The following is a 144,179-nucleotide window of genomic DNA, read 5'->3' on the forward strand; positions in this document are numbered from 1 at the left end:
AGAAACCACAAATCTAGTGGACGGCACGGTGGTACAGTGGTTAGCACTGCTGCTTCACAGCGCCAGAGACCCGGGTTCAGTTCCCGCCTCAGACTGTGTGGAGTTTGCACGTTCTCCTCGTGTCTGCATGGGTTTCCTCCGGTTTCCTCCCACAGTCCAAAGATGTGCAGGTCAGGTGAATTGGCCATGCTAAATTGCCCATAGTGTTAGGTAAGGGGTAGATGTAGGGGTATGTGTGGGTTGCGCTTCGGCGGGGCGGTGTGGGCTTGTTGGGCCGAAGCGCCTGTTTCCACACTGTAAGTCATCTAATCTGGACTTCTTCCAATGGGAGCGACTTTACGAAGGAGGACATTGGTTAATGTTAGCTCCTGATGCTGCCTGACTGTGTCATCATGTTGATTTTTATCCATGGTTCAATCCTTCTCATTAATTTTTATTATTTTCACTCTACTAAGTCGAAAAAGAGACACATGCAGAACAAAATCCTGAAGACTGATGTGTTTCGCCTAATATCACAATCCTAATTCAACTGGCGGAGTTCATTAAATCATAAACTCACATGTCATGAGTTATTTGTTTCTGCTAAACTGGATACTTGGAAACAGTTTGCTGGCCTTTTCACATTAAGCACAGAACAATACATCTTTATGGGCCTCTAGAAATTGTGTTAACGTCCAGAAGAGGAAACACTTAAACATATAAATAATTCCAAAATAAAGTTTATGTTTATTCAATTTCTTCAGCTATAATATACCAGCGCAATGGGGCAGCTGCATTATTTCTTGACAAGGGATAGCAAGCGAAGAATATAACATATGTGTCCCATTAAAATATGGAAGTCTGACCGTGAAGCTAAATAGACTTCTTTCCAACTTATAATTATGTAGATAATCATGAGATAATGTCAAAATCAAAGTTTCAATTCAATAGTTCATTTCTCTGTCAAATGAAGTGCAGCAGAGTTACATAATTTCAGATTTTAAAGATCTGCGTTAGTTTTTTTTAAAGTATTAAAAGTAACAAAAGACTACTCGCCATGATTAATGTGGAAATAAATTCCATCAACCGTCATATGATAAATTCAATCAATCGCCATATTACAGTGGAGATACAGAAACACCATAGGTTAATAACTTTCCGGAACAGAAATACAGAAACAGAAAAGACTATATGTTCCAGAGCATGAGACAAAGGTTTTGAAGCTAACTATAAAACGGTAATTATTATGGGGCCGTTATTATTGTTTGGATACCGAGGCTTGACACGAGCCAGAGAAGGCTGTTGTGGATGGCAGAATCTGTTCAATTACGTAACTTTTTGTGACAATATTATGTGATGCATTTAGAGTACACTGTACCTGTCAGACATGGCTCTGGATAACAACAAGGTTGTGACAGCTGAATAGGGTTCCCAATAAAAGGACCATCGAAATCATGGGGATAATTTAAACTCATAAGAACATTTTAACATCAAAGCGATGTCAGAAACAATTCAATACACTCAGAATTCATAATTATCAAGACTTAGAGAATGCGAGAGAAATCACTCGTATTTTGAGTACTTTAATCGAGTGGGCGGAACAAACTGTATAGAGATTTAATTGAGTTGAAAGACTGGCTGGAATCCTGTGTTCTTCAGACTACGATTTCAGTCGAAACTCGTCTCAGACTCAGACAGAAATCCCTGTTTGGAAAGACCCGGTGACAGTTGCAGGAAACAGATGGGATATAGAGGCACACACGTTCCCTGGCAGGGATACCAGCAGGCAACTGGCTCTGGAATGTGAAGGATTGCATTCTGCGAATGAAAACCTTAATAATTCAAATCATTGCTAATGCCATTTGGAGGAAGAAAGTTTCCAATATCTACAGTTCATTGTGTCTGGGAAGGTAAAGTGAAGAAACGGAGATGGAAAAAGAGAGACGAAAATAAAGAGAGAGAGGCTTTTTTAGCTGAGCAAAATGATAGAGAATTTGAACGTGAGAAGTTGAGACTTGGTCAGCAAAGTCAAGTTAATAGGATGGCGATTAAGCGAGAAGGTAGTTTAATGAACAACACGAGGTTTATACGCCTGATTATATAAACCAGCAGCACAAAAACAGATTTATCCCGTGCCGCAATCTGTGACAAATGGAAACACTAAGAACTATCCCAATGGTTACGACTTAAAGTTAAAATTAACAACTGAATTTAGTAGTCCAAAAGAGAGTAATTAATTCAAAGCTATTTACAACTCCTTCTTCTGAACTATCTTTTACTTTTCCTTTTACATAGTTGGTTCGATTAAAACCCCAATTAAGTTTTTTCAAAAACAAAATCAAATTTCAAAACCAGCCATTTCGACAGTTCACTTTGTACGTTTATCTGTTTACTTTTCTTCTTAAGGTTTCTGGACAATCGGATGTTGACAGATAAAGGTACCTTTAAGAGAACTGTTTTGCGGGCAGTCTGCATTTGTTTTGACTTTATAGTTCTCCTCCAACAGTTCAATTTGTTTAATATTTATGCTCCAAAGCATCGGGTCGGTTCATTGGTGATAATCTTATCAAAATTCCAAATTCAAACTTGATTGGAGTATGGTATTTTGGGGCATAATGTAAACTAATTGGCCGAACTTGATTTTTAACGAACTCTCTCTCTTTCTCTCGATCCACCACTCGCTCTCTCTTCCATTCCCACTCTCTCTGTCAACTGATCTCGCTGTCTCTCTGTTCTTCCCTCCAACATTGTGTCTCCCGAAACCCCTCCCGCCTTTCTTTTTCCCCAGCTCAGTGTCTATCTCAACCCCGAATCCTGTCCCTCTATTTAGACCCTCCTTCCGTCTGTCTCGCAACACCCTCCCACTCTTGCTCTGTCCCAATAAATTCTCTCTCTAGCCCCTGCCACTGTCTCTCTCCGCTCTCTTTTCCTCTCTTCTCCACTCTCACTCGATTTCTCTATATCCTCCCACACTCCCTAACCTCGTCCCACTCTATCTCTCTACCCCACATCCTCTCACAATCTACGCCCTCCGTCTATCTCTTTATCTCCCCCCCCCCCCCCCACCGCGCACACACATACTCTCTACATCCACTCCATCTCTCTCTCCTTCGTTCTCTTTCTGCCCCCAACTCTGGTCGTCTCTGTTGACTCCCACTGCATCTCTCTCTGACAACATCCCTCTCTCTCTCTTCCGCTCCCACTCTTTCTCTATATATCTCTCTTGCCTCCCACTCTCTTCCTCTCTCACCCCTCTCTCTGTTTCTAAACCCGTCCGACTCTCTCTACCATCTCTAATACTCTATCTCTCAAACCTCTCCCAATCACTTTCTCCACCCCCTCTACTACACTGCCTCTCTCTCTACCCCCATACAGTCTCTACCCCGCCCCTTTCTATCTATCCCACCCCCCTTCTCTACTGCAATTCCACTCTCTAACTCTACCTCTTGCACTCTCTCTGAAACACTTCCTCCCACTCTGTCTCACTCTCTCCCTCCCCTGTCTCTTTCTACCTCTCTCCCACTGTCTCTCTTTATTCCTCTTCCACTCTCTCTACATCCATCCCTCTCTCTATCACCGTTGCTATCTCTCCCTGCCTCCCCCTGTCTCTCATCCCCTTCAATTTCAACGCTATCTATCAACCCCTCCCACTCACTCTCTACACCCACCTCTGCTGCATCTACTCCACTCTCTCTCGCTATCCAACTCCCACTCTCTCTCCCCCCTTCCACTCTCTGACTTCCTCATTCCCTCCTATTTGCCTCTCTCTCTCGAGCCCCGAAATCTATTTCTACATCTCTCTCACACTCTGTCTCTCTGTCAACCAAGCTCGCACCCTCTCTCTCTCACTCCCCTCCAACATCGTGTCTCTCTAACACCCTCCCATTCTCTGTTCCCGTCATCTGTCTCTTTTTTCCGTCACCCTCCCATTCAAACTCTCTGTACCCTATCTCCGTCTCTCTAGCCCTTCCTTATCTCTGTCTCTCGACCCACTCCCACTCTCTCTTTGTCCCACTCCCTCTCCCTCTCAGCCCTCCCACACTCTCTTTCTAATCCTTGATACTCTCTCTCCGCTCCCCATTTCTTTCTTGCCCACTCCCACTCTCTCTTTACCCTCCACTCTCCCTACCCAACTTCCATTCTCTCTCTCCCATCTCCACCTTCTCTCTCTACACTCTCCCACGACCTCTTTCCTGCATTGCTCCTCTTCCCATCATCCCTCTCTCTGCCTCCCCTCTCCCATAATTTGACATTTCCTCTATCTCCAACACAATTTGTCTCGTTTTCCTCCCCTTCGACTATCTATTTCTCTTCCCTAACTGTCTCCCTACCCACTCCAACACTCTCCCTCGTTCTCTCTTCTCCCCTCACTCTGTCTCCAATCTCTCCCTCTCCATCTCACTCTACCCAACGCCAACCCTCTCTCCCCTCCTCCCTCTCTAAACCCTCCCATCATCTCTCTGTCTGCCCCTCCCTCAATCAACCTCCTCCCACTCTCTTTCAATCCCCTCCCCTCTCTCTATCCCCTCGCATAGTCTGTCCCCTGCTCCCTCTGTGTCTACGTCACTCTTGCTCTCTCCCCAATCCCATTCTTTCTCCATATCCTTTCACACTCTCTCTGCCACACTCCCTCCCACACTGTCTCTCACTGGCACAGAACTCTCTCTCTCCTTCGAACTCTCTCCTAGTCTCTCTCCACACCCTTACAAAAATCTCTCTCCACCCCCTTGCATTCTTCTATTTTTCTATGCTCCTCCTATTTTCACTCTCTCTATACGCCATGCACTCTCTCTCACATCCTCCGACTCATTGTCTATAACGTCCAATCTCTACCTACCCCATTCTCTAACTCGACCCACTTCCAATCTCTCCATACCCCTTCCAAATTTTGTCTGCCATACTCCCACTCACTCTGTCTCTACCTATATCTTTCCACCCTTAACTCACTTTACCTCTCTCCAATTCATTCCCTCTACCTCTCCCGCTCTCCCTCTACCCCTCTTCACTGTCTCACCACACACTGTTTCTCTGTCTGCGCCCTCTCACTGAGTCTCTCCCTCTACACCCCTGTCTCTCCCTCTCTCTCTGCTATATCCCACTCTGTCTCTTATCCTCTCACTGTCTCCGACAGACTTGCACTCTCTCAATAACACGCTCCCATTCTCTTTCTACCAACTAACATTATCTCACTCTCTCCACTCCACACCCTCCCTCTCTCTTTCTCTCTTCCACGCCCACTGATTCCCTCTCAACCCAAGCAGTTCCTGGAGCGCACTCCCTGTCTTCACCTCGAACACTTGCTCTTCTCCCTTCCACTCTCTTTCTTACCCCCTCCCTCCCTCTCTGTTCCCCCACAACTCTCTCATTCTACTCCATTCTTACTCTCTCGCTATATCCCCTCCGACTGTTGATCTCCCCCTCCCACTCTCGCTCTCCCCGTCTCACTCCCTGTACCCCTCTCATTCTCTCTCTCTAACTCCCCCACACTTTAACTCTGTACACACCCCACACTCCCTCTCTCTCTATCCCACTCCCACTCTTTCTTCCATTCTCACTAGCTCTATAATCCCAACTCTCTCTACCTGCTCCAAATACCTTTCTTTACCGCATGCTCTCTCTTTAACCCTACACCACTTCATCTCTCTCTCCTTCCCTCTTCCCCACTGCCTCTCTTCCACACATTCTCACTCATTCCATTCCCCCGCTATCTCTCCCTCTATATTACTTCCACTCATTGTCTTCCACTCCCTATCTCCGTCTCTGTCCACCCCGCTTGCACTCTCTCCCTCTTCTCCTCTCCTACACTCTCTCCCTCCTCTCCCACACTTTCGTTACCCCTTCCTCTCTCTCTCCCTCTCCTTCGCTCTTTGTCTCGAATCCCCTCGCATTACCTTTCTCTCTCATCTTTGAAACTCTACTGTACCCCTCTCTCTAGTGCACTCCCTCTCTCTCTTTCTCTCTCTCCCTCTCCCAATTTCCCATCTATCTTTTTCTCTTTTGCCTTCTGTCTTTCTCTCTATTCTCATCCTCTCTCTATCCACCCACTCACTCCCTTTCTCTCTACTCTCCTTTGAGGATGTCTCCCTTTCTATCTCTTCCCGCTCCCCTCTTTACCTCCTTCCCTTTCTCTCACTCTGGGATATGGACAGAAAGGCGGGAGGTAGACAGAGACAACAGGAGAGTGAAAGAGAAAGGAAGGGGGAGAGATAAGACTAGAGGTGGGTGGAGAAACCGTGGGGTGTGTGAAATTAAGGTAAAGGGATCGGTGAAGACACCCAGTGAAAGGGAATGGAGGAAAGAAAGCAAGAGTGGGCGGAGCGAGAGGGAGAGAAATGAGATGAAAATGAAGGGAAAGGAAATGGGAACAGAGTGCCAGAGAGGGGGTGAGCGGTTAGGGGAGCGCACGAAGGATGTAGATAGAGAGACAGATGTGCTTCAGTGGAGATGGGGTAAAAGAGTAGACATGAATTCTGCTGAAAGCAACTTCGGAATGGGCGGCATTCAGTGGTTAAAGCAAGGAAGTGCCAGTAGAAACTAAACCCTGAGCTCAGGCCCCGGTCTCCGCCTAATCCCTGAGGACTGGGATTTGAGGCTGAGTCTGTCTCTCTCCAACTCAGTTTGTTCAACACAAAGACAAACAACAATATCGTTTCCTCTGCTGCTCTGCACTTTTTAATGAACATTTTTCTTGTTTACAAATTGAAGTGGTCGATACAGTCGGTGGGGTGTTGCCGTTTCCCACTGGTTGCTGTGCAGTGAGAAACATTGAATTGGGTCTTTGAACAACCTACACCTACCTCCACAACCGTGAGATAAGGATGGATAAAGCAGTGTTACCGTCAATCTGTTACCACAGGGACAATCGGCTTCATCCCTGAAACATTGAACTGAAATGATAAAATTGAGGACGGATTGATGAATTAATGTATATGATTGATTGACGAATTTGGGTAAAGGGATATTTCATCACATTCTTCAGCTGCTGTCTGAACTTAGTCTGGGTCACGGCATAAATCACGGTGTTTGTGCAGCAGCTGAGGAGCTGCAGCATGAAGCCCAATTCTGGCACAAATAAAGGGAGATACACAGACTTATACCCAATATTATCCATCCGTTTCCATATTGAATACAGCATTATCGTTGACCATAGCAGGATGAAATTAGCCGAGATCACAAACAGTAAAATGATGGACTTTTTCCTGATTCTCATTTCTGCGTCAGACTGAGCGTCCCCATTCGTATGAGCGCGGAGTCTTCTACGGGCCCTGCAGGTCACTAAAATGTGTCTGACCGTGAAAACATTGAACAGAAGAATCAGGGGAAATGGGAGAGCTGGGGTTAGAATGTGATGGAGAAACTCGACTGACGTCCAGACACGGGAGGTTGCAAAACCATCTGCTGCATAACAAAACGACGGGTAGTTCATCTGCCCATACCGAGCTGAGAGCATAAAATACCAGAAAATGTTTTTTAAACAGCTTAACACAGTCACTGTTCCCAGAACCACAGCCGCCGTTTTTTCACTACAATATTCACGTTTTAACTTCTGGCAAGAAATAGCCACAAATCGATCAAAGGTGAAAGTGACGGTGAACCAGACAGAACAGTCAGTGGCTGCGTAAAGCAGAACAGCGTGGATATTACACACAGAGATTTCCCGCAGGAAATAAAACTGTTCCATATAAACAATGGGAATGTGTCGCAATATCACGTCGAAAATAATGACCATTAGATCCGCCGCTGCCATTGCCCCCAGGTACCGTCTGACACAGGGAGTCAATCCACAATCTTTATAAAGCAGGACGTAGATCGTCACTACGTTAACTGTTAGGAAAAAAGATAAACACATTATCCATCAGCCTGGTGGCAAAGTGACCAGTTGAACTGAAGGCTGTGTGTGGTTTTCAAATGTGTCACTGCATTCACAGATTTATAAAAATAATTGGAGCTTAAATAACATATGGAAAATCACAAGAAACCTTCCGTCCCCAAACACACAGGGGCACATGCATAAGAACAGATGGTGTGAAGAACATTCGCACACACACGACCACTCGGGAAAAGATACAGGTAATTTATTTTCAGTTTTTAATACGGAACGTGAAAACATTGCCATCCTGAAGGATTCTCTCTCACTTCTTTGAAAGTAATGTATGTATGAAATTACAGTCTTTTTCTTTAAATTCTGGTCTATCCTCTGTCGTGAAGAAATGTAAACGCAGCGAAAACAGGTTCACTCCTTTAACTTCCTGAGGCGACTATGGAACAATGTCTCCTTCTCCCATTAACGGATCCTTTCCCTCAGGACCTTATCATTTGGTCAATTCAATGACGACCGGCCGTTCACAAATAGTGTCAGGGATAGAATACTGTGGGGAATGTCAGGTATTCTGCTGCAAACCAACGGACTCCCACAGTCTATTTGGACTACACCTCCTCCTATCCTCCCTGTTGAAAAACGCCATCCCTTATTCCCAATTCTTCTGACTCTGCTGCATCTGTTCCCAGAATGATCAATTCCATTTCAGAAAATCCCCGATGGCTTCCTTTTTCAAATACCACACTTTCTACACCGACGTGGTCGACGATGCCCTCCAGCACACCTCCACTTCCCTCCCCTCCGTGCTCAAACCCTCACCCTCACCTATCCCCTCACCTCCATCCAAGGCCCCATAGGATCCTTCCACATCTGACAGAAATGTACTTGTGCTTCCACAAATGTCATGACTGTACCTGTTGCACCCGATGTGGTCTCTTCTCCAGCGGAAAGACAGGCCGCCAACTTGTGGAGCATGACATGGAACATTTCTGGGACTTCGCTCCCAATGAAACGCACCATCCGCTGGCTGAGCACTTCAACTCCACCTCCGATTCTGCCAAAGACAAAGGTCATGGGCCTCCTCCATTGCCAAGCCCAAATCCCCTGCTGCCTGTAGGATGAACACATCATCTTCCACAATGACACCCTGCAACCACAGGGGTTCAAAGTGGATTTTACCGTTTTACTAAGTTACCCTCCTGCACGTTTTGCCGTTCCAAAGCCTCGAACTGAGCACAGCCTTCTTGACCTGTTCATCACCTTTCCCATCTATCCGCTCCACACTCCTCTCGATCCTATCACATCCTCCTCCTTTTTGATCACCCTATTGCATTCTCATATAACTTACCCCCCAGCCCCAAATCCTTCCATTTATCTCTCAGCCAACCCTTGCCCCACAAGACTCATTGTAAATGAAGGCCTTCTGCCGGAATCATTCATTATCTTGCTCATTGGATTCTTTCTGACCTGCTATGCTTTTGCGGCGCTACACTCCCGGTCAGGAAACAGTGTGACACCGTCATATTCACAGAACGAGAACCGATGGGAAATATTTCATGAAAACCCATCACCCGTCCTGGGTATATCCTGTCTCACCAGTGATGGAGAAACCGTGGGATGCGGTCAGGAGAGTAATTACACTCGCAATCCCTCAACATTCATTCCATAACGCGGGAAATTTCATGGTAAAGTTCAACGCTGGTCAAGGAAATCGCCTGATGATGGATGTCTACTGCCATCCACTCCACCCCTCACAGATAACTCAGTTCCCTTCGAATTTGAAAGCAAAGCGAGGAAATACTGTCGGTGATAAGGACGCAGATTGCACTCTGGTTGCATGACTTCAATGACCATCACCAAGACTGTCTCCACAGTTTCAGGAAAGAGTGAGCATGGAGAGGCTTCTAACATACAGCATCTAGACTGTGGGAAAGGATAGAGGAACGCACAAGAGAGAAACAATCTCATCAAAGTTCTTCTCACAGATGGATCTGTCCCTAAACGTATCCGTAGGTGCACCCAGCACACAGTCCTGGCGGAGGAAAAGTCTCAGCCTCATACTGAAGATACTGCCCACTGTATTAAGTGGAATTATCTTCTGCTAAGTAGAACAAACTTCTAAAGGACCGAGCAAATCGAAACTGGGCATCCATGAGGCACTGTGGGCTGTCAGCACAAAGTCAGAAGTGGACTGTTCACTGATGGTTCCAAAATATTCGTCATCATTCCCAATTACATCCACACTATAGCATGCTATTCAGCCCATTCAGAGTTTTAAACAGCAACAGAATTAGGTCATTCAGCCATTCGAGCCTGTTACTCAGCAATTGGATCAGATCGTTTCATCTCTTATATCTGTGACACTGAAACTGGAAGGGCATATTCAGCCTTTCAAATCTGCTACACAGGTATACGTGGAGGATTGTTTACTCAGACTAGAATCCGGATAGGTTAGTGATAAATAAGTCTTTATCAGTTCAACACAAATTAATAACTGCAGTGACACACTGACTAGTGATCGGGACTCAGTTATTTGTAATCAATATATACGTTTTCGAGAAATGGAACAAACTTATTCTGACTAAGATCAGCATCAACTGAAGTTATCAAGCCAGAGTAGTGAATCTTTAATTGAATAAACAATATACAACACTTTGGAGGCTGGAATATAACGTGGGTAACGGTGAATCTGTAACTTTACAGGAAGAATACCAGGATGCATATGACTTAAAAGGAAAAACACAACAGACGTTAGTGACACATGTTTACTGGACGGATCATTCTAACCCGTTGAGACATGGAAAGTATTGCTCCATCTCCCTGATGGTCTGCTCCCTGATATTCCCGGGGGCCCGATTGCGCTCAGTACTGACGAGATATTTTGATGTGGTGGGGTAGCAGTGAGGACTAGTGAGAGGGTAAGTGTTTTTAGCCATTTTGCAGGGGCATGGTCTCTAATTGCCAGACCATCCTTTCCTTCTAGATAGAGACCCGAAGACGATAGGAATGGGCTGACTGCTTCTGAATGAAGAGGCCATGGCTGCTGTCAGGACAGAGGACTTTCATCAACATGATGTACTGTGCATGTTTGTACTGCTCCATCAATGGAGTGAGAGACGGAGGGTCCAATCACAAGAGTAATATCTAAAGGCATTGCCATATCAGCTGAAATGTTTATTTACATCATATTTTGACTCCACCACAGAGATTCATCAACCCAGAAGAAATATCTGTTACACACAGAGCAATATGTAGATCAAACTTTGCTCGGTGCAACCCGGCATTCTGCAGATTCCAAAGAAACCACGCCAGTGCATTGATCTGTAAACTCAGATAAGATAATCTGTTCATCCCTGAGAGCTATGTAGATAACAGAAGTGCAGTGAAGTATAAACTCAGACGAGGTTAGTGTCCAGTACGGAGACCTTTGCAGACCACAGTAATGAATTGATCTACCAAGGCGTGGGCCGGCGTGGGCTGGAGACTGCGACTGTTGCGGTCTGGAAACTGGGCCCAGTGCGGCCTGGAGACGGGTGAAGTGCTTTCTGGAGACTGAGATGAGTTCGACATGAAGAATTGTCCTTTTGTGAAATGGGTCAGTTGCAGTCTGGAGACTGGCAATGGTGTAGTCTGAAGACTGGGTCTGGTGTGGACTGGAGACTGGGCTCGGTGCGGTTCGGAGAACGAAGCCTGGTGCAGCCTGGAGAATGGGTCCATCGTGATTTGGAGACTCGGGCCTGTGCATTCTGGTGACTACGCCCAGTGTGGTCTGGTGACTGGGCGCGGGTGCTGTCTGGAGACACGGTTCTGGTACAGACTGTAGTGTGAGAGACTGCGATTCGAAACTGTTGCTTTGTTCACATTTTTATTCTCCTTCTTGACTTTCATTTTTAGTCTTTCCATTTTGGACAAACTATTTAAGAATTTGTATCCAGATTTCTTGTACCGAAGATGGCGTCATAAGTGAAGACATTAACAACTCTTTACTGCACTCATTAGCGTGCACGTGACAATGAAACCAACTCAAATCATTTCAAATGTGAGAGTCACTGACTTTGATGTACTTCCAAAACAAAGATGCTGCTGTGTCGTGGTGTGGGGCGGCCAGCAGACGGTGGTATTTTGTCATTTAAAACACAAGACCGAGAGCCAAATGGAGTGAGAGAGTGAGGAAGGACATTGTGATTCCCGTTTCAATGGCTTCACTGCCAAATGAACAGAAATGCCAATGCTCAGAAATATAGATGATGAGATGCACAGGCTAATACATTAAAGCACACTCACAATGAGAGACAATGATACACGTATTCGGACACATAAACACACTGATAGATGCAGACGTATGGCTAATCACGCATGCCTTGACATTAAATAAGATCATGGCTGATCTGATCTCGTCCTAAACTTTATTTCCTCTGGAAAATAAAGCAGGGGAATGGACTGAACTGTTAGAGTTGGAGGACTTTGGGACCAACGACCGTAATTCTATTAGTTTGAAAATTGATACGGGAAAGGACAGGACTGGTCCACATGTTAATGTTTTAAATTAGGGAAAGGCCCATTTTAATATTGTTAGGCAGGTACTTTCAAAAGAATATTGGGATGCTGTTCGCAGATAAAGGGTCATCAAACAAGTCGGAATCTTTCAAAAGTGAGATAATGAGAGTTCGTGTAGTGCATGCGCTGGTTCGTGTTCCAGGCCAGCAGAAATAGGGAACAGGATATGACAGGGAATATTGGGGCCCTGGCCAATTAAAAAGGAGGTGTATACCAGGTGTACGCAACTCGGGTCAAGGGAATGCCTTGAACGTATGTGTTGTGGAAGAACACTTACTATAGAAATCAGGAGTGCAAAAAGGGTGCATGAAATATGTTTGACTGATAGGGTTAAGGAGAATGGAAACAGATTATGCTAGTATTTTAAGCGCAAAGGAGAAGCCAGGGAGAGAATAGGGTGCCATCAAAATCACTATGTATGGTTCTCAAGAGATGAATTAGGATGTACACACTGGAAGACAGTGAAAATCTTATAAGTCGCAACATGTGACGCAATCTTCGGCTCAAAGAACACACACCCCACCCTCCCCCAAAGGTACAGAATCTTGGTACAAAGCAGAAGAATAAAGAAGTCAAAGTTAAAATACGAAACATTACAGACCTTCCTGTAAAAGTGAAAGAACACAGAATCACGGTTAACAGTTCAAAAACACAGTCCAAAAGTGTCTGCCCGTGCTGGGTTCACATTCCTCACAAAGACTTGACCTCCAACATTCAGCTGCCTTACAGAATGTTCCTGCTCAATTGGGGAGGTCCTGGAGAAACATATCACGTCAGTAATTACTCTGGAGAAAGACATGAAAGCAAGAGAACTCAGGGAATGTTTTGAAACGAGGCCACATTACACAAGGGGACGTGCTGGACGGATTAAAATATATCCCCGTCGGTAAATACCCAGGATCTGTTCAAGTCCATCCCAGATCATTGCAATAAACTGGCGAAGAAATATCGGGAGACCTTGGTAAAGTATTTGTTTCATTTTCAGAGTTCTGAGGAAGGATCTGTGGATACAAAATTGTTGCATTTGATGTCTCTGCACTTATGCTTCCAGACCTGTTGAGCTTTTCCAGCAAAGTCTGTTTTTGTTGCTGATTTGCAACATCAGTAGTTCTCTCCGAGTATATGTGATGTGATTGTCTGCCACGAGTGAGGTATTGGAGGACTGGAAGACAGTTAATGTTGTAACCTTCTTCCAAAAACAAATGCCTGCAAGGAAAAAAAATAGAGAACTGCAGACTAGTGAGTTTGATGTTATGAATGGGTAAATTTTCGGAGGAGTTTCTGATAGACAGAATTTACATGCATTTGGAAAGGCGTGGACTGATCTTGGGTAACGTGGTTTTGTGAATGGGAATTTCTGTTTCATCAGCTTCGGTGAAATGTTTGAAGAGGTTACCAAGAAGATTGATGAAGGTAAAGCAGCATACGTTATCTACGTGGAACTTACTGACGTACAACATGGTTTCACATGGTAGCCTGGTTCCTAACGTTAGATCACAGGGGATCAGAGAGAGCCTTTGAATTAAACAGAATGTCAGTTTGACATGCTGGGAGACATTTGTTGTGAGCCGCAGTATGCCACAAGGACCAATATTGTGTCCACTTTTGTTTATGACTTTTATAAATGATTTGGACGAGGATATATGGACAGGACGTTTTTCAACGACACCATAAATGCGAGGTGTTGCATTTTGTCACACAAACCAGGGCAGGAGTTACACAGTTAATGGTCGAGCCTCGAGGAGTGTTGTTAAACATAGAGACGCAGGGTAGTTTTACATAGTTCCTTGAAAGTGGAGTCTCAGTTAGAAAGGGTGGTGTGGAAGGCAATAGGCCCACTCAACTTCATCGATCAGAGCAATTGAGTACAGGAGTGGGTCATCATGTGATTGCTGAACAAGAGAATGCGAAGGCAACATTTGGAGAACTGAGTACAATTCTTGTCGCCCTGTTTTAGGAAGGATGTTATAAACTGGAATGGGTACAAAAGTATTTAAAATGGTGTGAATTATACGGAGGTTTTGAGATCAAACGATAGCCTGTATAAACTGCGACTATTTGCCCAATTGCATAGGAGGTTGTGGAAGATCTTATAGAGGTTTATAAAATCACGAGCAGCATGGACAGGGTAAATAGCCAAACACTTTTCCACAGGGAAGAGGTGTGCAAAACCAATGCGCAAAGGCTTAAGGTGGGAGGGGAGAGATTTTAAAGAGATCTAAGGGGTAAATATTTCGCACAGTCTATGCGAACCTATATGCAATGAGCTGTCAGAGAAAACGGTACGGGGGAAGACATTTTCAACATTTTAAAGTCTGTTGGATGGGAACATGAATGGGAAAGGTTTCGAGAGGTTATTTGCCAAACGCAGACAAATAGGAACAGTTCAGTTAAGGAAACCTGGTGAGGATTGACACGTTGGGCCGAAGGGTCTGTTTGCATATTGTATGACTTCTAACGCTACGAGTCTATAACTCTTCTTTCGTAACCAAGTCTTTGTTGCCCTCAAATCATTTTCACTTAAACATTCTCTTTAAAAATCGAGCTCTTCTCTCTTTGAAAGGAGAATACCTAACATTGATGTAGTCCTGCAGACCACAGCAGCAGAAAAAGCAGAGTTGTATTCAAACACAATCTGTCACTTTTTGAAAGGGATAATCCCTGAGTTTTCGATTACCATGAAGCTGATCAATTTTTCAGTGACGAGTGTAGGTGGACATTCCAGAGTCAGAACAATGTGCACCACAACCTTATTATTACCTGTTAAAGCTACCACACTTGATTGATTGCGTTCCAAACAAAACGTCTATCATCAGATTGAGAGGGTAAAATGATTTCAACACCAACAGGTCAGATCGAAGCTCTGCAGTGCTGCCACATCCAGTCAGAAATAGAGATGGGCGAGCAAATAGCTTACTGGAGGACAGGGCTCTCCAAATTTCCCCATCGTAAATAATAGAACAGTTCTATGCATCGCTGTAAGTGACAAGGATGTAGTATCTGCACCGTCGTTAGCCAATGGTGTTGAGTGGATGATTCACCCAGGAATGCTGATGAAGGGCTGCTGCCCGAAACGTCGATATTCCTGTTCCTCGGATGCTGCCTGACTTGCTGTGCTTTTCCTGCACCACTCTAATCTCGACACTGATTTCCAGCATCTGCAGTCCTTGGTTTTACCGAGTTCATTTCAACCATTCTGCGAATCCTCTTGCAAGGATGCCCGCCTTGAAAACGTTTTCCACCTCTCTCTACAAGAATCTCATTGAGTCCCTCTCTTGCACTGCACCCCCCATGTCAGCGTCTTTGCCTTGAAGCTCTTCTACCACGTCCTGAAATAGACTCGCTACCACAGTCACATTTGCTTTCTCAGTGCCTGCCTCCGTAATCAACTCATCCCACACAGACTCCAAACCGCGTTTAAACCAGCAGAGTTCGGAACCGAACAGGTTAAACAGTACAGACTACAGATTCAAAACCAACAGTTCTCCCTCAAGACCTTTTTATCCACACCCGCAGACATGGTCTGGCACCAAACCTCTCTACAGTCAGCCCTGCGTCAGTTGAGGGCCACACTCTCCCAGAACTCCAAAGGATCCCTTCTGTACCATATTGTCAGGAGAGTTCATACTCTCATCAAACAGTATTTCAACAACATCTCAAACGTCAAAAACGGTACGCACAACCAACTTTGATTTATCCAACCCTCTGAGCAGCATCCCTCAACCATTCCAGAAGATTCTCCCGGCCTCTAGAACTGCTCGGATGCCATTAGACATGTGGCTGCTGCAGCGATCATCCCCATGGTGAATGATGACGTCACTTTCGCCCCCATCATGGCCGCTTCCAAACCACTTCCGCCCCTCACAATTTCTCATGCCGTACACGTGACATCAGCTCCGCACCTCACATCATCGCTGATGTCACACGCTCAGTGACTTCCGTCCCCCTCCTACTGCTGTGGTCGCCATGAATTCTACCCCCACCAACGCCACTCATCTGCATTCTGCAGACACGCCGCCAACAGATCACTCTGTCACCATCCCCGCCCCCAGAACCCTGAGGGGAACACCACCCCTAAGCATAACTCCACCCCAATTCCGCCTAACACTACAACCACTCCATTTATTTGCTCCGACCCAACTGCCTGCTCCACACGTACGCCAGTTCTTAGCTCCCAGCCCTGCCGAGTTTTCACCATTCCCCTTGACCTCCCCCTGATTGTGGACGAACGATTCGTCCTTAGCAAAAGCCTTATTTTATGCCCCTGCACCGACACATCAATGAATTTAATACACGCCGTGGCGTTGAACACTTCTTCTGCCACCTCCCCCTCCGAGCTCACTTTTACAATCAGGACTCCCACTCACCTTCTGAGGTCCCATTTGCCCGCCACGAACACACTCCATCCAGCTGGACACCCCGTGCTGGCCTATTACCTGCCCTCTATCTCTTCATTTCCAATTGCTGCTGAGACATTAACTGCCTGAACCTGTCTACCCCCTCCCGACTACAAACAGTCACCCTCACATCGCACAGCCCTCCACTCCCTCTGCTTCAATCCCACCCGCACCATCAAAACCGCAGATAAAGTTGGTGCAGATGTAGTTTGGCGCACTGACCTCTACACCACTGAAGACAGACGCAAACTCGAGGACAACTCTTCCTACCACACCTCGAACATGACCCCACTCCCATCACCAAGCCATCATCTTCCAGACCATAGAGGACCTCTTCACCTCTGGAGATCTCCCATCCACGCCTTTCAACCTCAGAGACCGGGATCACTGCACCGCCCGATTCTACCTCCTTCCCAAGATCCACAAACCTGACCACCCTGGCTAAATAAAAAGTATTCCTGATGATGCGACATTGCCCGAAACATCGATTTTCCTGCTCCTTGGATGCTGCCTGACCTGATGTGCATTTCCAGCACCAATCTAATCTAGACAAATATTTGAGATTTAGTGGGAACAGCTGGGTCATAACGACCGATCCATGTGATATCCCACGATACTTGCACTCCAAAAAAAGGTTTAATCTTTTATACTGTTTCCTGTCAGCTGTCCAATTCAAAAACCATGGTCATGTATTAGCCCCATTCCAACAAAAATTCATTTTGCGCACGAGGATTGGGACTTTATCAAAAATCTTTCTCAAAATTCAAATGCACTGCAGCCATTGCTTCTCTGCAATGTATTGGACAGTCAGTTTCTCAAAGATAATTCACATATCATAAATCTATGTTGACTGTGTCTGAATCCATTACGTACAGTTCCAGCATTTTCTGCCAAGTTGTGTATTTCCAAACTTCATTCTATTTCTTTTTTTCTCTCAAGTCTTGGGCTTCCCAGTATTACTGGGAGGGTTTTTTTTTGGCTTGTTTTCTTCTGTGAAGACAAGAACTGAAGTATTTCTTTCATAGTTCTGCCATTTCCCTCTTCTCCATTTTCCATTTTCTGGTTGCTGACTGAAGAAGCTTCACTTGTTTTCTCTTACCATTTACATCGACATTTCATACCTCTTGTTAGAATACACTTCAGAAACCCATCCATTTCTGTTTCAAGATTCGCAATTGTAAACCTTCCAGAATCATACAGACACAGATACACAGTCTCTGTACCGTCAGAAATACAGCACAATCTACATTAGTCTAACTTTCCTACACAAGACCAGTAGCCGTGAATATTATGACACTTCAAGTGCTCGTCCACGGATTTTGAAATGGTTGTGAGTTTACACATGACAACTCCCCTCTAAGGAAGAACATTCCAGAACCCAAAACCTTCTGTGTTAAAAAAGAAAATTCTTGAATCATCTCTAAACCTCAAACCCTCCAGTTTAAAAGCGAGCTATTCTTGTACTTGGCCCTTTGACTAATAGGAACAGCTCCTGCCAATCCACCATTTACATGTTCCTCGTAATCTTTTCCTTCTGAAATACCTCCCCCTCAACCTTCCCTGCTTCTTCACAAATACCCGAGCTTATCCATCCTCTCTCCATAGCTAATATCCTCCACCCCAGGAAACATACCGGTTAATCTCCTCTGCACCCCGTCCAGTGCAATCACTTCCTTCCTGTCATGTGGCTCCCAAAACTGCACACGGTATTCCATCTTGGCTTAACCAAATTCCTGTATAACTCTCGTAATCAATGTCTCAATGAATAAAGGCTATGCCCATTGTCCATAATGCCTGCATAACGAACACGTTAAACTGTCCAGTCACATTTATTGATGTGTGGAGATGCACCCTCTGAGATTTCTCGTGTGCAGTCATTCATTGGAGGAGCTGGAGAATCGACGTTCCGGGCATAGGCCCATCTTCAGGAATGAGGCTGGTGTGCCAAGTGGGCTGAGATAAAAGGTAGGGGGGAGGGAATTTGGGGGAGGTACGCTGGGAATAGGATAGGTGGAAGGAGGTGAGGGTGACAGGACAGACAGGGGGTGGGGGCCGAGAGGTCGGGAAGAAGATTGCAGTTCAAGAGCACGGTGCTGAATCCGAGGGATGGGACTGAGATAATGTGGGGGAGGGGAAATGAGGAAGCTGGAGAAATCTACATTCATCCCGTGTGGTTGGAGGGTTCCTAGGCGGAAGATGAGGCGCTAATTCTCCAGGTGTCGTGTGGCTAGGGTCTGGCGATGGAGGAGGCCAAGGACTTACATGTCATTGTCGAAGTCGGGGGGGGAGGGAGTTAAAGTGACAGCCATGTGGCAGTTGGGTTGGTTGGTGTGGGCGTCCCAGGGGTGTTCCCTGAAACATTCTGCAAGTAGGCGGCCTGTCTCCCGATGTAGAGTAGATCATATTGGGTGCAGCGAATACAGTAACTGATATGTGTGGAGGTGCAGGTGAATTTGCGACGGATATAGAAGGATCCATTGGGGCCTTGTAGGAGGGGAGGGGGATGTGTGGGCGCAAGTTTTGCACCTCTTGCGGTTGCAGGGGAAGGTGCCGGGAGTGGAGGTTGGGTTGGTGCGGGGTGTGGACCTGACGAGGAAGTCGCGGAGGCAATAGTCTCTCCTGAATAGGGGTGGAGAGTGAAATATATCCCTGGGGCTGGGTCTGTCTGGAGGTGGCGGAAATGACGGAGGAAACCACATCCATGATCCTCTTGCCAAAATGCAATAAAATTCATCTGGGTTGACTTGTCTCAAATAAAACCATGCTGGCTATGCGTGATCAAACATTGCTACTCACAATGGAGATCAACTTTCTCTTTTCCTATTTGCTGCAATAGTTTCCCTAACAATGAGCTAATACGCACAGTTCTATAGTTCCCTAGTATATCTGCACCACCCTTCCCGCGAAGTGGGACCACTTTAGTTCTCTGGCATTTCTTCTATGAACAGATTCTAATTTAAAAATTTGGTCAGGGCCTTTCATCCCTTGTCTCCAACGGCAGCCCAGGAAAAAACTCATCTGGACCATTTGTGGAAATTTATACAAGCGAAAACCATTAATCCGCGCTCCCAGTTTATATCAATCTGCTCAAGAACTTCACAGTCCATCTTCTCGATTTTTGTCCCTGTATCCTCAATCTCTCAAGTAAAGCAAAAGTGAAGCTCTCTTGTAACAATCTATCAATGTTCTCCAGATTCACACACAGATTATCCCCTTGGATTCAAATGGGCTTTAATCATTCCGTTGTAATATTGTTCCCTGATTGATGTCCTTGTGGAAGAGCTTGGGAGATTTCCTAATCTTGCCTGCTCACATTTCTCCATGTACTTCTTTAATTCGGCCACTCCCTGTTTTATTAAAATTACTTCTCGAAGGAACGCAGGGCGAGATCCCTCATCAGATAATCTTGCTCCCTGAGGAATTTATCTGCAGAATGCCCATTCGGTATATGTAATCCATATGTTCTTTCTTTGAACAGGACACCAAAACTGTACACAGTACTCCAGGTAGAGACTCACCAACACCGTGTGTAAGCGATGCAGGACATATTTACGTTTAGTGTGAGTAAATAACTGCAGATTCTGTAATCTGTACTGAACGCAGCAAATGCTGGAGATAACAGCGGGTCAGACAGCATCCATGGAGAGAGAGCACGCGAACTCTCCCAGTGTGGATGACTTTATCATCTACATCTGGTGCCCTTTAAATGAAGATAAACGTAACGTTTACCTTCTTATTCGCACATATTCCTCCCAATACACATTGCTTCAATATTTCTACTGTCTGACTGGGAGAATTCCGCTTCAAATTCTACTGAATATCCAAGCATATCACATCCAATGGGTTTCCATTCTTTATGTCTACAAGAGATACCTTCACACAAAATTATAACATCACTTTCATGAGTACAGAATCATTTTCTCAAATTTTGCTATTACTTTCTAAATTACCAATGTCAAATTCGACATAATACATTACAACACATTCCCTCTTCTGCATGTCAAGTTAACTGGTCTGTTGTTCTCCTCTCTCCCTCTTCTTCAATGTTTGCTTCTCCTTGCTGTTTCTAAACTCCACCTTACTGGATTCAGTGGAATTTGAATGACGTGGGCTCTAGGGAAGAGTAATGGCAAATTCAGGCGATAAGTTTGGCGAGGCAAAACTCTACTTTGATATTATCACGCCACATCTTACCCGTTCTTATCAAGCGTCATTGAAACATTTTCACGAGATCTCTCATTATGCTGGTGGAGTGAAGAAAGACAAAGATCTTTCATCAATGCTGTGCCTTCCGTCAGGTAGCTGTGATTGTTCTAATCTGAGTCGGAGCCTTACAGCAGGCTGGCAAAGTGTTGTTGCTACTGGACAGGATCTAAGTGAGACCACATCAGGGGTAGCGTGTGCAGATTTGATCTCCACACTGAAGATAGGATATTGGAATTAACTCAGAGGCTGTTCCCTCATCTGATTTATGCAACTAAAATGATATTCATAGATGACCTACAGAGTGGAAGTAGGTCATTTGACCCATCGACTCCGAACTGATTCTTCGAAGACCACCCCAACCACACCCCACCGTCTACCCAATCCCTGAAAACCTTCATTTGTCATTTGTTGTGAACAGAGCCTGCCCATCCCCGGTCACTACGGGTAATTTAGCAAGGCTAATCCAAATATCATTCACATTTCGGGACTGTAGGTGGAAACTGGAGTACCTCGCAGAATCCCTTGTAGGCACGGGGAGAATGTGCATACTCCACACAAACAGTGACCTGAGACTGGACTTCAACGCGGGTCTCAGGTGCTACGACGCAGCAGTACTAACCACTGATCTACACAGTGTGGGCAACAGAACTTGCCTGCACAATGAAGTATCAGCATAGCCTTGTTTCTGCCCAAGGACCTTTCTCATGTGAGGTGAATATGATAACCACAACACTATATTGGTTACCCATACAGTGTGGCCACTGGCCCACTGAAGTTTCTGTGCTGTGTTGCATCGGAGATCACTTTAAACTGAACAGATTGCAACCTGATGTGTTCATTTTATGCAGAACCCATTCACAACATGATTCCGGATAACTCGTTATCAGTACAGAGGGCTGCAATGTATTCAAACCCACGTATACTTTCACACTGAAGCATAAATCCTGCACCTTAGCCTATTCTGGCACGCTATCACACTGAACTAAAAGCATGAGCAGTCTTTGAATCTAGTTCTTGAGGACATTGCTACATCTCTGGCTGCACAGAGAAGTGATAATACCTGTGCATCATCACCTCAGCTGTAACATTCTCTTAAGGTCTCAAACCTAGGCAGTGGAGTATTAGCACTGTTTCATGAAAACACATCAATCACCTGCAGCCAATACGTGTCTCCATCCAGAGCATCAGTTTGGATCAACAACTTGGCGGATCAGCAACATGGCATTTGTGAGAAATTTAAAAACGGAATGTTTCATGTGTGGTGCAAGCACTGTTCGGGTTTGAACCCTCGATCTATCATTTTATTAAACAAGCACGTTAACCAACTTAACCACTGCGTCACGATAACTTACGAGGGAGGGATGAGCAGGTTGAACCAATTCCTATCTAAGTTTACAAGAATGACGGGTGATCTTGTTTTGAGATTCAGCAACAGAAGGCTGTTCCACAGCAAACGGAGGATTCAGTTCCACTTCTCGAACCTGGAACACCGGAATTCTTTAATTCTTTAAACTTGTTACAGCAGGTCAGGCAGAGGCTGGTTAATTTCTGGATCCTGACTAGCAGTGTCAGGAAGTGGCCAATTTGACCAAGTAAATATAAGACAGGACCAATAATAAAACACGAGTCAAGAATACAGTGGTGTTGGAAAAGCATAGCAGGTCAGGCAGCATCTGAGGAGCAGGTAAATCGACTTTTGGGCGGAAGCGAACTTTCTGCTCCTCAGATGCTGCCTGCTTTGCAGTGCTTTTCCAGCACCGCTCTATCTTGTCTCATGGTCTGTTTGGATTCTTCCTGACTCAGTATATAAGGTTCCAGAAACTAAACAGCCTCCTCCTAACCTGCTGCAACAAGATCAAAGAATCTTCTTCTCCTGTTGCAGTGTTCTCTGTGCTCCTGCCAAAACGTCCATTTTCCTGCTCCTCGGATGCTGACTGATCTGCTGTGCTTTTCCAACACGACTCTAATTTAATTCTAATCTCCAGCATCTGCAGTCGTCACTTTCGCCACAGCAGACCATGTTGCACCTGTATCCTGTCACACAACAGCAGGATGACACCATTCCGCCTTCGTAATGCACAATGCTTATTTGGAAAAATACAATGAAATGACTGGAAATTGCTACACTAGTTGAGGCCATTCAACCTATTGAGTCTGTTGCACAAGAACTGGGGAAGGAAATTGATCTGTTTGAGATGTTTCTATGTTAAAAGGAGGAGGTAAATCAGCCACGTATTTGTTATATGGGAACAGGAGAATACCAATCACTTCCTCAATCCAATTTCAGGAAATATAAGAGTAGACTGTTTTCTACCTTGAGCTTGTTATGTTAGAATATGAGGAAACACTTCAGACCCTAGAAATTATGCACTGCATCAGGAAGATTCCATAAGTTCCCAAACATCTCATACAGAAGCAACAGAACGAGAGTCAGATATTCAGAGCTGCTCAGTCAGGAACAGATGCAGGACGATTAGCCCACGAGACAATAATCTAGTAACACCAGGAGGACATTACGCCGATGGAGACTATAATATAAGAACACCAGCAGGATATTCAGCCCATCGAAATAACAATGTAGTTGCACCAGGAGAACATACAGCCCATGGAATGTTTAAACCTGGAACAAAAGAAGTGCATTCAGTGACTTTCTTTTTTACAGATCAAGCAGAGCAGCTATTTTACAGTCTTGTGCCTGTTACACAGGAACCCAGGAAAGGAAACGTAGACGTTATAGAAAGGAAAGAAGTTAAAATAACCAATATTTGCTAGGGAAATAAGTGTGACTGGTAAGCTATTGGGATCGAATGCAAACAGTTAGAATCTGTCCGTAAAATATTAATAATGTGAGTTTGTGAAAGTCAAACTGTAATTCATTACAGCCAGCACGGTCTTGTGAAGAATAAAACGTGCATGAATTATTTGCTTGAGATTTTGTTTAATGTGATGAGAAGGTGGACATCGGGGATCCTATAGAAGTAGTATACCTGGATTGCCAGAGGCATTGCATCCGGTACCTCACAATCGTTTAATATGCAACATAAGAACACATGGGGGTTAAGAAAAAAACTGATTCGCTTGGAGAGAGAATGGGCTAACCACAAAGGAAAAACATGATGTGGAGCTGCCGGTGTTGGACTGGTCTGACCATCGTCAAAAATTACACGATTCCATTTTGTACTCCAACAGATTTATTTATGAACAATATATTTCGGAGCAATTTTCCTTCCTTAGGTGTTAGAGAGAGAGGAAGACCTTCAAAACAGAATTTGAAAGGAAAAGATCAAAGCGTAGTACTACTCATGCACATGAATTGAACTCATCGAAGATCGCTCATAAATCTTGAATCAGTTAGACTGGGCTGGCAGGTTTAAATTGATAAATGGGTAAAATCCCAGAATGTCTTTCAAATCACTGTCCGGGGGATTTTTTTATAATGTCTGACAAGCAAGTTCGATAAAGTGGATCCTTTCGATGTACTATGTCTGGACTTCGAAAAGTCATTGCATAACGTGCCTCACTAAAGATTAATATGCAATGTAAGGGCACATGCAGTTAGAAAAATATTATTTGTTTGGAGAAAGGATTGGCTAATCAATCAAAGCCATGACGTGGATTGCTGGTGTTGGACTGGAGTTGACATGGTTAAAAATCACACATAACCAGTTTACAGTGCAACGAGTTGATTTGAAAAACAGGAGATATCCGAGCTCTTTCCCTTCATTGGGTGCAGAGAAAAAGGAAGACGTTAGACACATATCTTATGAAAAAAAGATCAAAGCGTTGTTCAACTCTTGCGCATGAATTGAACACATCTAAGATGGCTCTTAAAATTTAATTAGTTAGAATGGAGCTGCAGGTTCTGAATGCATAATATTCAAATCCCAGGCTTTCTTTCACGTCACTGCCTGGAGATAATTTAAGGTATTATCGATGGAAAGGAGACAAAGCCCTTCGGTCACTCAATGTATTTTATGCCTGAGTTCTTCTCTGTGACGCAACCTGGAGTCATACAGGGTTTATTTCCAAAGTATGACTTGACAAATTCCATATTGACTGTTTACATGCTGTGTGCTTTTTGAACAAAATGTAATGTATCCACAAAAGCAAGTCTGGCAATCCACATTAACTCTGCAGTTTTTATGTGTGACGGTTGGGGGTGGGGGTGGGAAGGGTAGTTTCTGTTGGGGAGGTGAGAGAAAACAGAGAGAGAGAATGATGTGAGTGAGTGTAAGGGGGAGAGTGAGATTGTGTGCGTGTCCAGGTTAAGACTCAGACAGATATGGCAGATTCTATCCCCCCCCCCCCCCCCCCCCCCACACACACACACTCACTCCGTGGTTTCTGAGCTTCCCCTCTCTGCAGCGTCTGCTACATTTTTCTGTTCCTGTTACAGACCCAGATGCTGTTACTGCAGTCCCCATTTTCCATTCAGATTGGATCACCAAATCGCCAGGTCTGCCTGATGGTCTGAGTCAGCTGACAGCACCATATCTCATAAACCATCCCAGCACCTCCACTAAACTTTCAATAACAGGAGTGAGTCAGAAGCCCCTCAACTACAAGTTTGATGCCTGGTCCTTTTTAATAATACTCGAGGGGCTTCCTCATGTCACTGACTGCACGATTAACTGAGAGTGACAAAGACATTCGTTTTCTGGACAGACACGCACTGAGTTTCAAAGACGTGAAACAAAGCTGCAGGAAACACCGTCCAGCATGGAGCTCCACATTAGACACACTCGGAAGTGAACAACACCCCAATAGACAAACTTTTCATTGCTTCTGACCATCACAATGCTAGCACTCGACACACTTCGGAGAGAAAAATCAAGGCCACGGAAAGATACAGAAGGAATTAACATGAAAGATTAAACAGACAAATAATTAACTGAGAATATGATGTGGAATAAAGGGGGAAAAGAGAAGACAGGGGACCGGACTAACTTGAGGAGTTAGACCTTGGTGGGTCAATTCAGAAGAAACAGATTATGAACAAAAATATTGCTCAAAGAGATGAAATGTTTCATTACATCCATTTCTGAATCTCCCCCCACAGAAACTGCCCAGATACTGTAAACGAGGACCGGCAAAATCCCAGCATAGACACCTATGCAGACAATGCTAGCGTATTGCTCGGTAAGCTGAGCTATCTGTCCAGCATGAGGAGGACTGCAACACTTTGTCTGCTATATTACTGCTATACTTGCACTGGATATCTGCCAAACCTTGAAATATTTGCAGCCCAAACTGCAAGTGACTGTACATGGGACTGCCACAAATTTATGTCTCTGACCATCCATGCATCATCTCAAGGCAAGGGGTTTTATGTGTGCTTGTGTGTGTCTGCCTGGAGTCGAGAGAGATATGAAAATCATTGTCTGAGATAGAACTCGCATATGAACAACTGGCACGGGTTTGGACCATGGTAAGAGAGAGACAGAGGATTATTACATGGACAGTTGTTTATTCGTGCTTGAGAATATTAAAGTAAAGGCATTGTCAGACCCAGTAACAATATAGATCAGTGTGCACAGGAATGACGGCTGAATGGGGATTTTGGTGTGAATTAATGTACGAGGCATGGAGTATTGACACAGAATTGCGTCTGCACGTTTGAAGCTGGGACTGTCAGCAGCAGAGTATTGGCTTCATTAAGACTGTACTTCATAGTTCAAGGTTCAAATAGCAAATGGGAAGAGTCAGTGAAGTATATTTTGGATGTATCAGCTGCGGAAATACTCATGGTATGGTGTCAAGAACCAGCTCATGGCCAAAGGATCACTGCATCTGTGATTCATCAGTTGCAGCCTCAGATGTTGGCAAGGAATGGGGTGGAGTTAGAGGCAGGGAATTGAGTTTGCAAACCAGAACTGTAAATGGGTAACCTACATGTGCACAGTTCTTAAATAGGAAGGAGAGTCATGATTCTTTGCTCACAGCTGAAACTGACTAGGTCAACGTTGAGATCCACAAGGGACCCTGTCAGAATAAAAGAGGGGAAAAAGACATACAGCACCAGATTTTCGTCCTGTTCACACTGATCTATATGGTTATTGTGTCTGGCAATGCCTTTACTTTGGGTGATAACCTGGTTTTGATAATTTTTTTTAACTTTGTCCATACCAGTCCAACAGCGGCACCTCAAAGAGGGAAAGAATGAATAAGCGAGTTCCCTGATGCAGTTCGTTGGGAGCTGTGGAATATATGAATTCAAAATCTCAATAGGAACAATTACAGCCACAAGGAGAATAGATTCTACGAAAAGCGTAGTATTACTGTCAAGCATTGATTATAACGTGAAGGACTGAGCAGCGCTACTTGACAGGGACATCAACAATAGCCAGATTGGATAATAAAAATATTGAATATGGAAAAGTGCATATTTGATCCGAGCTGCTACTGACCATCGATCATAATATGGAGCACGGCACCAATCATCACAGTGTAATGACCTGTGCATTCTTGGAATATTCCAATCTAATGTAGTCAGATGTTACTTTCTTGTCACGCTCACTCTTGAGCTGCTGATCCTTCTTAGTGCTCTCTGTGCGGAAACGGAGGATTTGCCTGAGATATTAATTAAATATTTCACATCAGTATTGTCTGTGAACAAGGATATGGAAGGTGCACCTAACCTGCACGTTGGTGGATTGTTGGAGGAAGCCCACAACAGCGCATGGAGAATGTGCAAATCCCACATAGGCAGCCAAAGGTGGAACCGAAACTGGGTCCTTGGAGCTGTGAGGCAGCTGTAAGAACCACTGAGCCACTGAGCAGGCCGGAAATCACTGCATTCTCTCACATTGTCTGGAACCTTCACATCTGTTCAGATGATGTTGAATTCCAGCTGTGTATCTCCAACATGCATACCTTTTCCTTCACCCAAGGATTCACTGTCACCCACCCCTCTCCTCCAACCTCTGATGCTCAGTGCTTTGGGCTCAGTGACGTCACCCGTCATTCTCATACTTTCCAGTAAAACAATATCCCAGCATATCCATCCTCCCCTTATGACTCAATCCACCCATTCCCAGCAACAGGTTAATCTGTTCTGAACCCACTCCAACTTTATCGTATCAAGGTCAATAATATCAAGATGAATAATCAAAGCTTTTTCTTAGCGCAGCAGGTTACAAAACTGGAGGGCGTGGGTATAATGTGAGAGGGGCAAGATTTAAATCAATCGGGTACATGTTCTGCTCAGCAATTTGTTCTGTATATGAGAGTAGCAAAGATGTACTGATATGGAGCAGGGAATGTGATGGAGTAAAAGTTCTGACAATGTTCAAGGAGATCTCTTTTGGTCCATTTCTGTGTAGGATAACATTATGGCGTGTTTTAATAGAGAGGAAGATAATGTAATCTGCTTGCGAAGGGACGGTCCACTGCACTCTCTATCCTTCCTTGTTCCTAATAGCAGCAATGTGGGCGAGCGAAAAACAATGGAATCATCTTTAAGAATCGTGGGGCATTCCTGACCAGAATGCATTGGAATGTCCTCACTGACGAAAGCAGAGGGAATTCATCCAAATTCAACGTTACAGGATAAAATCCCATTGTGAACAGCTTGCATGAGTAGAATATTTCAGAATCAGAATAACATTTTGCACGATCTCTCAATATTTCATTTTGTCATGAGTTACACTAATATTTGTACAAAGATGTGGATGTGAATACAGTGGCTTAGTTAGTAAGTTTGCAGTTGACATTAAAAAGGTGATGTGACGAATTATCTTGGACTTCAACAACTCCACAATTAAATGGACCAATGGGGCAAGGATTGTCGGATGAAGATTCATTTAGATAAGTATGCTGATTTCCATTTTGGGAAGGCAAGTCAGGACATGAAATATTCACTTAATGGTAAGGTTCTGGGGTGTGTTGTAGAAGAACGAGACTTTGGTGACCAACTGCATAACTCCTTGAAAGTCGAGTCGCAGGTTGACAGAGTGGTGCAGAAAAAAATTTGGCACGTTTGCCTAAATCAGTCAGGGCAATCAGCATAAGAGCTGAGGTGATGTGTTGCATCTCAGCAGTATGTTGTTGAGAATACTGTGAACAGTTCGGTTGGCTGCAGAAAAGATTCAAAGCAATGTTCAGACTAGTTGATCTGACGTCAATGGAGAGGCAGGAAAGGTTGAGAGATTTCCCTCGGAGTGTCAGACGCTGAGGGGCGACAGTCCAGATACTTAAAAAATCATCAGGTGCATGCCTTGTCTGATTCGCAACAGAGTGTTTCCCAGGACATGGGAGTCCAAACCAAGAGGGCATATGTTGAAGGCGAGTGGGAATCATTTGTAAGGGACCGTCAGGGCAAAAGTTTCACACAGCGAGTGGTGTGTTTATGGGAAGTGCTGTCAGATGAAGTGGTGAAGGCGGGTACGACAGTACATGTGAAAAAAGTGTCTGAAATAAGACGGATATTGGCCAAATGCTGGAAAATAGGACAAGATCAGATTTGGTTATCTGTTCGGAGTGAACAGATTGAACTACCCTGTATGTTTCCATGCTTTATGACTCTTTAATTCCATAAGAGGGATGCTCAGATATTCTGAAAGAAGCATTTGAGTAGGAATTATGTTCACCCCATTTGTGGGGTCTTCATGTCCACATTGATTTAAAGCTAAGTTAGTTAAACATTTGACAGTGATTTGAGTTATGGATAATGGGGAAAAAATCAGGAATGTTTAACTGAGATCACATCCTGATCAGCCATAATTCTACTGCCGGAAGGAGAAGGCTCAAAGTGTATAAAGACCCACTCCTGCTCCTCAGTCCCATGTTCCTAGGTTCCAATCAGCCCCTTTGACCTGCGACAAGGGACCGTTGGTGGCCATTTTCCCCTGTAACCTGGTTCACAGAAGCAGAGGAGACCATTCAGACCCTAAAGACCCTCAGACACGGCTTGGTGTAGTTTGGAAAATGTAACTGGAAAACCCAGGTTCAGTTTGAATGAGGCCACGTATCTCTCTTCACAGAGCCCCCATTATCTGCAACTTGTGCTTCATTTATTGAATATGTTATAGACCCAGACTCACTGTGAATACAGCCCCAAAAGCTCATCCAGAGAAGGTTCACAAAATCCTCTCCTTGACTGCAACATTCAATAACAGAGCTTCCAGGAAAATAACACCAACTAAATTTCCAATAACACAATGTGAGAACATCAGAAACAGGGGCATCCGTTCACCCAGCAAGCCTGCCTTGCCCTTCACTAAGATTGTCGCAGATCCGCACTCGGTCTCAAATCCTCCTTCATGTCAAATTCTTCTTAGCCCTCAACTATATGACAGATCAGTATCCATCGAACTCTTCTTCAAATACTATCTGTTAACTCGCTCAACTTACACTCTGGAAGAGAATGCCTGACAATCACTAACCTCTGTTTGATTTAAACAATTGCTATTCCGATACCATGTCTGATTGATATTAACAAAAGTGGTGAAAACAGAAGTTGAGTTAATATTGACTGGTCCTGTTATCAAGGCACTAGTTGACTGAGGTTGACATCAACGAGCTGACAAAACTGGAGGTAATGGGAATCAGAGTAAACTCTCCAGTGGCTGGAGTCAATCAAAGCACAAAGGAAGATGGTTATGGTTCGTGAATGTCAATCATCTCACTCCCAGGAGATCTCTGTGGGAGATCCTCAGGTTATTTTCCTCCGCTCAAACATCATCAACTGCCTTATCAACATCCGCTTGTTCCCATTCTCCACCCTCCCCACAATAAGATAGAAATGGGGATTCTCACTGAAAATTCCGAAATGTTCAGAATAATTTGTCCCCCCCCCCCCGCCCCCCCCCTCGCCCGTAAACTAGTCTGTATTCAGGAAAAGCAAGACCCGGAGAGCACTGAGGCTTGTGCTGTTAATGTGTCGGTAGCATTCATGTAACAGTATGGCCTAACACTGCATATTGCCACAATAAACTGAAGGGTTCATTCAGCACCTTGCGCTGGTTTCACAGGACTATGAAGACGTCATTCAGACCATTGACACTGCTGGAGAAGAAAAGGGATTGCCCATTCAGTGCCTCCAACCGATAAGCCAGGAAGAGAAGACGTCTAGTGTTGAGGGCCACAGCAGTACCCGTCGAAATTATTTGAAGGCAGTAGCCTAGACGCTAAAGTTTTCATACTTAATAGGAAATGTAAGGTGTCTGCTCCAGATGTAATGTGACTGTTCTAACTGCTCGATGTTAAGCAAAACACAATTTATTTAAACACTGCAGATAAAAGTAATTTAGAAGAAATGAACTCGATTGGACAACTTAACAGAATAATGTGTGCAGGAACTATTCCTATTTAACTGTTTCAGGATAAGATCATCCCATAAACACACCCCTTAGATTAAAGGAAGATGCAGGCGCAGATTGTCACAAGTAGCTCTCCAATCCACGGACCAAAACACATCATCATGAGTAAAGTAACAGAGAGGAGCAGCCAGAAGACACTCAGTGATTCTTCCAAATCTGTTGAGACCCCAATAGTTTCTAATATTACTGAGAAATCAAAACCCAGAAAAACCAGGGACAAAATAACCTCTTTAAGCGAAAGCATTGTCACACTAGTCAACGCATCGAACTGTTAAACAAGAACCAGGGAAAGCCGATCAGGACACTGGCCCTGTCCAATCTGACGAAAAGGAATCTACTCCTTCCCTTGATTCACTTACAGAGAAAGAGAAAGAGGATATTCAGCCCTCAAATCAATCACACAGGGACAGAATGATACTGAATCCTGAAAAGGGTTATACCGGAAACGTCGATTTCCCTGCTTCTTGGATGCTGCCTGATCTGCTGTCCATTTCCAGAACCACACTCTCTGCTCTGGTCTCCAGCATCTGCAGTCCTCACTTTCTCCTAATTGATGTTCTAACATGGTAAACAAGTGGTGCACAGACAGACTGATCCACATTGTTCCTGGTGGCTTCATTGTTCATAATTCACAAGTGGGACATAAACATGGTTTTCTAGTATTAAGGAGGAAACCAAATGTTTTGTGAGAAGTCTCAAGAAGGCATCTACCATCTCTGAGAAGACAGACTGGTGTTCTCTGTGGAAATCAGACTCTGGTCGGAATGCCTAACTGGAGACTGTGAACAACATGACGTTCAGTACATCGTCACACACCGACTGCACATTACTGTAGGGAATGTTAATTAAGGCATTAAACGTATCAAAAATCGGAATTAGTCTAATGAATGTACTGTCTAAGATCAAATAATGCTGTTCTTGTTCATGTTGATCTTGTGCAGTGCACGTTTACGATGATCTGCCTCTACTGCTCACAAATAGTGTTTTATATTTCCCTGTACTTTGGTACGCAAGACAATAAATCAATTCAATCAATCCTGGTTTAAGTGTTGCATTTCTCATCCTATCAATGTCTCTTTTGGAAAGAAGTGATCGCTGTGGAACCTCAAGTTTCAGCATAACTATCTCTTCTTCTATTGCAGATCTGCAGGAAAAACACACAGTTTCTTCCATCTCTCCTCATGGTATCAACATCTGAGTCTGTGGTCAGGAGCTCATTCCTTACAAAGGAGATCAAATCTACAGAGACTGCCCCAAATACTCTCTCAACAAGGCTGCACAGCTGCAGGAAGATGGTTTTACTCATGTACTTGAATCATTTTTCCACGAAGGACAACATATCACTTACTGCTCTTATTAGTTAAACAGGGTTTGATAAGCAGCAGTCAGCATGGGACAGGGTGGGAAAGCTTTATTCACAAATTTGTTCGAGTTCTTTGATGAAATGACGAGGAGTTTTGTCGAGGGCAGGGCGGTAGATGTAGTCGCTGTAGGTTTCAGTAAGACATTTGATAAGGTTCCACATGGCAGGATGGTCTGGAATTTCATCGCATAGAATTCAAGGGGCGATGGAAAATTGGACAAACAAATTGCTCGATCTTCAGCAGTAGAAGGTAATAGTAGCAGGATGTTTGTCGAATTGGAGGCCTGTGATGAGTAACATGCCTCAGGAGTCGGTGCGGGAACATTGCTGTTTGTTATCTATATCAATGAACTGCTTAAAAATGTACAAGACATGATTAGTAGCTTTGCAGATGACACGACATTAGGAAGTATCGTTGATAGTAAGGAGGATTATCAGAAATTGAAGCAGGACTTTGATCACCTGGGGAAGTGGGCCGAGAAATGGCAAATGGAATTTAATAGCGATAGGTGAGAGGCTTTGAATTTTGGAAAGTTTCATCAAAGTAGGAGTTTCACGATAAATGGTCGGGCCTGAAGCAAAGAAACAGAGAGACCTTGAAGTTCATGTTCACGGTTCTCTGAAAGTGAGTCACAGTTAGGCAGGGCAGGAAAACTGGCACACTGGCCTTCATCAATCAGGGCACTGAGTATAGAAATTAGGAAATTATGTTGCAGTTACACAGGACTTCGGTGATGCCGCACTTGGAGTATTGTGTTCAGTTTTTTTTCAACGTGTTCCAGAAAAGATGTCATTAAACTGCAAAGAGTGCAGAAGAAATTTGCAAAGATATTGCCAGTTCTCAATGGTCTGACTTAAAGGGAGATGTTGAACAATCTCGGAATTTTCTTTACAACAGAGTAGGATGAGGGGGCCCTTATCGTTGTGCATAACATCATGAGGGACACGGAGAGGGTGATTGCTCACAGTATTTTCACAAGGATCGGAGATTCCAGGACAAGAGGGCATCTGTGCAAAGTTAGAGGGGAAATAGTAGAAGGGAACCAGAGGGGCAATTTTTTACACAGAGGCTGTTATTCATAAAGATTGAGCTGCAAGCGGATTTGGTTGAAGTAGGTACATTAACTACAAGTGAAAGACATTTGGACAAATATAGGGTTAGGAACGGACGAAAAGGATATCGACCAACCTGCAAGGAAATGGGCTTAGCGTGGATGGACATTTACGACACAGAGGTCGAACCCCTCTGTCAATTAAATCAAACATCCTCAAAATCGCTTCGTCTCTTAATCTGATGAAACATGAGCGGCAGAGAACTCCTACATTCCAGTATTTCAAGAAAAATAACAATTTCGTTTCTTACCTTTAACAGTGCATATTAAACGACAACTATTCACAAATCCAACCCTCCCTTTTTTAAATTACTTACTGTCTGACTCCAACTCCATAAAATTATGCTGTTCCAATGACCCACATATAAACATTAAAGAAATTTACTCTCAAGACGACGTAGTCTCTGTCTTCTCCACTGTGTTCACTGTTCCAGCTGATGATCTCCCTGAGTCCCTTTCTTTCTTTTTTTAACTACAAGTAGATTTTATATGCAAAGCTTTATTTGGCGAAGATAGTGTTCATTAGCCAGTTCGCTGTCCGGCTCTACAGCAGTTGCTCTGCTGTTCAGTGGCAGTTGCTCAACCTCTACTTGCAAAATACCTGTTTAATGTAATTCTGCACAAATTCTCATAATCTGATTTGGTTCCAGGTGTCAAAACCATAAAATTCAAATTCCATTGTCTTCTGATATCCTTGCCATAATGTAAACCTTTATTCTTATCTACAAATTGTTTTCAAATCACAACCAAACCTCAGGTACCCATTGAACAGCCACTTGTTACATTTGGAACAGTCTATCCTTTAGATTCGATTCCCTACAGTGTGGAAACAGGCTCTTCGACCCAACAAGTCCACGCCACCCTCCGAAGAGTAACCCACCCCAAATAATGCACCTAACACCTACGGAAAATGTAGCATGGTCAATTCACTTAACCTGCACATGTTTGGAATGTGGGAGGAAACCGGAGTACCCGGAGTAAACCCACGCAGATACAGGCAGAATGTGAAAACTCCACACAGACAGTCGCCCAAGACTGGAATTGAAGCTGGGGCCTTGGTGTGGTTAGGCAGCAGTGCTAACCACTGAGCCACCGTGCCACCCGCTGGCAGCTGTACCTGTACTTTTAATTCAGCAATGCAATTTCCATCTTAAAATAACCAGATATTTCTCTGACTTCATAACACCTCACCCCTTAAGAAAAAAATACATCAGAATGAAAAGATGGGTCCATATTTTCCTTTATTTCTTCATTCCATTACTATGAAATACATAGGTCATTCATCAAAGTTATACCTTTCATATGAATTCTGTACACATACACAACATTGGAAGAAGTCAAAATTCATCTACACATTTTCCTTTAAATCCGCAATAACACATTTGCTATCACATATTTACGAGGCACAACATATACTTTTTTGGAATTAAAATTCTGTAACATAGGCCTACAATAAAATAGTTTTACATTTTAGTCTTAAGTTTGTTTGAAAAATTTGCGTGAATTGACGTTATTGAACACAACTGTCTCTGACAATTTGTATGTCACCGACACACAAAAGTGTTGTCAAGCCAGTACAAAACTCAATAATTCTTATTCAATAATGAAGCTTTTTTTCCCAGTGTACAATGAGTTTCGTTTTTGACAACTAACCAATTAGCCATTCAATTCCATCATCATCTCTACAAAAAAATTCTCCAATCCCTGTATTGTCAGCTTCAATCGCGAATTTAAAGGGTTTCCAAAAATTTGGGATAGCTCAAGATGCTGCAGTGGTTCATAGTGCTTCAGATGCCTCCTGGCATTGTTTTGTGCTTCAAAAGTTTGTGTTCTTGTTTAGTGAATCAATCAGTGGTGTCACTGCACTGCTGAATTTGGCAACAAACTGGAGATAGAATCCACTCAGACCCAAAGATTGAAGGACCAGTTTCTTCGTGGAATGTCGTAGAAAATGTTCAATGGCCTTAGTCTTTGTTTTCCGTAGGATCTATCCTTCATGCCCAAATGTAATGTCCCAAGACGTCACCACTGTTTTCGTGAATCCTGTTTTCTTTAGGCTTATTTCCAGTTTTGCTTTTTTTTTAATCGCTCAATGAGCACTGCCATACGTTGCATGTGATCTTGCCAGGACGTTTTTGTTTCATCGAGGTGCCTACCTGTAACCACACAGTAACTCCAACTTCGTGATATATGTGGCTTGTCAAACGTTATGTATGCTGTCCTCCAATCTTGGTATTGGATCCCAGTCCGATTTTGTTACAATGTTGACCTTCTGATAGTCCACACAATATCGTCGAGTCACATGAGGTTTGTCAACGAACACAAAGAGCGAACTCCACTTGCTCTGACTCGGTTCGATGATGCCTTGGCTGAAAGTCACATCCAATTCCTTCTGGACCTTTGTGGCTTTGAGAGGATTCAGCCTGTAGGTATGTTTCTTTTATCGCAACAGCATTCCCTACTACCACTTCATGCACAATAGTGTTAGTCCTCCCATGTTGTTTCTGCATTTGCACTCACACTGCTGCAACAAATAAGCAACTGGGTTATATGATCCTGCAGCAGATAGCTCAATATCCGAATGCCACTCCTCAAAGACTTCGCTGTTATTTCAATATTTTGAGACGCATCAAACTGCAAGACATCTGGATTTGATTCCTCACTCTGAGGGGCGGCAAGTAACACCTGTTTCTCAGTGTACTTGTCTCTGTTTTAGAAAGGTTTCAACATATTCACATGAAATCCCGAATACCGTTGTTTTTAATATTCGGAATTTTTACAAGATATTTACCAAACTCAAGTTTTCTCAGTTTGGAAGATACCACTATACCTGGTTTTGAAGGGATTCACTCCTACTGATAGCAATAATAATCTGTCATCCACACGTGAAAACATCTGAATTTCAGAGTTTTTATTTGTCACCTGTTTCACTCTATGCTGTACCCTCTTCAGGTGCTGTTTAGCTCACTCACCTAGCCTATGTAATCTCTCCCTCACCTCATACACATAACCCAAGTGTGAGAACTTCGATTTCTGTCCTGTCGTTTTTCTCTTTAACTAATTTCAAAAGACCTCTCACTTCATGTCCGAATATTAACTCAAAGAGATTAAACTGCGTCGACTCATTTGGGGCATCTCTAATGGCAAACAACAAAATGGGACACCTTTACCACAATCATTTGGGCAAGCATGACAGTATGTTTTTCACATGGTCTTCACCGTCTGATGCCAAATTTTCAAGAATCCCTGAGATTCAGGATGGTAAACACTTTATTTAACGTGCTGTATGCCGAAGCTATCAATTTCCTTAAACAACTGAGGGATAAAATGAAATTCTTGGTCTGATTCAATATCTCTTGGTAGCCATTACTGAGTAACGAAAGCTACCAAATCCTCCACCACCCTTTCCGCCTTAACACTCCGCAATGGAATGGAGTCTGTAAATCTTGCAGAAACTCCAATATGGTTAGCAAATATTTGTTCGCAGTCTCATTTAAGAAGGGGACCTACACAATTAACCATAACCTGCGTAGAATGTTCTTTAAATGCAGGAGTCGGCAATAAAGTTGTTCGTTTTATTACTGCCTATGGCGTACTGACTATTGGGCATATATGGCATATACAGCAGAAAAAAACATTCCTTATGCATTCTAGGTCAGGAGCTATGGTTTTGTCCCCTATCCTGAGTCTTCCGTGCATCTCAACTGATCTCATACAGGTAGTTTATGTGCTACTCGTCACAGATACTGTCAATGTGCTGCTGGGTCATAATCTGGCGCATTTCCAATTTCCCATCTGCACTAACCTGCCGTGGTCTCTATTTTCATCTCAGGATAATATCTTTAAGTTAATGACGCTCGAAAATATATTTTGATTCCTTTCCTGGACCGTTATATCAAACAGAGTGTCAGCTATATGAACATCAAGTCTTTCGTCTTTTTCTCTAGGTTTTGCTTCTTGCTGTAATATATGAGAGTGGGAGCTTGTTACGACACTGTCTCGAAAAATTCCAGGAGATCTTTCTTTCAACTTCCCTTTTCGATGGTTTTCCTTTGGTTTCTCCACCACAAGTGTTGTCACACACACCTTGGATCGTTTTAAATCGTTCCCAAGAACAAACTGTATTTCTGGAACTGACACTCTTACAGTCTTGATTTGGCTCTCCAACTGGCTTTACACTGTATAATCCTTAATTTCGATACCTTTTTCCATAAATTATCACCCACTTGGGTAACATGTCAGAAATAGTGATAATAGTGATAATAGTGAGAGAAAGTGAGGACTGCAGATTCTGGAGAATACAGTGTGGCACTGGAAAAGCACAGCAGTTCAGACAGCATCCGAGGAGCAGGAGAGTCGACATTTCAGGCAGAAGGGCTTCTTTAAGAAAGCTCAGAAGGCGATCGGTAGATACAGGTGGGGGGGGGGGGGGTGTGGGGGTGGTGATGCTGATAGTTTGGTGGGGAGGATGAAGCCAGTAAGTGGTCGAATATCTTGTACCCTCCAACCACACAGGATTAACATCGATTTCACCAGTTTTCAGATCTCCCCTGCCCCACCATTTGGATACAAAACTGGCTGAAAGGAAGAAGACAGTGGGTGGTGTTGGAGGGTTGTTTTTCACACTGGAGGCCTATGACCAGTGTAGTGCCACAAGCAATGGTGCTGGGCCCACTGCTTTTCAACATTTATATAAATGATTTGGATGTGAGCAAAAGAGGTATCGTTTGTAAGTTTGCTAATGACAATAAAATTGGAGATTTAGTGGACAGCAAAGAAGGTTACCTCAGATTACAACGGGATCTTCATCAGATGGGCCAATGGCTGAGAAGTAGAAGATGGAGCTTAATTTAACAAAATATGGTGTGATGCATTTTGGAAAAGCAGATCTTAGCAGGAATTATACACTTTATCTTAAGGTCCTAGGAAGTGTTGCTGAACAAAGAGACTTTGAAGTGCAGGTTCATAGCTCCTTGAAAGTGGAATCGCAGTTCGATTGGATCGTGAAGATGGTGTTTGGTATGCTTTCCTTTATTGATCACAGTATTTAGCGCAGGAGTTGGGAGGTAGTGTTGTAGCTGGATTGGTTAGACCACTGGATATTGGTTACACCACTGTTGGAATATTGCGTGCAATTGTGGTCTCCTTCCGACTGGAAACATGTTGTGACACCTGAAGGAGCTCAGAAACGATATACAATGATGCGGCCAGGGTTGGAGGATTTGAGCAACGGGGAAAGGTTGAATAGGATCGGGCTATTTTCCCTGGAGTGTCAGAGGCTGTGATGTGACCTTACAGAGGTTGATAAAATCATGAGAGGCATGGATAGGGTAAATAGAAAAATTCTTTTACCTGCCGGTGGGTGAGTTCTGAGCCAGAGGGCATAGGTTTAGGAAGCAACCTTTTCATTCAGAGGATGGTACCTGTATGGAATGACCTACCAGAGGAAGTGGTGGAGGCAAGTACAATTGCAACATTTAAAAGGCATCTGGATACGTGCCAGGTGCTGGGAGGTCGCACTGTATTGAATTGGGATATCTGGTTCGGACGGACGACATGAACCAAAGGATCTGATTCCGTGTTGTACATCTCTGTGACTCTATGGCTCTATGAATGTCACAGAGAGTGACAGATAATCATAGAGAGTCACAGAAAATCAGGGAGTCAGGCAGATTCACGTGCTTCCAGTTCCAATTCTCCAAATTAGCACCGCCCTCTGGATATGTCCGAACTGTCCGTCTTACTTCCCACCATTCCACTCCAGCCTCCCCTCAGACCTATCACTATCACTCCCACTTTCATCTTCGTGTTGCATTCGCAGTGATTTTTGCGCCAGCACAAATTCTTTCCCTTTTATTTATCTTTCCGAAACTTGTCCCCCCAACACATTGCTGATGAAGGGCTTATGCCTGATATGTCGATTGTCCTGCTCTTTGGATTCTGTCTGATGTGTTTTGCTTTTCGAGCGCCACACTTTTCGACTACTCGAGACTGATCAAATCTCATATGTCGCAAAACTATAACTTGTTGACTTTCTCCCTCTCCTCTTTCTGTGTATACTTTGCATAAAAAGGCGAATTCATTCTTGAGATCATGCACGAACGCCATACCCACCCTCTGACAAGGCTGTGCACTCTACTGCAGGTCTTCGACTTTTCTTGTTGTTTTCTTTACTACTTGCCCAAATGCCACTGGCTCAGCCTTCTTTTCCAACAGTGCCTTTCTTCAATCACTTTGTCATAAATTATGGCAGTAAAACCATCTTTTGCCAGTTTTCATCTTAAACACTGACTCTGTAATTTTATGTGCTCAATTCACTTGCAGTGAAAATATCTGCGGGCTTGCACCTCCTTTCAAACCTCTTGGGCTCCATTTTTACTTTTGGTGAAACATTACTAATGTGCTGTACACTTTGTTTTATTGAGTAAGATCCCCAAACTCTCAATTTCTCACAAGAGAAAATCTTGCCAGAAACTTAATTTCACAAATGCATTTTTACCTGCCATCTCTGGAACTCTCCTCAGTTCATGAACTTTCTGTTTATTCACATGAATTCTTATCATATCTAGAAGAGACCTTTTAAACTCTATCAGCAGAATAATCTCTTTTACAGCCTCATACGACTTGTCTTTTTTAAAGGCCCACGACCATCTATCAAACTTAATATGTTTAAGTCCTTGAAAATCAACTTAAGTCTGACCTGGTTCCATCTTTATGTTTCGGAGCCGCTATCTGTATGCTTCTGGTACCAATTCATAAGTACGCAAAATAGTCTGTTCCACATCTGCATAATCTCTTGATCCCTCATCTGACAACACTGCGCATACCTGATGAGCTCTGCCTACAAACTTAGTCTGTACTAACCTTACCCACAAGTAACTGGCAACTCCATCTACCCAGCCAATACTTCAAATGAAATTTTAAAAATCGACATTTTTGTCATCGATATGTGGCAAAGTGTTAACGTATCTGCACATATCACTATTGTCTCCCTTCATCTCTATCCTGTTAACTTGACCTTCCGGAATAATTTGCAACTTCAGAAATTCAAATTCTCTCTTTCTTTTTCCTGTCTCTCTTCCTCTCTCCCTTTCCGTCTCTTTCTTTGAATTCTAACTCCAGTTGTAACATTTGCAAACTTGTCTGATTATCTCATTCACTTCAGTTTTTGAACAACTCCGTCACAATTTCAATTTTCTAGCTGCGGATCTGCCTAGGTTATCTTTTGTTTGCTGCAAGTAAGTTTTTTTTGAAGAAGTATCTTTCATCAGGAGTTTTATTTTTCCCTTTATTTGAGATCAAGAAGTTAGATGACCAGTTTGCGCCCCGAATCTGCAACAGTACCTCGGCTGTTCGATGGCTGATAATCTTACTCTAATTTTCAAAATTACGGGTTTATCTACTTCCATGACACATTTAATTCTGATATCGTGATTGGTTGCATGTGTCAAAACAATAATGTTCAACTGCCAGGGGCTGCTGGTATCCTGTGCAGGATTAAAACGAATTGGTGAAATTCGAATTCTTGACGAGACAACAACCAAAAACTCAGGTATCTGTTTAACAGAACGTTGCTACATTTGGAAGTCTCTGACCATGACCTGGCAGCTGTGGCTGTGCTTTATATTCAGCAAAACATGTTCTGTCTCAAAGTAACCAGATATGCTTTTGGATTCGTAACTGGTCGGCATGGACGACTTGGCGTGCTGTCAGACGCTATGACTCTAAGACTCCTGGATGTATTATTTGGTGACATTGATCAAGGATATGCAGGTCCTTTCGGACTACGACATTTTCCAACCTCGCACAATCTAATCAATGCAAAATGAGATCTATGCTATTAGTTACCTTCATCCAAATCATGTGCTGACCTTGCAAATTGCTGTGATCTATATACTAATCCATGTGATACCCCGTGAGTAACGGCCTTCAGTGCAGAAACGGGCTCTGACCTCTGTATTATCTCCATTAAAGTTGGACTAGATTAATTTGGGATTGTGGTAGTCATGGATTGGTTTCAATGAAGAATCTGTTTCTGTGCTGAACAATTCTATGACTCTTCCTCGAGCTCAATTAGCACCTCCCTGAATACTCTGTGCTGGGGCTGGTCTGATGTAGCGACTTAAGAATCTTCAGTTCACTTAGTTTTTATGGGTAACATCTCGTTATTATTTCTAATCTCCAATAGAAACTCAATTTTAACAGTCGCTCTGACCTGATATATTTCTGGATGATTTTCTGTACGTTTCACTGTGGAGACAGAACTAATGTGTACCCGTCAGTGGGGGCAGAGATGGCCTCCGTCACTAAATAAAAATGTTGGAGCACTGCACTTGGAAGATGATTGACATGAGACTCAATCCTGCTCGGAAATTTCTAAAATCAAAATACTTCATTGAAACTGTGACTTCACGGTCACTGAGAGCACTGTGCTCTCCTTAGTGTTAGGTTACAGGCTGTGCTGAAAGTGATAATATAAAGATGTGGCAACAAAAGGTGAGAATCAAACCGAGTTCACAGTTTGTACCTGGTGTAGGTCCAGGTAGAGACAGGAATCAGTTCTTGATCAAAATATATGTAACTGGAAGACAGGCCAGAAGAGAACTGCAACCAAAAATGTGTCGGTGATGGATTATTCAGAAAATGCACTGAGGCACAAATATTGAGGAGTTGGAAATGGAGAGGTTTGGTGATAGAGGAAATATTGAGATAAAGATCAACTCAGGACAAAATAGGGAAGTCTTGTTTATTAATATTTTGTTCCTCCTCAGATGTTTGTAAGTGAAGAGAACGAAATGCATGAAATGGGAATGGAGTGTAATTAAAAGCTAAAACAATACTTAACATATTTGCTAAATATGCATAACAGAAGTTGCAATGGCGTTCAAAATCATTTACAGAATTAATAAATGAGCTGAGATAGTCTTACCAGGAACACCAATTATAGCGAGAATGGGAAAGTAACCTGCCTGAATAATTTTCAGGACACATCGTATCCGCCATGTTAACCATATCCAATCCAGAGAAAGTAAGAACAGACAACTAGATAAACTCCTGTCCATTTTTGTAATATTCCAGTGCATTGATCTCAGATTCCGATCCAATGCAGAAACATTCCAGTCTAATGTTCTCAGATTCTGATCGATTGTTGGAACCTTACAGTCTGTTTTTCTTAGATTCTGATCCAGGTTGGAACATTCCAGTCTATTGCTTTCAGATTTTGATCTCTCCCACTCTCCGGAGCAGTTAATTCCAATTGCGTTGAGGATGATGCTCTCGCTGATATAATTTAAAAAGTGCCTTACTAGTAGAAGAGGGAAAGCCTCCAGTGACTCAGTTGGATTCCATGGAGACTGATGTCAGTCACAGTCACTGAACAGCATCTCCACTTAACCCCATCACTGCAAAACATTTATTGTAACAACAGTAGCTGGTCTGGGAGGGGTACTGACACCGCCTGCTCTTGGTCTTACCGACTATCTCCGATTATACCAACAATGTCAGATGTAACAGAGAAAGTTGATGCTTTGTCTTCACATGTTTTGTGACACTGCTATAGTATGTAGATACAATGTTTTGCGTAACCACTCTATTAAGAGCAAATCGAGAAGACATTACAAAAATTAAGATTCCTCCACGTCAACAAATATCAGTCTAAAAGCTGTCTCTGGAGATGACTGCCCTAAACATAAGAAATACAGATTTCTTTGGACATTCCTGTCGCTACTCTCATGAAGCAACATTTTATCTTTAACACTATGCACTTCATTAATTCGATTCTAAACATGCAAACATCTTATTGCACAGTATATTCGGCTCTTCTTTCCCAGAGATTTAGCCTTAGCCCGAAAGTAAATGTTATGTTTACAATTGCAGTTTTTGTGGTGGGAGTAAAGGGTCAGAGACAGCATGTCTGTGTCATTGGTTAAGAAACAGAAAGGAATAGGAGACAGTCGGCATGGAAACTGGAAAGGAGTAAAGTGTTAGTCTCCCAGTTACCAATATTTTGTTGACAAATGGAAAAAAATAAAATGCAAAGAAACAAAGAGAATGCATTTAGAAGAAGGAATAGCAAGTGAAAATGAAAACAAAACAGGACAATTTGAAATGGAGGAAGAATGATTTCACATCCACTATTTAATCACTGGACGTGCAGCAAGGTACGATTGTTCAAAATAAACAACTAAGACACGGTTAATGAAATGTGATGTATAGGTTGTATAAAATTTATAAAACAATAAAACAATATTTGATCCTCGTCTGAGGTGTCGTGTTCCCATCCTCTCAACGTTTCTCTCTTTCTGGGATTCCCAGCTCTAGTGTCTCGTTCTTGTCAGGATTTATGTTGTAAATTCGTGCTTCTGGTGTCCCAAATTATTTTAGTTAACTGCCTTTCCACCGGCAAACAAACATATTGTCCTGCTGGGTTCTGTCAACAGAAAGTGTCTTTCATATTATTGGAGTGAAAAATTCTGGCATCAGATGCAGCATTTGAACATATTACTCTGTTGTACCCACACTTCACAAAGACCATAGCAAACAGGAATTGGGAAAACAAATACGGAAGTGCATCTACTTCTGCCATACATCTCCTTTTCACGTTTTTGACATCTCTTCATCTATGTTCTCACGCTTTCTTTGTTTCTGGATAATAAATCCTCCAACCAGTCTCGTGTCCCATTACTCAGTTCTCCTTCTTTCAGTTTATATCCATTGCTCTATTCTTCACATACTCTGATTAGAATTGAGTAATTTGACTACAAATCCTTCTGGGAGGAGCTGGCCAGAGATAATTGGAAGGGGAGGCGAGCAGGGAAGACCATGGAGCAGCAATCGCAGGCGTTTCTGGGGATGATTCAGATGAGCATCAGAAATTCATCCCAAAGAAGAAGAAACTTACTCGGGAGGATGATGCAGCCATGAGTGATTAGGGATGTCAAGGACAGCATAAAATCAAAAGATAAAGCATACAATGTGGGAAAGGTTATTGGGAGTCCATAGGAAAAAGATGACTTTAAATACCAGTGGAGGATTACTAATAAAAGCAATAGGGTAGAGAAGGTAATATACCGCGATAAGTAAGCTTGTTAATAACATTACAGGCGATTGCAAGAGTTTTGTTTAAGATATAAAAGATATATAGAGAGAAGAGGAAACGTCAGACTGCTGGAAAATGAGGCCTGAAGAGTTTTGGGTAACAATGAAATGGCAGTGGCATTGAAAAGCCACTTTGCATCAGTATTCAATGTGGAAGTCATCCGCAGCTTGCCAGAACTTCAAGAGAGTCAGTGGACGGGGGTGCGTTAGTGACCATCACTAAGGGGAAATTGCTGGGGATGTTGAAATTTCTGAATGCGGAAAAATCACGTAACCTGATGGACTGCACCCCATTGGTCTAAGGAGGTAGCTGAGGAGTTTGTGGAGGTGTTGCTGGTGATCATTCTGCAATCGTTCAGGAATCACTGGAGTCAGCTTGGATCCCAGAGGACTAGCAAATAAAACATTCCAGTTGGAGGAGAGAGGGACACAGAATGCAGAAAATCGTCATTGGCTTGGCAAACTGATTTTTATTTTAGTAAGAAAGCGTCGTGAATCCTTGAGTTTCTCAATATGTAAAGAAAGTATAAAAAACAAGGAAGTTATAGAGATCATTGAAGATTGTATGGTTAATCTACCGCATAACAAGAGTTAAACTGACACAAAGCTATTGCAAACAACAGACTTGCAAATATGTGGTTGACTCCAACGAAATCGTTTCAACCTGGACAGAAGCACATGTGACAAACAAATTGTTACCTGAACCCTGTTGTATAGATGTGGGGAAGGTGTGTGACTAAATAGTCTTAACAAAACTGTCAAAAAAGCTTGACTGAAGCTGTTGGAGCGGAGGTCCCAATGTGCAAAAATGTAGTCTATTTCGAAGAAGAAATAACGCCAGGTATTTGAAAAGATCGCTGACTCATTCCCCATTTCATAGCAACCTTCCACATGATGCAGCATTTGACCTGCACCCTTTCAATCCAGTGTCCTGCTGTTGCTCACGATGTAGTCTCCTTGACATTTGTAAGACCAAAAAACACGACTCTGAGGAATATTTCGCTCTGTCTGTAGGAACAACACTGACCTTCTCACTGCTTCCTCTTTCAATAACCTACTTTCCTCCCATGCTAATATTTCGGTCCTGGGCTGCTGCCATGTTCCAGTGAAGCACAATCCAAGCTCGACTAACGCCTCACTTTACAGTTGGTACGTTACAGCCTCTAGGATTTAATATTCATTTCAATCACTTCACAGCCTGATCCCATTATGGCTGACCTCCATTTCTCATGCAATCTCCCTCCTGGGATCCCTATGATCGTGTTTTGTTTACATGCACTCAATGGAGAGAATTAATTGCCCTCGTTCAAACCTCAATTTTTCTATTTTATATCTGTTTCTCGTTCACACACGATTAAAAGCCCGTTTGTATTTTAAATGTACCTCCACACACCCTGTTTCCTGTCACCACTCCTCCACTACTGTGAAGGAATTAATAAACAAATCGTCCAATCCTTTCCAGTTCTGAAGAATAGTCAGGCAGGACTTGAAAGGATAACTCTGTTTTTCTGTCATCGAAGATGAAATCAGTTCTGTTGAGTTTCTCCAGATTGAGCAGGATAAATGTTCAACAAAACCAAGAAGTGTGGACACTTGAATTATGAAACAAAAACAACACCTAGAAGCTTTGAAGAAGAGTTACCGAACCTGAAAGATTAACTGTTCTTTCATTGCGCAGATCGTGCCAGACCTGCTTAATGTCATCAGCACTGGTGTTTTGAACAAGTTTCAAATACGTGTGTCAAAGGTGCTCAAAGTTCGTGTCCAACATGGAGCACCACATACCGGGAAATGAACGATATCACAAAAAGGATAAATTCACTGATTCTTAAACAAAATAAAGCTGGCATCAATGACACTACAGAGTTCGTAATCATCGTCAGAGAGGTAACCACAGGGAAACACATTCAAACCTAGAACAAAAGCATGAACTACCGGAGACGAAAACTGTTGAATTAATATCAGTAAAATGGTTTTGAGGGATGTGTCAGATTTGAGGCGCGACACCAGGGAGATTGAGAATATTCAAATGGAAGTGTTACCATATTCAGAACCCAGAGTAGATCCCCGTGTGCAGGGCTGATGAGCGAGGGGACTTGATGTGATTTGGGAGTGAGACAGCACAATTGCATTGCAGGCATTGCAGCTCGAAACTGCACATTCATGTAGGGCTGTAGACCACAGCAGCGGTACAATCAGAACTGCACTAAACCACAATCTGTAACTCTTTTTTTCCTGGATAATTCCTCAGTCGATAATTACCATTTAGATGATCGACGGTTCAGTGACGAGTGTGGGTAAACATACCAGGTTCAGAACCATGTGAACCTAAACTTGACGACACCCTCTGAAACAACCGCACTTGAAAGAACAGATCAGATCAAAGCCATGCAGTCCAGTCACATCCCGTCCTAAATTGCGACATGCAGTTAAACAAATCACTGGAGGAGAGTGCTCCACAAATAGCCCCATCATGAAGAATGTAACAGCCCTGTATATCAGCGTCAAAGACAAGGATGTATTACTTGCACCATCCTCAACCAGAAGTGTTGAGTAGATGATCTACGTCACTCTCGACATGATGTCCACAGAAGCACAGCTTACAGTCTTCAAAGAAATTCATTTGCTGCTCGTGCCATGAAGAAAATGTTGACACAATAGACACTTCAAAGGAAATGTGCCCTGATCTCATTCTTGCAATAGCACTGAAGACATATGCTGCACAGCAAGCCATGCCTCTGGGAAAGATTTTTCATTTCAGCTCCATCTCTGACAGATACCTGACAATGTGCAAAATTGTTCAACAATGCCCAGTCGCCTAAGAGGAGAATAATTAGAAAGTAAACAATTACCACCACCACCCCCCCACCATCTCATCATAATCGTCCAATTGTTGGATATTATTTTATAACAGTGGTGTCAAACAGCACAGCAATAACCTACTCAGTCTGGTTTCCGTTGTGTATTGATGTGGAGATGGGTGGTGGAAATGTCATTGGATTACCAATCCAGAATATACTAATTCTCTGGCAGCTGGTGGAAGTTGAAAACATGAACAAAATATCACGATCTAAAACTTGGTGTCAGTAACATTGTCCTTGAAGCCAGTGTAGATTGTGAACACCAATTTGTTTCCCCAATGTAATTTCAGAAATCAAATCTCTCGAGTTTTCCTGGTCTGGCGTAAAAGTGACTCCAGACACACGTCATGTGATAAACTCTTTAATGCTCGCTGAACGGCCATGCAAGGCTCTCAATTGTATCACACTGCTCCGCGATCTTAAAGGATAAAACCTAATAGAACAACCAGCCCCTGCCTCGGTATGAGGAAAGGGAATTGGAAGCATAGTCCTGTCAAACCTGCAGAGAACTCCTTCCTGACATTTCCGAGATCGTGACAACATTTACTCAGCTTTCCCACAGAATGCACAGAAACGTTGGGAAAGGAGGTGATCATTCAACACATTGAACCTCTCCCATTTTAATTCATGGCCGAATATCTCGTTAACGCACTTTTCCCACACAGTGTACATCTCCCTTAATCGGATTACAATTAGGAAATATGCATTAATCCTTTCGGTTCTTGGAATTTGTTCATCTATTAACATTCTCCTATAAAACAATAAGTGGTAGGCCTCTTAGAACACATTTGAGGAGAATGTTTTCACCCAGAGAGTGGTGGGTGCATGGAATGCTCTGCCCCAGAAGGCTGTGGAGGCCAAGTCTCTGGATACTTTCAAGAAAGAGTTGGATAGAGCTCCAAGGGATAGTGGAATCAAAGGTTATGGGGATAAGGCAGGTACAGGATACTGATTGAGGATGATCAGCCATGATCATAATGAAATGTGCTGCTGGCTCGAAGGGCAGAATGGCCTACTCCTGCACGTCTTGGCTATTGTCTATAACACGTGTTTATTAAATACAATTTGGCTGTAACTCAGTTAGTGAACCGTGGACCTTATTTATGCAATGCGAGCTCCCGTTCCCTGTTGCACGATGCAATTCCTGGGACCAACTGAACGGCACATCCCAGATTCACTCTCCTGTGAATAAAAAAAAACTAAAATTCAGTCTGTTCAGGTAAAATAGAAATGCAATCAGCTTTGCAAGACTTGAAACTGGGAATTACCGTCTACATATCAAAGGAACTTTATTTGAAACCAGGGGAGAATCTTGTGGAGAACTGGAATTCACGTCATCATCCACGTGGTCATTCAGCTCGTTCACTTTCTGATGAGGAGCTTCGTGAAAGTTAAAGTTCGTGACTGTAATGTTGAATTGTTGCACTTACGGTGCTACTTCATTGAAATATATATATGATTTAAAGATTTATTTCGATTGAACTATCATTTTTTGGTACATTAAATACTGTTTCTATTTCGGTTTTTAGTATATTTTTGGTGGTTTCCCATTTATCATGTCTTTCCCAGAAGCCCCGTGATTAATATTGTCCTATTTTCAGTAACAGTGTTCCACAGGATCAACACCTACTACAATAGTGGATAACTACCTGTCACAAGAGCTCATCCTGGATTGCCACAGCATTCTCCTGCTCTGTCTCCATTACTTTCCTGTCTATAAATCTTTATTTATATTCAATGCCTTGCCCCCTTGCCCCCTGCCCCCCACCCCACCCCGCAGCCTTATGTGAGAGAGAATTCCCCAGGTTCCCTACTCTCTGAGTGCAGTAATTTATTCTCATCTCAATGCATTTTGGTCTGTCTGTACAGAATACAGTGACCCCCTGATTTAGCCCAGTCAAGGGAATTGTCATCTCTACTTCCAGTCTTCCTCGACCTGTCAGATTTTTTTTGAATATTTCATTGAGATCAGCATTCAATTTCCTAAACCGCATGGAATACAGGATCAGTCAACCTAAACTGTGCTCCCACAACAAGTCTGTTATCTCAGACATCAGTCTCGACATCTCTCTGTGTACTCCCTCAACGTCAGTTGTGTTATTTATTTGATACGAACCCATAACTGTATACCATATTGAACAAAGTTTGATGTGAGGTCTCACCAAGACTCTGTAAAGCTGCAGTAAGACACCTTTACTCCTGTACTCAATTCCCCTTGAAACTGAGCTTAACACATTATTTATCTCCCTAACTGCTTTCTGTTCCTGAAATATTACTTTCAGTGACTGCTGTACAAAGAGACCCAGATACTCTTTAATTTTAGAACAACCCATTTGGAGGGACTCTGTACACTGGTCCGCGTGCCAATGCCTTTCCCAGTATTGACTTCTGGCTTCGGAACTCACTGCCATACATGGACCTCAGAGGTCTATGCAGAAGGAAACACACAAAAAAACATAATTCTCTTTATCGTGTAACATTTTCTAACAAATCCCTTTTTAATTGGTAGGCCGTCGTTCTATTATCTCAACCAAACTGCGTAACGTTGCTGTTTATGTATCACGTATTTGCCCATTCATTCCATTGCCTCAATCACCATGGCGCTTTATACATCCTACTCAGCCACTCACAATTTGACGTCATTTGTTCCGTCAGCAGGCTGGGAAATGTTTAATTTTATTTCCTCAAACAAATGTTTGACTTGTACTGGGAATTTCTGTGGCCTAATGCCAGATCTGTGCTATATACTCCAGTCCTTCCACTCAAAAAATATTGTTTTATTCCTACTTACTGTTTCCTGTCAGCTCTGCCATTCGAATACCATGTCCATATATTAGTCCGAGTCGTATAAGATTCGAAATTGCATAAGAGACTTGGGGCTTTATCAATAATCTTTCCAAAAATCCAATCGTATTGCGTTCATTGCTTCTCTACAATTTTACTAAAAGTCATTTTCTCAAATATGATTCCCATTTCATAAATCTCTGTTGCATTTGTCTATGCACGTTAATTTCAGTCCCAATACTTTGTTTAAAACAATTATTCATTCATTCAATGCTCATTGCTTGCTATTCCCTTTTTCATCACCAGACAGCAGTTTCATAGCATTACTGGAACATTTATTTCTTTGTTTACTTTTCTTCTGTGAAGACAGAACTGAAATCTTTGATTCATAGTACTGCTATTTCCTTATTCTCTATTTTCCACTGTCTGGAGTCAAACTGGAAGGGAGCTGCACATTTTCTCTCCGAAATTTTGCCATGGACATACTTTGAGAAGCTGTTACAAGTTCATTCTTATAACACTTGTTATTATATTCTTCAGTAGCACACCAATTCCTGTCTTAAACTGCTCAATCATTTTCCTTCCACACCATCCAATCACAAGAGCATAGTCTCTGTACCGTCCGAGATACAGCACAATCTACGTTAGTCCCAATTTTCAACACAATGCCCACCGTTGGGAATGTTATGACATTTCATGTGCACGACGATATAGTTTTAAATAGTTGTGAGGTTACCCGTGACAACTCCACTATCAGGCAGTGAATTTCCAATCACAACACCCTCTGTGTGAAAAGCAATCCTAAAATCCTCACCAATCCTCAAACCCTCCTTTGTCCCTCTCCCTTTGAATAAAATGAAAAGGTAATGTCTATCCACCCTGTCTATACTCCTAGTAATCTTATCCTTCTGAATCACATCATCGTCAGCCTTCTCTGCTCCAAAGTAAACAAGTCGAGTTTATGCAACCTCTCTCTGCAGCTGATATGCTCCATCCCGGGGAACATCCTGGTGAATCTCCTCTGCACCCATTCCAGTGCAATCACATCCTTCCAGTAATGTGGGTCCCAGAACTGTACATGGCCTTCCATCTTGGCTTAATCGAAGTTCTGCATAGCTCTTCTAACCTATACCTCGATGAATAAAGGCTATAACAACGGTCCTCTTGTACTTTCTCAACTTGTGTATTCATCTGTTTATCGGATTCAGTGATCTGTGGAGAAGCATCACCAGAGCTTCCAAGTGTGCGGACATTCATTGACTACTCCATTGTTTGGTTCCTTCTTCCCAAGTGCATCACCTCTTATTTATCACTGTAAAATTTCATCTGTCATTCATCACCCCATCGGACCTTTTCATCTGTATCTTCCCGGAGAGAAGACCTTCCTCCTCACTGCCAACCACCTATGCAATCTTTGTTACAACCGTAAACTTACTTCTCACACTCTCCCCACCTCCCTCCACCTTCAACTCTATATCATTTGTAAATAAAACACATAACAAGTTTCAAAATCACACAACACCAGGTTACAGTCCAACAGGTTTATTCGGAGTCATAAGCTTTTAAGCGCTGCTGTCTTTATCAGGTGGTAGTGTATTTTGAAACCTCGTGACTCTGAATAAACCTATTGGACGATAACCTGATGTTGACTGATTTTTCACTTTTTCAACTCCAGTGCAACAGTAGCACTTTCAAATCAAAAGTAAACAGGGACGCCAGACTGATCCCGATGTACACCATATGGCCTTCTGTTGCACAAACAGCCTCCTACCAACACCCTCTGTCTCCTACCACTAAGTTGGTTAGGATGACACTTTGCAAGTCACGAATGTGTCCTACCTGTTCCCTTTTAATTATGTTGGCGTGATACACTCTAAGATTAGCTGGGGATTCTCCCTAGTCTTGCCTGACAGAAGGTTTCCATGCCCCTGTGTTAGTCAGTCCAATCTGAGGGAAGAATTCCCTCCTTATTCAGTTTTAAATGAATTTACGCTTATCCTGCCATAATTTGTCTTGAATGTGGATTTGACGGCCAGAGAGACATTCTGCTCATTTCCACCTTAACACGTGCTCTGCGTATTTTCCACGTTTCACTGTGCTCTACCTCCCATTCTTTGAAACTCGAGAGAACACAGTCCGAGTTTCCTCATCAGGTCAGCTCGCCATCTGAAGTACAAATCTGGAGAATGTCTTTGCACATTCTCTGTGGTCAGTATAATCTTTCTCACGAAAACTGTACGCAATACTTCAGGTACAGTCTTACTAACATGCTGTGAAACTGCTTCAAGTTGTCTTTACATCTGTAGTGTGACTCCCTGAATTGAAGGCGAACGTAAATTTAACTTTCCAATTAAATATACTGCTCCAAGTAACCTTCACATTAATTTTATTTACAAACTCATGCGCAAATTCTTATTGAAAGAAAACCTCAGAAAATCTACATTTCCCACTTCCACTTGTTCCTCAATGTTTTTGCTGCAGAAACAACTTCACATAATTCCGAAGTTTATCAAGTATGACTTCTCTATGATAAATGCATATCAGTTTTTTCCAATGTTACTATTAATTTCTAAATATTCAGTCACACATCCTGATATAATAGATTCCAAAAATGTCCTTACAGATGTTAAGTCAATTGGACTGCAGTCCTCCCCACTGTCTCATCTTCTCTTTGTCGATGGTTGGATCCCTTCCACTCATCTTAAATGCTTTGATCACGTTTACAAAGTTTCAGTTATCTGCAGTGGCGTCATGCCTCTGTGGATATACAGTAAAATGAAGCACGTAATTAGTACTTCAATTGCAGACTTATTTCTGACATTGTGATAGATTGTCAGACTTAACAATGCTCAATCCAGCTACATTTTCAAGTATTACATTGTTACTGATACGAAAAGAACTCATGCCTTTCGTTCCACAAGCCCTATATGATCACTTAGTCTTTCTGGGTGTTTTTACTGGATCTTCCTCCATGGAGACCGATGCAAAGTAACTGTTTATTTTCACAGCCACTTCCCTATTCTCCACAATAAATTCTTCTATTCCGATAACGAATTTCCACACTTGACCGTGCTTTTATTTTGATTACTTTGAAATACAGATTGTAAATGTTATGCAGTTTTTCACTTGCTCTTTGATAAAATCATGGAATCGCTACAGTATGACAAGAGGTCTTCGTCCCAACAAGTCCACACGGACCGCCCAAAGTATCCATTACCCGATTACTCCACATTTTTCCCAGTCTAGTGCACTAAACCGACACATACCTTAAAATTGTGTGGCAATTTTGCATGGTCAAATCACCCAATCTTCACATCTTTGGATTATAGGAGGAAACCAGGGCACCCAGAGGAGACCCACGCAGCCACCGGTTAATGTGCAAACTGCACACAGACAGTCGCCTCTGGCTATAATCGAACCCGTTTCCCTGGCACTGTGAGTGAACAGTGCTAAACACTGAAACGTCGTGCAGCCCGGCATATTTCTGTGCATATATGACCCCTTTTTGTTTTACTTATCAGTTTTAAAACACTCATTTTCTGTGTCGAAAACTCCTGAGAGTTCTTATGTTTCCACAATATCTGAAATTCTTCTCAAGTCACTTCTAATGATTAAGTTAATATTTAATTTGTTATGTTAAACATCATTATAACGCTGTCCTTTTCTTGCTTGCACCTGAAAGAAATAGATGCGTTTCTCAGTCTACAGTATTTCTATAAATTTCCTGGTCCTGACCAGATAGCTCCAAGAACACTGCAGAGGACATAGAGAAATTGCGAGGACATTGGCTGGTATTTTTGCAACATCGTTAGCAATGGGTGAGGTTCCCGAAGTGTGGAACGCGGTGACGTTTGGGTGCTTATTCAAGAAAGGCTGCAAAGAAAATCAGACAACTGAAGACCAGCTCGCCAAACATCTGAGGTAGTGACATACGTGAGAAGATTTTGGGAGATAAGACACGCATGCGTTTAGAAAGACAGAGTTTGATGAGGAGCAGGAGTGATCAGGAAGCTTGGTGAGGGCATGGAGATATACGTATTTTCTATAGACATCAGAAAGTCCTTTGGTCAGGGTTTCATGTGATAGGTTGCTCAGAAAGGTTCGATCGTATGGAATCCAGGGGGAGGTAGTAAATTGGACGCACAATTGGCTTCATGGTCGGGAGCAGAGGGTAACATTGAGGAGATGTTTATGCGACTAGAGACCTGTGAATAGTGGAGTGCCTCGGGGGACAGAGCTGGGTTCATTATTGTTCTGTTATCTGCAACACAGATTTTATTTCAAAATGTACAAGGCATGACTTGCAATTTTGCTGATGATGCTAAAATATTTGATATCGTGGAAAATGAGGAACGTTGTCAGAAATTTCACCAGGCCCTTGACCAGCTGGTGAAGAGTGTTGATAAATGGCAAATGGAGTTTAATGCAGATAAGTGTGAGAACTTGAATTTTGTAAAGTCAAATCAAGGTAAAAATCTCAAGGTGAATGGTAGGGCCTGAACAGGTCGAGTGGAACAGAGATACATTGCAGTTCAGGTTAATGATTCACTGAAAGTGGAGTCAAAGGCAGACAGGGCAGTGAAGAAAGCTTTCGGTACACTGGTCTTCATCGTTCAGGGCATTGCATATCAAAGTTGCAGACTTATGTCATAGTTGCAGATGCCATTGCTGAGCCCACACTTGGAGTATTGTTTTCCGCTTTCCTCATTGTGCAGGAGCAGTTAGGGTCGATCAGGGATTGCATAGGGACCTTTTATATGGAGGCTGATCAGAAAGTAAGAACACTGAATGGCTTGTTTCCTTCAGTTTTCACTCAGGAAAGGGAAGTTTCAGTGTATAAGAACTTTGAGGAGTGGGGAAACAGGCTTCAACAGATCGAGATTGAGGAGGTTTATGTGCAGGAAATTTTGGCAAACATTCAAATTGATAAGTCCCCAGATTAATCCAAAGTCGTGTGAGAAGCGGCAAAGGAAGTTGCTGAGCCACGAGCGAATTTCTTTATTTCTTGTCCTTCGGGACTCATACCAGGGGATTGGAGGGAGGTGAATGCAGTTCCTCTTTTCAAGAAGGAGAGTCGTGAAATCCCTAGGCATTAAAGACTTCTCAGCCTTAAGTATGTGGTCAGCAAGGTTTATTGGAATGAATTCTGAGGGAAGGTATTTATGAGTATTTGGAAAGGCATAACGTGATTAAAGGCAGAAAGCATGCCTTTGTGAGGGGCAGGTCTTGCCTCGCAAATATTGCTGAGTTGATTGAGGAGTTGACGAGATAAGGTTTGTGATGGTCGAGCAGCGGATATGCTGTGCATAGATTTCAGCATGGCATTTGATCAGAGTCCTCATGATAGACTTACGAATAATGTCAGTAGGTATAGGATGCAGGGAGATTTTGCTGTTTGGATTCAGAATTCATTGGCTTGCAGAAGGCTGAGAGTGATTAGAAATAGAAAGTATTCAGCCTGGAGGTCAGTGGTGAGTGGCGTTCCGCAGTGCTCTGTTCTTGACCATCTGCTTTCTGTAGTTTTTATAAATTACTGAGATGAGGAGGTTGACAGGTGTGTTTATAAGTATGTGAATGACACAAAGGCAGGAGTTGCCATTCATGGCATTGAGAAATATTGCAGGCTGCAGCGCGACATTGGCAGAATGCAGAGCTGAGCTCGAAATGGTAAATGGAGTTCCACATGAGTAATTGTGAACTGACGTATTTTAAAAATTCGAGCTTGCATGCTGACATATGAATTAAGATAGCATTCTTGGCGGTATGGAGGAATAGCGGGACCTTGGTGTTCAAGTGCATAGATCCCACAAAGTTGCCACACAACTGGATAAGTTTGTTCAGAAAGGGTTTGTTGTTTTGGATTTCATTAATAGACGGGTCGAGATTAAGATCTTCGAGGTTTTGCTGCACCACGACAGCACCCTGGTGAGACTTGGAATACTGTGTCCAGTTTAGGTCCGCCCATTATATGAATGATGTGGAGGCTTTGGAGAGGGTACAAAGAAGCTTTACCAAGGTGCTGCCTGGACAGGAGGGATTGCCTTACGAGGGGAGGTTAACCGATCTTTCTCAGATGGAGTAAGAGAGATGACCAGATCTTGGTGCACAAGTATTGAGAGACATAGATAGAAACGATAGCCAGAAACTGTTCCCCAGGGCAGGATTGACTCCAACGAGGGTCCATAATTTTAAGGTGTGAGGAAGAACGTAATGTGGAGAATTTAGAGGTTGGTTCTTTTTGCAGGAATTGTGAGCACATGGAATGCGTTTCCAGCAGAATTGGTGGAAGAAGATTCACTCCGGAAAATTTTTTTGACAACTGGGCATGCACATGGACAACAGTGAAATGAAGGGACCGCATGTTAGGTTATTTTAATTTAGATTAGGATTAATGGTTGTCACAACATCGTGGGAATCTGCTAATTCCAAAGAAAGTGAGCACCTCTTTCTCCTCGGCTGATCGTGGAAATTTCTCAATTGTCTTCGTTTTTCCATTCCGTGGTGTCGACCTTCCAACACCAATTCTATATCCCAAGATCGTCAACTCTGACTTAGGAAATTAGTTCTGTTAACTTTTATTGACACTTTTGGTTCTCTAATTGATTCAAAGAGCTCTGCCAACTGTATCATGTGATGTATGCATGATTCACGAAAGATCACTGTATCATACAAATTGACTGCACAGTTTCTTTTTTATCCAGCTTCAAGCCGGTTCATGAATCTTTCGAATGTGGCCAGTGCGTTCTTCATTCCAAAAGACATCAATTTGAATTTATATCGCCTGATTGGGGTTTCAAACAGTTAAATGCCTTTCACTTTCGCTTATAAGTACCTGCCAATAATCACGCAGTAACTCCAATTTGGTGATGTACGTGGCATGCCCAACTTTGTCTACACTGTCCTCCTACTTTAAATTGGTTTTGAGTCCGATATTGTTATGACCTAGACCTTCTCAGAGTCCACAAATGTTAACCGAGTCCCATCAGGTTTGTGACGTAACAGAACTGGTGTACAACACTCGCCCTAGCTTGCTTTGATGATAAAGGAGGAAAGTCATGCGCAGAGTCAGAGAAAATGGATGGGATCCTGAGTGAGCGCATTGCATTGGTATTCACCAAGGACAGGGACATTAAGGATGCTGAGTTTTGGGAAAGATGTTTGATTACTCTGGTGAAGCCGGCATGAGGAGGGATAAACTGGAAGCTATTCTAAAAACAATGAAGGTGAACGAGTCCTCACTTGCGGATGGGATGTAACCCAGATTACTGAGGGAAGCGAGAGAGGAAATAGCTATTGATTTATCAGATACCTTTGCAAAATCTTAGAACACTAGTGATATTCCAGAGGACTGATGATTCGTCGTGTTGTTTCTCTTGTTACAGAAAATAGCAGGGTAAATCTGGAGTTGTGGATCACAGACATTGACGTCAATGGAAGGACATCTTCTGGAGAATATGTTCATGGATAGTATCTGTTCCCATTTGGAAGTAAAAGGGTTTAGTGCTGAATAACATGGCATTGCACAGGGACGTTTATCATCTTAATAGAATTATTTGAGGTAGTGAGAAAGTTGATTGATAAGGGAAGGGCTGCACCTGGTCATATACCTGGACTTCAACAAAGCGTTTGATATGGTTCAGCATAGTAGCTGATGGAGAAAGTGATGTCGCATTGGCTCCAGGATGTAATAGCTAAATAGATAGAAAAATTCTTTGACAATGGGAGACAGAGACTAGTAATGGAAGGGAGTTTCTGAAAATGGGGAAGTGTAAGACGTGTTATTACACCATGCTGGAAAAAAATGTTGCTTCTGATGGAGACAACTATTTAACAGGAACGTATGTGTGATCTGATTCGCAAATTTTCAGACGAAATGTCGATTGTTGGAGTAGCAGACAGTGAAAGGTAATGTAAGAGAATGAAACAAATTAGAGATAAAAGGAAAAGCTGGGCGTAGAAATGTCAGATGGAGTGCAATCCGGCAAATGCGAGGTGTTGAATTTTCAAAGATCCAATTCCCGAGTGAAATTTACCGAAAATAGAAATGCCCGATGGAAATTGATGGAAAGAGATACTTGGATGTGCAGATAGACTTATCTTGAACCTGGCAACGTAGGTCGATAAGGTACTGAAGAAGGCAGGTGGCATGCTTTCATTCATCAGTCAGGTGTAGGGTACAACAGTTGGCACGGGTTGATATAGTTATTCCGGCACATGTGGAATAAGGTATATCGTTCCGGTCGCCACATTATCAGATGGATGTGCATAATTTGGGGTGGATATGAGGAGGTTTTCCAGAATGATGCCAGGTATTCATAGTGCTAGCAATAAAGAGAGTTTGAGTAGATTAACATTATTTTCATTGGAATGACTGCTTTTTAGTGCCCACCTGATTAACTTTTACAATCTCATGAGAGATAGTGGCAGGTTGGATAGCAAAATACTTTTTCCCTCGGGGTCACATGTTCAAGGTGAGACGTTTGAGAGAGATCGACAAATACATGAATGGGCAGGGAGCAAAGAGATAAAAATCCCTAGTAAATAGGCGGCAGGTTTCGATGAGACGTTCTGGATCGACACAGGCATGGAGGGCCAATGGGCCTGCTCCTGTCGTGTAAGATCCTTTGTTCTTTGTTCATTGTTATCTCATTGAGCATCGCATCCCGTTCCTTCTGGAACGGTGTAGCTTTGAAAGTATTAATCTTGTAGATGGTTTGTTTTAACAGCACAACATTCCCTCGTTCTTACTCATGCACAATACCACTGGTTCACCGCATCTTAATCCTGCACATGTCCTCATCACCCTGCAACATACATTTCAACTATGGTCTTTGCTCCTGGAACAGGTAATTCACTAACCTATCCCACTCTTCAAGGAAATATTTGTTGTTCAGCGTATTTTGAGGCACATCGAAATCCACAAAGTCTTGGTTTGATTCCTCGCTCTTTGGGACATTACGTGATACATGTTTTCCAGTTCTCTCTCTCTAACTCGACATATGATCGCCGTTTATTGTCTGTCAGTGCAACACATTATTCACTCTCTCTTGAAGGTACAGTACACGCCTACAACATTTGACAACAGGAGACAGAGACGTGAAATGGAAGGGAGTTTCTCAAAATGGAGAAGTGTAAGAAGTGATATTCGACCGGTATCTGTGCTGGGAACAAAGTTGTTTGTGATCGAGATAAATATTTGAGAGGAATAATATTCGAGAGGAACACATCAATATTTCCTCCTTTCACATTTCAAAGTGCGCTGACATTTAACAATATTTAAATATTTGATATCAGACTTTTGGGATAAGATTTAAATGCGAGTCTACACAGCATGAACGTGGTGGTCTTGGATTGCGAATCTTATGAGTATTCCACGAGTCGAGCATTCAGTCACTGTTCATATGATTATATATTGCAGTCAATTCCCACGAATGAGCAATCCACTAAACTTCTGAAATGTTTTACGTTGGTTTCCTTTGCACTGGAGAATAAAACAGCCAATTGCCTCTTTCAAAACCCTTCCGTGACAATCCATGCCCACCATTGAAATACTCTTAATAACATGATAATTGTAAGTGACAGATTGGCTCCCGTCACTTTGCCCCTGTCCTCCCACCTCCTCCAAATTCCCCCCCCCCCCACCCCCACACCCCGACTCCATCACTGATGTGGTGCAGTTGAATTATTTAATATTTACTCATTGAAGAAAGGGGCAACACTGCCTTTAGAGTTTCCATATCGTGGAGTTTGAACTCTCTGTGAACTACAAACCAATCATCAAAAGCGAAGCACCTCGTCCGATAATCCGTTATAAACAAGAGTAAGGAGTGATATAACTGCAGCAACTTCTGCTGTTTAAGTGGCACACATCCCTGACCCTTACTTCAAAGTCGGAAAGTGACAAATTTTTTATATAACTCTGACAATTACAACTTAACTGAATTATTGACAGACCAAACAGTTGTCCTCTAACTACTCAGCTACTGCCGAATAACGCAAAACTCAAATGGTACTCTGTTCCCGTTTATGCAAAATCCAGTAATATATGAAAACAACAGAATGTAGTTTCACTAAACTTCAGCTGTTTTACGTGCAATCTGGAGCTTCCTGTGTCTTTTCACTCACGGTTTTGTCAGGATTGTTTTCCCTGTAGATTCTATTGTCATGGTGGCCTGTTACCATGATAAAACAGTGATGCTTTCTGAATGAACTGTTATCGTTTGCCGTATGCCTTTTCCCTCTCGCTCGATTTTTCAAATATGCTCATCTTTTATAACCTTGATGACCTATGGATAATATCACATTCGGATTTGTCGAAGATTGTCAGTCCATCAGATTTAAATTTAATACTTTTTTATAACATAAGAGCCTGTTTTAAATTTATTGGCTTTTTTTATCAAAAGGAAGCTATTGGTCTTGATAGATGCTGCTGCTTGGATTTTTGATACAGAATATTTCAATTGCATCTCTCTGTGTTCCTGCAAATTTTAAATCAGTATGTAAACGTCCATTTTAACTCTAAGCACTACAACACAAAAACATTATCTTTCAAAGGGATCAAGCATTTCAGCATTTCACAATTTTCCAATTGTACGCACAATAACTTCGCAACACTGATCATGACTCAATCTCAAGAGGTTTAGTTCATGTTCAGACCCGTCTCATCGGTGTTTTGCAAGTGTTACCATAAGTTGAAATTGAACTGGAGGGTTTGCAGAAATGGAGATTATAAAAATGAAGAAACTGTGTTGCTCAGTAGATGCCTACTGTTTCTCTATTGATACTGCCATGACATTCAGAGAATCACAGAAAAGCAAAGATGGGATATGGAAACTTTCAGCTTAGGCTGCGTCTAAAACTAACTGCAGTCGCTGTAATTTGAGCTGTTCTTGTTTATGCACATCCATTTGAGCCCTAACTCACAGCTTTCCAATCGTGAATGAAGCTTTGAACTCCAGTATTCAAAACCTGTGTCATGTTCCGGATTTTAAAGTTGACTTGTATGCATCGTATTCTTACGGTGGTTGGGGGTGAGGCGGGATTTGAGTGGATGTTAATGATCAGAAATGGCAGGAAAACCGTTGCACCTTTCAGCTTCAAATTAGATAGCTTCACAGAATCAGAGTTTCGTGTCAATACTAAATCACATCTCATACGTCTCTGAAGCGTGACCAGAGGAATGATAGATAACATATTCAAACCTAAGTTCACTTAAACCTGGAAGGAGAACTGTGACAGATCAATGGAAACTCTACTTCACCGAAAATTCCGGTCGAAGCGACTCACTCCTGATTTTGAAGTACATTGTTCTTTCCGTCAGAGTCATTCAGTCAAAATCGAATTCCCTCCCTGACGGTTTACTTTGGGTCGGTTTGCAGAAGACGGGCTGCAGCGGTTCAGGAAGGAATTCCCAGCTTCCACCTTCTCAAAGGGGACAATGGGAGATAAATTCCGGACTGGTCATCGCCTCCCATGACCTTTGAATGGACGGATCTAAAAATGTAATGAAGGCAGTAGTTCTGAGGTTTCAGTCTGAACTAATTTGCTGGATGTCCTTCTGCCATATCACACGCTCTGATCCCATTCCGACGTCTTGAAACTTCCACTGTAAAGCATTCCGTCCCTCTTCTCTGGGCCACTCTCGAAAACCAACTGAGCTACTATTCAGTTACTATCATCTTTTGGACACAACTGAGAGTATCAAGGATACTTACAATGGAACAGGACAGAACAATCTGCAAGCTAATGTTAATATGAACCACGTCCGAAGATACCACCAACCAAACAGAACACACTACGTCTCTCTGCAGTTCTCTTCACGTACTATAATGTTCTGTTCCTCTAAGCATTTTTTCATTTTCTCTCGCTCTCTCTCTTGCCCCCTCTCTCTCTCTCTCTCTCCATCTTTATGATCTCTGATAAATGACTGATATCCACATCCCACGGGTGAAATTTTAAAAGCAAGAATTAACAGTTCGGTGATAGGGAAGAGGAGGGTTTTGATCTCTTGGTATAATACAAGATTATTCATTCTTAATCTTGAATTATTCATAGTACCTATAGATTCTTAATTATTCAAAAAAAATAAGCAAAATGTCAGCGACCAGATGGTAGAAATTGAATTAAACTTTTAAAAAAATCTAATATTCAGAATCTGCTGCTTATGAATTCCTGCTTTTATTGTCCTAGCTTTTTTCAATCCGTCCACTGCCGATTAGGGAATAAATACATAGAAATTTCCCTTCTGCGTTCTGTCTATAACTCGCCTCTGAAACATTATTGAACATTGAAGTCTTGATATCTGACCTAGACTCAGAACATGCCACTTGATTGTGGAACAATTCTGCAGAAATAACAAAGCCACACCAGAATTTACGACCGCTTCACAACTGCACCAAGAAAAGTAAAATGAATAATTTCATCCCATTCTTTCCATCATCGACTTTTATCAAGTTTACAAACTACTCAACGATTGATTGGAAATCGACCTGTCCCTCTGAAAGACTGCATAATCGTTCTGAATGGAGTACAACCGTATGCAGTACTGGCCGATCGACGTGAGGAACATGAGAAATTCAGAGTAATTGATGGCAACTGAAAAGCAAACAAAACACAACTCTGGTGCCAGTGCAGGAAATTGGCGAGGCCAGCACTGTATCATTTTAAATTAGTGCCTCTCAGCTGTAATAGTCTCACGAGACCAGACGTCTGCAGTGTCATCCAGCAAATCATAATGCTATTAAGTTCACCTTTATTCCACTCCCAGTCATTCCCGTTCCTTGTTTTATGCGTAGATTCACTTTCTGGTTTTCGAATGAAATTTTACGATATTGAAACATCATGATCTCACGTTCTCAGATAATCAGCATCACTGGCTGTGCTAAGTGCTTCTCCCCATCTTTCCAAATCCAAAATGCGCTTACTTTCACAGTAATGATTTGAAGGTGATTACACTGTTTTACAGATGATATTTGAGACTTCCTGATTCTGGTTGTGTATCTCTCTCGATGTTTGTGGAAGTTTGTACACATTGACTTGAAGTAAGAATGAGCGATCAGTCTTACAGTAAGTGTGTACGCCGTGGTGTGATTTACCTTACCAAACCATGACACCTCGCATGTACCTACTTTCAGATTCATCTGCTCGTCCGCCTCCTCTCGACTCATGTTATAAGGCAGAAAGTGAAGGTATGTCTGCAAAAGATAGATATATAGATAGATTGATAGATAGAGACAGAGAGTGAGAGAGAGAGAGACAAAGAGAGACAACAATCTGTGTGTTTCAAAACATGTCAGATACCTGTCTTTCTGTTTTACTCGTGTATTTCCTGATGAGTCGAGTGCGGTTCTGGACGTGGAGACTGAATAAAGCTTGATAATAAAAGTTAACCCAAAATCGATAATTCTGACGTCAAGGGGCTCAGAAAATGCCGTGTATTGAACAAGGTGAGCTGGAGAATCTTTTTTTTTTGCTGGAGACCTTGGTAAAATTCTCAACATAGACTTATTGAAGATGTTATTCATTTCTTCCATTACTCAGAGTCAGCAATATTGATTCTGTACTTTGCAGTTATAGGGGTGAACAGCATGGAAACCGACTCTTTGACCAACCCATTCACGCCAGGTATATATCCTAAATTAAACCAGTCCCATTTGCAAACATTTTTCCAATTCACTTCAAAACATTTGTATACATACATCTATCTGGATGCCTCTTGAAAGTTATTAATGAAGCAGCCACCATCACCTCCTCTGTCAGCTCATTCCATCGGCACATCAACCTCTGTTGCCCAGAGATCCCTCTAAAAAATCCTTTTAAACCTATGTCTGCTAGTTTTGGACTACCCTGTACAGGCAATTGCCATTCACTCTAACCGCGCCCCTCATAATTTAAAAAACCTGTATAAGATCACCACTCTTCCTCCGACATTACAGGGAAAATTATATCAGCCGATTCATATTCTGCCAAAAGCTCCAATACACCAACGCTGGCAATATCCTTAATATCCTTCTAACCATTTTCTTAATGGACGGCCTTCCCCATCATACAACCGAAATTCTGGAACCACTATGTAGCTGATATCATGGTTGTCATTTTACATACAAATCTGGAAGAAACCTGCCACCACATGAATAACATAAGATCCTGACCAGAACAACGTTCATTAAAGAAGAGGATAACCACAGCAGACTTCCCTTCCTGGATGTAGAAGAGGAATTCACACTTACCCAAGAACTCCAGATCAGTGAGAACAGGCAGAACACTCATACTGTTCAGATAATTAACTGTAACATTTCCTACCCAAGTACCCACAGCCGGACTTGCATGGGGGCATTATTTAAATGGCAAGGACAGACTTCAGCAATGCACAATTCCAGAAGGCAGAGCAAGAACACCTGTTCAATGAATTTAATCGAAACGGGGACCCTCAAAGCACGAGCCTTGGCATTAAAAGGACAAGCCCAAAGCAGAAATCAATCTGCGACCAGATAGCATCGCGACCTTACAGCACATCAAACGCATATCAGAGATAACTATCCGATATTGGACACACTTGGGAACCTGAGTGGCCTGAGTGAATATTTTCAACAAGCTCATGACAAAAGTTAAAGAACTGACACTCACATCCAACTTGATGAACGTTATCTGCAGGATGCCCTGCAAATACTATGTTAAACACTACATTGTATAAACAGGAATAAAACTCATCATACGAGTGGAAGAATATCAGTTCACGAATGCCAGATACAAACAACACTTCCTCATTTTCAAACACAGAGACAATGAATGACTCGAGTTCAGATGCGGGTGGTGTAACCATCCGAGCTCAGGCAAGATGGAGACATGTCAGAAAATTCCTTGAAAACTCGCATTCCAAGCTGAACTCATTCAATAGACAGATTAAGCTGGACCCTGCATTGAGACCACCCGGTTCCCGGACCGGAAGTACTAACACACATAAATATCAGGTAAAACAGACATCTGACAGTTTACACAAGACGTACTGATGGTGTCACCGAGCGAGGTGATGAAAAACTTAGAGGAAAACATCCACTTGGCGAAAGAATACACGACTTCATCCGCAACTCGAGCTACAAATCCTCTAAATCCTTCACTGAAATTAAACTTCAGTCTTGCAAAATTAAAGTTGTGGCAATCAGCAAAATCTCTTCCCTGACTGCCCACAAGCTTTTTTGTCGCCTGTGATTTTTACAGTTCTTGTTTCCGTATGTATTGGATAACATTAGCATAACCAATCATGCTTGCTTTGCCTTTCCAAACTTATCATCGTTACCACACTGATTTCCTTTATTACACTTAAACAGTCATACTCCAACACCAAATTCGGCACAGACAAAGCATCAAACTGAGCCGGTGGCGAGACAACAACCTCGTGGAAGAGCATGACAGGGGGCATTGCACGTCGAAAACACTCAAAGCTCACACTGTCCTGCAACTCAAACTCAGCCACGCAAAGCGACAGGTTTTTCTTACTGGTAGTCCAAGGAGTAAAATAACCACAACACTCTCAAAGATGCTGCCACGCAGACTCAGCGTAACGATACATCATGGACGCCTGGATGTGGAAGCACCAGAAAACAAAATAGGGCCGCACATACAGTGGCGAGTGATTCAGGTTAATCACCTGCTAAAACTGACGCTAGCGGCTCCATGGAGAACAAGTGGAAGAATTATAGGATTCAGGAACGACAAAGTACAATGGCTTCGACTTAGTCCACAAGAAACAGTCCTGCCCAGCCAGCATGGCCACCATAACATTTTCCCACTGATACCGATGATTATTACAGGAGACAAACACGGCGGATACGGGCTTCAACCCCTGTGCCTATTGGGCACTCCGTGCAAAGGATTGGCACTACCAAGCGAGATCCGCCCTATCCGCGCAATTAATGGTCCCCAGGTCAGCACAGGAAGAGAAAGGTTCTGGTATGGGGAGAGAGATACCAACAACCACCCCCGATCCGACCACAGCCACACAAAACAGGAATAAAATTTTCCTTTCCCAACCGCATCAACGACGGCTTCAGAGGCACAAACCTCACTCTCCGACTGTCCCAGGTCACGCAAAGGAATAACGGGTCCCAGCCGTCCCCGTCCAATCATCAAAATCCCTTCTCCTCCCTGATGTACCTCAACCACAGAGTCCACCTGTGCCTCTGCAAATACTTGGGTACTGTGATTAAGATGATAACACATGGACCGAACCCTCCACTTCAACGGCAGGAGGCGACGCCCTGGTTATTGTTAAGGGACCCTGTGTTCATGGCTCATTGCAATCTCTCCGGAAAACCCGCACATACAGCCGAACTCCAGGTTTAATGGTCACCTCATAGTCACCAGACACAAGGTCTCTCAGTTTTTCCGGTGTTTGGGTAGATTCACGAATCACACTTAACTGTTACATGTACTGCTTAAGTAAAAGTTCTTATTGCTTTAATCTAGGGCCGTCATGCGTACCTCTCCACTTGGGAACTGGTATGGATCTAACGGGAAGCATTTAATGCGGTGTCAAACAATTAGTCTGTATTGGTCGCTCAATTCAGCCAGCAGCAGTGAATCGACCCAGTTAAGATTAGTGCCCACATAAATTTGGTTCAACTTACCCTTCGAAGTACCGTTAATCCGTTTCATCATAACCTGCGAGTGGGGATGATAAACACTGCCAAACCTCTGCTTAGACTGCAAAGTCTGCAGCACCAACTTAGCCACCTGCTTGTTCAATCAGACCTATTATTGGAACGCATCTCAGATGGTATGCCAAATCTCGCAATAACTACAGTTGTTAAAATCTTTACCACAGTGCATGCCCCTGAATCCTTCAACGGGTCGCTTCTACCCATTCACTAAACCTGTCAATCACCACCAACGGATATCACTTCACAGCTCGAGTTGTAGCCACAATCTGATCAGTTGCTATCCAGTTCCTTCCCTTCGATATCAGGATTAGTGGTGCTGGATGAGCACAGCAGTTCAGGCAGCATCCAACGTGCAGCGAAATCGACGTTTCGGGCAAGAGCCTTCGATATCAGCCTACCCAATTGGTCAAACTGCTGGTTACAGAAATGCAGCTTCTGCCTGGGCTGCGTATGACCACCACTTGTCAAGCTTTCCAGAAGAGATATGGTGTCACGCTCACATTGGCCTTGGCTCTCAGAGCAAACTAACAAATCATCAACATACTCGATAAGTGCACTCTCCAATGGCACACCCTCCACAGCCATCTTCAACACCTGAATAAATATATTCTGTGAATGCTTAAATCCATGTTGCATTAGTTTATAAGTATTCTGCCTTCCCCCATACTTAAAAGCGAACAAATGTTGACAGTTCTCTGCCTGTAGAAATCTAAAGACGGCTGAGCACAAGTCAGTAACTGAAAACCAATCTGCTTCCGGTGGTATATAAGACTAGGAAATATGTGGGTTTGCAACCACTGCTGGCCAATCTTACACCATTGCATTAACCGGTCTCAAATCATGGACCAGTGTCCATTTGGATGTATCCGTTTTTGAAACAGGCAGCAATAGAGTATTACAGGGGCGGCATGTTTCCCTAAGTACTCCTGCTTCCAGCAGTCACAATATTGTTGCTGCTATTCCCTCCTCTGCCTTTATTTTCAAAAGAGACTGCAATTTTCTCGGTAAATGTGGCCCCAGTATTAATTTTATTTCCACTGGTTTCGGTTATTTCACTCTCCCCACAACCCGACCATGTTTTGACAATAATCTAACTGGTATGCATCCAACGAATATGCAAATTGATTGCGACTTCCTCCAGCTATTATTGGCTACTCGATTGGGAAACCATCACAAACTCTCACGGTTCCAGAAAGAAAATACAAACCGCAACTCGAACATAGCTACTATCACCAGACATCTAAATTCCTGATGTCATCATCTGCCAATCACGAATCATTTCGACCTGCTTCATTATGAGTCCCAAATCCTTGTACTGATGTCCCTCTTTTATTAACAGTTTTACACAGAGAAAAGTGACAGAAACTGTGCCACTTCTTCAGAAGAACATTTTGTCTTATCTGCAAAGCTGATCCATACTCTCCTATCACTATAGCTTCACTCTGTAAGTGCTGCGGGGTGACCCACCTCACGTTTCCGCTGCTTCTTTACTATTTTACTCTGAATCCCGTCAAATATCACTGTGCAATGCAGCTCCGACTTGGGTGGCTCAGCCAAAATCACTGAAACGAAAACATCTTTCCTCTATTTTTCCAAAGTTGCCCAAACATAACCATTGACGTCACCTTTCCAACATGTATGGCCATTCCTGACTTCCTGCAACGTAAACGGAAAATTCACTCTGTTGTTACTAAATTCATTTTGAGTACATTCCAATTTTAATTTTAACCTCAATAAAGCATTCCTATCCAGCAAAGTAATTGGTGCCCCCTTAGAGACTAATAAAGGCAAGACGACACTTTTACTACCTATTTGTAAACTTACTGGAGCTTTAAACCTGGTCAACTGTAGTATACCCGAGAATCCTACAGTCACAGTAAATTTACTTGACGTGGGAAGGTGGGCGGAATACTGTGGTTGGACAGAAATGTGCGTAGCTCCAGTGCTTATCATCATAGGTGTCAACGATCCTTCGGCACTAACTTGGACAAAAGACTCCTTTTCAGATTGCCGCGTAATTATGGGATATTTCCCTTCCCCACTTGCTTCTTTGTGCAAGCCTAACACATTCTCTACGGATTTTCAGTTCCCATCGGGTCTGTAGGCAGGACAGGCCGGAATTTCCTGACTCCAAGGTCCACTCTGGGGTTGGGATGGCCAAGTTCAATAGGCGCAATCTCTCCATAAATGGCCTGGTTGATAAGATCACCAACAAACTATTCCTGATCCTTTCTGAATCTGACTTCTCACCAGACCCTTTGTGCAGCCTCCCCCACCACCTCTTAGTCCCTCTCCTCGTAGACCCCTGTCCCATCGAGCCTGTGGTTAAGTTTATTTTATTGTCGGTATGATACATAGGAAAAAGATCCCTCCAAAAACGTTTGTTATCGTCATGGGGCTTTATAGCTCTTGCCAGCTGCCATTAGAGAGTTATCCCATTACGAGCCTATTACTCATCACATTAGAGCCGATAAACCCAGTTGTCACTGGCCACATCGTCTTGCTTTTTCTGACTTTCATTCTTTTTAAGTCCCTCGAGCTGCAGTAGTGTCAACTTTATTTGCATCTCCTCCTGCTGATCAGCGAGCTCATTTTTCTCTTTCCGGTATCTTTCAACCGCATGGTCTGCATTATCTCTGAATTCCTGCTGGGCTATGTACGTTAGACAAACTATTTCCACTAAATTAGCTTCACTTGACGGGGCATTGCCTCAACAATAGCAGTCCAGAACATTGTAGTTAAAAGTTCACTAAATTCAACATTTTGTTCTGTTTCAAACCTCCACTTTTTCAACCGGTTTTACAAAGAGGCTGCCGCATATTCAGTGTCTCCGAGTCGATCCCCTGTCAAACCTTTGGGATAAATCTTCTGCTGTTGACAATCTCACATGGCCCGCCATATATTCTGTCTGAATCGCTCAAATCCAGCACAATCAAACAACGGATTGTCCACCACATTTTTAAAGTGAGGTCGATCCATTATCTCTCTTACTTGCGAGAGTCCCACCACCTTTATTAGCAGTGCCCTCAAATCACCCATAGCTAATAACAGTTCTGATGTTTCATCTTCAAAGATCTAATCAATTTTCTTACTCCATCATGTAAACTGGGCAACACATTTACCAGCCCTTCCAGATCCTGGGTTCCCCAAGGAATGTATTGCAGCTGTCTCCATCTTTTTCACAAGGAATGGCAATAACTTTTACGGTGGAGGCTTCTTTCCCTTATAAAAGCTGCTACATGGTAATTCCTCATCAGATTCCACTTCAGACCATACTCCTATCTCTTGTCATTCTTTTTCCGCTTGTTCTGTTCGGGCCCATTTTCCTGACTACATTGCTGTCTCTTCCGCTTTACGTCCTGTATCACTCTCCGGCTGTTTCTGCCTGATATCCCTGCAATGATTTAAGAATGCTTCGAATCCCTTCCTTCTCTTAACCTGCAACGGTTCCAAATTTCACCTGGAAACTTTCTTTTTACAGGTTATTAGCGTTTGATTCGACTTGCCTCCTCGCCTGTTCTGTTCTCGTTTTATTCATAACACATTCAGTTTTGAGTCAACCTCTTGCCAATTCAATTCCCCTCCATCTCTACTGTCCCCCTCATTACAAGACAGTGTGTTACATTCTCTCCAACTAAAGGCGGGGGGTGTGTGTGGTGCGGTTGGTTTCCAAGTGTTCCAACTTGATATATAGAAATGTCGACCCCTATTCTGATATGAGAACGTGGAGATGTCCTGATCCCCACCTTTTGTTCACAGAAACTGCTTATTCTGCTCTCTGACACCCCCATCAATTGTAACTAGTGTCTAACAAACTTCCCCTCCTTCAAATCTAAACAGCTTGAAAAGGTGCACCTCTTATTTCCACTTCAATATTCTGTTGTTTGATTTACCCTTCTGTCTGTAAGTCTTCATTAGCCCTGCCATTTCATCGCACATATTTATGTCAAAGATACCATCTTTCGGCCATTTACTTAATGAATCCAGAGTTCTACTTTCCCTTTTTTAAAAAACAAAATTAACGCTATCGTTTCTTGCTCCTGGAAATATCTGACTCAGTGTTTCAATTGCAGTCCGTTTATCCGTCCTGATACATCTACCAGTCCAGAGTACCAATTATCTCTGTTTCACAATGCACTCCCTTATGCCTCAGGAGTCGGATAGCGCCTCATCATTTATTATACGTATTCCCTAACTCTACAACTTGCAATCATCACTTACCAATCTATCAGTCCCTAAACTTCCTTAGTTTCTACTAACTAATTTTTTTTTAAAAATCCTCGTTCTTGCTGCATCAACTATTCTAGGACTGCATCAGCAAAAGGCATTAAATCACTCACGCTTTCTTGAAAGTCTTTCTCGAATAAGACACTCCTAAATCGCTGCAGAGCAAAATTAAATCAAAACACTCCCGGATTTCTAGCTTCGGGAAAAGACACAAACAGTTGACAACCAAAAAGCAATTGTGCATACAAACCAGGTGACAATACTTAAACTCTCTCTCTCACAGACAGACAAAGAATTTCTGCAAGCTAGTAATTCTCTCTCTCGTTCCCTCACGCAAGTGGACATACATAAGGCATTTCTGTAAGCTACAGCTCTCTCTCTCTCTCTGTCTCTCTGTCTCTCTCTCTCTCTCTCTCACTCACACACACACACACACACACACACACACACACACACACACACACACACACACACACACACACACACACACACACACACACACACACACAGCCTTGCCGAAACAGACACTTTTTTTCATTTCTAAAAGTACACTATAGGCCTTGTCGTAAATATTCAACAGACTAGTAACAGTTCAACACGATGACAATTCTCTACTATTTTACATTTAACCATCGACTACCAATCTGCTGGCTTTCAATTTCTTCCACAATCACTAATACTAACAATAAAATGTCCTTACCAGTTCCCGTCCGTGCACTCCCCTATATTTCGGTACCTTTTTTGTTTTGCTGTGTTTTATTTTCTCAAAGGTAAGGCGGTTTCCACAGAAACTTAAAAACGCCACCTGGAATTTTGACTCAATCTCTTTATTCCATACTTGCTTGCCCCCCTGCACAGTTTTGCTGAACAACCTCTGTGTCTCCAAAGCTTGAATTAACCATCCACCTTATGGTTCTTTGCATCAGAGTGACCCATCAGCAGCTAACTTTGGATATCTGCTTTTCCGAAAATCTCCCTTACTTGACTGATATAGACCAAATTGCAGTAAATGCATTTTGTGGTTGGCCAAAACGTTTATTCTGTCTGTCTCAGGAGAGCTCGGTTTAACTAGGAAATGTCCTGGAACTGAAACCTCTTCTCAGCGGAAAGGGTCTCTTCCCTGTCCCATCTGGGGTGCCACATTTCTTGTGGAAGAATCAGTCAATGTCGTATTTTTTAAAAAAGCAAGAATATCTTTCACGAAATTAAACTTTAATCGTGAAGAATCAAAGCTGTGGCAGCCAGAACAAAAGTCTTCCCTCATGACTCACTAGCTCTTTGTTCGTCAGCAGTTTAAACATTTGTTACTGCGCTTATTGGATAAAATTAGCACAACCAACCAGGATTGCTTGTTTTGCCTTTCAAAGCTAGATATCTTCTGCCACATTGGTTCCCGGCATTACAGTTAACCTATGACAGCACACTACCATTATCTGTTATGGAACTGTGCAATATGATGCCGTATTACAACACCAAGTCAACTACAAAACTGCGACAGTAATTTCCATATTTACAGCAGCAGGATTCCTGTTTTGTGCATTGCTGTCTCGGCACTTGTAACAACTGAGCTGTATCCTGATCCGGCCAGGAGAGTGCATTGCAGCAGAAGGAATCACTATCCTTCAGTGAGTTGCTGGGAGGGGATGGTGGGAGGAAAAGCCAACTAACATCTGTCTCACGCAAATGCCAGATGATGAATATCTCCTGTCAAAAAATGTGTTACTGCTTTGTGCTGATGAAACACAATCAATCACCGGAAGCAGACTCCACATTTCACTTGAGGCGATTAATGATTGAAACCTGGATGGTAACAGCTCATGATGTATTTGGGCGGCTGCACAGAAAGACAGTGAGCTGCTGGGTTATATCCAGCAACGTCGCGTTACTGACAACCGCGCTGATGTGGTTCAGACTGGCTGGAGTCGGAGGATAAGGCAGTTGGGCATCAGAAGGGAATGTTTAACAACTCAACCTCGACTTGAAAATAGAAAAGTTTAACCATCCAGGCAGCTGATTAAGGCAAGGAGACAGAGGAAGGAAGAAAAGGAGTGAGTGGGGCATAGAAACAGTGGAGAGGATTAGGAGACCTAAAGTCTATAATAAATAGCCACAGCATTAGACCTTGCAGCCCCCTCCACCCTGTTCCTCCGTGCAGTAGGAATATCGCTGGTCCAATAATTCTGCGCATCCACTTTCCTTCCATCGACCTATCATTCTCTTCCCCCCACTGCTCAAGAACGAAACATCTCAGTTTTCCACATAAGGACTCTGCACTGCATCCCACAACAGCGCTGTGTGGTGTTCAAAATGATGACAATCCTCTGAGAAAAGCCATTCCTCTTTACTTTAGTCAGAAATTTGTATTTTTCTTCCCGGACACAATGCCCCCCGTTCCAGCACTCACCCACATAGGAAGACACTTTCAAAACTTTTACCCCATCGAGCCCATTAGGAATCCCTTGTGTTTCATTGAAATCCCCTCTCAGTTGACTGAATTCCATGGAATATAATCCAAAATTTACTCAGAGAGTCGTAGGGGCGTGAAACGTCCGGTGTTCAGCCAGTAGTAGTCTCGCTAACTTTAAGGGCATTTACATGTACTTTGGATAGACATATGAACGAGAATGTAATAGTGAAGGTTAGCTGGGCTTCAGACTAGGTACATAGGTCCACTAACATCGAGGGCCTAAGGGCCTGTACTGCGCTGTAATGTTCTCTGTTCTATGTTCTAACACGTTTCACCATTGCTCTTAAGAGATTGGAAGGACAAACTGCAAGGAAGGGTGGGAGAGGCTAAAGGAATGCAAGTGACAGAGACACTTGGAAAAGGGCAAGAGGGACAGAGAAAGAGAAAGAGAGAAGAAAAGAGGGGCAAAAGAAGAAATGCTGATGTTTACGTGCAGACAAGATGACGGGCCTAATACGGATGTGAAATTTTCTTTGCGTCGGTCACAACCCCAGGATGGCCCAGAGATTTGTTCAGACAATTGAAAGTTGTAAATACTGCAAATCCTGAAGAAATCTAGATTTCCTTTTGCCAAGGAGAATTCTCCAACTCCAATCCGATCGGTGTTATAATGTCGACGTGTCGACGTGTAGGTTCTGTGTAAGAATGTGAATGAGTCTGTGCGTGTGTGAGAGAGTGTGTGAATGTGGGAGGCGTTGTGTGCAATGTGTGGGTTAGTGAGTGCGTGCATGCGGAATGTCTGAGTAATTATGCGACATTGTAACACTCAAAGTGTTATAATGTCGAGAATTCAATAGGCAGGAGTTACCTCTGATCTGCTCTTGTAGCCACTGGATTGGTGTAACTGGTCCAGTTCCTTTCTGGTTAACGGTAACCCCCAGGTGTTTGCTAGTGCAGGGATCAGCAATGGGTATTCCATTTATGTCAAGGATTTCTGTGTGTGTGAGAGTGAGAGAGAGGTTCTGTGTAAGTGGGTGTGGGTGCATATTCAAGGGATGAAAACAGGTTTGCCTCGTGTGTGTGAGTGTGTGGATGAGGGTCTGTGTAATCTACGTGAGTGTGTGAGTGTGCGTTTGTGCCAGTGTGTGGGAAAGGTTCCTTGTCAGTGTGCGTGAGTGTGAGTATTTTGGTGAAAGGTCTACGTAAGTACATCTGAGTGCATCATAGGAGTATCTGACTGAGAGTGTGTGTGACTGCGTGTGTTGGAGGAAGGTCTGTCCACGTGTGTGTTGAGTGGGTGCGTGTGTGTATGGAAGACCATCTGCGTAAGTGTGTGTGAATTTGTGTGGGGAGGATCTACGTAAGTTTATGTGAGTGTGCGCATGTGTGAGTTGATGACGAGAGTCTGCCTAAGTGTGTGTGAATCTCTGTGAGTGTGTGTATGGGAGCGAGCATGTATAGATGTGTGAGTGCGAGAGCCAGAGTATGGTTGGAGAGTCTGTGTAAGACTGAGTGTGTGGCAGTGTGTGTTTGTATGCATGAGTGTGTGAGAGTGCGTGTGTAGGAAGTAATTCTGTTCAAGTGTATGTGACTGTGTCTGAATGCCAGTGAAGAGGTGGATGGTTTGTGCAAATATGCGTTCGGGTGTGAGTGTTTGTGTGGGAGACTGCGTACGTTTGTGTGTGAGTGTGTGTGGGAGGAGGATCTGCGTATGTGTGTGTGAGGGGATGCGAGTGAGAGAAGAGGGTCTGTCTAACTGTGTGCGTGTGCATGTGTAGGACAGACCATGTACAGGTGCGTGAGTGTATGTGTGTGAGTGTGGGTGGAGGGAATGTGCAAGTGTGAATATGTCAGTGTGTGTGGGTGGCACTGTGCAAGCGTATGTGAGTGTGTGTGTGAGTGTGATTGGGTGTTACCAGTGTCTGTGTAAGTGTGTGTGCTGATATTAGTGGGGGTGTGTGTGCGTCTGTGTGTATGAGAGGGTGTGTGTTGTGTGTGCGGGAGGGACTGCGTTAGTGTGTGTAACTGTGTGTTGGAGAGGGACCGGAAATGTGTGTTAGAGTGTGGCAGGAGGGCCTATGTATGTGCGAGCGAGTGTCTGACAGTTTAAGTGTGTGTGAATGTGGTGATGAGGCTGTAAAAGTGTGTGTCTGCATGGCAGTGGGTCTGTGAAAGTGTGTGTGAGTTTATGTGTGTGGTTATGTGTGTGTGACAGAGAGAGGGTATGTGTAAGTGGTCGTGAGAGTGGGTGCAAGTGAGGAAGGCAGGTCTGTCTAATATTATGTCACTGTGTTCGGAAGAGGACATGTACACGTGTGTGAAGGTGTGTGTAGGTTCTGTGAAAGAATGTGCATGAGTCTGTGCGTGTGAGAGAGACTGTGAATGTGGGAGGCGTTGTTTGCAATGTATGGGTTAATGAATGCGTGCATGCAGAATGTCTGAGTAATAGTGCGAGAGTGAGTATATGTGTCAATGCGTGCGAGAGTGTCTTTAAGTGTGTGTGTATGAGTGAGATAGAGGATCCGTGAATGTGTGTCACTGTGTGATTATGCCTGAGTGTGTGTAAGTGTGTGCTAGTATGTGTGGCTGTGGGTAAGCGCGTGAGTTAAAGATTGATGTAAGTGAATGTTTGGTCTATGTGAGTGTATTTGTGTGCGTGTATTGCTTAGAAGGTATGCATAAGTGTGTCTGCGAACATGTGAATATGTGTACAGGGGAGTGGAGTGTGTGTAGGTGTTTGAGTGTGTGTGGGAGGAAGGACAATGTAAGTGTGTGTGTATGAGTTGGAGGTCTGTTCAAGTGTATGTGAGTGTTAGTGAGCGTGTGGGACGAGGGGTTGTGAATGTCTGTGTGCGTACATGAGCGTGTGTATGTGTGCTTGTGAGTATCAATGTGTGGTATAGGTTCTGCGTGTTTGTGTGTGAGTATGAGTATGTGGAAGAATAGTCTCTGTAAGTCCATGTGAATTCGTGGGAAGGGAGTCTCTCTCAGAGCGTGTGAGTGAGTGCGAGATTGTATGATGGACAACTTTTGTGTAAATGTGTGCGCGTGAGTGGAGGAGGAAACTCTCAGTGTGTGGGAATCTCTGTGAGTGTGTGGAGAGGGCCTGTAGAGGTGTGTCAGAGTGAGTGTATGTCTGTGTTTGGAGAGTCTGTGTAAGAGTGAGTGTATGGGATTGTGTGTTTGTGTATACCTGAGTGTATGAGAGTATGTGTGGCAAGAGACCTTGTGCAAGATTATGTGACTGTGTGCGAGTGTCAGTCTGTAGGTAAAGAGTCTGTATGAGTGTGTGTGGGAGGACACATCTGTGTAAGTGTGTGTGAGTGTGTGTGTAAGAGAGAGCATGAATAGACGTGTGACGTTGTGTATGTCAGGGTGTGTGAAGAATATGTGCAAGTGTGTGTGTGGGCAGGGGTTACTGTGCATGAGTATGTGAGTAAGAGTGAGTGACTGAATAGGAGGAGGGTCTTTGTAAGTTTTCGTGAGTGTGTCAGTGTATGTCCAAATGAGTGAAGAGAGGCTGTCTAAGTTTGCGTGAGTGTGAATGTGGGAGACAGCATGTAAATGTGTATGTGAGTGTGCGTGGAGGGCATGTGCAAGTGTGAGTGTGGGTACAAGTGTGTGTGTGAAAAATGCGATTGTGAGAGTGTGTGGGATGGGGGTCTTTGTAGTTGTGTGTACGTGTGTGTGAGAGAGGGAGAGTAACAGTGTGCGTAAGTGCGTGTGTGAATGCTCAGACGTGGGGAAGGATTGGATATGAGCACACAGGCAGACACACACAGATAAACAGACACGCACACACACCCACACGCATAGGTTCACACCCACAAACACCACACACACACACACACACACACACACACACACATACACATACACAGATATACGCAGACACAAATCCACACACAACCACACAGACACTCACATCCACACCCACCCACACATACAAACACATACTCATGCGTCAACACACAACTCCCACAAGCATGCACCCATACCCACATACACACGCATATTCACTCACACACGCTTATACACACCTACACACACACCCACACACTAACACTCACAAACACACACTCAGAAAAACACACTCACGCACCCACAGACACATAATCACACATCCACACTCTCACATAGCCACACACACACCCACACACACTCTCACACACTTCCAAACACGCCCACATGCAAACAGCCACAATGCACACACCCATCCACATGCACATGCACAGACAAACACACCCCAAAGGGTCTCACCGACAGTTACACACACGCCCACACCCACACACACACTCGGACTCCAACGTATACACAGACGCACCCACCCACCCAGAACACAGACACACCCACCCACCCAGATGCACTCACACCGACAAGTGCATGCACACCCACCCACACACGCAAACACCCACAAGCGCATGCACACATTCACAAACAGCCACCCACAGATACACAACTGCACACTCACATGCACACATCCTCTACACTCAAAAACACAAACCCACTCACCCACACAACCACACACATCCATATCCACTCATCCACAGCCATTCACGCACACACACACGTAATACACACCCATAGACTCCAAACACACTTAGAACACAAAAGACCCATACAACATAAAACACCCATGTGCACACCCACACACACCCACTCAAACTGACATGCATCCACCCATACACCTACACTCACAGCCTCCACACACACTCCACACATACAACACACATCCATTCTCAAAAACCTACTAAACCCACACCCACCCACACTCACGCATTCAAACCCACAAACGCACTCACACACCCGCACACACCCACACAAACTGACACACATCCATCCACACACAGCCATACACGCCCACAGCTATTCTCTCATACACACACCACAACTACACACACCCATACTTTTGTAACTGTGTTGTAGAATTGATGGAGATCATTCCCCAAATTCTACATGTTCGAGGGAGATACAAGATGTCTAGGCATATATCAGTGGTAGCAGTCGTTTTCGCTACTCTATTGACAATGATGGTGTAAATTATGTTTTCAAAACACTTGAGACTCTGATTGATAGTTTTCCGTCTGAAAAGGATTTATTTTTACAAATCGTGCAACTACGATTTGCTGATGGTACGACGACACAGTTCAATCATGTCCGACTTACATGTCAGTACAGGTTAGATAAGCTGAAAGAACATCCCCGGACCAATCATTATTTTAGCAGACTCTTCACTCAGAGATGTACCCGGTAAAATAAAAATATGATATCTTTTGTTGGAAACAAACGTTTCCAGCTGCATCAAGGTTGCAAGATTGAAAAGCATTGTTTACCCCAGCTTACACTGTCCTCCACGGGCGAGCCCATTATTGATGATTCTTTCATGTATTGTCCCACAGGGCCTCTGCGGATTGGGCTCCAATGGTGATCATATGAATGAAACAGTCCAATTTGTTTATTTCACCGACCAAAATCAGAATATTTCTGCATTGCTGCGAAAGTATCAGCTCACCATGTGAGAAAATTTTAGATACCCACACAATTTCCTTTTTCTTACGGATGGCCCATGCCTCGTGATGCAGTCACAGATCTCTCACTGTTACCTTGGAACCAGTAGTTACCCTGTCAGTCGTAAAATGAGCACAGCTCTTCCACTTATTACAGTTCAGATGTTTGAGTGAGCTTTCCACGTACAAAATGTTTGCCATGACCAGTGAAAGTGCTTTGTAAATAGTTCTGTTTCACAGAATTTTGGGATGTTCTTGGCCTGTTTTAGATAACAGATCAAACTCAACCTTCTGTTCTCCTTCCCTTTGCACGGCTGTCTCTCTGTCTTTCATATTCACGTTCTCTTAATTTTTCTCACCTTCTCACTCTCGATAGTGTTCCTCTCTATTTCCGATCGTTCCCGTTCTCCATTACGTTTCTCAATGCCCTCTATCCTCTCCTCTCACCAAATATATAATATCTCTCCTTCTGTATTCACTGTCTACCTTGATTTCTCCAGTTTTGTCTCCTCCTTCCTTCGCCTCCATCTCCAATTTTATCTCATGCTTTCACTCTGTACTCTGAATGATCGTTTGAGTTAACAAATGAATCCAGTGCTCATTTATTAGAGAGAACTCACGTATTTTCTTGAATAGAACTAATTGGGAAAACTCTCATCCAGTCACTGATCAACGAAGAACTGCATCTGGCCATCTCTGGAACAATACTGACCGATTTATTTTTTTCAGTATTAAAAGCCACAATTTCCACGACCTCCAGCGGTATGCAACACCTAGACTCATACCTCCCTCTCTCTTGTCAGCCTACCGCTAATACCATTCTGCAATTTCCGACAGGTTTGCCTTGATCATCTTTTGTAAAGCCCCAAAGTCACTTCTTGTAACCCAGAAAAGTCTAAGTGAATCAATAACCTATTAGTGCACCAAGTGCTGTTTAAATCAACTGAATTCAACACCCGGAATTAAAAGCATTAAAACATTCCACTTGCCGTCTTTCTGTCCAAGAACACAAATCCGAAACTGGAATTATCGAATTTATCGCGACCAGGGACCAGGTGGATCAGGTGATACCACATGAAAATATTTTAAAAAGAAAACAGATATCCTAACTTCTTATAATTTTAAAGGCAGAAATGCACTAGATATCCCAGGTGACGTGCAGCTGGTCAAACAAACCGGCTATAAGCAAAACTGAATTTATTTAAACATTGCAGTCGAAGCTCAAGCAACTGAAAGTGAAATTTAAAATAACGTAACTATTGGAAACGTCACTGAGCCAACACAGCAATTCCAGTTCCGATAACATTCCATGAACCCATTCCTTCTCAATGTGAAAATTCAATCGCAGATTCTTACAGGTAGGAGACATTTCACAGAGAAACGTCAGCCAGGAAATATCTGGTGAATCCTGGAATCTTTTCGACTGCAACAGCTTCGGATACAGCTGAAGCCACAGCTTCTCAGTGTCACAACGAAACCAGCGTAGCAAAGTAAAAAAAACCTGAACTGCGAGAATTGGGCACTCCCCTGCCATTGGGAAAGTAGGATTTTCGGCACCTCTGCTTTTACGACGTCTCTTGAAATGAAAATGACAAAATCACATTTTTTTGTAAATGACGGCATCGTCATTGAGATAATTAGGTTTTTAAATTCGTAAAAATGAACACGTGCACATCAAGTTTGCTGCTTATGCAAAAGATATAAGATGAAAAGAACATAGTTCCACTTAACATTCTGTTTTAACTTTCTGGTATTTTCATATCGTTGGTAGAACAGATCCAGATTTCATTTCATATGCATCCGTCAAGCATTGTGTGTTGTGGTCGACATTACGTGTCGGATGATGCAACATTCGTTCGTACATACTCCAATCCGGGAAAGAAAGCAACAAAAAGACGTTTCCAGCTTTTGAGGTATTTTACTGCTTTTGTCCTGAATAAGTATTATTCCACCGTAACACCTTAAATTCGTTACGCCTTACAATTTGACATAACAAACAAAAGCAGTAAAAATATGCATTTTTAAACTAATCCAGTAATTTCATGTACATGGCCATTCACATTTCACAGCACTACATTGACAGTTTTAGGTCAGCAGAAGCAGAAAGCTTCGCAGTGAACATTTGGTGAAGCGAGAATTTGCCTCGAATGCACTGAATCATTTTTAATCATCATGTTAAATTTTAATGGACTCCCTGCAGGTTTTAGGGGAAATAAACCGTCTTTTCGTATTGCTCAGCATTCGAATCAGTTAAGCTGTGGCATCTGCACTTCATCGACAGCAATAGACTGCCGCATTCCATTTTTTCCAATTTTTGTTGGCAGTGGTTTGGAGTGGGAGAAGTGGGTGGGATGTTGGAAGCAGCAAAATGAATCAGTTCACTAGTTGCTGGAATTCAAGTAATTCAGTCCATGGTTATCAATATAGGAAATACTAAGCGTAGTCTGGTGACAGCAAACATATTTTGCTGTTATCAGGAATCGTCCTTCCATCAAATTGGGATCATTTCTACAAACGTTATAACATGTCAGAAGCAGGGCAACATTTGTATGAAAAAAGTTGATAATCTAGTGTTGTCACGGCGGAGTAGAATTCTCCAGCCGGCCTACTCCAATCTCAATCTAACCTAATTGCAGCACATGTCAGGTTGTCGCGGCGGCTCTCAGCCTGGTCTCTCAGTGATTCATTGTTGTACCCGACCTGGTCTCTCGGCAGCAAGTTGAGCTGTTCTATTTTCAGTTTCTGGTGGTGTCTCAGGTTCACATAGGAGTGGATACTGCCCAGGCATATTGTCCTGGTAACGGGGATGATTGGAGTGGCAGACATTTCAGCAGCAGTGACGGAATGTATGGTGGTGGCTGAAAATGTGTTGCGGGAAAAGCGCTGCAGGTCAGGCAGCATCCAAGGAACAGGAGAATCGACGTTTCGGGCATAAGCCCTTCTTCGGGAATGAGGAAAGTGTGTACAGCAGGCATGGATAAAAGGTAGGGAGGAGGGACTTAGGCGAGGGGTGTTGGAAATGCGATAGGTGGAAGGAGGTCAAGGTGAGGGTGATAGGCCGGAGTGGGGTGGGGATAGAGAGGTCAGGAAGAAGATTACAGGTTAGGAAGTTGGTGCTGAGTTCGAGGGATTTAATTGAGACAAGGTGGGGGAGGGGAAATGAGGAAACTGGAAAAATCTGAGTTCATCCCTTGTGGTTGGAGTGTTCCTAGGTGGAAGGTCAGGTGCTCTTCCTACAACCGTCGTGTTGCTATGGTCTGGCGATGGAGGAGTCCAAGGACCTGCATGTCCTTGGTGGAGTGGGAGGGGGAGTTGAAGTGTTGAGCTACAGGGTGGTTGGGTTGGTTGGTCCGGGTGTCCCAGAGGTGTTCTCTGAAACGTTCCGCAAGTAGGCGGCCTGTCTCCCCAATATAGAGGAGGCCACATCGGGTGCAGCGGATGCAATAGATGTGGTGTGTGGAGGTGCAGGTGAATTTGTGGCAGATATGGAAGTATCCCTTGGGGCCTTGGAGGGAAGTAAGGGGGGTGGTGTGGGCGCAGGTTTTGCATTTCTTGCGGTTGCAGGGGAAGGTGCCGGGAGTGGAGGTTGGGTTGGTGGGAGGTGTGGACCTGACGAGGGAGTTACAGAGGGAGTGGTCTTTTTGGATTGCTGATAGGTGAGGGAAGTGAAATATATCCCTACAAAAACACAACCGAACTTGATTTTTGATTAAACCAATCCATGAAAAGATCTCTGTTTTTCGGTATAAAACCAGGTATTTTGAACAGTAAGGGGGAGAACTGCCATATAGCAACAAGTATAGACTGCTAACCAAATAGCTCTCTGAAATAGAAAAAGTGTCCTGCAGAAGTCTGAAGAAGAGACGGTCCAGGAAAATCCACAGAGAAAAGTCGACAAACCTGACTGGTTTTGAAACGTGCCTTTATTGTTCGAGTGTGGACAGTTCATGTCTTTGGAAAGCGCTGCCAAAGAGACTGGCAGCATGGCAGAAATGCATTAGCACACGTCGTTGTCCCTGTTTGGAGATGTTGGTGAGAGTCAATGTTTAATGGCGTGAATGGATTGTCAATCAAGCAGGTTGGCTAATTCTGGACTGACTAATGCACTTTGAATATTGATGCCAAAACTAGTGTCGCCTTCAGATTTATGTTGTGACTTGTTGATCGCAAACGATCAATTATCACCTCCAGGATATTGATAATGTGTCACTGAGTGATGGAAACATCGTTGAACACTTACGTTTGGTCATTTGGTTTAATATTGTTGGAGATGCTATTATTGTTTTCTGAAAATTGCATGGAACAAAAGACCCTTTGCCATTCGTCAGGCCAAACCTCAAAGTAGCGTGCATTGCGCTGCAATTGGACATTGAGTCGTTCAGTACAAATGTTGCTCTTCAAAGCACTGTGCTTCACCTCCCATTGTGACAGCACGTGCAAATGAAACAGATGAGGGAAGGGTGCTGCTGTTTGAATATCCCCTTCTGCAATGACTGGGAGTCCATCACTTAGTGATAACTACCAAGGGAAATATTTTCACTCACGTTCAATACTATTATGATTTTTTTTCCGCGTGATCTCTCTCTGTGATTCAGAATGTGGTGTGCTTACTTTGCAAATATCTACGATATAACAGTTTGTCACAATACTCTCAGAAACCCTATCATCGTAATTGTCCATTGCATGATGTTTCAGTGTGGAGTCGGTGCGGCATTCCCTCAACGCATAAATCAGAAACTGTGCTGCTACCAAAGTTCTGACTCTTTTACAATGCGTCATTCCCTCAGTACTGACCCGACGACTGTGTCGTGCTCCCTTAGGACTGACCCTCTGACAAGACGGTGCTCAAAGAGCAGTGACTGTCCATAACTGCAGTGTTTCAACAGCACTTACCCTTCAACAATGTCCACCCCTGAAGGACTGACTAGCCGACAATTCAGTGAGCCTTCAATCTCACGGCCCCAATAACAAAGAAGAAAGAATTTACAGCACAGGAACAGGCCCTTCGGCCTTCCAAACTGCGCTGATCCAAATTCGCTTTCTAAACGTGACGCCTATTTTTTAATGATCCATATCCCTTTGCTCCCTATCCATTCATGCATCTAAAATAACGCTATCGTTTCGGCCTCTAAAACCTCCATTGTCAACGCGTTCCAGGCACCCACCACCCTCTGCATAAACAACTTTCCCCGCATATTTGCCCGAATTCTTTCCCCCTCACTTTAATCTGGTGACCTCTAGTAATTGAGCTGTGCATTCTGGGAAAATGCTTCTTGTTATCCACCCTTCCTAATCCTCTCATGATTTTGTAGAGCTCATAGGGTCCGTCCCATCTTCGTCTTTGCAAGAAAAGTAATCAGAATGAACCTCTCTTTATAACCAGTACACTATATACCTGGTAGCATCCTAGTGAACCTCCTCTGCACACTCTCCAAAATATCCACGTCCTTTTGATGATATGACGACCAGAACTGAATGCATTATTCCAAATGTGGCCGAACAAAAGTTCCATGCAACTGAAACATAACTGCCCATCTCTTGTACGCAGCACCTTGACCAATATAGGAAAGCATGCTGTATGTCTTCTTGACCACTTTATTGACCTGCATTGCACCAGTTAGGGAACGATGGACCTGAAAACCCATATCTCGCCATATGTCATATTTCCCCAGGACTTTTCTATTTACTGCATAGTTCGCTCTTGAATTGGGTCTTCCAGAATACGTCGCCTCGCATTTACTTGGATTGAACTCCATCTGACATTTTTTCGTCCATCTCTCGAATCTATCTATGTTCTGCTCTATTCTCTGACAATCCATTTCAGTATTTGCTACTCCATCAATCTCAGTGTCAGCTGCAAACTTGTTAATTGGGCAACGGATACTTTCCTCCAAATTATTTGTATATATCACAAACAACAGTAGTCCCAGCACGGATTCCTGTGGAACACCAGTGGTCACAGGTCTCCATTTTGGGTAACTCCTTTCAATGACTACTCTGTTTCCTGTTGCCCAGACAGTTCTCTCACTATCTCGCTCGAACACCCTGGTACCTATGCGAATTCACATTCTCCGTCAGTATAACATAGCGAACTTGATGAAATGCCTTACTTATGCTCATGTTGGCTACTGTTGGAATATTGCGACCAATTCTGGTTTCCTTCCTATCGGAAAGATGTTGTGAAACTTGAAATGGTTCAGAAAAGATTTACAATGATGTTGCCAGGATTGGAGGATCTGAGCTTCAGGGAGAGGCTGAACAGGCTGCGGCTATTTTCACTGCAGCGTCGGACGCTGAAGGGCGACCTTATAGAGGTTTACAAAATTATAATTACAAAATTACAAAATTAAAAGGATAAGTAGACAAAGTCTTTTCCCTGGGGTCGGGGAGTCCAGAACTCGAGGGCATAGGTTTAGGGTGAGAGGGGAAAGATATAAAAGAGACCTAAGGGGCAACTGTTTCACGCAGAGGGTGGTTAGGATGGTACATGTATGGAATGAGCTGCCAGAGGATGTGATGGAGGCTGGTACAATTGAAACATTTAAGAGGCATTTGGATGGGTATATGAATAGGAAGTGTTTGGAGGGATATGGACCAGGTACTGGCAGGTGGAATTAGATTGGGTTGGGATAATTGGTCGGCATGGACGGGTTGGACCGAAGGATCTGTTTCCATGCTGTATATCTCTATAACTCTGTGACTCTATGTTATGACATCTACACCCCTTTCCCCAATAGTACATACCCTTCCCGCGTTTACACATTGACGTGTGATGCTGCCTCAGTCGTGACTCTATTACCATAAGTGCCTCCTTTTCTACGTAATATCCGACGCTTCCTCAGCACTGACAAATTGACAATGTCCTCTGTCTCGGGACTCGCCATCTGGCAGCAAACACTAATTCAGACTGACCCACTGAGAATGCAATGATCCCTCTGCACTGAACTTGATTAAACGCCCCAGAAATGTTGCAATTAGTTTTGAGCTCGCTGTGTGAGGAAGATTCTCTGTCTTTAAGTGGAGTGAATTGAAGATTTGGCAGACCGATTGCCAAGATCGCAGGACTGATGCATATTAGGAAATGGGTTAGGTTAGGACTATATTCAATGCAGTTGGAATGGGTGGTGGAGTACTTAACAGATTAGATTTGACGCCAACAATAGACAAAACAAGCAATTTTACTCAAAAAGTCCCCAACCATCCTCCGCTGAGTAACCCATCCAGACCCATTCCCTACCATATATTTACCCTGACTAATGCACCTAGCACTATCAGCAATTTAGCATTGCCAATTCACCTGAGCGGCAAATATCGGATTTGCGTGGAAAAGCAAGCAACCGGTGGAAACCCATGCAGACACGGTGAGGAAGGGCTTATGCCCAAAACGTCGATTCTCCTACTCCTTGGATGCTGCCTGATCTGCTGCGCTTTTCCAGCAACACAGTTTTCAGCTCTGATCTCTAGCATCTGCAGTCCTCACTTTCTGCACGGTGAGGATGTGCAGACTCCACACAGAGATTCGCCTGAGGTGGGAATCGAACTCAGGATCCTAGTGCTTTGCGACAGCAGTGCCAACTATTCAGCCACCGTGTCACTCCCAAAACGCATTTATGATGTTGCAACGGCACGTAAGGTGATCAACAAAAAGGAAATGGTGGCTTAGTTTGGGTATTTATTATAGACCTCCAAACAACAGGTGGGACGTGGAACGTCACATTTGGAGGAAGAATTTGGAAACCTGCAGGATTGGTGGGGTTGGGATTGTTGGCAATGTCAATTATCTGAGTTAAGATTAGGAGAAAACGACAGGGTAGTTTCCATGAGGGGAGAAATGTCGACAATATTGGCAGGAGAACTTGCTGAAGCAGCAGATTCCCAGTCCTGCTAGCGATGGAAACGTACTGGATCGGAGCCTTGGAAAATTAGCAGACCAAGATGGAATGTCAGAGGCCGGGAGCACTTGGGAAACAGCGATCACAACATGATAAGATTCAATATGAAGATGGAAAAGGATAAACGTCAGTCAAAAATTTTCCACTTAAAGATTTTTAGTGATCTTTAAGTGGAAAAGGAATACATCAATTGGAAAGGCATTTCACATGGAAAACCATGGATGAAATTTCATAGAGATGAATAGGATGGTTTCTGCGTAAATTAATGTGGGCTATCCAAAGTACCCTCTTTGACCATGGACTGAGATGAGAAAATAGGGAAGGAAAATAAGGTATGTGATGCATGCTGAAATAATGATTACAATAGTAATCAGGAAGAGTTTCCTAAACGCAGGAGAAAGGCTAAGTCTTAAATAAGGGGTGGTTAAGAGGAAGTAAGAGGAAGTATAGGAGGCTGTGCTAAAAGCAAATGGGGTGAACTGTTTTTCAAACATTTAGAAGTAAACTATTCATGAAGGTGCAAGTCCAGTTCATAATGAATAAGCAATGTCCACTGTATCTGTGTGATGATTAATCATTGAATCGTGTGTTTCTTTATGTCGTACCCACTCTCATGCTCCTGTGCCTCACATTGTGCCTAGGCAGTGCTCAATGGAGGGTGGCAATAACATTGATTTTGCTATTCATGTCACTAATGGTCACAGAGCGCTTCACTGCTGGTAGACTCGAGCAACCGTGGGTTATGGTTGGAGGTGTGGATATATTTTGAGGTGAACAGAGAGGACGTGGAATGCTGGAAAAACCCAAGACGGTCTGGCAGCGTCCCAGCTGCAAGAGAAACACTGATCACGTTTCGAGTTCAAACTCTGAAGAAAATCTGATGAAAGTTGGATTTGCCTGAAACGTGCACGCTGTTTTGATCTCTCTGTCTATCTCTCTTCATAGATTCTGCCAGATATGTTCAGTTTCTCCAATGACGTTTGCTTAGATTTCCAAAATATGCACCAAAATATCTAAACTTAAGTCTGTTGAGATATGCAAGGAATGGACGAAAATGGAGGAGGTGGAGACCGAATGATGTCATTCTGACTCCTCAACTGCTGCTGCTATTCCACATTTGTTTACCTATGATAGCTAGGTTTATTGTGTCACGGTCTGATATCCCTTCAGTTCATCACACCATCGCTTCCCAGCATGTCTGCTCCTCAGGATCTGGTTTCTCTGAACATGATGAGAACTGTCCTGAGCCACTGTGCTTTCAGCAGTGAAATTCCCTGCTGAATTCTTCCCATCCTCACTCCTGCTGTTTTTTGAAACCAGTGCTTTGACAAGGCTCTGTGCACTTGTCTCGAATATCTTAAGATTTATCATTTAGAAGTCAACTTTTTCTCTAATATGTGAGCAATAGCAAAACGTTTTATTTTTCAATTTCTGTCCAAAAGGCTGTAAGAAGCAGAGGGTGAATTAGACCGTAGAGCCGATTGAGTCTGCCGCAACATTGAAACAGATCGTGGCTGATCTGATCATACTTCACTTTACTTCCTTTCCTTTTCCCAAGACACTTATTCTCCTAACTAATTGAACACTTATTTAAATGAACCAGTCACATAGCTATCGACGGTAATGAAAAGCACACTACCCTTTGAAAGAAGATGTTCCTTAAGATCTCTCTGAAAGGTTTGACTTCCTTACACTAAGGGGACACACTCCAACAAAGACTCTCCTCAAAGGTGAAACAACTGCTGCACTTCTCCTTTGTCAAGTCCAGTAAGAATCATGCGTGTTTCAATTATGGATGAACTCTACACAACCTCATCACATTAGACAGTCCCTCTCTACCTGGGATCAGCCCTCGTGAATCTTCTCTAGTCTGCCTCCATGCCTGTGTCTGGGTGATATGCATTTCATTGCTACGTGGCAGGACATTGGTCTCCACATAACGGGCGATGGACGAGAGTCGAGTGGAAGAAGACTGCTCCACACTCCTGCCCCTCCAAGCAGCTTAGATCGGTCTGACAGAATTTCGGGGGTAACGTTCTGTTCATTAATGAAGAGTGCATTCAAGTTGAAGAATGGATGGTTAGTAGGATTACGATGCAGCCAGGATTGAGATGGGACGGCAGGAGAATGATTCGAGGGAAATGAACTGGAATACAGGCACAATTGGACAATCGGCCTCCATCTGTGGCCACAACATTTTGTCATTTTAAATATCTTCCTCCCTCTTATAGACAATAGACAATAGGTGCAGGAGTAGGCTATTCTGCCCATCGAGCCTGCACCACCATTCAATATGATCATGGCTGATCATCCTTAATTAGTACCCTATTCCTGCCTTATCTCCATAACCCTTGATTCCACTATCCTTGAGAGCTCTATTCAACTCTTTCTTCAATGAATCCAGAGACGGGGCCTCTCTCCTCCATTGTCATCACTGATGGACTGTAACAGCACCAGGAAATCAAGGAGGGATGGTCGTGTGTTCAATTTCTGCTCGGTTCTCCTGAGAGTCTTTCGGACTGTATCCTGTCGACCTAAGAGTCCGCTTTCAAGGATCTATGAACATGCACTCCAAGGCCTCTTTGTTCAGCAATAACATTAAGTAAATGAATTCTATCCTGCTTTGCCTTTCCTAAATGCAGCACTTTATATTTATCCAAATTAAATTGAATCTGCGACTCCTTAGTCCATTGGCCCATTTGATCAAGATCCCATTGTACTTCTTTGGTATTCATTACACTGTCAATGTTAGTGACGTCTGCAAACTTACTAATCATACTTCCTATGTTCACATTCAAATCATTTAGATAAATAATGAAAAGCAGCAATAGTAACATAACACAACCTCCAAGAATATATCCAAACATAATTGAAGTCCCTGTTCTGAATTTATATTAATTTTAGTTGCTTGACGCTCTGGAGAGTCTATCAGGACACTTATTTCCTTATGAAGTCAGTTCTGGCGAAAGTATAATTTCAACTGTCAAGTGGATTTCCCATTTTAAGTATTACTTTTCAATGTTTTAAGGATGTGGAGAGAGGATGGGGTAATAGGATAGGCTAGATTGAAGACTGTTATGAGTGAAGTTTCAGTAAAAGTGTCGCATTTCCTAGCTCAAATGGCTTGACCACTCAGGTGAGGTTACATTAAAATAACATTGGCACGAACATGGCTTTTCAATCTAGCAAAAGGCATTGACCTGAAATATTTCTCCCTTCACACTGTTGCCTGATCAACTTAGAGTTTCCAATCTTTCGTCTTTTACTTCGACTAAATAAAATAGCATAATGTTTTACAAAAATGCGATCGCAAACTGGCGAGACAAATTGTCTGCATCTGAACAGCAAGCGATTTCTATCATCTATAATTGTACATGCATGGTAGGGACTCGCTCCACCTTGGTCCCGTCAAACTGACAGCAAAACCGAGTGAACAGACACTTTCGCTAAACATTCACCTCTGAAGAGGAACAGACTTGCTGATCGTCTCCGTCCTGTCTGCCACCCTTCAGTGAGCTGCGGGGAATGAGGTGTCATTGGACATTGATAATAGCTCACTATCTTTTGTTGGCTCCTGTGATCAAACTCTTTTATATTCAACTTCAAAATCTCGACAGAATAGTTCATCAAACATTGTAGTGTACATTGTGCAGCAGGTGTACAATGATCAGAGACAAACATATCCATAAAAGGGTAAAAACACCTACTCGGCCGAGATCTGAATCATGTCTTTGGACTGCCAACATTCGTGTCCCAAATGTCCACAAGCTTCACAACACAGTTTTCGTTTTGGAAAATGCAGCTTTATTTAGATAAATGCAATGCGTTGCATTTTGGAAAGCCACACTAGGGCAGGACTTACACTGTTGGATGTTCGTCCGGGGGAGTGTTGCCGAACAGAGAGGCCCAGAGGTTCAGTGACATGGTTATTTGAAAGTCGTTTCGCAGGTAGACGGGGTGGTGAAGAAAGTGCTGAACACGTGTCCACTTTAACATTTTGGAGGTTGAATCAATCCCTTTTGTCTCAGAATGATTAGTAAATGCGGAATGGCCGCTGACTCAGTGAAAAGAGCACTCGTGTTTGTTCATGGCCACCTCCAAGGAGCTCGATGAGAAAATGCAAAAGCAATATTTATTCTCCTTGATTTTCTGGTTTTGGCCGAGCTTTTGCCTGCTTTTGAGGGAGTGTTTGCGAGACAGTTTTTTAAAGGTATGTGCTTATCTGAATAGACTTATGGAAGAGCAGGTGAGGGCCAGTCATTCTTCAAGATCCGACTGTCTCTCATTTCGTTGACTCCAACATGGACGTGATGGGCTGATTAGTGACAAATACGGTTCTGCCAAATAAGTGCTAGGACATTGCCTGGGTAGGCCCAACAAGGCAAGGTCATTGGAAAGATTGCGGGGCCCCTGGGGACGAATCAACGATCACAAGAAAATGGGAGCACATATTCACTGACTTCATAAGATATCCAGACAGGCAGATCAAATGGATCAAACTTATCATTTATTAGCAGGGGTGAAAAGTTCAACAAAGATGACTTTTGAACAGGATAAAATATTGCTCAGTCCATAGTGAATCTATACCTGATGAAGGGCTGATGCCCAAGCATCAGTTTTGCTCCTCGGATGCTGACTAGACAGCTGCACTTTTTCTGCACTAAATTCTCAATTGATTAAATTATATGCAGTTCTATAATGCACATCATATGAGATATTTCATTTTACTGGAGAAGACGCAGTGGTTGTGGGGATTGGCCAGAATATTGCCTTGGGTTTGAGCGTTGAAGAGCGTTTTAACAGACTCGGCTTGTTTCCTTTTTCGTGATCGTGGTTGTAAGTGGTCGTGATTGAGATGTCAATTTATGAAAGGCAGAAATACAGTCGACAGGACGGATGCTTTGTCCCTTCATTGGCGGAGCAATGAGTAGGAAGCATAAGATTAAGGTACGTAGCAGACAGTTTATGGGAGATGTGAGCGAAAAACGTTTTTGTTCAGGGAGTGGTGGGCGTCAGAAAATAACTTCGTCTACGTTTGGGAAAGGCAAAACACTCATTACATAAAGTAATAGTGAAATGTGCATTTGCGATGCAAAATCATGCAACCAAATGGGCCAAGTGCTGGAAAATCGAATTTGAATAGTGAGGCAGTAAGGATAATGCGTTGGGCCAAAAGGCCTTTTCCTTTGCAGTCGATTATGGACCTTGCTGACATGGCGAGGAAAATGTACTTTATTTAATTTGCAGAATGATAACAATCTGTCGCTTGGAACGGCACGGAATAATGCGCTGGTCGACGACGATGGTGGGGTGGTGAAGCCGGGGTTGCTGGTGGGGTGTGAAACCAGCATTGACTTTCTCAGAGAAGACGATGCTTCACTCCCGAAGCTGACTGTTCTCGGTCGGTTAGATCAGCTTTGAGAAGTTGACGTGCTGAATTTTTCGTTTTGTGTTCTTCCCTGGATGAAGATGTAGCCGAGAAAGTAAGGATTGAACATTGAGTTCCGTAACGCACTGGTTTGAACACAGCCAGAGGTTTGTTATGGAAATCCCTGTAGCAATCGTTACAGGGAGACCACGATTGGTCTAGAGAGTGTACAGAAGGGATGCACACGAATGGAATTTGAATCTCAACGGGGAGCTCTGGCAACTCCAACAATACACACCAGGTCCTCGACCGTTGAACTAGAATGGGTGACTTTATCTTTCGACCAGCACAGAGATTTTGGGATGAAATTCTGTCTGCCTGTGTCGTTACTTTACTATGGTCCAATGGTTCTCTGCTCCTTATCCCTCAGTAGCATGACAACGGGAATATTGCACAGCATTCTGGTTAGTGAGCAGATCCGTGATAGCAGTCATCAGGGTTGTTCTGTCTCGACCGTTGATGTCAGTAATGTCTCACTTTCTGTTCCATAGATGGATTCTCCTCTTGTGAATTTATCAGACGAGTGTGCAGAGCAAATCTCTATGATCCAGTATAAATTACATCGTAGTGTATTGCCCTGAAGGGTTATGATGTTGCAAGAAGTAATGATTGAGTCATTGGGAATTGTCCCACATATACGCCCCTCTGAACTTGCGACCGATACGAACTGTATTCCTTGTTGTTCATGTCCAGCTACACTGGATCAATGTAGTCATCCCTGAAGCATTACATTGTGACTTGTGGCAATAAAACTTATAGCATTGATTGCAGTTCCTTGCCCGTTACTAATATTTCATTGTTATTTCTGTGTACGTTCATACTGACTGAAAGAGAAGGGGAGTTAGGAAAAGGCAAGCGCATCCTGACATCTTATACCTCGAACACAGTCAGCATTACAGGATCATGCTTCCCGCCAATTCCCAGCTTCGATCAGGAGCACTCCCGGCTATATCATTGCCCCACTGGAAGGACACAAACTCCAGAGATGACGGTACAGTGTTGTCAACGGCCCAAGGTGACTGGCCCTGGATGTATTAACTGTTAATGTCTAATTCTGCGAGATCTCACTAAATAGGTCCCGACGTGGGAATGGAGTCTCGTTGCTGACTTTCTAACGAGTACCCTCCCTCGGTAAGCCAATCCGACTGTCTCTGAATTGAACTCCATATATAGGATGCTCTGAGGGGAGTGAACGGCACAGATCAGAATCTGCTTTGGTCAACATAAACGGCTGGCCACATCTAACAGTGGGGATCAGATAATGAACTGATCGGAGGAGGGTTCTACCAGTACCCTACACTGAGCTTTGTGAGAACCGAGTCTGTCATTCTGGGTAACAACATTGAATCGACATTGAATGTTCTCCTCATCCAGACATGTTGAGAGGATTATTACTTTTATCATACTTAATAAAAGAGCTGTCAATCCTTGTGATGGACAAATATCTGGTCATAATGCCTCAATTAAAGCTTTAAATGCAAGTCACCAATATGTCACAATGTTTTGAAAGATGCTAGGGCTCTAAAAGGTGTTAGTGAAGGGTCTTTCCGTTCAACATTTCCTCTGAAACGTCCATTAGCTCTTCTCTCACTCTCACTTAATTATTCTTCATAGTTCGCTTCGCTCTCCTTCCGCTCCCTCCCCACCAAAGGAAAGAATAAGGAAGGAACTGAAGAAGATGAAAGAACTGCGATGCGAAGGAACATAGGGAGATTAATATGGAGAAAACAGTAAGGAAGAAGCTGATCAGGTTGAACAAAGCTGGAGACGCAAAGAGACGCGGAATCACAAATGGAGAAACAGAGGTAGTAAACAGAGACAGAGGAGGGATGTAAGGAACAGAGAAATACCGAGCTAAAAACACAACTAGACAGACAATATTGAGGGGAAATTTAGAAAAGGAAAGTGGAAGTGTGAGGTACAAGCAAGTCAGGAGAAAAAGATGTGTGAAGTAGAGATGAAGACAAAAATAGGGACAGTAATGAAGGAGTCGGTGACAATGCCGGCGTAGATATTAATGGAACTTCACGATGGCAATTTTATCTCACCCGTTCTCTGACGTCTCCGTCTTCCCTGTCAATATGTGCACACCCCAATCCCAGTAAAAAAAAAACGAGAGACAGACAATAAATGTTGATTAATGCAGTGAGCTTTATTCACCTCTGTTGTAAAGCATTGGGTCAGAGGATGATTATACATGGAAAATCAAGCAGAGACTGAATTACCAAAACGACAGCTCGCATTAGTCAGAACTCAGACGAGCCGCACAGTCCGAAATATTTCGGTTTTCGTGTCAAATAATAAAGCAGCAGATTGAATTGAAGGAACATCTCGTGCTTCAGTCAATCTTCTTTGCTGGACAACCTTCCTCCTCGTAGCTCCCTCATAATGCTCACATTCCATTGAATTAACTGAGAAAAGGAAAGGAAGTCTCAATTAATACAACAGTCAGTATTGTATGGCATAAAAATCACCATCACAGTGAGCATAATGGAGACCAGAGCTATGCACAATACCCGAAATGTCGTCTGCCAGAGGTATTTGATGATCAGACCAGTGTACATTACTTCCAGTGTGGTCTAACTTAGACATATGAAGAATACGACTGTGCACAGTGTTCCAAGTGGAGATTAACTTGGAAGTGGTTGAGGCAGGTGCATTAAAAGTCATTGGGACAAATGCATGAACTTGAAAATTTAAGAAAGATGCACGCCAAGTGCAGGGAAATGGGGGCCACGCAGGCTGACATGTTGACCAGCCTGGACCAGCTTGAGCCAAAGAGCCTGTCTTCATGTTGTTGGACTCTGACTCCATAACTGAGGGACATAGAGATCAGAACTATGCACAGCGCTCCACATCTGGTCTAAGGTAGTGATATGGTTAACAGAACATTATACAGTGCTCCCAGTAAGATCTACCTGAGGGATGCGATGACTGGAAGAGTGTACAGTGCTCCAACTGTGGTCTAACAGACACATTCGATGATCATAATTTTGTACAATGCTTCCAGTCTGCTCTAGCCTATAGATATGGAGATTGGAACTGTATACAGTGTTCAAAGTGTGGTATACCTGAGTTACATAGAGACCAGATCTGTGCACAGTTCTCCACGTATGAACAAAATCAGGGCTATGTTTATCGTAATTTTGCACAGTCATCCATGTATTATTGATCTGGTGGGTATAATAAATAGGACATCTCACTGAGTTGCCAGTGAGGTCAAACAGAGCGACTTGTGGAAAACGTCATATCTTCATAGCCAATATCTCAGCTTCTGTCAGAACCTAAGTTTCTGAGGTGACTCAATCAACAGGAGATGACGGTATACCCCGTGATTGAGTCACATGAGCAGCTAACATGTCACACGACTACATGTTTTAGTCGACGTGATTGTGTAAAAGGAGATTGTTAATGAAACGGTTGTACAGGGCCCTGGTGAGAACACACCTGGAATACTGTGTGCAGTTCTGGTCTCCAAATTTGAGGAAAGACATACTGGCTATTGAGAAAGTGCAGCGTAGGTTCACGAGGTCAATTCCTGGAATGGCGGGGTTACCTTACACTGAAAGAATGGATCGACTGGGCTTGTATACCCTTGTGTTTAGAAGACTGAGAGGGGATCTGATTGAGACATATAAGATTATTAAAGGATTGGACACTCGAGAGGCAGGAACATCTTTCCGCTGATCGGTGAGTGCCGAACCAGAGGACACAGATTAAAAATACGGGGTAGACCATTTAGGACAGAGATGAGGAGAAACGTCTTTTCCCAGAGAGTGGTGGCTGTGTGGAATGCGCAGTGGATGCCCAGTATCTGGATTCATTTAATAAAGAACTCTCACGGATTGTGGAATCAAGGGTTATGGAAATAAGGTCGGAACAGATACTGATTAAGTATGATCAGCCATGATCATAGTGAATGGTGTTGCAGGCTCGAAGGGCAGAATAGCCTACTTCTGCACTTATTGTCTATATTCTATTGAATGGGGTGAGGGCTGGATGCCTTTAGGCATCCTGGGGCTCGGGAATATGAAGGTAAAGCAACCAATGATATAAGAAAGAAAATCAGAGACTGTCCCTGAGGAGACAGTTGGAGCGATGCATATAACTTGCAGGATCGACTGAGTGGAGACGATTACCAAAGAGGAACAATGCGTGATCAATAGGCAGTGGTTGGAACTGTAATGGAGAATTAATAGTATTTATCCTCCAAATGCTACATGTTAGAAGAAGATACAAGCGGACTAAGGACAGATCAGAGGAGGCAGCTATTTTGGCTACTCTATTGAAAATTAAAATGCATTAATTTTATTGAAATGGTCAACGGTCAGTTCACTGGGTTTTCACTGAAAAGGGTTATTTTTCCAGTCCTGGAACCCCGATTTGGTGATGGTGTGAAGACACAGATCAATCATGACCCTGTATCATTTCAGTACATGTTTGACAGGCTGAATTGATAAACCCTGGGTCAGCCATTATTTTAGCAGACTGAACACTCAGAGATGCACAAAGAAAAAGAAAATACGGTATATTTTGTTGTTAACAAAAGCTTCCACCAACTTCGAGTTTGCAAGGATCAAGAGCAGTGCTTTCCCCAACTTGCACTGAGGTTTTCAAACGAGCAGAAAGATGAGTGGAGGACGGATGCTCTTTATATGAAATCATCGATGATTCTCGAATGAGTTGTCACACAGGCACTGTGCGGATTGCACTCCAACCATGGTCATGTGAGTGGAATAGTCCACTGGATAAATCTTCAGTTTGAAATGCGAAACATTCTGCGTATCTGGGAAATATTCAGCTCGGCATGAGACAAACAGTTACAAATGCATACACTATCTCTTTCTTACCGAATGATCCAAGACCAATATTGCAGTCACAGAGTTCCCACTGCTGTTCTAGCGCGATTAGGGACCGACTGACCAGGAAAGTGGGCACAGCTTTTCCTCTTATTGCAATTCAGATGCATGTGTGAGCTTACCATGTACAAATTGGTTTCTGTGAGCGGTGACTGTATTTTATAAACAATACATAGAACATAGAACATTACAGCGCAGTACAAGCCCGTCGGCTCTCGATATTGCACTGACCTGTCATACCAATCTGAATCCCATCCCACCTACAGTATTCCACGTACGTCCATTTGCCTGTCCAATGACGACTTAAATGTACTTACAGTGGGCGAATCTACTACCGTTACAGGCAGAGCATTCCATACCATCACTACTCTCTGAGTAAAGAAACTACCTCTGACATCTTTCCTATATCTATCACCCCTCAATTTAAAGCTATGCCCCCTCGTGCTCGCCGTCACCATACTTAGAAAAAGGTTCTCCCTCTCCACCCTATGTAACCCTCTGATTATCTTATATGTCTCAATTATGTCACCTCTCAACCTTCTCCTCTCCAACGAAAACAGCCTCAGCCTTTCCTCGTAAGACCTCCCCCTCCATACCAGACAACATTCGAATAAATATCCTCTGCACCCTTTCCAAAGCTTCCACATCCTTCTTATAATGTGGTGACCAGAACTGTACACAAAACTCCAAGTGTGGCCACACCAGAATTTTGTCCAGCTGCAGCATAACCACATGGTCCCAGAACTCGATCCTTCTATTAATAAAAGGTAAAACACTATGTGTCTTTTTAACAACCCTGTCTACCTGGGTGGCAACTTTCAAGGATCTGTGTGCACGGCCACTCTATTCATCTACACTACCAAGAAACTTACAATTAGCCCAGTACTTTGCTTTCCTTTTACTCCAACCAAAGAGAATTACCTCACACTTGTCCGCATTAAACTCCATTTGCCAACTCTCAGCCCAGCTCCGCAGCTTATCTATATTTTTTCTGTAACATACAACATCCTTCGTCACTATCCACAACTCCACCGACCATCGTGTCGTCTGTAAATTTACTAAACCACACTTCTATGCCCTCATCCAGGTCGATTATAAAAATGACGAACAGCAGTGGACCCAACACCAACCCTTGCGGTTCACCACCAGTAAGTCTACTCCAGGATGACCATTTCCCATCAACCCTCCCTCTGTCTTCTTTCAGGAAACCAATTACTGATCCAAACTGCTATATCTTCCACATTCCCATTCCTCCGGATATTGTAGAATAGCCTACTGTGGGGAACCTTCTCGAACGCCTTGCTGAAATCCATATTCACTATATCAACCGATTTACTCTCCTCTACCAGTTTGGCTACCTTCTCAAAGAACTCAATAAGGTTTGAGAGGCACGACCTACCCTTCACAAAACTGTGCTGACTAGCCTTAGTCAAATTATTATTTTCTAGATGGTTATAAATCCTATCTTTTATAACCTTTTCCAACACTTTACCAACAACTGAAGTAAGGCTCACTGGTCTACAATTACCAGGGTTGCCTCTACTCCCCTTCTTGAAGAGGGGAACCACATTTGCTATCCTCCAGTCTTCTGGCACTATTCCTGTAGTCAATTACGATTTAAAGATCAATGCCAAAGTCTCGGCAATCTCCTCCCTGGCTTCCCAAAGGGTCCTAGGTTAGACCCCATCCGGCCCAGGGGCTTATCTATTTTCACACTCTGCAGGATTTCTAATACCTCTTCCTTGTGAACCTCAATCCTATGTAGTATAGAAGCCTGTATCTCAGTAATCTCCTCGACAACATTGTCGTTTTCTAGATTGAATACTGTCGAAAAATATTCTTTTAGTGCTTCCCCTATCTTCTCTGACACCACACACAACTTCCCACTACTATCCTTGATTGGCCCTAATCTTTCACTCGTCATTCTTTTGTTCCTTACATGCCTATGGAAAGCCTTAGGTTTTACCCTGATCCTATCCGCTAACACTTTCTCAATTCTCCTCCTGGCTCTTCTGAGCTCTCTTTTTAGGTCTTTCCTGGCTACCTTGTAACCCTCAAGCGCCCTAACTGAGCCTTCACATCTCATCCCAACATAAGCCTTCTTCTTCCTCTTGACCAGAGATTCCACTTCCTTCGTAAACCACAGCTCCCAAACTCTACAGCTTCCTCCGTGCCTGACAGGTACATACTTATCGAGGACACACAGGAGCTTTTCCTTGAATAAGGTCCACATTTCTAGTGTGCCTATCCCCTTCCGTTTCCTTCCCCATCCAATACTTCCTAAATCTTGCCTAATCACATCGTAATTGCCTTTCATCCAGCTGTAACTCTTGCCCAGTGGTATATACATATCCCTTTCTATCACGAAAGTAAACATAACAGAATTGTGATTGCTATCATCAAAGTACTCACCTACGTCCAAGCCTAACATTACCCAGTAACAAATGTAACGTGTCTTCACCCTTTGTTGGCCTGTCTACATATTGTGTCAGGAAGCCCTCCTGCACACACTGGACAAAAACTGACCCATCTAGAGTACTTGTACTCTCGTGTTCCCAGTTAATATTTGGATAGTTGAAGTCCCCCATGAAAACTACCCTGTCTGACTTACTCCTACCGAGAATCACCTTTGCTCTCCTTTCCTCTACATCTCTGGAACTATTCGGAGGCCGATATAAAACTCCCAACAGGATGACCCCGCATTTATTATTTCTAAACTCAGCCCATTCTACCTCAGTTGACGAGTCCCCAGACATCCTTTTTGCAACTGTAATACTGTCCTTGATCAACAGTGCCACACGTCCCCCTCTTTTACCATCTTGCCTGTTCTTACTGAAACATCTAATTCCTGGAACCTGCAACAATCATTCCTGCCCCTGCTCTATCCATGCCTCTGAAATGGCGACAACTTCGAAGTCCCAGGTACCAAACCATGCTGGAAGTTCACCCTCCTTTTTCTGGATGCTCCTACCGTTGAAGTAGACAGTATTGCTACTTAGAACTTTGAATGTTCTGTGACTGTTTTAGAAAAAAGGTCAACCTCGACCTTCTGTTCTCTGTCCTTTTTGACAGTTTTCTCTCTCGCCCTCTTTCTCTCTCTCTTCATTTTCCTCATTCTCAAATTTTCGATACTTGTACCCTCTGTCAATTTCTGAATGCTCTTTGTTTCCCACACTATTTTCAATTCCATCCATCGTCTCCACTCAGCAAACCTTAAAAGTTTCTCCTTCTTGTTTCACTGTCTTCCTTGGTTTTGGTTTCTAAAGTTGTGTCTCCTCCTTCCTTTCCTTCCTCTCTATTTTCCTCTCGTACTTCCAGTCTGTGCTGTTGTGTGTGTATTGCGTGGGAGAGTATACGTACGTCTCTCTGAGAGAGAGAGAGAGAGAGAGAGAGAACATGTGTGTATGTGTGTGTGTGTGTGTGTGTGTGTGTGTGTGTGTGTGTGTGTGTGCGTGTGCATGTCCATTGTCTCTTCTCATGCCGACACATTACTTGTAACTTGGTTTGGGGAGTCCAAACCGAGAGGACATTGGTTTATCGTGAGAGGGGATACATTTGAAAATGACCAAAGGGGCGACTTTCTGCCTTGCACTGTTGTGCATATTTGGAAAGAACTGCGCAAGCAAGTGGTGAATGGCGGTAAAATTAAAACATTTAAAAGGGATTTGGATGGATGCATTAATAAGCATGGTTGAGAGGGACATGGGACAAATACTGACAAATGGCACTAGATTTATTTAGGATATCAGGTCGGCATGGACGACCTGGAACGAAGAGTTTCTTTCCGTTCTGTACTTTTCTATGTCTGCATATTTCCTTGGACCTATAGTGTTGGACACTCAGTATCCAGAACGAATGGGGTCTGAATATCCGCAGCTAAATCATTGCCCTACAGAGAAGCAGTGAGGGGTTGGCGCATATACCGAACAAGCTCAGACTTTACAACTTTACTGAAAGATGCACGACAGGGTGGTGACTGGCAACAGGACAGTTCACTTCAGAAGTAAATACTTGATAAATCAGCAATGAATGTAAACGAGAAGCCTTTGGTGTAAATAGGCAAGGAATATTTGCGCTGCACAAATACCAGAAAATGGCTATTTTAATGACAGACTATCTAACCAATGCCTCGCTATGTTCAATGGAGCTACCATCATTGAAGCCATTCCACCACAACCCATTATGTCATCCTGGAGAATAGCAGTGTGACAGAATCTCAACATCAGGACTTGTCATTCAATGGGATTGCCATGATCCAATTCCATCACGATTAACCTCCTGGGGATTACCATTGAGGGGCAATCCAATCTTTGTTCCTGGAAGTTCACTGGCATCATCATTATTTAAATCTCCTATCCACTCACCCCAAAATACACACAGACACACACAGAGGCAGACAGACACACACACGCAAACACACATGCGTGCACACACACACGCACACACACACGCCCGTGCGCGCACAAACACATAACGCCCTGGGGTTTCTATTGAGAGAGAATCTGACTTATAACCCCTTGACATTCACTGGCATTACCATTATGTAATTCTCTCACGATTAAAACACTGAGGAGAATTACCATTGACCAGAAACAGAATTGTAGACAACAAATCATTATAGGTGCTATAATGGCACGTTTATGGTTTGAAGTTTTGCAGTGAGTAATCCACTTTCTGACACTCTCTGTAAAGCCTGTGCACTATAGTTAAGGCACAAGTCAGGAATGTGATGAAATACTCTCTATTTGCCTGGTTTGGTGCACCTCCAACAATAATGAAAACGCTCAACACATTTCAAGAGAAGTCAGTCTTTCTGATTGACACCACATCCAATAAGCAGACTTCAAACAAGAAGTGGAATTGCTGCCGAACTCCTCAGGTTTGACATCATCTGCAAAGAGAAGCCAAAGTGAACGTTTCGGGTCCGCAACCACAGGTACTCATCCGTCTAGCTTCAACGCACAGTAGTAAGCACAATGTACCATTTACGAAAAAATGCGCTGCATAAATTTTCAAAAGAATCACAGACAGCAACTTCCAAACCAAAGACCATGTCCATCTAGAAGGACAAAGAGCATATTGGAGCACCACACTCTGCATGCTCCCTGCATGCTCCCTTCCAAGCCAGTCTCCATCCTGATTTGGAAATATGTCACCGTTCCTTGATGTTCATTGTGTCAAAATCTTGGAATTTCCCCTGTAGTAGGACAATGGAATTTACATACACACATGGAGCATATCTTTTCAAGAAGGCCACTCACTAAACCTTTCTCAACAGCCAATTCGAATTGGCCAATAAATGTGAGATCCATGAGTGAATAAGTTAAAAGAAAAAAAAATTAACCGTCTGAGGCATTTGTATATATCAGCGAGAGAGAGAGAGATTTCAAGAGATAGCATGAAAGGAAGATAGGGAAGCACAGAAATGATCAAATCATGAAACTTCAGGATAGAGAAAGGACGATACAATCAAAATCAGATAGGAAAAGTGTGGAAGAGGAGGAAAGTGAACGGAATAGAGATTCTGAGAGAGGGATTTGAGCACACGTCGAGATAGGTAAGGGGAGACATAGAGACAGTTAGGGACAGAAAGACAGCACAGTTCCAACCCCTATGTCACGATCTTCAAAGGCGAGTTTCGAAAGATTTGAAAACTTTGGTGGAGCTAAAATCGATTTGTTTGTTAAGATTGATTTCAACGTAGTATACGAAATCCCATTCAAGAACTGCACAAAACAATACACAGGACAAACAGGAAGACAGCTAATGATCCGCATCCATGAACACCAATTAGCCACGAAACGACACGACCAGCTATCCTTAGTAGCCACACACGTAGATGACAAGCAACATGAGTTCGACTGAGACAACACTACTATTATAGGACCAGCCAAACAGAGAACAGCCAGGGAATTCCTAGAGGCCTGGCACTCAACCACAATTCAATCAGTAAGCACATCGACATGGACCCAATATACAGGCCACGGCAGAGGACAGCTGGAACTGACAACCAGGAGCGGCAGATTCAAACCACTACAAATGCCGGAGGAAAGATCACAAAAGCGCTTCACAGGAGGGTTCCAAGCACTGAGGATGTCACCTAGACTAGACAGGGGACGAAACGTCTGTAACATAAATTCCCAGCTCGGCGACAGAGCCACAACGTGGTAAAAACAATGACTGCAGATGCAGAAAACCAAACACTGGATTAGTGGTGCTGGAAGAGCACAGCAGTTCAGGCAGCATCCAACGAGCAGCGAAATCGACGTTTCGGCCAAAAGCCCTTCATCAGGAATAACGTTGATTTCAAATTGTCGAATGTCTTCTGGCATTGTTCTGCCCACTAAATTGTGTGTTCTTCTTCTGCAAATGAATTAACGGTGCCACAACATTGTTGAAGTTTCGAGCAAACTTCCAATAGTATCCACTGTGTATTAGGAATTGAAGCACCACTTTCTTCAAGGTTGGTCGTGGAAATTCTTCAATAGCCTTCGTCCTTGTGTTCCATGGGATCAAACTTCCATGAACAATTCAGTTTCATTTAAGTTTATCTTCAGTTTTGTTTCTCATAGTCAATCAGAGTTCTGCCAACTGGACTATGTGATCTTTCCAGAATTTACTGAAGATCCCTCCATCGTCCAAATGGACTGCACAATTTGTTAACCCAGCCACAACTCTGGTCATGTGTCTTTGGAATGTGGCCGGTGCGTTCTTTCTTTCAAAGAGCATCACTTTCAACTGATGTTGCCCAAAAGCAGGAATTTCTTCCGCCAACTCTGGTAAAGTTACCTGCTAATAACCACGCATTATGTTCAGCTTGGTGGTGAAATTGGCTTGTCCGACTTTCTCGATACAGTTCTCCAATCTAGGAGTTGGATATGAGTCAGATATTGTTACAGTCTTGACCTTCAGATTCTTGGAGTCCCATCCTTTTGGGTACAAAGATGGTCAGCGACTTCCATTCGCTATGGCTTGGATCAATGATATCTCGTCGAGCATGGCCTCTACCTCTTTCTGCACTTGCCTGGCATTGAAAGAATTAAGCCGATAGGCGTGTTGTTTTATCGGAGCAATATTCTCTACATCCATTTCCTGTACAATAACATCAGTCTTCCACATCTGATTCTTACATATATACTTACACTGCAGTAACAAATCTTTCAACTGCATTCTATGCTTCTGAGACAGATAGCTCACTAACCTGTCCCAATCCTCAAGACTTCTTCAATTTTAATTTATTTTTGAGGCATATCAAAGTCTATATCATCTGGATTTGATTCCTCACTCTGAGGGGCAGTAACTAACACTTGTTTCTCCAGTTCATTCTCTCGAGTATAATACGGTTCCAACATGTTCGCATGATTTACACGATGTCCTATTTTTTCCATCTGGCATCCTTCCTATAAAGTTCACCTGACTCAATTTTTTTCTCAAAAGAATAAGGATCATTAAACCTGGCATTGAAGGGATCTATAATCACTGCTAACAGTGCTGACACATAATCCCCTCGGGAAATCGTCCGAGTATCAGAATCTTTGTCTGCCACCTGCTTCAATCTATACTGTGGTCACTTTCGGTGTTGCTTCGCTAACTCACTTACTCGATTTAATCTTTCCCTCACCTCCAAGACATTTGTCATGAATGACAAGTACGGCAAGAGTTACCCACATTCTTATGCAATCCAGGTCAATAAAAATACTTTTGTAACTTAACCTGAGAATTTTGTACTCCTCGGTGACGTCCTGCAAGTAGTTCCTGTGCTACCCATAACACCTCCTGTCTGTATGCTCAGGCCAACACAATCTGGTCATTTCTCCTCTGCGCTAACCTGCCCTCATCTCCATTTCCGTCTAGGATTCTATCTTTCAGATAATAACCCTACAGAATATTCTATGTCTCCTTCAAAATGTAAGCATCCACGTAGGTATATTTTATTGTCTTGTCTTGCTGTTGCAAGTCCCTTCAATTTTCAGACCAAAACACTTCTCTCTGACCCTCTGTGTGTTCACGTTTTTGGTGCACCATTAAACAAACAGGGTATCGGCTAGTTGAACCTCATCTACTTCATCTTTCTCATTACTTTTCGCTTCGTGCTGTGACTTATGATAATAGCATCTGGTTACCACACAGTCTGGGAAAATACTGAGATACTTCTGCTTTCACTCCTCAGTTTCATTATCTTCCTTGGGCTTCTTCATAACAAGGGCTGCCAATTACACCTTGTATTCTGCTAAATCATTCCCAAGAACAAACTGCAGTCCTGAAACTGACACTCAGCTCGTCACTCCCACTGTTACTTCCCCGGACTTGAATTGGCACACCATCCTGATCTTACATAGGGGAATGCTAAATGTCTGTCCACCTACCCCACAAAATTACCACAATCTCGGGAGACAGATTTGAAAAAGTGCATATTCACTCATCATTTAGAGTCAGCTACTGTTTAGATCCTGTCTCTCTCAATATTATAACTTCTTGTTATTCTCACCCATTCCTTCAGAATAAACATTAGCCACAGAGGAGAATTCTATGCAGACATCTGATACTAACGCCACACCCAGAGACTGCCTACGCGGTGCAGCCTCCTGAAGCTCTTCAGCTCTTCTTGGGGTCGACTCTACAAACTTTTCGCATGCCACTGGCTTAGCTTCTTTTACCACAACATTTCACAATGTACCTTTCTTTAACGACCAGCGTTGTGATTTTGCGTTTCCCATTTTCTGGCAGTGAAAACACCCTTTTCCAGTGCCTTCTGAAATCACTGTCACTTTAATTTTCTGTGTCGCCCTCCATTGCAGTGAAAACTCCTGAGGCGTTTCCTCTCTTGTTCACCCTCTTCGGATTTTTTTTAAATTCTGTCGTAAATACTTACCAGCGTTCTCTACTCGTTCTTTCGTTCTGTAGGATCTCCTCTTCTCTCAACTTCCATCCCCCACAGGATGAAATTTTGGCGGGAGGCTTGTTTTATGCACCAACATGTATTCATCTGCTAATCAGATTAGATTACTTACAGTGTGGAAACAGGCCCTTCGGCCCAAAACGTCTACATCGACCCTCCGAAGAGCAACCCACCCAGACCCATTCCCCTACACCTAACACTACGAGCAATGTAGCATGGCCTATTCACCTAAACAGCACATTTTTGGAATGCGGGAGGAAACGCAAGCAGACACGGGGAGAATGTGCAAACTGCACACAGAGGTGGGAATTGAACCCAGGTCTCTGGCCCTGCGAGGCAGCAGTACTAACCACTGAGCAACCGTGCCACCCAATTCTGCTGCCCTTCCCTCTTCCTGGACTTCCTGTTCCAAAACGTGAATTCCTACCATCTCTAGAAGTGAGTTTTTTAAACTCCTCCAACAAAACAATCTCTCGTAGAGACTCAAAGGACTTATCCAGTTTACAAGCACGCTCCCATGGATCAAAGTGACAACGTTTAAATCTTTCGAACTCAACATAAGTCTGATCTGGTTCTTTCTTTGTGCTTCTGAACAGAGTTCTGTGTGGATCTGGTACGAATTTGTAAACATTTAAAATGACCTTTATAACCTCTTCAAATCATCTCTTGAAATCTCATCTGACACAGCAGCAAATATATCACTAGCTCTGCCTGCCAGCCTAGTCTGAATTAGCATTAGCCCTAAATCCTCACACCATTCCATCTGCCAAAACCAATTATCAAATTAAATAAAGTAGTCGTTATCATCAAAATGTGGCAGAATTTTGACATTTTTATAGCTACCGCTGCCTTCTCTTTTAACCTCCATGCTATTTACTCGACTTTGCTGACTGAGTCGCAACTTCTAAAATTCAAATTCTCTCTCTTTTTGCTCAGCTTCTCTCGCTCGTTTTCTTTTCTCTCACCATCTCTCTTTCTCTCCCTTCTCGCTCTCTGTTTCTCTCTCTGTCTTCTCTCTTGCTTTGCAAAGCCAAGAACCTTTTCTTTCTCTCTCTCTGTCCTTTTCCTTTCTCCCTTCCCCTCTCTCTTCTTCTCTTTGTCTTTGCCTCGTTCTTCCCTTTCCCGCGTTTTGTTTATCTTTATCTCCTTTTTCGTCAATTGTAATTTTGTTTTTGCATCTCTACTGTACTTGTATGTTTCTCCGATACACCGACGTTTTTGAGTAACTCCCTTCCAATTTGAGCTTTACTTTTCTTTTCCTTGGTTAAACCCAAATGTAACTTATTTGCTAATTCAAAATTATGGCCATTTTATTTCTTTCTGATCTTCCTTGGCAAATTTGAGAGTCGTCTTCAAATCACAGAATCTCTTCAGCAATTTCAAGAGCCATTTCTCTCACATTTAATTTAATGACCAAATCAATGAAAGAAAGCAAATTACCTCACCTCCGTAATATTAAAAGATCGAGGAAATTGACCCACTAGTGTTCCAATCCGCTGGGATTTCTCGTACCAAAAATCTATTCAAATCTGTCTAAACCAGATCAAACCTCAAATCTGAGTTAAACTGTTTACATTGCGGACAAAAAGTCCTCCAAACCTATCAAAACCCGTTGACGAGCCCCCAAACTATTCAAATCCATACGATGAGCGCCCAGACTGTTACAACACGGGTAAACTTAGGTGCTTAATTTAAACCAGCAACACAGAACGATTTATCCTTTTCAATAATCTGTGAAAATTCGAGAGGCCAAGGTCTACTTAAAGTAAAAAATAACTACTTTATATCTTAAGGATAACAAAGAATAATGAAGTAGCAAATATTTACAATTCCTTTCTCTAAACTATCCTTTGTCTTCCCCTTCTACTCTACTAGTCCCATAAAACCCCTAATAAAGATTTAACAGAAAGTAAAATTTCAAAATCAGCACTCTCGTATCTTCTCTCTGTGTCTTCCTCTGGCTTCTTTTCTTCGTCTTAGTGTTTCTCTTGCACAAATAACTGATCGATAAAAGTATCTTTAAGAGAGGTATTTTTCGGAAAGTCTGTACATGCTGGTGGCTTGGCAGTTCTTCCTCAACTGTTAATTTTTCCCCGTCTTATAAGCCAATGCACCGGATAATTTCATTGGGTTTTAATATTGTCAACATACTAAATTCAAACTTGATTGGAGTTTGGTATTTTGGGTATAATTTAAACTGATTTGCGGAATTCGAATTTGTTTCATCGTCTCCAGGCAACCCAGATAATCTAGTTGTTCGACTAAATGTTACATTGCTACATTATTCAGAACACTTGGTGATGTATTAGGTAGTTCTACTAGCTTTAACTCTCTTAAAGGTACACCCATATCTTCGTAATACTCTCCGGAGGGTCACTGTGCGTCCATTTGATGTAATGGCCTGTTTGCACACTGTATGAATTCTGTTAAAACAGAGATGAAGTTCGGAGCCATATACAAAAAGATCTGCTCCCACTACCACCGACGCTCAGAAGCAACAGTGTGTACAATGTGGATGATGAACTGCAAAAGTCATCATATCTCCTTGGAGATCGCTTTGAAACCCAAGGTGGGATGAATTACCAAAGGTCTGTCGGGGGGTGGTCTGAGTGGATTATGCAAGAGTAATATGCTACACCATGATTTAAGATATTGTCATTAAATTATACTCCACTTGCGCAACATGCGTGCACAAATTGAAGATTTCATATCTGTTGAGAGTCTGCGCATTTGGCACAATGACTGCACTCAACAACTGAACTGTGTCCCCAGTGTGAAGGCAATGTTACATCTTCAGCAGCACTGAGTGGTATTCATTCTCACCAGGGACGATGCGGACAAATGTGTTCGAAGCAGAAAGATTTGCAAAAAGGAAAACAAGGGCATTATTTCCCCTTCTGCTGGTTTCTTCATCATGAACTGTGCGAAGTCTTCGGTTTGCGCAAAACGATCAATTCGACTCATCATTTGAGAAACCGAGACTTTCAGATTGAAGACGATTCAAGTCCCAAAACCAGAATGGATTAGCCATGCTGGCTCCTCTCCACCAATTTATTGCTGCTGTTTGTCTTTGTCGTAAATCAGACCAACAGCTGACGGAGTGAAGTAGATGGCAATCAGCAGGAGTTTTCCTTTACCATGACTTCCATAATGACAGTGCGTCCTCGAGGATGGTGACAGGTGGATGTGACTGAAACCTATAACTCTGTGTGGATGGTGCTGTTGTAACTCCAATTTATGAACGATTCTGCCTTTTTTTGTGACCTCCCCTCCCTCCGATTACACGTATGAAAAACTAGGGTATGAATAAAAGTCAATGCAACGAATTTTATTGACACAATTAGAAACCAGCAGGTCTGGATGAGTCTACAATTGTTTATCTGCTGCCAATGTGTGCAGGGAGATATAATGACGGAGGGGATTTGCGCTGGAAGTCAAGATTAGAACAGGGCTGGAAAAGCACAGCAGGTCAGGAAGCATCTGAGGAGCAGGAAAATCGAAGTTTCGGGCAAAAGCCCTTCATCCGGAATGATTCCTTATTCTTCATTCCTGTTCAAGGGTTTTTGCCCGAAACAACAATTTCCCTGCTCCTCGGATGCTGCCCGACATGCTGTGCTTTTCCAGTACCACTCCAACCTTGACTCTAATCTCCAACATCTGCAGTATCCACTTTCACCACGGTACACTGTCATCACAGTGTCATCGATCTGAGGAATGTGGAGTCCTGAACTTTGCATAGTGTTTTCATACAAAGGGAGATTGAGACTATCTCTTTCGACGGCAGCCAAAGTGTAGTCTAACTGAGGGGTATGTGGACGAGAACTGTGTACATTTCTCGCAGTATGGTTTAAGTAAAGGATATAGAGAACAGAAAGGTGCACAGTGGTCCTACTGTGGCTTAATCAAAGAACATGCAGTTCTGCTCTGAGCACAGTGCTATCAGTATCGTGTAACCGAAGGATATGGTGACCAGAATATTTCTCAGTGATCACATTTTGTCTTAGCAGTGGAGATCCAAACCATCCCTGTGCACAGTGTTCCAATTAATGTCTCACTGAGGGATACAGGGATAAGAACTGTGTACAGTGCCCCCAGTGTGACGTAACCAATGTATATACGGAGCAGTTCTGTGTACAGTGTTTACTTTCATACGGAAAGAAAAATAAAAGGAGATAGACGAGCACGTTTTCAGACACTTCTGTAACGTGTTTCACTTAAAGACCTGTTTAAGAGAATAGACGGTGTTTTGATAGATCCCATCCCGCAGCCCTGGGCTCAGGCGGCTGAACAAAATCCCAAAAATGATATACTGTCTGATCACTTGGAATTCATTAGAATCAGAGGCATGTGGGATTCCAGAAGTGTTTTCAGGACTGGCGGAGATTGCAGAGATAGGGAACATCAAGTCAAAGTAGATTTGAAAACATGTCACTGTTCAACGTGCAAACGAGCCTTCTAGGGAGAGTTACTTGTTGCATAGCTCTTGAGGGTCGTCAATTAGCAAATTAAAATGAAAGTGTCACTTCTTGAAAATTCTTAAAAAATGAGATGGCAACTTTTCATTCAGAACCGGAGGGAATGAGAATTTGAGCTGACTGAAAGAAAGCAAAACCGAACACGTTTGTAAAGCTGAATGGTTCCACAGTTAGTTTTCACAGAAATGTACTAACTGAGCAATAATATCCTTTGTCTCCATTCTCCACTTGCAGTGATAGGCCCGGCAACCACCACGACAATTAATCGCAAAAATAATAATTCCATCTTTCTCTGTGGAACTTTCAGTGTCACGGTGGAACGACTGGAACACGGAGGATATTTATGCGAAATGAGAGACTATTCTGTAGTTAATAATCACAGAAAACCATTGAGGGCTGGATACAACTTGTGCTGATTATAAAGACATTTCACTCAGACCAATGTAACTGTAATCAAAAATTACGCGTTTCTGTCAATCAGTTATTTATCAGGGAACACAGAGACCTAACTGTATAATTGCTGACATGCTGAAAGTTTACAGCAACTTTCATTATGCATATGTTTTGTTTTTTGTTTGCTAAGCTTTGGTCCATCATTCCTACACTGGTTCTTTCAGTTCTCTCATCAAGATTTAACAGTGATATACTCGGTCAAATAAGCACTTTTTTCTGTATTTAATGCGTCATTCACTTCACATATTTGAACCTTACTCCCAAATCCAAATTATCAAGACTGCGTCCTGGTGCTTTCGTGAGAAATGTCATATTACGTTGAACACAGACGAAATGACGTGGATCAGGACACATTTCGGTCTGAGATCTGACTCGTCCTGTATGAACCTTAGCTCCGAGCATGAGATTATTAAAGATCAGACTGGGAGGTCATATTTATTCCCTGTTTCCAGTTCTTGATGCTATTGGTGAGTGAACTGTCCATTTAACCCTCCCAAAATGGTGCCAAAGTCAATGAACCTGGGTTGAGTATTAATTTCAGAATGCTCTAATACTACAGTATGTACGTTTATAATGAGATTGTGTTTTCCAGGAGCTCACTGTGTCTGTGAGGACAAGAAGAAAGAAGAGAAATGCCTGGAAGAACTAAGGGTTGATCTGATATCAGTCAACAAAACAATAACAGGGCAAGACAAAGTTGATAAAGCTAAAAACATTTTCGCAAGTTGGCATTCTGGAACTCGTGGTGTAGTCCAAGAATGAGGACCAAAACCTTCAGGGGAGATGTTAGAAAGCGCATTTAGACACAAAGATTGCCAGGTGTTTGAGTCTCTCTTCAACGAATGCCAGTGGACGCTGAATCAGTTGCAAATTCTAATTCTCAGATAAACATTTCACTTCAGGGGTGCGGACCAAAGGGGGCAATATGGAATCAGCCATGATCTAATGGAATGATGCAATAGACTGGAGGAACTGATGGCATCCTGCTCTTTCTATGCTGCTGTCTGCTGCAAGGGGCAGAGGAGGAATATAGTATACGAGATTCCTGATTACCCTAACCATGAATTACAGAATGAATAGCTGGACAGATAGACAACTTCTCAAATTCTGTTTGAATTTCTCACCCATCACCTCACCAATCAGCAAAGGAACGTGGGGACCTGGGTGGACAGTGTTACTTCAACAGGAATTGAGCGGAGAGTGTTCAAAATTATTCTGTTCTCACAACCTTTGAACAAAATTGACGATGTATCTTATTCCAATCATGCCTGTTCCATGCAGTGGATGGCTCCGAAACTAATTGGGAGTCTGCAGGTATTCCCATGCCATCAGACAAAACCCATACAAGAACACAAATACTTAGAAAATGAGGAACCTGTTCATTTCCTTGGACTCTGCTGCACCATTTGACACCATTATAGCTGATCCATCTTGGCCTCAGCTGCGTTTTCCTGCCAGCGTCCTTTGCCCATCAATCCATTACGAATTAGGGAATTACCCATCTGCTCGTTAATTAACTGACTGTCCTGGCATCTACTGCATTCTTGATCAGTGAAATGCACAAAAAAAAATTCACGAACTTTCGGGAGATGTATTATCGTATAATTTCTGTTCTGAATCCCACTTCCCGATCCCATTAAACGATGACATCTCATTCCAGAATGCCTCCACATAGGAAATCAGCTTTTCCACGTCGTATATGCCAATCCGATTTTCAATCTTATATCCCGCAGTTAGATTTCCTCTCTCTCTTCTAAACTTCACATAGCAAAGACAGGAGTCGAATTTGGACAAATTAGATCTGCCTCACATTTTGCAAAACCAGGGCAGAAATTAAACACTTTTTGATAAGTCCTGGTGAGTGTTCGTTAGCAAAGAGAAACACATAATTCCTTGACATTGGTGTTGCAGGTTGACAGGATAGCACATGGACATAAAATACTCCAGCACTGTACGGGTTCTTCTTTACTCGATATTGTGCCGAACATTTATCCGACTCTAAGATCAATCTAAGTTACATTCACTTCATTTTACTGTCATCCATGTGATTATCCAGGAGTTGCATAAATATCCCTACTGTATCTGATTCTATGAACACTTACAGCTGTGCATTCCACGCACCCATCTCTTTCGGTGGAAAGATTTTACCTCCGCAATCTTCCCTAAACCTTCCTTCCATCACCTTAAAATTATATCCCCTCGTGACAGTCATTTTAGCCCTGGGATAAAGTCTCTGGCAGTCCCCTCATGCCTCTCATTATTTTGTACGCATCAATCAAGTCACCTCTCGTTATTCTTCACTTCAATGAGAAAAGCCCTCGCTCTCTTCAACATTCTTCATAAGACATGCCCTCCAATCCAGGCACCATCCGAGTAAATCTCCTCTGCACCTTCTGTAAAGCTTCCACAACATTCCCATAATGACGTGACCACAACTGAACAAAATATTCCAAGAAAAGTGAAGAAGCGGTTTAGTACGCTACCCTTTATTAATCAGTGCATTAGGTTGGGAGGTCATTTTGCGTCTGTACAGGAGATTGGTTGGACACTTTTGGAATATTGTGCACAATTCTGGTCACCTTACTATCGCAAGGGTGTGGTGAAATTTCAAATGGTTAAAAAAAACATTTCGAAAAATGTTGCGTGGTTTGGGAGGTCTGAGCGACAGGAAGAGGCGAATAGGTTGGGGCTGTTTTCCCTGGACTGTCAGAGACAGAGGTATGAACACACAGAGATGTTTCAAATCATCAGGGCCCTGGATAGGTTAAATAGACAAGGTATTTTTCCCTTGAGAGGGGGCGTCAAGAACTGGAGAGCATAGATTTAGGTTGAGAGGTGAAAGATTATAAAAGGACTGACGGTTTTAACTCGTTCATACAGAGGCTCATGCATGTAAGAAACGAGTTGTCCGAGGAGGTAGCATAAGCTGGTACAAATACAATATATAAAAATGCATCAGAATGGGCATATGGATAGGAAAGCGTTTTAGGGATATGGGCCAAATGCTGCCAAATGGGAATATATTAATTGAGGATATCTGGTTGGCATCGACCAGTTTGATCAAAAGGGTCTGTGTCTGTGCTGTAGAAATCCATGACCATTGAAAAGGAAAGTTCTTATATTAGCAGCTTTGTTCCCATTGTAACCTTTTGCTCAGTGTGAGGTTTTTACCACAGAGTTCACCAGTTTATCTTGGGAAGAGAGATTGAGTCATAGTTTCCTGGAGATATACAAACTGAAAGCAGACTCTCCATGCCGACCAAAATGTCCACCCGTGCTCAACACATTTCCCTATATTTGGCCCATATCCCTCTGAACCTTTCCTAAAAATGTATTTGTCCAAATGTCATTTTTAATTGTAGCTGATATATCTGCCTCAACCAATTCCACTGGCAGCTCATTCTATATTCTTACCACCACCTGATTAAAAAAAAGTTGCCGCGTAGGCTCACTTTTACTTTTTCTCCTCTAACCTTAAAAGTTGCCATCGCGTCCTCGATTCCCAAAACCTCAGAAAACGAGTGAATTATCCCTATCTATGCCACATATGACCTTATACACTTCAATAAAATCCTCCCTCTGCCTCCGACAATCTAAAAAATCTTAACTTTCCAACCTCTCCCTATAACCGATGAGTCCATGCATCATACGTGTAAATGTATTCTTCACTCTTTACAGATTCGTAGCATCCTTTCTGTAGCAAAGTGACTAAAACTCAACAGAATCAACTTAGTGCGGCCTCAACAAAGTTCTGTACAACTGCAAACATGACTTCCCAACTTCTCTCCTCAATGCACTGACTGATGAAAGCCAGTATGAAAAAGCTTTCGTCACTGTTCTGTTTACATGTGATTCCTCTTTCAGAGAACCGTGAACCTGAACTCTAAGGTACCTATTTCCAACTAAACTCATGAAGGCCCTACCATTTAAAATTAAACTCCTACCTTGATCTAAATTTCTGAAATGCAAGACCTCATACTTAAACTCCATTTGCCATTTTTCAGCCCACTTCCCCAGCTGATCAAGACCCTGCTGCAATTTCTGATAACATTCCCCACTGCTCACGATACCACCTATTTTAGTGTAATTTGCAAACCTTCTAATCATAGCTTGCACAGTCATATCCAAATGATTGATAACGATAACAAACAGCAATGTGCCAGGCTTTGACCCCTGAGACAATCCACTATCGACAGGCCTCGAGTGTGATAAGCATCCTTCCAATACTATCCTTTTCTTCCCACCATTAACCCAATCGTGGATCCAAATTTTTCAACTCCTTCTGGATTCCATACGATCAAAATTTCCCGAGCTTCCGAGGGTGTCGGAACCTTAATCCTGGAGGACATTAGAGAGTTGGAGACTGAGTTGGATTTCCAGACCTGGTACATAATTCATGTTGGATGGGACGAAGGGACCGTAAGTGGGATCGCACAGATGACAGCTGTTAATGGTGACATCGGTTTGAGGATATATGACGAGAAAAAAAGAAATGTGTGATGCACAATGATTTGAAAAGTTCCAAAACTGAGATGGATTTGTTCATATTTGCATAGTGACTGAAGGGTTACAGCACCAAAAGGCACTGAATGTGCTGATATTCCAATTGCCCATGATCCAAGTATGATGCAGGATAGATTTTAATGGCAGAATCCCTTCCTGCTCATGCTCAGATTTTGATATAGATTTTTAAATTAAATAACTCACCACTTGGTAAAAAATGCTTCATATGCATTGATCTATTGACTGCAGAACCTGCACCAGAAACCCAAATTGAAATATGTAGCGTTTCCCTCAGTTTTCACCAAGCTCATCACTGTGGAAACTGCAGCACGAATTCCCTGGATCTGAACTTACAGTGAGTCCACTTCAGATAATGTCAAAAATTAAGACATAAGTTCACACACAATCACAAAATGCGTGCCACACACACACACACACACACACACACACAAAAACACACACAAACACATTGACGCTCATGCACACACACACACAATCGTACACATATACTGATTCAATCACACATCTACTCTCATACACACGCATGCAGGCATACATACTGCTGCATGCACTCACACATACACACTCATGCAGACTGATGTAAAAACATGCATACACTTGCACACATACGCATACACACTGATTCACACACATATCCATAATCTCTGATAAATAAATGCACACTTATGTACACGCATTCTCACACTCACGCAAATACATACAGATTCACAGACACACACGATATACAAATACACATTCATTTGCAAAAGCACAGACAGTTTTAAAAAATACACAGAAACCTTGTACAAAACAGCTACCCAAGCACTGTTTCTGTGGTAATATTAATGAATGCAAACCTGCTCCTGGGGAATTCTCTGAACTTTGAATCTGTTAATGATGATGCTGGTGGGTCAATTGACCATTAAACCAGCTGCAAGGCGAACACAACTGACAAACTGCTCAAGTGATGATTAACTCCAGGATACCGCATAGTCTCATAAAGAGTGACTGCATTGCAGCCACTTCGCCCTGTCTGGAAGGAGCAGAGGGAACAATGGACAACGCCCTGTCCATGATATTTGGAGCTCTGCTCCTCATGCAGACCATCATCGCCGAAGACGAAACGGTATCAGAACTATTCGGAGGTATGTCTGCTCTTTGCGGCGCTTACCTGTTGGATGGGTAGGCCCTTCGGCCCCTCGTATGCTTTCTGCAGACAGAGCTGTTAATGGAGAGTGAAGCGGCATTTCCACCCTGCCTTCGCTCCTTGCAAGCACACCCCGCACTAAGTAGGTCTGCCCAGACAAGACATACCATGCACCAAAAGCCCTGGCCCCCAACTGACCCAAGGATCAAATACGTGAGATGGAGAAAGTTCGTGAGAAGATTTGTAGCTCGGGTGCTCATTGTTGTGGTTCTGTTCGCCGAGCTGGGAATTTGTGTTGCAGACGTTTCGTCCCCTCTCTAGGTGACATCCTCAGTGCTTGGTAGCCTCCTGAGAAGCGCTTCTGTGATGTTTCCTCCGGCATTTATAGTGATTTGTATCTGCCACTTCTGCTTGTCAGTTCCAGCTGTCCACTGCAGTGGCCGGTATATTGAGTCCAGGTCAATGTGCTCATTGATTGAATGTGTGGATGAATGCCATGCCTCTAGGAATTCCCTGGCTGTTCTCTGTTTGGCTTGTCTTACAATAGTAGTGTTGTCTCAGTCGAACTCATGTTGTTGTCATCTGAGTGTGTGGCTACTAAGGATAACTGATCATGTCGTTTCATGGCTAGTTGGTGTTCATTGATGCAGATCATTTGCTGTCTTCCTGTTTGTCCTATGTAGTGTTATTGCAGTCCTTGCATGGGACTTTGTACACTACATTGGTTTTGCCCATGCTGGGTATCGGGTCCTTCGTCCTGGTGAGTTGTTATTTGAGAGTGGTTGTTGGTTTGTGTGCTGTTATGAGTCCTAGTGTTCGCTGTAGTCTGGCTGTCAGTTCGGAAATGCTCTTCATGTATGGTCGTGTGGCTAGTCCTTTGGGTTGCGGCATGTCCTCGTTCCGTTGTCTTTCCCTTCGGCATCTGTTGTTGAAATTGCACGGGTATCTGTTTTTGGTGAATACATTCTATAGGTGTTCTTCTTTCTCTATTTGAAGTTCTGGTCTCCTGCACTATATTGTGGCCCTTTTGAATAGTGTCTTGATGCAACTGCTTTGGTGTGTGTTGGGGTAGTTACTTTCGTAGTTCAGGACTTTGTCTGTGTGTTTGGTTTTCCTGCACAGAGAACACTTAACGGGGAGTTCACCACAAAGATATACAGGAAAGTCACACACACAGACCAAGTCCTGAACTGTGAAAGCAACCACCCCAACACACACCAAAGAAGTTGTATCAAGACACTATTCAAAAGGACCACAACACACTGCAGTAGACCAGAACTGCAAAAAGAGGAATAAAATCACATATACAATGTATTCACCAAAAACAGATACCCGTGCAATTTCATCAACAGATGCCGAAGGGAAAGACAACGGAACGAGGACATGCCGCAACCCAAAGGACTAGCCACACTACCATACATCAAGAGCATTTCCGAACTGACAGCCAGACTACTGCGAACACTAGGATGCATAACAGCACACAAACCAACAGCCACTCTCAGACAACAACTCACCAGGACGAAGGACCCGATACCCAGCATGAGCAAAACAAATGCAGTGTACAAAATCCCATGCAAGGACTGCAAAAATACTACAAAGAACAAGCAGGAAGCCAGCTAATGATCCGCACCTTTGAACACCAATTATCCACGAAACGACACGACCAGCTATCCTTAGTAGTCACACACTCAGCTAACAAGCAACTTGAGTTCGACTGAGACAACAGTACTATTATAGGACAAGCCAAACAGAGAACAGCTAGGGAATTCCTAGAGGCATGGCATTCATCCACAGATTCAATCAATAAGCACATCGACCTGTACCCAATATACTGGCCACTGCAGCGGGCAGCTGGAACTGACAAGCAGAAGTGGCAGATACAAATCACTATAAATGCCGGAGGAAACATCACAGAAGCGCTTTACAGGAGGCTCCCAAGCACTGAGGATGTCACCTAGACAGGGCACGAAGCGTCTGCAACACAAATTACCAGCTCGGCGAACAGAACCACAACAACATGTGAGATGTAGGCTGGTTTTGAATGTTTGAGCATATCTAATCCTCTTTGGGTAAAGCTGTGAGTTCCAACAACGCTCCTCTCCTAAGTGGCCTCTCTGGAGACTGACTGTCACACCTCCATGTGCCCCGAGCTTTCCCTTCTGATGAATAACCTATAGTTTTCAATTGGCATGGCTGTCATGGTCAATGCCAGAATAGGAGCCGGATGTGGGGACCCTTTGGAATCCCCAGCTGGAGGGTGTTGCCAAGAGATTATCGGAAAATTCGAAAATTTCCCAGGTAGCCTCGTTAGGTATACCTTGAAGGTGGTTACTGTTTCTAATGAAGTGACAAGGAGATATTCCTCATGAAATAGATAACACAATATGTACTGTACTCCCGGTATGGATCTAACTGAATCATGTGGTGATGGGAGTCGGTAAAATCAGTAGGTGGAAAATCACACCAGGTCAGGCAGAGTCTAATGAGCAGGAAAGTCAGTGTTTCAGGCCGAAAGAGTTCTTGATCAACGCTGATTTTCATGCTCCACAGATGTTTTCTGACGTGTTGAATTTTTCCAGTTCCACATTTTTCAGGCTGTAACTTCCATTATCCACAGTCCTGACTGTTTCAGAGACATGGAGATAGGAACTGTGCACAGTGCAGCCAGCGTCGTCTGACTAAGGGATATGCAAATAGAAGCTCTGCACAGTGATGCCGGTACATTCTGAAGGATAAAACGAGGACTGTGCACAGTGATCCCAAATTGAATCTAACCGAGGGCTAGTGAGATGACGAGTGAGCACAGAGTTCCCAGTGTGGTTGTACCTGAGGGATAGGGAGATTCACAGGGCTCGCAATGTGGTCTGAAGGAGAGGATAATGGCGACTGCACACAGAGCCCCGATTGTGGCCTGAGGAATAGTGCGATAGGGAATGTGTACATGCCCCCCCCCTCCCCCCCAGTACGGGCCTAAATATTGGGCAGTGGAAGGCATAATTGCCCAACTCTCCCGGTGTAGTCCAATTGAAGCAGTTTGTTCATAGAACTGTGCACAATTGCGCGAGGTGTATCTGAGCCAAAGGACATGGAAATGATGAAATGCATAATGCAGGTTGGTTGATGGTGGAAACAAGATAAAACCACGTAGGGGAATGGGAGAGAACAACGTTCTCCCATAAGCATCCACGAGATACCACAGTCCAATAACCACTCACTTTCTGCATTTCAGCGGCATCATTCAGATGCTCCAGCATGGGTGGCAGGTGTCGAAGTGATGGCTGTGATCCAGGAGAAATCCGGAGAAGCAACCTTTGTATCTGGACATATGGCTGCTGCATCCGTCTGCACTATGACTGAGATGGTGGGTGGGGGCAACAGGTGGTGGTCATGGTGACGAAACAAGCCGTGTCAGAGTGGATGTTCTTTAGGTCCACTGATTCCTGTCAATTCAGGTAGTCAAATAATGGAGAGTTTTCAGAAATAAAGTCACTGCATTGACATTCACCTGAGGTCCGTCTCTTCTTGACATTCAGTATGACATTGGCTGGGACATTGCTACACGACTTCAGAAATGTTAGCATTGTCATCGGTTCAGTTCTGGGGAAGGGTGAACGCTTGTAGGGTCAGTGCTTTGGGAGTGCCGCACTGTCATCGTGTAAAGTTTGAGGGGGAGCTGCACGATCAGACGTCACTGTGAATGGGTCAGTGCTGATTGACTGGGCACTGTCGGAGTGTCAATTCTGAGGACGTGGGCACTTTCACGGGTCAGTCCTTTGGTGTAGACACTGTCAGAGAGTCAGTGCTAAGGGAGTTCCCACTGTCGGAGGGTCAGTGATGATATTGTGCCACACTGTTGAATGATCAGATTTGAGGGATTTGCCGCATGGTCAGAGGGTCAGCGGTGAGGGAAATCTGCACTTTTCGTGTTTCAGTGCTGAGTCAGAATGCACTTTTGAAACGTCAGTGCTGAGAGAGTGCGAAAATGTCGCACGCTCAATGTTGAGGAAACACCGTACAGTCAGAAGGTCAGCTCTGAGGGAATGGGCACTCTTTAACATTCAGTATTGAGTGAGTGGTAATTGGGGTTCAGTCCTGATGGAGTGAATATTATCGGAGAGTCAATGTGGAGGGAGTGGGAACTTTCACGTGGTCAGTGCTGAGGGAATGGGAACTGCCAGAAGATCACTGTTGAGTAAGTGGGAACTATCGGGCAGTCAGTGCCGAAGGATTGCAAAACTGTCGAAGGAGTAGTGCTGAGGGAGTCCCACACTGTCGAAGGGTCAGTAATTAGGAAGTTCTGCACATGTTGCGGCTCAATGCTAAGGGACGGTGCTCTGTTGTAGCGTCACTGCTAAGAAAATGAACAAGGTCTTAGGATGAACAAGGTCTTAGGATAAGTGCTGAGCGAGCTCCGCACTGTTGGAGGTCAGTACTGAAGGAATAGGCGGTGATGGCGGTCCGTGCTGAGCAAGTGCTGCACTGCCGGATGGTCACTGCTGAGGGAGCTGCGCACTGTGAGAGGGTAACTGCTGTGACGGGGGCACTGTTAAATCGTGATCCCCGAAGGTCTGCCGCGCTGTTGGAGTGTCAATGCTGATGGAATGGGCACTGTTACATAATCAGTAAAGAGGAATTGGTCACTGTCAGAAGGTCAGTCTTGACGGTTTTGGCACTGTCGGACGGTTAGTGCTGATGGAGTGCGCACTGTCGGAGGGTCAGTGCTGAAGGAGTGGGAACTGTCGAGGGTCCGTGCTGAGGGAGTGGGTACTCTCGAGGGTCCGTGCTGAAGGAGTGGGCACTGTCGAGGGTCCGTGCTCAGGGAGTGGGCACTGTCGAGGGTCCGTGCTGAGGGTGTGTGCACTGTCGAGGGTCCGTGCTGAAGGAGTGGGAACTGTCAGAGGGTCAGTGCTGAGGGAGGGGGCACTGTCGATGGTCCATGCTGAGGGAGTGGGCACTGTCAGAGTGTCAGTGCTGAGGGAGGGGGCACTGTCGAGGGTCCGTGCTGAGGGAGTGGGCACTGTCGGAGGGTCAGTGCTGAGGGAGGGGGCACTGTCCAGGGTCCGTGCTGAGGGTGTGCTACAATGTTGGAAAGTCAGTGCTCTCTGAGTGGCCACTGTTGCAAGTTCAGTTCTGAAGACGTCGGCTTTGTGGGCGGGTCAGTACTGAAGGTCAGTATTGGGTCAGTAATCAGGGAGAGTTAAACTGCTGAGTGGGAGTGGACCCTATCAGAGGGTCAGAACAAGATGGCGAGGCAAAGAGAAATGCAATGTAATTGATCTGAAACCCGGGAACATCAGGCACTACCTGGAGCTGGAGCTGGAGCTGGAGCTGGAGCTGGAGTTGGAGCAGGATCTTTTGCTGGTGCTGGCGATGGAGTTGGTGCTGTTGCTGGTGCTGAAGGTGGCGCAGGAGCTGTAGCTGGACCTGAATCTGGACTTGGATCTGGTACTGGGGGTGATGCTGATGATGGAGCGAGATCTAGTGCTGTCGCGATTTCTGGACCTGCCACATGTGATGGTGCCGGCTCTGGAACTTGAGGGGAACTTTTTTACAGAGCTGGAGCTGGAGCAGAAACTCAATCTTGAGCTGGAGCTGGAGCTGGGACTTGAGCTGGTGCTAGAGCAGGACCGTTTGCTGATGTGGTGCTGGAGATGGTGATAGCGCTGCAGCTGACTCTGCAGCTGGAGCTAGAGCTGGTACTGGAAAAGGAGACGAAGCTGTGGCTGCAGCTGGTACTGGAGCTTGTGCAATTGCTGCAATTGGTGCTGGAGCTGGGACTAGAGCAGGCTCTGGTGTTGGAATTACAGCGAGATCGAATCCTTCAACTTGTGCTCGAACAGGTTCATTGAGCTCGTGCCTTTGCTGCAGCTGGAGCCGAAGCTGGTGCTGAAGCTGGAGGTGGTGCAGCTGGGAAGAGTGCAAAGAAGATTCACGGATATATATTCTGTACTAGTGGGCCTGAGTTATCGGGGGTGGATGGCCAGAATAGAACTGCACTCCGCGGAATGGAGGAAAATGACTAGTGATCTAATTGAGGCGGATATAATCAGGAGCAGCACCGATAGAATGAATTGAATTCTCAGTAAATCGCAATCTAGGTTTTAAGGAGAAAGTCGAAAGATTTAAAAAGGTCCTGAGCGGCAAATTCTTCACCCAGAAAACAGTGCGTGCGTGGAATGGGAAGCCAGAAAAAAGATTCAGGCAGACACAGTATTTAACAAAATAAACATTTGGATCGGCACATGGATTGGAATGGTTTCGGGTTATATGGACCTAATGTGGGCCATTCAGACGGAATGAGTGCCCACCATGGTCAGTTTGGTCTGAAGGACCAGTTTTCATGTCGTGTTACTCCATGAGTCTATGAATTGGGTTAAAAATAGACAGGAACTGAGAACTTTGCTCCTCATGTGGTCCGTTTGGCGAGTTGGAGGCAGCCACGAGGGACTTTGCTATGTGTAGTCAAAATCGGGAAGAATGGACAGAAACTGGCCATTCTTTTCTCCCAGTGCAGTCTGTTAATCGAGGATACGGCAGGGTATGTGCACTGTGCTCCCAGCAAGGTCTATTAGCGGAGGTGTCGGCTGGAACTCTACACTGTACTCCCTGTGTGGTCTGTTAGGTGTGTTGACGGCAGCGCAAGTACACTGTGCTCCTAGTGTCGTCCAAACAGTATAGGTGAAGGCAGAGACTGTGCACTATACTGTTGGTGTGGTCGGAACAGTGGAAAATGTGGTAGCTGCTGTGCACTTTGTTCTTAGTGTTATCTCGCTGAGTTGATAGAGGCAGCACTGAGGACGCTGTTCCCAGTACGGTCTGAGTAGTGCATACAATGGGAAGAAATGTGCACTTGTTTGAAGTTTTGTCCTAAGAGAGGAGATGGAGGCATTGCGTTCTGAACAGGGGAGTTGGAGGCAGCGACCGTGCTCTATCCTTCAGGCGTGGCCTAATCAATGAACACTGACACCAGAAATGTCATTAGCAGCAACAATTTGGAAGTGTGTAGAACGATTAAGATGCCATCAACTCCTAGGGGCTCTCACCCAAGTACAAAAGTGAGAACTCTATCCAGTTTGATAAACGTCCCAAACTGATTTTGACCCATAAGCAGCAGAGCTCTTGAAGAACCAAGATAAGCAGCTGGATTTAAGTTGGGGTGATCTCGGATCCAGATGAACAGCAGTTCTGGTGTGCGTGAGTAGATCACTTCATCCCGTATCTACAAAATGGATCATAAGATTGGTGACTGATGACCTCACTTACAATCTCCTACTCCCCCCCCCCCCCCCCCACCACCACCCCCGCCATGGAGAGCCGCAGCAAAACCAAATATAAAGATTGGTGTTCCCAACATGTTCAGCTGAACTCCTCCGAGGGACATTGAGATAATTAGATTCTGAAAGTTATTTATAAAAACGCACATTATCTTAATTTAATGCTTACCAGCATTATATAAGCATTCCATCCTGTCTGTTGGTGAGCTGAATGATACTGCTTACAAAGTGTCCACAAGCTGCAGGCGAGTTTTATGAACTATTAATTGCACAGCAGCTTCGTCACAGTTCACTATTCTCCCTAACTAATATCAGCTACAAATGTAGAGAGCTTTCCCTCAACATCTGTCTCTAAATCGTTTATCTTAACCAAAAAAACGAGGGCTCCAAACCAATCTCTGGGGCACCCCTTCAGATTGCCTCCAATCGGGCAAACGCCCATCAAAACATAATCTCTGTTTCTTCGCATTTAACCAACTGCTAATCCATGATGGTAAGGATCCGTCCATCCCAAATATTTCTGATATGCCTCGCAAACTGCCACCTGGCACCGTATCAAGTAATTTCTAAAAGTACTAACATGCAACTTTTACAACATTCCCTCATCCTGCTGTCTGTTTCATTCGTCAAAGTGGTAAATCAGCATTGTCAGATATGACTTGACCTTAGCAAATCTGTATTTATTGTCTTCTATTGAATTTTTTTGCACTTAGTGAATATTTATGTTATCCAACTTAGGCCACATTCTATTTTCCCAACAATCTCAAGCTGACAGCTCTGAAGTTTAATGGTTTACCTTTTTCAAAAACAATAATATCACATTTACACACATCTTGCGTTTGCAAAGCTCATTGCGGAAACTATTAATGTGACTGGATTCTGTGGAGGTCTTGCAGAAGTATCCCGGGGCTGACATGAGCAGGCTCTGTCAGCAAATACAATCTCCCTTTGAGAGAATTAACACACCAACCAGTAGTGAATCCTTGTCCTGATTCCCATGGTCTTCATTGTAATTATGGCTCCATGCAACCACACACTCTGACAAAGGCCGTCGCTCCCACCTTCTGCTTTTGGACCAAATTCTTGTTCTGTGTTGAGAGCAGAGCTCACAGAATCACTGATAGTTACGCAGTAGAATCACAGCAGAAGGCCAGTTTGTCCATGCTTTCAGCCCTGGCTCTTTGAAGTGCATCATGAATTAATGTTATTCTCCTTGCATTTCAATAGTATCAGGCAAATCAATTATGTTCTAATCTTCATCTAATCCCTCCCTTGAACACCTGAATGAAACCTGCCTTCGCCGTACACAGGCAGCACATGACCAAACAAAACCCCGTGCTTTAAGAAAGAGAATCTTTCTTCATTTCATATTTGTAGCTTTTCAAATCAGTTGAAGTCTATGCCTGATACCACAAACCCGGTTCCCTGTTTATTTTCAATCGGGAAAAACGTTTATCCTGTTTTCCTCTGTCCAAAGCCCTCGTCAAATTGGAGATCCTCCTCCCCTATCAAATACCCTTCTTATTCTTCTCCTGTCAAATGAGAAAAATCTCACACTCTTCAATCATCAGAACGGTGGTTTCTCACCGGAAACCAGACTCGCAAATCTTTTCCACATGTTCTCAGACTCCAATATGTTCATAACAAGCCAAGGATGTGGCGTCAAGAACTGTGAGCAATATTCCAGCTGAGATGCAGTGAAATAATAATGAAGACGTCTGGGTGCAACTGAGGAGTGTTACAATCCTCTATTTAACCAGAGACACTCACAATCTATGAGGAGATATCTGGACTTCCCCAGTGATGATGGACATAGGAGTTGAATTTGTAATATTTCTGTTTGTATCCAATCTACACCGTCAAGTTCAAACTACATGATTGCACAATATTGACGAATTAATCTCGTAATCATCAGATGTTCAATCATTCAGATCTGCGTACTGTATCCACGGGGAGAAAGTGAGCTGGCCGTGTCATATTCTGTTACAGCTCATTCTTTTCAACTTAGTTTAATGGTTTCAAACTTGATGACGATCGGTATATCGTTCCACAGGCAATTTTTGACTAGTCATCGATGGTTCTGCAACAGTTAACAATCTGGGAAGATGAATAAGCAGGGTGAGAGGCACACACACAGAAATAGCATGAGATGAGACCGAGAAGGAGGGGGAGAACAGAGAACAGAATGATAATGATGCAAAGGAGCAGAATGAGATACAGAAAAAAACAACAACACTGGAGCGTATATGGGGTAGTGTTAGATGGGGAAGGTGGAAGTGCAGCGATCGAGAGAAAAGAAATAGAATGAGGAATTAGACGAAGGCAGAAATTCGAATCGAGTTGTAAAATAGAGACAGAAAAGGCGAGGGAAAGAAAGGGAGAAAAGAAGGAAGTGAGACACAGTGAGAGAGATTTTCGTGCCATTCAGCCATTCCTTTATGGGCGGCACGGTGGGTCAGTGGTTGGCACAGCTGCCTCACAGCATCAGGGTCCCAGCCTCGGGCGACTATCTGTTGGAGTTTGCATACTCTCCCCCTGTCTGCGTTGGTTTCCTCCGGATTCTCCCGTTTCTTCCCTCATGCCAAAGATGTGCAGGTCAGATGAATTGGCCATGTGAAATTGCCTATAGTGTTAGCTACATTAGTCAGAAGGAATTGGGTCTGGGTGGGTTACTTTCGGAGCGTCTGTGTGGACTTGTTGGACCGAAGGGCTTCTTTCCACACTGTAGATAATCTAAGCTTGTCGCATAGAGCGAACAGCTAATGGGGAGCTTCAAACCAGCGTCTACAGGAAAACAACACATACAGAACAAATATTGAACTACACAAGTAATCATTCCAACATCTGCAAACGAAGCTGCATTAGAACCTGATTTCAACGAGCCACCCCACACTGCAGCACAGAGGAAATACGTAAAGCAGAGGAAAATCACCTATGGAGTGTATGAAAAGGAATGGGTTCCCAATGAATGCAGTCTTCCGATTTCTCAGCAAAAAACCCAAACAAGCAGTCAAAACGCATGCAGAAACCATTGCCACTCTCCATAGCCATAGTACATCAAACACATCTCCGAAATGTCTGACAGACAACTCCGACCCATTGGCATCATGGTAGAAAACAAAGCTACCAAAACACTAAAACATAAGATAATGAACTTGAAAGACCCTATATACACTACAAACCAAATTAATATCTCTTACAAAATATCTTGCAATCACTATAACAGAATTCCATTAAAAACAGTCAGAAAACTCCCCACCAACAGACATGAACATCAACTAGCCACAAAAAGACATGAGCCACTGTCACTATTATCCTCACATACGGATGAGGAAGGACACCACTTCAACTGGAACAACACATTCATACGAGGACAAGCCAAACAGAGGCAAGCACGACAATTCCTGGACGCATGGCATTCCAACCGGAACTCGACCAATAAAAAAAGACTTAGATACCATTTTCTAGACCCTGAGAAAAAGAGCAGAAAATGACATCACCAACCCAAGGAAATCTAAAAACATAAACAGAAAGCGGGCCAATATCACCAGTGTTTCATCTGGAGTCTCACAGATTTTGTTACCTTGAATGATGACGAAACTTCTGAAAATGAACCTCCCAGCTCAGCGAGCAAACTAACATTCAGACATGCGCAATTTTCTAAATGAATGACTGTAATAATAGTCTCCATCTAAACAGTCCAGCATTTTGGTCCCTAGCTTACACCTCAAATTTCAATCGGTTATGATCAGTGGATATGATTGTCTGAGATACGATTCTGGTAATATAAACACCGAAATGTTGTAAATCCAACACCAAGTTCAAAGGTTCTTTCTCAGCAGTCGAGTATGTCTGCTGATGAACGTTCAACTTCCTGAAGAAATACTTGATGGCCTTTCTATCTTCTCGCCGTCTTCCTGCAGGAGCACAGCACAGACACCAACGTAAATTGCACCGATAGCCACCTTGAAAGGCTTCAAGTAATCAGGTGTGGCTCTCAGTAGAGGAGTGGTTAACACTGTTTTCAGGCTGTCAAAAGCCTCCTGGCTGTCCGATGTCAACTGAAACATCTTGCCTTTTATTTTGTATTCACTGAGTGGAACAGCCACACAGCTAAAACTTGACACTTTTTTTTGATAAAATGAACTTAATCTTAGGAAGCGTATTACTGCCCTTTTGGTCGATGGGATGGAAAATTCCTCAATTACTTTCGTTCTCCCAACCCGTGGGCCAGGGACCAGGAAAGTGACTTGGGCTTTGGCAAATTCATTTTTCGCCAGATTTACCACCAAAACAGCCTTCCAAAGTCGATTGAACAAGTCGGTTAAATGCTGTAAATGGTCTTTCCATGAGAAACTAAAAATCACTAAGGATGTCATCGATATACACAACACAGATTTTTCATCCGGCAATTACCTTATTGGTTGGTCTCTGAAATGTGACCAGAGAGTGTTTCATACCAAATGGCTTACTGTAACTGATCAGTTCATTTGGCGTTACAAAAGCTGAAATGTCCTTTGCTCATTCTAACAAAATTATCTGCCAGTAGGTTCTGAACAAGTTCAACTTAAAATATAAGTTTCTTGTCCCACCATTACCACACAATCTTCCATTCACACAATAGGATATGTATTAGTCTTTGTAACTGCATTGGCTTTGCGAACGTCCACACAATTGGGTACCATCTTGCTTTGGCACATTACGATGGGTGAGCTCCAGTTGCTGTAAATGACTTCGATTATGTTCTCTTGGAACAATCTCCTTCTTAACCTGTGCCAAATAATGAGACTTATGCCTATAAGGATATTGCTTAATCGGAATAGCACCTTCTGTATCAACATCATTCACAATTAGATGAGTGCTTCGGATTTTGTCTTTCCCGCATATTTCTCCATGTTACAGTAATAACTCTTTCAGGTCATTTCGATTTTTCTCAGGAAGGAAACACAAACGTTTATCATAAATTCTGACAACTTCCTCATTGTGCAATTTAATTTGAGTAATGTCAAATTCAGAATCCTCTGAAATTGGTTCTTCTCTTTCTGTTGTGATCATGAGCACTTTCACCCACCCTGTAAAAATACCATTTGCGTATGTTGATGTCACACATATTGGAGATATTTTCCTGTCTGGAATCTCTATCAAGTAGTACACCTCAATCAATTTCCCTTCGATCTGATAAGGTCCACTAAACATTGCTTTTAAACGATCACCTATTACTGTAAGCAACACTTAATTTATCCTGATAGAAACGTTGCGATTTTTTGATGTTTTCTCTACTTCTTGATCATAACCTGCTGCAATATTTTTAAATGCGATCGAGCCAACTCCCCAGCTTCGTTTACTCGTTCTCTAAAATTTGACACACAGTACAAATGCGTGGTCTCTGAATTCTGATATACTTACTTCTCCTTGATCAATTTCAATGGTCCACTAACTTGATGCCCAAAGACTAATTCAAATGAACTGAATCTGGTCCAATGATTTTTTGCAACTCTGTCAGTAAACGCGCGAACGGAATTCCCTTATTCTAAACATGGCCTTTAGCTTTCGATACAACCGTCTTAGCGCTCCCTGTGAAACTGGATCCACACAGTAGATTTGAATTCCTTCATTCCTAATCTGTCCATAACTTGCTTGAATAATTTGGATATGACGTTTGACACTTTTGGAGTCCGTATCTAGTTAAAAAAAGAATAGCTCTCGACAAACCTTTTGCCAGTGATTTTGCACAATGGGATGGCCTTTGAAAATCTAGTCGGTAAATCCATTATTGCTTGCAAATACTGATTCTCACGTGTTGCTTGACGCACGGACCGACACAATCAGTCAAGACTCTTGTAAAAGTTTCCTGAAATGCTGTAATAAATATTTAAGTCACAGGTTTTATTTCTGCCTGTTGTTTTCCGAACACCTGACATGTATGACACCTCAGACAACATTCAGCGATATCCTCGTGCAATCCAGGCCAGTAGAAATGGGCGGCACGGTGGCTCAGTGGTTAGCACTGCTGTCTCACAGCACCATCATCTGGCGTTCGTATCCTCCCCTGTCTGTGTGGAGTTCACACATTCTCCTTGTGTGTGCGTGGGTTTTCTCCGGGTGCTTCGGTTTCTTCCCACTATCCAAAAATGTGAAGGTCAGGTGAATTGAGCATGCTAAATTGTCTCGAGTATGAGGTGCGTTAGTTCGTGGGGAATGAGTTTGGGTGGGTTTCTCTGCGGAGGTGCGGTGTGGATTTGTTGGGCGGAAGGGCCTGTTTCCACGGTGTGGACAATTGAATCTAAAAAGAAATATTTGGTATTTTAGTCTTTTTCCCTCACTCCTAAATGATCCCAAGTGGTCGATCAAACGTCACTCGCAATATCTCCATTCTATGTCACATTGGGAAGACATTTTGATGCAATTCTGCCCATTTCTTAACTGTTTGAATGTGTGATGGTCGCCACTTCGTTGATAAGACATCATTTAAACAAATAGTAACTGTCACGGATGCATTCAGATTTCTCTCAATACATGTATTTTGATACAACTGCTTTATATTTTCATTTTGTGCTGCAACTCAGTGAGTTTTGCAGAGATATTTGCATGATTACCTCTTTGCACCTATTTTGTGTCAACAATCTGATCGACCATAGTCTCTGACACTGACGCTTCAGACACCTTATCTCTGCCATTTGATCTCTCTGGTTTCAACTGGTCATTCTGTGATCTTGTTACTACACACTCGGGGAAGGTAACAAGTTAAAACCCCTGAATTGCTTCAGTTGTCTGAGTCTCCAGTGGCTTTTCAAACACAGTAGATGGCACAGGTGAATCAGCAATATCATTCGAGAAGACAAATTATTTTCCTGGAGCTGAGAATGTGTCCAGTACTCCTACTGCAATTCCTCCACTCTTCTCTGAACTCTCTCGCCTCACTTTACATCACCGAGAGCTTTTGTCTCACCGTGAATTCACAGTACCACTAATTTCTTTGACAGTCGACCTTCAGAAATACTCAACTCTTCAAGCTTCAGCATCACAGACTGAGAGGATCCTGTGTCCCTTAATATTGTAGCATGTCCACCTGCTATTCCTGTCCAATTTGAATAAACTTTACAATTGCAGGTATATTTTCCACGTAGATCCGTCACTTACTACTTAATCAACTTTCGATCAGTTTGTACACTCTGATCCAGCTTTTCAGCTTCCATTGTGCTTTCTGTTTCCTCTCCAACAAAACACCCAGTCTTGTCCTGTTTTCATACATCTGTTTTTTTTTCTCGCCCAACAACAATGTGATATCATGTGGCCTACTTCATTACAATAAAAACACCAAAGCTTTTTACCTTCTTTAACCCCTAAAGTGTTTGTTCTTTACATTGTGGTGAGTTATCCTTCTGGTCTTCACCGAAATGTATCTTGGCCTTTCGGCTTGAGGAACTTTCTTTGTCCCAATTTCTGTCCCTCATGGACTGAAATTGATTCTGGAATCCAAATCAGGTTTTATGGACCAGCTGATGATCATCAGCCACTTTAGCTGCTCACTTTGCCGTTTTATCTCTCTGCACCTCCACATGAGAACGCAATACGTCAGGCAGTGAATGTTTGAACTCCTCCAAACTAATTGTCTCTGGAAGAGCATCGTAACTTTGCTCTATTTTAAATGCTCTTATTCACCTGTCAAAATAACTTTGGTTCCTCCTTTCAAACTTAATGTAGGTTTGGCCAATAATCCTTTGTTAAATTGCTGAAACGATGTCGACAGGTTTCTCGTACAAGGTCACATGCACTTGAGACAGTTTTTTTCACTTCCTCATACTCCCCCGGTTCCTCCCCGATAGTGATGCGAATGCCTCATGAGGTCTAACTTCAACAACACCCATATGGTCTCGGTCCACTACATTGGTTTCGCCACTTTTTCAAATGAGATGAAAAAGGCTTCCACATCCTTCTCAGCAAATCGAGACAATGTTTGAAAATACTTAAACAGTTTCTCAACAGGCCTTTTGGGGTGGCATGCTGGCACTGGTGCCTCACAGCTCCAGAGACCCGGGTTCAATTCCCGCTTCAGGCGACTCTCTGTGTGGTTATTGCACATTCTCCCCGTGTCTGCGTGAGTTTCCTCTGGGTGCTCCGGTTTCCTCCCACAATCCAAAAATGTGCAGGGTAGGTAAATTGCCCATGCTAAATTGCCTGCAGTATTAGGTGAAGCTGTAAATATAGGGGAATGGGTCTGGGTGGGTTCCTCTCCCGGAAATATATGCAGGGAAGCTATTTGCATGGAACTCAGAAATAACCAAGTGATGATCACCTTATTGGGATTGTATTATAGACCACCCAATAGTCAGAGGGAAATTGAGAAACAAACTTGCAAGGAGATCTCAGCTATCTTTAAGAATAATAGGGTAGTTAGGGTAGGGGATTTTGACTTTCCAAACAACGACTGGGATTGCCATAGTGTTAAAGGTTTAGATGGAGAGGAATTTCTAAAGTGTGTACAAGACAATTTTCTGATTCAGTATGCGGATGTACCTACGAGAGAAACTGCAAAACCTGACCTACTCTTGGGAAATAAGGCAGGGCAGGTGACTGACTTGTCAGTGGGGGAGCACTTTGGCATCAGCGATCATAATTCTATTAATTTTAAAATAGTGCTGGAAAAGGATAGACCAGATCTAAAAGTTGAAGTCCTAAATTGGAGAAAGGCCAATTTTGACGGAATTAGGCAAGAACTTTTGAAAGCTGATTGCAGGCAGATGTTCGCACGTAAAGGGTCGGCTGGAAAATCGGTATCCTTCAGAAACGAGATAACAAGAATCCAGAGAAAGCATATTCCTGTCAGGGTGAAAGGGAAGGCTGGTGGGTATAGGGAAGGCTGGATGACTAAAGGAATTGAGGGTTTGGTTCAGAAAAAGAAGGAAGCACATGTCAGGTATAGACAGGATAGGTCGAGTGAATCCTTAGAAGAGTATAAAGAAAGTAGGAGTATACTGAAGAGGGAAATCCGGAGGGCAAAACGGGGACATGAGAAAGCTTTGGCAAATTGAATTAAGGAGAACACAAAGGGATTTTACAAATATATTAAGGACAAAAGGGTAACTAGGGAGAGGATAGGGCCCCTCAAAATCAGCAACGCGGCCAATCTGTGGAGCCACAGAAAATGGGGGAGATACTAAATGAATATATTGCATCAGTATTTACTGTGGAAAAGAATATGGAAGATATAGACTGTAAGGAAATAGTTGGTGACATCTTTCATAATGTTCAGATTACAGAGGAGGAAGTTCTGAATATCTTGAAACGGTGAAAAGTAGATAAATCCCCAGGACCTTATCACGTGTACCAGAGAACTCTGTGAGCAGCGAGAGAAGTAATTGTTGGGCCTCTCGCTGAGATATTTGTATCATTGATAGTCACAGGTGAAGTGTCAGAAGACTGGAGGTTGGCAAATGTGGCGCCACTGGTTAAGAAGGGCAGTATAGACAGGCCAGGGAACTATGGACTGGTGAGCCTGAACTCGATGGTGGGCAAGTCGTTGTCGGGAATACTGAGGAACAGGACGTACATATATTTGGAAAGGCAAGGACTGAATTGTTATCTCGTTTCTGAAGGGCTCCCACTTTCCAGCCGACCCTTTCCGTGCGAACATCTGCCTGCAATCAGCTTTCAAAAGTTCTTGCCTAATTCCGTTAAAGTTGGCCTTTCTCCAATTTAGGATTTCAACTTTTAGATCTGTTCTATCCTTTGCCATCACTATTTTAAAATGAATAGAATTATGACCGCTGGTGCCAAAGTGCTCTCCCACTGACAACTCAGTCACCTGCCCTGCCTTATTTGCCAAGAGTAGGTCAAGTTTTGCACTTTCTCTCGTAGGTGCATCCACATACTGAATCAGAAAATTGTCTTGTACACACTTTAGAAATTCCTCTCCATCTGAACCTTTAACACTATGGCAATCCCAGTCGATGTTGGAAAGTCAACATGGCTTTGTGTGTGGGAAATCATGCCTCACAAACTTGATTGAGTTTTTCGATGAAGTAACAAAGAAGATTGATGAGGACAGAGCAGTAGATATGATCTATATCGATCTCAGTAAGGCGTTCAACAAGGTTTCCCATGGGAAACTGATTAGCAAGGTTAGATCTCATGGAATACAGGGAGATCTAGGCATTTGGATACAGAACTGGCTGAAAGGTAGAAGACAGAGGGTGGTGGTTGAGGGTTGCTTTTCCGACTGGAGACCTGTGACCAGTGAAGTGCCACAAGGATCGATGCTGGGCCCTCTACTTTTTGTCATTTGCATAAATGGTTTGGATGGGAGCATAAGAGGTACAGTTAGTAAGTTTGCAGATTACACCAAAATTGGAGCTGTAGTGGACAGCGAAAAGGGTTACCTCAGATTACAACAGGCTCTGGACCAGATGGGCCATTGGGCTGAGACGTGGCAGGTGGAGTTTAATTCAGATAAGTGCGAGGTGCTGCATTTTGGGAAAGCAAGTGTTAGCAGGACTTATACACTTAATGGTAAGGTCCTAGGGGCTGTTGCTTAACAAAGAGACCTTGGAGTGTAGTTTCATAGCTCCTTGAAAGTGGATTCGCCGTTAAGTAAGACAGTGAAGAAGGCGTTTGATATGCTTTCCTTTACTGGTCAGAGTACTGAGTACAGAAGTTGGGAGGTCATGTTGTGGCTGTACAGGACAATGATTAGGCCGCTGTTGGAATATTGCGTGCAATTCTGGTCTCCTTCCTATCGGAAAGATGTTGTGAAACCTGAAAGGGTTCAGAAAAGATTTACAAGGATATTGCCAGGGTTGGAGAATCTGAGCTACAGGGCGAGTATCAACAGGCTGGGGTTGTTTTCCCTGGAGCGTGGGAGGCTGAGGAGTGACCTTATAGAGATTTACAAAATTATGAGGGGCATAGAGAGGATATGTAGACAAAGTCTTTTCCCTGGTGTTGAGGAGCCCAGTACTATAGGCTTAGTTATAGGGTGAGAGGTGAAAGATATAAAAGAGACCTAAGGGGCAACTATTTCACGAAGAGTGAGGTATTTGTATGGAATGAGCTGCCAGAGGACGTGGTGGAGGCTCGTACAACTGCAACATTTAAGGGGCATTTGGATGGGTATATGAATAGGTAGGGTATGGAGGGTTATGGGACTGGTGCTGGCAGGTGGGACTAGATTGGGTTGGGATGACTGGTCGGCGTGGACGGTTAGGACCGAATGGTCTGTTTCCATGATGTACATCTCCATTACTCTATGACTCTTCGGAGGGTCGGTGTGGACTTGTTCGGCCTGTTTCCACAGTTTTGGGACTCTAATCTAATGAAACCTCTTAGGTCACTTCTTCCACCTACAGTATCTTCTTGTTGACTGAAAGAGGCATTGCTATCTAAGCGCTGTTTAAACCAATCAAATCAACTCCGGAAAGAAAAGACACGAATACTCACTACATAGAGACCACGATCTGTTATGGACTAGGGCAGACGCAAAAAAACATTTTTAAGCAGGTAGCCCAGCCTGAAACTTTGTTATTTGTTTTAGGTAAGTGTCTATTTTAGATTTTTCCAATGTGAGTTAACTTGTCCAGCTGCTAAGCAAACAGAATGTGTTTAGAAAATTATGGAATGAAACACAACGAAACAAAAATCGAATATGCAGTTAATTTATCATATCGAAACCAAGAATCTGTCCCAAGTTAATGGCGCTGGTCCAAATGAAAATTGCAACAGTTCCGATGAACACATCAATTAGCACTCAGAGCAAAAATGAAATCACCCACCTTATAGGCTTAAGGTTGAACAGAATGAAGAACCAGTCTACAGGGGCAAGTGCAGCTTTTCTTCACACACACGGCCACTGAACTGAATCAAAAACTCTCATCTACATGAAGGCTAGCAGCCCAGCTAGCTGGCCACTTACGTTTTTATTTTACCAGTTTGCAAGGCATGAATGCCTGAGACAGGAGATATAATCTGTTTTGGGTAAAGAAAAGGTGCCCAAATAAAACTTTCAATCTCAGTCATTTGGACACTGGCCAATTACCCCATCTCTAGAAAAAATGCGAGGACATAGTAACCTTGTAAAAAGAATTGTAAGAAGGGATACACAGACAGAGAAGAGTTCAGTACCGCCAGGAAGACGGGTATTTATGGGCAACAGACCAGGATTCACCTGTTGCCATTCCTTGCTCACACAGGTACACCACTTTGGATACTGTCGTTTGGACAGCGTGGCCTCTCAGTGAAAGCAGTAGCACGATGTCAGTGAGACCACTGCAGACACTGGTACAACAGGAGGTTTTGAAGTGCAAGCGAGCAACAATGCCAGGGGACTCTGCAGTCAGGGACACACGTATGCGTTCAGAATATGCCCTGTGACCATCCTTCACTCCCGCTCCAATGTCAGTACATCATTTCTCCATTACGGAGACAGAAACTGCGCAATTGTGGCTTCAGCAGCACGGGAAATACTGTAGAATAACCGCCCTTCTTTGTACAGTATTTTATTTTCATTCTTAATTGCCTGATGCACCTACAAAACAATACTCTGTGACTTATGCACAAAGATACCCAGGTTTCTCCGCAAGTAGCATGCTACAATTATCATTTTCCATTTTAAAAGTAGTCAAGTTTGTTGTTAATCATACCAAAATGGATGATATCAAATTTACCAACATTGTACTCCATCTGCTAGACTCTTGCTAACTCCCATAAACCAGTTGTATTCCTTTGCAATCATTCAATCTCCACTGCACAGTTTACTCTGTCACCCAGCTGAGTGTCATCTGCGAACGTGGACATGCAACAACTGATACTCAACTCCAAATAATCTCCGTAAATTATAAACAACTGCTATCTGAACATTGATCCCTGAGTCACATCTGGGCACTGGTTACGAACAATTAAAGCACCCATTTATCCTCACTCTTTACTTGCTGTTAGTTAATCAATCCTGTATCTGATCTGATATGTATTATCCATAACATGTGGCACTTTTCACTTCCGCAGTAGGTCTTTATGCAGCACCGTGTTGACTGCCTTCTGGAATTCCAAATACACCATATCCATTGATGCTCACTTGCCCCCCGCGAATGTCTCACAGAATTTCAGTTAATTAGTTAAACATGAGTCCACGCTGCATCTTCCGGAAGAAATAATTGATATGCAAATGTTTTGTTATTTCTGACTTGATAGTCCGCGAAAGTACATTCCCCCCGATAGAAGTTAAGTCACTGAGCTTATAATTACCGGGCTTTTGTCCACATTCTTTTTAAACAGTGGCATTACATTTGTTGTTTTCCAATCTGCCACAATTGCCACAGAGTCAGGAGAAGTTTGGTAAATTAACAGGAAAACTTTGGCTATTTCTTCCACCATCTCTTTTCGTACCTTGAGATGCATTCCATCTGGGTGAAGTGGCGTGTGCATATTTATATGCATTATCTTTCATACCATTATCTCTTTATTGAATTGAATCCAATTTGTGTAAATGTCGTGTGATCTCAAGTGCAAACTACATCATACATAGTGAAATGTGCACAATGTTGCCACAGACAGCGACACCTGACGTACAAAGTATCTAGGTACAAACAGAATCATAGTCAGAGATATGTACAGCACGGAAACAGACCCTTAGTAATAGAATATTTAAGGCACAAAATAAGGAAATAAAGAGAAAAGCAACGGGTTTTACATTACAGTTCTTTGCAACATAAATTCGGAAGATAAAGATAAAAGTATAAAGGAAACATGACAGTCCTCCTGTTGCCTGAAATCTCTTCACGCTGGTGGCTTTCCAGGCATCGTCTCATTCTGCCTTCACTGCCAGACTTGACATCTGTTAAGGCTGATTGCTCCAGTTCCCAGTCTGATGGCAAAACACTCAGAGTCCCCAGCCCGCAGGCTGCTCTGCTCCGACTCCACAACATCTGGCAGCCCTGCTCTGCTCAGGTCGAACGACCACTGGCTGTCCCACTAGTCCCTGGCCGACGACAACTTATGGTCCAGCTCCCTGTCAGCTCATGAGCTTCTGGATAATTCAATCATAATGTTCCATTCTAGTTCCTCACCTACTATAGACTCTTTGTCATCCATGTCATCCACTATGAAATCGGCATAAAATCCCTCTTCAATGCTTTGATCATTTCCTTATATCCGAGTACATCCGCCCAAGGACCGATGCTTACCTTTTCCTTTTATATATGTTGAAGAAATCCACGAGAGGCAGACCTTGAGAATTAACCACTTTATGCATTATGGGGATATCCACCGTCCTATCAGTGGCTTGGTAGGATTCCGAAGTACAGCAGAAATTTGCAAGGTCACATAGAAAATAAGACAAGGCTGAAACAAAGGCTGACCATTAAGTACAAATTATCAGGATGGTATGACGAAGTACTGAATCAAGGGTTCGGTTTCAAGGTCAGTAATGAAGATGCTACACATGCCACAATTAAACAGGACACACAATTATTACCTAACATGCTGTTTGCAGAAATACGCCGCAAAAGTAGGAGAGATATCCTTAATTAGAGGAACAACACATGAGCAATATATCGTGGAGAGAGAGAAACTAATTGAAAAAGGGAGATGCCTTTGCACAATTAGGCTACACATACCAGCAATATATCAGTAGTAACAGAGGATCTAAGCTAGAAGCGATACAGCCTCTCGCAGCTAAATACCAAATACTATTAATCTACTGGGTGAGGTGCACCTGCAACAAAATGATACCTTATCCAGGATAGAATCCATAGCGTAGAAAATGGCTTTCACAGTATATTTGCAGAAACGTTTGCATTCGCTCTTGTATTCTGATCTGGTTTACTCTCATTTTCTATTGCACTTTTTTAAACAATAATTTATTCCTTGCAAATCGGTGGACGTTTACGGATTTAGCAATTTTACAGTTTCCCACGAATCTGTGCGAGGATGTATGCATTTTCATTCCAGTTGATACTTTGTTTTTAATCCTGTTATCTATGGATGATTATTCCTTTACTTACAGTTCTTACGCTTGAGCGGTATATATATTTGTTCAACACTGTGGAACATTGCTTTGAAAATCCTCCACTGTTACTTCAGTTGTTCGATCATGTCGTTTTTGCTCCAACTTGACCTTCGCCATCTCGTCTCTTATCCCAGTGTGATCTCATCTTTCTACGTAAAAGGTATTGGTATTTGATTGCCCCTTCTCATCCTCCATTGTGTTGTAAACTCTATTGTACTATGGTCACAGATCACAGAAATGATGAAGGGCTTATGCCTGAAACGTCGACTGTCCTGGTCCTAGGATACTGTCTGAACTGCTGTGCTTTTTCCAGTGCAAAATGTTTCGAATCTATAATATGATCACACCATCCGAGAGGTCCCTAACGTTGAGAATATTAATTATCCATTTATCATTACGCAGAATAAGATGTTAGGAACCTTGTTTTCTTGAAGGTTTCATTGTGTACTGTTCAAGTACACTATTGTATGGATTCAGTGAAATCCTCCTCAAAGCTTCCATGACCGACTTGATTCGACCAAGCAATGTATCCATCTAAATCCCCATGATAATTGCCGCAACATAATTTACATCTATGCTTTATGTAATCGTTTATTGCTTGATCCCAACATGATGTTATTATTTAGTGGTCTATGGACTCGCCTATCAGCGACTTTCCTCACTTAATATATATTATTTCCCTCCACACTGATTCAACCTCTTTCTTCACTGAACCCATGCCGTGTCTCACTACCCTTCTATGTCATCCTTAAGTATCAAACGTAAACGACCTCCAGTTCCTTCCAGTCTGTCCTTCCCAATATTTTTTTATCCCTGGATATTTAACTCCCAGTACTGAATACTCTCCAACAACGTCTGTGCAAAGGTCCCTATCTGTTGTTCTTTCACAATCTTGTTTCCACTCCGTTTCGTGCTACACAGGGCTGCTTCTTGATTTTTTAAAATTTCAATCTTGATTCCCTTTTTCCTTTGAGCACTCACCAAGCCAACTCAGAGCCTTCCCTTAGGTTTCAATCCCTTTGCCAAACTAGTGTACAGTCCTCCCAACTGTACAGGCAAAACCACCCGCAAGTATATTGGATCAATCTTTGGATCATCCCTCTTGGACAGGTCAGAATTTCCCCCAAGATAAGTCAAATTATTCAGAACTCTGAAGCTCTCCCTCATGAATATCTCCTCCAAACAGGCATTAAAGTGTCTGAAGTGCCAATTCCTAGCCTCCATAGCATTTGGCAAAAGTAGTAAGGTGAATATTACTACCTTTGACGTTCTGGCTTTCAATTTGGCTCCTAGCATCGTAACGTCATCCTTCAGGACCTCATCACTCGTGTAATTTATGTCGTTGGTACCAGGGACAACGGTCTGGTTCCCTCCCCACCGCAAATCCCCTGAAGTCAATCGGTAAGTTGCAGGTACTTTGCACTATCTAGGCATTACACCATCCTGTGTTGATTAGTGTGGCCACCGAAGAACCTCTCAACTTCTCTAAGGATTGACTCTCCTATCACTGCAGATCTAACTGCCGACTTCTGCCCATACTGTGCAATTGATCGTTCCGGAATGCTATACGTTTTACTTTGGCTGCAATTTCCTCAGGCATTAACTCCGTCAAAGGAATTCAACACAGAGTATTCGTTGGCTACTTGTATGGCCTAAGGGAATCCTGCTCTACTTGCCTCACCACATGCTTGCATGTGACAGTCACCCACACCCCATAGTCTTGAAACTTTAACACCGTGAAGTAACCATCACCATATACGCCCTGTCCACATAATTCTAGATCTAATAGATGCACCTCGGTGTCTCCCCACCTCGTTCAAGTTTCATAATTTGACGTTGATTTTCTGCATCCATGAGCTCCGACATGTTCCATGTGGAGCATACAGCGCCTCAGATGCTCCAGCATTTAATTCCACCTAAATCTCCTAATCTGAATTCAACAGTTGATCGATGTCATACTGCTGCCTGAGACCACCTTTGTCAGTTTCAAAAACACCATAAATTTTCTGTTATCTGCAAACTTACGAATTACTCCTTCAGCATGCACATCCGAATCATTAACTTATGTCAAAAAAAAGCAAGTGTCGCAAACGTACACCACTGATCACAAGCTTCCATATCCATCATTTCCTTTTCCCTCCTACGTGCAAGACAATTTAGATCCAGTTTTCCAACTTGCATTGGATCCCATGGGTTCTTATAGTTTGGGCCAACATTCCACGTATGACAATGATAAAGTCCTCATCAATGAATTTCGTCACCTGTTTAAAAAAATAACATTTTAATTCATTACACAGGATTTCCCTCCGCCAAATCCATGCTGACTATCCTTATTTAATCACTGCCTTTCCAAACTAATTGGTCAATTCTATTTGGCAATTATCAGACTGAAGCTAAGGATACATAGCCAGAACTCTTTGTGGAGGTTTTGCTGGGGCTGTAGGTTGATATTGCCTTGGTATCGTCCAAACACAGACGGTCTGAGATCCACATGCATATCCTCGATCCTCATTTGACGCATCCATTCCTCTCCCTGTGGTCTCCTCTACATCAGAGACACCGAAGGCAAACTTGCAGAATGTTGTTGGGAACATCTCTGGTGTGTACAAACCAACCATTCAACCTTCTCATGACCAAATATGTCAAATTCCCCTCCCCCGACCCCGATTATATGCCCATTCTAGTCCCCCAACTTCTCTGCAAAGGCCACCCCGAACTCAAGGAGGAACACCTAATCTTCTGTTTGATAGCCTTCACCCTCATAGCCTCAACTTTAAATTCAACAGTTTTCAAATAATTTTACCGATGCAACGCATCTCAAATCCAATCCTCCAACTCGGCACCACCGACTTGAACTGAGCTAACTTAACCTGCCCACCACCCATTCGAAATATCCACTCCACCATTCCCACTGACCTAACAGCATCACCTCATACCTCCATCCACCTATTGCTTTCAAAGCTACATTTCCTCCAGCCTCACCCCCTCCACCGTCAATACGTCGCACCCCCTCCCCTCTTCACAGTCCTGATGAAGGAGACTGCATGAAACATCGACATTCCTCCTCCTTGAATGTTGCCTGAACTGCTGTGCTTTTCCCAGCCCATTTCATTGACTATTATGTATTTGTTTGTGAAACATACAGCCAGAACACGATGTAAGGAACATCTTGCAGGAAAGAGGTCACAAATGGTTTTCTTTACTTGTTTGTATCCAGATGCCCTGAAGCTGTGAGATATGGAGGCAGAGAAAGGAAACGCTCATGACGAGATTTACCTAATGGAATTACCGAATGGAAGACGCATGACACGGAACGCAGGACAAATGTTACTGTTTATGTGTGTACCATGGTCCTCTAAATCGTTGGAAATCAGAGGACACATTGTCATCGCTCCTTTTTTGCACAGTATCATCCGCTCTGTCGGGAGTCTGTACAATATCCCTTCAACTCTGAAGCAATAATGTGGTTCTTTCACTGCAGATAATATGAATATTGGAACACAATCTTTTTGTTGACGTTTTTGGCAAATATCTTTGGAATACGACAAATGTCAAAGTCGAGTCAAGTTTATATTGACACACATAAAGGGAACAAAACGAGACAATGAGACTTGTGGACACTCACGTGCTACGATTCATTGAATAACATAATAGTGGAGCTATCAGTTTTGTTTTTTTTGAGACAGAGCACACCAGGGTGAATTCCACCATGAAATAAGTTCAGCCAGTTTACTTGCTTCTGGACGAATTATCCGCTTTTGCAACATTTTATTTTTTTTGTCAATGAAGTTGACAATTCATTAATGAAATGGATTTTATACACGTGCACAAGCAATGATATTACACACATATCTACGTAAAGTATATTATATGAATAATACCGCTGCCGGCCTGACATATGATAAGCTGATCCCGAATCAGTTAAAGCACTATGCAGCAGCGATAGATATAACAAAGGCTAAACAGTGCAAGATGGAACAAAAGTAGAAAATAACTGACAATAATATATGACTGAATAAGGGCAATTTTAGCTTCGTTAAGCATTCTTATAATAACACTTTCTCCATGGATTTTTTACAAAAGTGCTCCATTTCACGTGGCACAGTGTTTGATGTACCTACGAAGTGTAGATGCTGCAATATAAGCTGGAGTCCACTTTGAATTATCTCGTTTCCACATTTTAAATAGTTTTTCCAATGGACTCAGTGGATATTTCAACCAACTCTGCAACTCAGCTCTTATTTTACTCTGTGTTCCTGCATAAATAAAAGAGTTTATGCAGGAACTCAATAACTGAAGCATGTATCCGCATTGTTGAAGAATAAAGATGGGATCATTTGCATCTGAACCTGAGGAATATGTGACATTCGCTATTCGGACATGGAGGATTATTACAACAAACACCAAATATAGCAGAATGAAACTGCCCGAGATGGTAAACAGTAAAACAATGGATTTCCTTCGCTTTTCCATTTCTGGGTCACCCTGATTCTCTCTATTGCTCTGGGACCGCAGCCTCCTGCGAGATGCATTGGCTGCAAGAATGTGTCTGACGGTTAAAGCATTGAGAAGCAAAATCAGAATGAATGGGAGACAAGGTGTTAAAATTGATCGAATCCAGTCGTATGCAGCCCATGCCAAGGATTTGTAATATATTGCTTTTACAGCACAGAACCAGGGTCGATTATTAATAATGTATGCAGGTTCATACATAAAATATGTGGCGATATTTTTTACACAAGACAGTGCTGAGACAATTCCTATCACCCATGCTGCCATCTTCACAGTGCAATATTTAATTTTCAGCTTCTGGCAACAAATGGCAACAAAACGATCAAAGGTGAAAGCCACGGTTAACCAGACAGAACTGTCAATGGCTGCAAAATTTACAGCTGCACGAAAACTGCAGATGGGTGTGATAGAGAGGAAGCTGAATGGGAAATAAATTCCAGCGATCC

The sequence above is a fragment of the Chiloscyllium punctatum genome, chromosome 51 (genome assembly GCF_047496795.1).
Source record: "Chiloscyllium punctatum isolate Juve2018m chromosome 51, sChiPun1.3, whole genome shotgun sequence".
Classification (NCBI taxonomy): domain Eukaryota; kingdom Metazoa; phylum Chordata; class Chondrichthyes; order Orectolobiformes; family Hemiscylliidae; genus Chiloscyllium; species Chiloscyllium punctatum.